At 46.6% G+C, this 144179-nt stretch overlaps 2 protein-coding genes across 4 annotated transcripts; both read right to left on the bottom strand.

Moving 5' to 3' along the window:
• Nucleotides 1–30681: 30681 nt before the first annotated feature.
• On the bottom strand, nucleotides 30682–83594 carry PHF2 (PHD finger protein 2). 2 transcript variants are annotated; one of them, XM_084214821.1, is made up of 22 exons: nucleotides 83384–83594; nucleotides 61270–61355; nucleotides 54738–54852; nucleotides 51964–52124; nucleotides 51332–51473; nucleotides 48837–49023; nucleotides 48102–48264; nucleotides 47169–47256; nucleotides 46517–46623; nucleotides 46138–46229; nucleotides 45646–45735; nucleotides 44565–44927; nucleotides 43656–43775; nucleotides 42957–43075; nucleotides 42443–42621; nucleotides 42164–42237; nucleotides 40928–41085; nucleotides 36928–37205; nucleotides 35863–35958; nucleotides 34879–34988; nucleotides 33486–33747; nucleotides 30682–31764 (listed from the first exon to the last, which is right to left on the bottom strand). In XM_084214821.1, exons 1-22 carry the CDS (start codon nucleotides 83479–83481, stop codon nucleotides 31676–31678), a joined length of 3177 nt encoding a protein of 1058 aa, XP_084070947.1. In that variant the 5' UTR covers nucleotides 83482–83594; the 3' UTR covers nucleotides 30682–31675. The 2 variants fall into 2 exon arrangements, with proteins under 2 accessions (XP_084070947.1, XP_084070948.1); XM_084214822.1 differs by lacking the exon at nucleotides 33486–33747.
• A 6176-nt stretch (nucleotides 83595–89770) lies between these two features.
• FAM120A (family with sequence similarity 120 member A) lies at nucleotides 89771–138163 on the bottom strand. 2 transcript variants are annotated; one of them, XM_084214833.1, is made up of 18 exons: nucleotides 137370–138163; nucleotides 131685–131931; nucleotides 126883–126965; nucleotides 119119–119247; nucleotides 118544–118640; nucleotides 117370–117470; nucleotides 116793–117076; nucleotides 116060–116147; nucleotides 112526–112750; nucleotides 110011–110185; nucleotides 104146–104395; nucleotides 103308–103422; nucleotides 101555–101764; nucleotides 100531–100714; nucleotides 99523–99660; nucleotides 97959–98100; nucleotides 94113–94209; nucleotides 89771–91662 (listed from the first exon to the last, which is right to left on the bottom strand). In XM_084214833.1, exons 1-18 carry the CDS (start codon nucleotides 137841–137843, stop codon nucleotides 91351–91353), a joined length of 3351 nt encoding a protein of 1116 aa, XP_084070959.1. In that variant the 5' UTR covers nucleotides 137844–138163; the 3' UTR covers nucleotides 89771–91350. The 2 variants fall into 2 exon arrangements, with proteins under 2 accessions (XP_084070959.1, XP_084070960.1); XM_084214834.1 differs by lacking the exon at nucleotides 99523–99660 and having other exon boundaries at nucleotides 137370–137987.
• Nucleotides 138164–144179: the final 6016 nt, after the last annotated feature.

Below are 144179 nucleotides of genomic sequence, written 5' to 3'. Positions count from 1 at the left end.
CGTTGTATTAAGGAAAGTCTGTGGGTGTTTTGTGCTCTCATGAAAGTGATGAATGGCTTTGCACCTTCCCAGGAAGGAAACTCTGCCTCTGTGGGATCCCAGTCCTGCAGCACACTGCCAATGAGCTGTGAAGGTGCACACCTGTCTCCTGAACCTGCACACTCCACACGGGCTGCTCCCCTCCAGTGCTGGGTGCTGTGGTGTTCTACCCACATACTCAGTGCTGCTCAGCATTTTGGAACCAAAATAGACAGATACATGCTCATCCAATAGGCATTTGTCCCTCTTACCTCCCACCCTTCTTCCTTGCTGGTAAAATGTACATGCACTACAGTTTCTCCATCCCCCAAGACCAGGTAACTGCAGAAAATAAACGCCCGCATGTAAAGACTAGATTTTCTATGCTGCATTCTAAAATGCTTGCCATTCAAGATTTAAAAATATTAAAATATGCATTCATTTCTTCTAAACAAGCACCTTCCCTGTGATCTTTTTATGTATTTGGGCATTTAGCTGGATTCGAGACAATACAAGGCAGCAGAGAATTTTTTGGTAAATATAAGAAAAAGGTTTGGGCAGTTTCCTTGGTCAGTCACTCAGGAGGCAGGTACAGAAGCAGCAAAAACTGTAAGAGCTGTGGGGAGAGGGATGGAGCCCTGGAGCCCTGGCAATCCTCACCCTGCTTTGCTGGCTCCTGTGTGAGCCACACTCACCATCACTGCTGCACAGCTCCCTTGGCAAGAGCAGCCAGGTTTCCTTGTGCTGGCAAGCACCTAAAGGGCCCTGGGCAGAGTTTCTCCAAAGAAGCCCACCTGGGTTATGGGTATTTCCCCAGACTGTACAAGTTTTGCTCCAGCAGCACTGGAGATGTGGGGGCAGACTAAAATCCAATGCATTTGTCTCTTTCTCCTTCCTCCAGAAGTGGTGTGTGAAGGGCCAGAGCCATTCCTGTCTGAGCTTTGCTGTGCCCATTTATTGGTGTTCCGGATGAGTTAGGATTTGTGTCTGTTCTTCTCTTTAAAGTGGACACACATTTGTTGGCAGTCACAAGTACATCAGTAATTACTCATTAATTACCCAGCTTTGTGGATGGGATGTTATCTCACAGCCATTAATTATGCTTTCTAAATAATCTTTAGTTAAGATTTAGGATGACAACTGCTCTTTAGTAGTGGGATATATGGGAAGAAAAAAAAAAGGGTGTGTTTAAATTGCTGTAAAAGCCCACATTATTCCATTATGAAAATGAAAAACAATCTACATGCTTTGTGTTCTTATGCACTAGGACCCTCTTTTCCCAGTCTACTTTTCATGAGTGTGTGAGACAGAATTGCCAGGAGGGTGTAAAATGCAGCCATGGCCCAAGAAGCCTCTCATTCATTTTGCTGACAGCTCCCATCCCTGTAATGGATGCAGCCACTTACTGCAGCTGCTGACAGCCCCATCATGGGAAGTGTGGAGCCACGAGGCTTCTGTATCTTCTCAAGTCCTAGGAGATAAGTTCTTCATTCCCCTCTTCCCTCCCAGATGATGAACATGCATCGTATTTCCTTGAAATAAGCATTTCCATGAAGGCCAAAGATGTTAATGAATTGCTAGTTAATTACCAGTTAGTTGTAAGTGAAATGCTATGTTTAATTTCCATACAGCAGTGCCTCGGCTATGTGTGTGTATCCTAGGGTAAGTCACTCCTGAAAAAGTAGATGCAAGAAGAAGTTTATCTTACCCTGTGCTCCCCTGAGCCTTGTTTCTGATTTACGACAGAGGATGTGAAATTCAAACCTCCAGTAGAGGAGCACAATGTATTGTCTTTGTTGCCTTTATTTCAATGGCCAGAGCTGGAGTCTGGCCCAAGGGAGTTCTGGCTGTCAGGGTTCAGCCCTGGAGTGGTTCTGTTCTGCTCCTTGGCACATCCCAGGTGATGCTCCTGTCCCTGCATTGACATCAGTGACCTCAGAGGAGCTTCACTGCTCTTTTCCTGCCCCTTGGCAGTTCAGGACCTGGATCATCCCTAAAGCATCTGAGACCCTCACCACACTCCCCTCCTCAGGGTATCAGGGTGTTCAGTTCTCACCACACCTCAGCTGGGAGCTTTGGATGCCCCCACAACACTGACTCCTGTGCTGCAGCTGCAACTGCAGCAGGTTCTGCTGCTGGAGCCCACGTGTCAGACTGTCCAGGGGCAGAGACCAGGGAAGGACTTTGTCCCCTTGGCAGGGCCACCAGGGCTCCCACAGCTGTTTGTAATCTCCTGGCCAAGAAGCACAGCTCCCTTCCTGCCCCTGGGACACCTTCTGTGCATGGAAAATAAAGCACCCCATATGAGAAAATAAAGCACCCAATAAAGCTGTGAGATAAATGAGATAATAAAATTGGATAAATAACTCGACTGAAAGTTCTGTTGCTTCAATGAACAATATATATAAAAGACCCTTTAAAAGTGAAAGGAATTTTATGCTAGGAAGAATATGTTTGCAACTGACCCACTGTGTCCTCAAATTTGCCTGATGATTTTGACCACTCTGTTTTCTCCCTACATCTCTAAATCTTCTTTAGAGTGACATTTAAATACATCACAGTGATTGAAGACCTACTTCATCACCACATTATCCCTTCCCTTTGACCAGAGCTGGAGCCTTCTCTGCTAATTCATTTGTCTGCTGCAGGAGAGGAAGAGTCCCCTTAAGCTTCCTTATCTTTCCTTTCAAGTTGTGCTGGGACTACCCGGGACGTCCCAAGGGCCCTCTCTGTAAATATGTGATCTATTTACCCCTGTGATGTCCATGGCTGGGGAATGGCTGAGCACTGTAATTAGCAGACTCAATTAACAGTGGCTTGAGGATGTTCAACATCCCTGCAGGACTGATCACCAGACTAGGAACAGAAAGGTGGCTTGTCCTCAATCACCACCTGCCTGTTTCCTTCGAGTGAAGATAAATCCAGGCATTTTCAGCTTTGTTTTGTACAGCAAGTCCTTCAGTCTTTGAGAGGCTGTTAGTTAAGGCATGAGCTACGTCCATGACCTAAGCCAGATTGATCTGCTTCCCCATTCCTTTTCATGCCTGATTTCTTTCTGTGTCAAGATTAGAAGACTTTGATTTCTCTATCAAATTATGTTCTGTATTACTGGCTGGCAAGAAAATGAGTATGATATGATCACAGCTGATTACCCTGGAATCTGAACCAACCTGTGAGAGCACAGGAACCAGGGTGTCCTAACCCAGGCCTGTGCCTCTGACTCTCAGGAGCAAGCACTGCTCCATTTGGAGCAGGGGAACGTACCACAGGTATTCACCAGCTCTCATCAGCAAGCCCAGAAAACAAAATAAATGGTAACAAAGTTTTATTCAGTACCTCCCTGAGCTGAAACCTGCTTTTCAGGCAGCCTGGTAGAACTGCTGCTGCTGCCCATTTCACAAACCTTTCAAAGCACTTGGGTACCCTGGGCCAAATTTACATTCAGTTTTGCTTTGTGGAGGAGCTGCAAGGGCCAGTGATAAGAGGAGGAGAAGCAACAGTTCAAGGACTTGGTTAGGGCTTGTGGAACTTTCTGAGGTGGATTTATGTGGAAGAAGGGCTGAGGAAGCTGCAGAATGGTGACTCAGGGCACAGAACCAGGGTTTGGTGCCATTCCCTCTCACTGGCTCTCCAGACGCTGTCCCAGGGGGACAGAGGGCTCTGGTCTGAGTGTCCCTGTGCCAACTCTGCAGCTGTGTCAGGGCTCCACTGGGTCAGAGAAAACTGAGAATGGGGGTGACTGACGGGTGTCCTGAAGTCCAGCCACCTGCCACTGTGCCTGTTTTCTCCTGTTTCTGATAAAAAGAAGACTAGGAAATGTTATATAAAGGACTGTCTCCTGAACCAAGATGCTAGAGACAAATCTAGGTTTAGGGCAGTAGGTTTCACTGGTACTTGATTCTCATCCTGCCTCTGTGGACTACATAAAATGCACATTACAGAAGGAAGGAGAAGCTTTTTGTTTTAATTGACTCTCCAGGCCAAAAAAGTCCTTTTAAATCAGTACCTCATGGGAAAACTGCAGGAGAAAACAGAATTTACCCCTGCTCCACTCCAAAACCAGCAAACTTTCCATGTGAAGGTCCCAAACACCACCCAAGGCACCTGCCAAGCTCTTCTGTCTCCTGGGGCACCATGACAACGGTGAGCTCGGGGCTCTGCTGCCCAGCTCCAAATTGGAGCAAGGACATAGTGTCTGCATTTGTGAAGTGTATGTGAAAACTATTGTTAGGAGGATTAGACTAGCTGTGATTGAATTTTAATGGGGATGTTTATGCTGAAACATCTACAAGTACAAAGGGACACAAATCATATCTGCCTTGAATTAATTATCTTGATAAATCAGTTTCTCAAACTGCACCAAATTACCTTAATGAGGAAAAATCCTTGTTTATATCAACAACATTTAGCCAAATGTGGAAAGTTTATAGCAATAATTCAACAATGTCCTTCAAGGTGCACAAACAACAATGATAAATGTTCAGGTTGTGCTGCTCTCTCTGTTCTCTTCCCTCCCATCAAGTAAACAATGTGTTTGGTTTAAAGCTAAATGGAGAAGTTTTGGGTAAGCAGTAGTACTGCTGACAGGGAAATGGGATTATTACAGCACTAAATTATTTGCTTAGGAGGTGGAGGTCCCACCTAGCTTGAGACACTCTGTGCACAGACCCTTTTCAAGTCATCCACCCTGAGGCTTGGCTTTATTTTAGGGATGATTTGGTTAATTTCTTACTCTAAAAAGAAAGTAAACTTTAGGTAGAGCTTGATGGGTCTGAGAACTGTTCCTTCTCTGCTCCATTTAAGGAACCATTAGGTAGCATTTAAGTGACCTGTTCCCCCTGGATACACCTGCTGGCCCCACACTGGTTTGTGGCCTGATGGGATCCCATGACTTGCCACAGGGCCCTGTAGGTGTTCAAAAATGTCTGAGAGATTCCACTCGAGTTTCAGTGTGTGCAGGTGCCTTTGCCTGCATGTGCTCAGCTGCCTTTCCTAGCCAGGTGTCCAGGTGGGCTGTGGGCATCCCTCAACAGCAGCACCTGGGTGGGCATGGCTGCCAGGAGAGATCCTAGAACATTATGGAATTGTTATGGGTGGAAAAGTCTCCTAAGGTATTCAAATCCAACAATGCAGTCAGCCCTGGCACGTTCACTGCTGACCTGTGTTCCCAAATGCCTCATCCTGCAGCCTTCTGGACACTGCAGGGACACCCACTCCACCCCTGCCCTGGGGACCCTGTTCCAATGCCTGACCACTCTTCCAGTGAGGAATCTTTTCCTAATATCCAACTTGAACATCCTTTGGCACAACTCGAGGCCATTTCCTCCTGTCACTTTGTTATCTGGGAGAAGAGCCCACCCCCCTGGTTCCCCACTCCTCTCAGGAGAGCAGGGGGGTCTCCAGACAGGCTGGTGAAGGTGGCCAGCCTGTGCCAAGGGTGACATCCTTGCTGCCACCCTGCTCAGCAGCTTCTCAGGGTGCCCAGGTGTGGTGGAGACACCCCAGACACAGGGTCTCACCCCCCTGTGGGCACAGAGCTGGCCACGTTCAGGGAGAGTTTGGGTCAGGAGCAGAGGAAGCGGAGGAGGAGGATGCTTATAAAGAATATATGGAAAAAAACCAATGTGGCAAAGAGACTTGTCCAGCTCCTGTTTTTCCTGCCAGGAGAGCCCAGCCCTTCCTGGCCGGGCAGGGCTGGGGCCACAGGGTCAGCCCTGATGGAGATCTTGCTGCTTTGCTTCATCTCTCATTTCTTGGTTTTAATTAGAGCAAGGGGGCTGCACACAGGTCTGTTTGTGATTAGGGCAAAGCAAGATGTTCTCAGGAAACAGTTTTTTCTAATGGATTTTTTGGTTTTCTCAGTATATTTTAAACAGCTCTTTGCAAGACAATTGTGGGGAATTTAATTTCTTAATTTATAAGCAAATTTCTAAAGAGTTCACAGCAATTTTCTTTAATTGGAAATAGGACATCTGGGGTTTATACATGTTATGGGCTTTTTCGGTGATGATTTTATGTGTTTGACTTAGCATCCTGCTGAAAAGTCTTTATGAATATTTGCCTACTTTTATGAATCAATATTTTCTTTCTGAAGACCTCCCGAAATTTACTTTCAGGAAAATTCTTGCCCATCATAGGGTTTATCCTGAGAGTTTCTTGAGAAGGCAAATATAAAATGGGTGCAAATATGTATTAGATTAATTGGTTTTTAAAACTTGAATGCATGCACCAAATAAATATCTTTATTTCAGCCTTGTTTCTCATGTTGAACAACGCTGGTTATTGTACTCAGAATGTAAACGGGAGTCCTTCTGGTCTTGCAGTTGTACAGCACAGTTGATTTGCCTTATTTTTGCACATATTTCTGCATAGATGTAAAAATTATATTAATCCTAGTGAGCCATAGATATTTCACAGCAAAAAGGCCAGGCTTGAAGTAAACATCGGAACCTTTCATGCTCTTGTTGCAAAACTCTATGTTGTAGGAGAAAAAAATCCCATTGCAGGAGCAATGCTCACCACCAACAAGACATGTCTTTTTCCTTTCATTTCTATTTTCTATCCCTTTCACTTTCCAAAGCAACTCAAACCATTCCTGGGTAGGAAAAAAAAAAGAAGAAAAAGCGAGGGGAGTTTTTTCTTTAATAAATCAAAATTGAATATAAATAACACTTTGCAATTACGAGTGTTTAAATTCCAAATTTTTTAGGCTAATCACTTTCAGAAACAAACAAGAGATTGAATTTATATCGCCTGCAGTTGTTATTGGAAAGGTATGCCCAGAGATGGCTAAATGAAGTCAGTCCCAGTGCAATTATGATCACTCAAGCATGCTTTCAACGTATCGTGCCAAATTAGGTAGATTTGAGCAATTTGACTTCCTGTAGCAAATCTCCAGGGCACTTTTGAGAAAGCACAGACTGTTTACAAACACTCTCAGGTTTCCCGAGGTTCCGAGGCAGCGGCGCAGCGGCAGCGCCCGAGCACACACCTGTCAAAGCTGACAGCCACATGTGCTGCAGAGCCCCCTCTCCGTCCTGCTACCCTTTACTTGCAATTTAAAAACCAAAAGGCCACCGAAGTTTTAATTGCCTTGGACTCAGTCTTTTGAAAACCAAAATGCTGCAATCTGTTAAATGTAAATATTGTCGGCTTTCTGTATTCTTTTTTTTTTTTTTTTTTTTTTTTTTTTGGCAGGACTTGAACTCCCTCTAGCATAAAAAAGTGGAGATTGTGTGTCTGGACTATATACCATTGATGTAATAGTTTAGTTAATGCTGTTGCCCTGTTGTTGATCCAATATAGATGGGCTGCACTTCTGAAAACACAAGTTTCAGCAGATCGTTAGCTGGCAGCAGTTGCAAAACCAGAGCAGCCCTTTTGAGCCACACATTTCCCACTGAAAACATGCAAAACTTCCTAGAAAGACAAAAGTTATTCTTGCAGAATCCCTGAAATCACCAGCTTTGTAGGATTCTGGGCTTCTAGAAGTTGCTGTAATGCAGCTACTGCGCAGTGCATTTTTGTCCTGGTCTATGACAATAACAGGTATTAATGAACAATCATGACAATTTGTTGCTGTCTCAGGGCCCTGGGCCCAATTCTGTACCTGTGCCCACCTAATGGTTGTTTTAGTGCTTGCTTAGGTTGTGGGCAGCATGCCCAGCACCTTGCAGGACAGAGCTCTGGAGAGGTGTTTTCTTGTTACATCATTTTTTTTCCATTCTTTTTTAAATATTTGAGGTTTTCATAAGGGCCACTTGGAGACCAGCCTGACTGTCCTTAATAATGATCACAACATCCCTGCAATGCTAATTCCTACTGGTAGGAATTTGCCCCTTCTTCTTGAATCTCTCTGGGGCTCCCAAGCTCCAGCTCACTGTGAGCTCCTAAGCTCAGCTCACTGTGCATGGTAAATAAGCACTAACAGATAACATCTAGAGTTATTTCCAACTTTGAACACTTTTCCAAGAAATACAAAGGTCAAGTGGAGTGAAATTGTTTTAAAAACAAATGGGCCAGCAAAGAAAAGAATTAATTGCAGGTTTGAAATAACACGAGGATGGCAGAAAATAGCAAAGGGGATTTGTAGCTTGAAATCTTATTCAAATGATTTATGTTCGTCATATTTCTGCTTGTAAACAGAGATTAGAGAATAAACTCAATAAATCTCCCACTAGGCATAGAAAAGCACATGTGCATTGCTAATGTTTTAAAGATTCCAGTTAAAGCTCTAGGCTTTGCTAACAAGCAGACACGTTTTTTTTGGGTAATGAAAGACAACTAGAAAACACTTTCCTGTGAATTAATGAGCTAATTTTGGATTACACTCACAGCTGTTACTACATGGGCTGGATTTGGTCATTTTAATATCTTCTGATAGTCCCCCTAGTACCACGGAAAGTGGTCTCAGAGGTTAGGAACAGTTCAAAGCTTTTGATTAGACACGGTCCTTGAAGCTCCCAGCCAGCCTCTCCCCACACTCCGCACTCTGCACTGCCAGAGCATCCACACAGCACAGGCTGGCAGGGGCTGCCCCAGCAATGTGTTCAAGATGTCAGGACCCAGCTCACAGCAGACATTAACAGCCTCTATTACAGCCCTGCCATCCAGGCTGGGGGATTTCTGTCTTCCTTCAGCAATGATCAAACTTAATCTCAGTGACGTAGAGCACGGCCTCTCCAAAAGAGATCCAGGCTTGTCATGTGTCACACTGTTTTCTCAACCCAAAAATAAATGTATTTCCTCCTTTTCCTTCAACTTCTATGTTTTGCCTGCTGTTGTACTTGAAATATAACATGTGCACTGTGCCAGCAAGCAAAGCCTGGCTGCCTCTGCTCCAGCAAGGCTTTAAATGGGAATTGCTTCTGAGAAAGGCCTGGAACACTGACCTGGCTTTGCATTCACTTTAGGAATAGCCAGAATTCATTTTTCTGTTTCAAACTTTACTTCTCGGAGCCCTCAGGTCTGGTCACACCTTGTGCATTATACACTTTCCATTAACAGATGCCACATGTTAACAGCTCTAATAGAACTTATTAGGTTTAATGGGAGGGTGGTGGGGAAGTAGCTGCAGGATGATGGATAGCTGCAATTCATCCATTAGCAAAGCTTACTTTTAACGTCTTTGTCGGTGTTTTACCTGTGTTTAAAGCATCCCTAAAGTGATCAATTAGCCAGGAACTTTTAAACAAAATTTAAACCTCAGAGCTGACTCTCAGCCTAACAGAAAGCATGAAAGATAAATGGGGTTTGTAACACCCTAGCATTTAAACTAATGTATGTGGGGAGGGTAATTGCATCAGTTTATAGGCTTTCATTTATATAAAAAGGAAATCAGTGCTTGGCATGTAACAAAGTGGTGTGAGAAATCGCCACAATTTTCTGTATTGCACACTCCTAAACCCCTGTTTGTTTAAACGGGTTTGTCCACCAGATCCTTGTTTTCACAAACTGGTAATATAAGCAAAGGAAAATACTTTATGATTTGAGTTTTTTTGCTTGTTCACTCCAAATGTTGCAGTGAATTTTAGCGTAGAATACCCTGGGCTTACACATAGCACAAATAAAAAAAGTCAAGTGGCTAATTAATCTACCTTACAACCAATTTTCTCTGCTGTGGAATTAAAAGGATCTCTGCTGTGGTAAAAGGATCTTGTTCTGGATTTGAATGTATTGCACCCTACATTTTCTTGGAACCATACAACCAGTTATTAAACTGAAATCTTAGTGTTTCAGATTTTTAAAATTATGTTTTTAAAGAATTAACCTCAATTCTTTCTGGTGTTATTTGGAGATATGGTTGGAGATGTGTAAATGTGCAATAATTCAGCTGCCTCTTGTCCAGTGAACTCAAATATTCAGGAGTAGCTCCCACTACAGGCTGTGACTTCAGATGCCAAGCAACACTTCCTCACCAGTGCCGGAGCACCATCACTGGGAAAATTGTCTCAGAGAGGGTCCACGATCCCTGATCCATGTTCTTTTTTTTAGGTTGCTTTTTTTACCTTTGTTGTGGTTTTTGGGCAAATATTTGTGTCCATGTTTCCATGCACTGCATGCTCCTTGCATTCTGCAAGAGGAAACCCCCAAAAGTTACAATGCTGGCACAAATTTAGGCACCGCGTGATTTGGCCGTGTGGTGAAAACAGCACCTTCAGGCAGAGCATCAAAAGTAGAAATGGCCCTAGCTTGAATTCCACCCATCCAATTCAGCCTTTTCCTGAGGTGCTGCTTTCGGCTGTGATAGAATAAATTGGCTGGTTTGAGATTGTGCTGAGCACAGGGTCGATAACACAGAGATGTTTTTGCTGGGCATGGGCAGGGCCGAGCCTTTCCTGCTTTGTGTGGTCACACTGGGCAGGCAGCTGGGAGGAGCCACAGCCAGGCAGGGGACAAACTGACCCAAGGCCATATTCCAGCCCATGTGACATCACACTCAGGAGATAGAGCTGGGGGGACAGGGAGGAAGGGGTGTTCGAAGGGATGGCATTTGTCTTTCCAAGTCATTGCTGCACGGGATGGAGCCCTGCAGCAAGCGCTGAACACCTGCACAGCCATGGGGAGCAGAGAATTAATGCCTTGCTTTGCAGTGTTATTAATGCCTGCTTGCAGTGCATTAATGCCTTGCTTTGCAGTGCTATTAATGCCTTGCTTTGCAGTGCATTAATGCCTTGCTTTGCAGTGAATTAATGCCTTGCTTTGCAGTGTTATTAATGCCTTGCTTTGCAGTGTTATTAATGCCTTGCTTTGCAGTGTTATTAATGCCTTGCTTTGCAGTGAATTAATGCCTTGCTTTGCAGTGCTATTAATGCCTTGCTTTGCAGTGAATTAATGCCTTGCTTTGCAGTGTTATTAATGCCTTGCTTTGCAGTGTTATTAATGCCTTGCTTTGCTGGGTTATTAATGCCTTGCTTTGCAGTGAATTAATGCCTTGCTTTGCAGTGTTATTAATGTCTGCTTGCAGTGCATTAATGCCTTGCTTTGCAGCGAATTAATGCCTTGCTTTGCAGTGTTATTAATGCCTTGCTTTGCAGTGTTATTAATGTCTGCTTGCAGTGCATTAATGCCTTGCTTTGCAGTGTTATTAATGCCTTGCTTTGCAGTGTTATTAATGTCTGCTTGCAGTGCATTAATGCCTTGCTTTGCAGTGTTATTAATGCCTTGCTTTGCAGGGTTATTAATGACTTGCTTTGCAGTGTTATTAATGTCTGCTTGCAGTGCATTAATGCCTTGCTTTGCAGTGAATTAATGCCTTACTTTGCAGTGTTATTAATGTCTGCTTGCAGTATTATTAATGTCTGCTTGCAGTGCATTAATGCCTTGCTTTGCAGTGCATTAATGCCTTGCTTTGCAGTGTTATTAAATCCTTGCTTTGCAGTGTTATTAATGCCTTGCTTTGCAGTGTTATTAATGTCTGCTTGCAGTGTTATTAATGCCTTGCTTTGCAGTGTTATTAATGCCTTGCTTTGCAGTGTTATTAATGCCTTGCTTTGCAGTGTTATTAATGACTTGCTTTGCAGTGTTATTAATGCCTTGCTCTGCAGTGTTATTAATGCCTTGCTTTGCAGTGCTATTAATGCCTTGCTTTGCAGTGTTATTAATGCCTTCCTTTGCAGTGCTATTAATGCCTTGCTTTGCAGTGTTATTAATGCCTTGCTTTGCAGTGTTATTAATGCCTGCTTGCAGTGCATTAATGCCTTGCTTTGCAGTGTTTGTGTGCCCAGCTTCTGCTTCACTGTTAAACTGTCTTTATCTAAACCTACAAGTTTTCTAGCTCTTACCCTTCTGATTCTCTTCCCTGATCACAGTGGTGGAGGAGTGAGAGAGGGGATGAGAGGGGCTGGCTGGGGTTAAACAATGGCATTTTGGGCACATTAGCATATACTTTTGAACCATGCCACATTCAACAGACTGACATGAAGAGCATCAAAGTTTAAGACTCTTTTCTTCTCAAACTAATTTTACCTCTTACTTTTGTGAAAGGTACAATCGTTACTCATGGTAAGAGTGATACTGTTATTTAAATGATAGAATATGAGTAAGGATTTATTTATATCCAAGCAGTTCCTTAAATGGGAAACAATGCACTGGTGTTCATTCTAATGTATTATTAATTTCAGCCTGCTGAATTTCTGTTCTTCTAGAGCATGAACCTATTGTCGAGAAACAGCAGAATTTTGTATACATTTAGATATATACAGATTCCCAAAGTTTGAAGTGGGATGATTTGTGCTCTTTGCAGTGTATTTACCAGAAAGGTTTGGCTCAGCTGGAGCATCTTAGATTTTAACTCAATTTTGATTTTGACATGAGAAGACCAAGTGACAGAAGGTCACATGTTGAGCCTGTGACTCAGCTGGAACAGAGAACAGAACCAAGGTCTTTCTGGCTGTGTTGATCAATGTCCTGCAGGGAGAAAATGCTTGTGCAGGTCACCCTGTGGAGATCAGCACAGGAGAAAACCAAGAGTGGAACAGAGACTCGGTGGCATTTGTGACCTTCCCGTGCAGGAAAGGCCATGTAGCAATGGTTGGAAGAAGAGGTGGGAGCCTCTGTGAGTTCTGTAGAGTGAATTTCTGTGTGCACCTTCATGGGTATGGAGAGGGAAGACTTCACAGGTCAAGTCTGGTCTGTAGACCAGATCTGAAGAGCTGCCCATGTGGTTGTAACAAAAAAAGCAAGTTTGGGCTTTGAGCATTTATTTTTCAGCTAGAACGCTGTAAAGTAAAATCACATTACAAAAGAAGCCATCTTGCTTCTATGCCATATCTGCAAACAATTAGTTAGAAATGGTACTTATTTGAAATTCAATCATCTTAATCTTCCTACTTCAGAAAATTCCCAAACCTTGAGCCAATATTGTGACAGATAGTTTATTATTTGATAGCACATGCATTCTGTACAACAACACTGCTCTGGATGTGGAGTGTCCTTTAATCAAGAGCAACGCTGGCAAAAGAAACAGTGGATGCATCAGTCTCAGGAGCAAGGGGAAGCCATCCACACAGATGTGCTCTGCTGAGAGCACTTAATCCATGTAAAATGTCCCTTTTGTTCCTCCAGGAACCACCTCGAGTGCTCAGTCAGTGCTCCAGGACCTTGCCCTTGCACTGCTGCTTCCTTTCTCCCCTTCTTTCCCTGAGTGGGAGCAGATTTCCATCATGCCTGATTAAGGTAAGGTTTACAATTGCATCTGGAATTACTAGAAACAGAGATGGTCCTTTAGGAAATCCACATGTGGACAGCTGTGTGTTACACGTCACAGCTGGGTGTTCACTTTTCAGTGCAGACCATGAAGGAAATTTGGCACGACTCTAAAATAAAACACCATCATTAGGTCAATTACCTTCTCCACTTTTCTGTCTTTTCTAACATTTGCCCTGACCTGCTGCTTGAGGAAGATTCTGTTTCCTAACTATGATACTGATGAGGTTCATTTCTCAGCTCACAGCCTTGTTCTGCCCAAAGCTGTTAAATCTTGCAGTTCTCCTGCAGGAAATGGGATCCTCTTGCACCTCAGAGTGACCAAAAGGCTTCAGTGTGCAGGGTCCTCAGGTTTTGCAGTAATCAACGGGTTTGCAAGCTGGTTGAAATTGTTATAGGTTTGCTTTTCTCCTTTAAAACTCAATTCAAATTAATTCAGTCTTGTTGATGTAAATTCAGTCGAGGGCGTGTCAAGGCATACAGCACTGCCCTCTGATACCTGTGGTGAGGGAGGTGCTTGAGATTTATTGGGAATGGCTTCTCTGAATTTGTCAACAAGGCTCTGCAGGAAGGGCTCTCTGGTGATCATTCTCAGGGAAGAAGAGGAATGTACAAGCACTGGCAGCCCAAACAATCCTCAGGTCTTTGGGATGTGAATCACATTCCCTGGCAGTGCCCAAGGCCAGGCTGGACAGGGCTTGGAGCACCCTGGGACAGTGGAAGGTGTCTCTGGCCATGCCAGGGGTGGGGTGAGATGATCTTTAAGGTTCCTTCCAACCCAGCTTGTCCTGGGTTATGTGATTTCTGCACATCCCGAGCTTGGTAGGCCTGGAGAAAGTGGGACACACACACAGCAATTCCAGGTGGAGCAGTACTGTGCTAACATGAAAATGGTTCATTTGTTTTTTACAGACCTGGAAATTCATGCCAATGTTTTGGACTGCATGGGGGTTTTAGGACATACCTCCACAGACACAGTCTCCAATAATTGGCGAGTAACACACAGTATTTTATACTAATTCAGAAACTGATATTCAATAGCTTTCACAGCAATGTCTAAAAAAATTATTCACTGCTAAGATCCCTCATAAATTTCTATAGCACATTTATGTTCCAAATCTGCATTTAATTTAAGTTTAATAACACATTTATAGTCCAGCATATTCACTAAATGATTATTAAAACCTGTGGAGAATTAACAACTCCATAACTTATACTGGAGATACTTACATCAGCTCTGAGCTTGCTTGCAGATATACCACCAATGTTGAGACCCCAAAGCCAACAACTTCCCTTCCAGGAGAGGGGCCCCAGGCCAGTGCCATTATTTCCCTTTGTGCCCAGCCCAAAAGAGAGCTGCGAGGCCAAGCTCTGCTGGAACAATCTGAGATTTCCCATCACCTGCAAAGGGCCAAGCTTTCACCCCCGTGAGATGTTCTCATTTTTCAAGGCACAGCTGGGTTTCAGTTCAGGAAGAGACAGCCCCAGCTGCTGCTGTCACACTGGTGAGACTGTGATTGGAGCTGTTGAAGAAATAGGTTCTGCTTTGTACCCTTGGAAAGGGTGGAGGACCAGCAGGGTGGGGCAGAAATACCAGGGGGTGTGTGTGCACTGCAGAGTGGTCTCTGCAGCGAGAGCTTCAGCCACCCCTCCCGAGGTGACATGTGACAGAATATTCATTTATATGTGACAATAATACTGAAAATCTGCACCTGAGGTAGGACACAATTGTAGATGTTTCCAATTAATGACAGATCTGTTCTTTGTTTCTCCTCATGCTTGGTAACTTCTGCTAAAGGATGCCCAAGGGTCTGGAATGGCCCTTGGTGTAGCAGGACAACCAAAATTATTACACATAAATTATATGATGGGCATGGATACAGGGTCTTGTGTCCTTGGGACAGTCTTGAGTCCTGTGGAAAGAGAGGCCCTGAGCACCCTGGTCTGGTGGGAGGTGTTGGGGTTGGGACTAAGTGATCTTTACCCCTTTGTGATTCTGTGAAACCTTTAAGACAGAGCCAAGCTGAGCTGGGTCGGTGGGCACGACTGGGTCAGTGTCAAGAGGCATATACACTTCCAATGTTAAAATTAATTTTAAATTCACGTTTCATTGCATTGAAACATGAGAAAATTTGCATTGAAACATGCCAATATTTTCCTAACTTGGAGTAGATTTTTAAGCCCCAAGTGTTGCCTGATAGGAAAATGGAGTGCACGTTACCTTTGCATTCTATGGGTTTTGCCCTTGCTTCCACTCCTGTTTTAACCAATCTGCAATACAATAGACAAAACATGAGAAGTATTAGACAAAATAACAGAGGGGAAACGTAAATTTTCTTGTCAAAATATCTGTTTATGTAAGCCTGACAACGTTTCCTGGCATGTGCCAGGAGCAATGGGATTTCTGTGGGCGCAGAAGAGGGGACACTGATCAGACTGGGGGGGCAGCCCGGTAACATCGGGTCATTTAATCCTGCCAAATACCTGCCAACGAGGCAGCCACAGGAAGCTGCTCAAGTGTGGAAGAAAGAGATAGGCTCATCTCACCCCACTCATAAATTCACAGTGCTTTTTCCTCAGGTGACCGAGGCACCAAGCAGCATTTCCCCAGCCAAGCTGGAAGAGGAGCCACTGGGGTGCTTAAAAAGTGCTTAAAAACCTCACAAAATATTTTCCTACTTTAAGGTATTACCCAGTTTTGACAGCTTTATCTAGCAATACCATTGATATCCTCAGCAGTGGTGTTCCTGCAGTGAAAAAAGAGCACTTGCTCTAATTTTTCAAAGAATTAAAAGCAGTCCTCTCATGCTGCCTGCCCTGAACTCTTACCCACATTTCCTCAATCTGCCTTGCTGGGGGGCTCAGGTCGTGCCATGATCTTAGCTGGGCACTCCCTGTCCCATCCTTTACTGAGACATCCATAAAAATCTTCATTGTTATGGTTTTCCAAGATATTGTGGTGTAAAGGATCACATTTGAAGCTAAAAACAACCAGAAGTCAAAAGCCAGGCAGTGCCATATGGGGTCAGCACATCTGTGCGCAGGAATCCTGTGGTGTTTGGTCCTTCTGTGACTGAACACTCAATTAAATGCTAAATTAACAATTAAAATAGTAGATATGCAACTACTAGTAATGAGTGCTGGAGAACAGAACTGGGATGTGATGAGCCAGTGCTGCTGCTGCTGGCAAGCTGAAATTCAGCAGGCAGCAAGCTTTTGATCCTCCTGCCTGCTATCTGGGTTGACACCCACAATACAGAATTTTGTTGCCAGTGAATTATGGTTCAAAGCTGCACCCACAAAGCCATTGTAGAAGTGTTTCCATTTCAATGCATCAGAAACACCCTGCTCAGCCATAACTAAAGACTTCAGTCCCCTCCCAGGACAGTGAATGTGAGTAACTGAATAGATTTATCCCCATGAGCTTGGGCGAAGGACTAATATTAAAGAAATGCTCTTTGTTATCAACTCTTCCTAGTCCATTAAGGACTTATTCAGGCATTCCACTTTCATTACAGTCCATGGTTTCTGAAATTTCATCCTTGGATTTTCTGTCAATTGTTTTTGAAGCACTGGACTGGGGAAGGAAGGCTGTGAGGAGGCATCTTTTAGCATGTTGAGGTGGTTTCTTCCCTCCTTTAAAGAGAAAATTGCCATTGTGTAACATGCCTGAACGAGGAAGTCTGGGGTCTCCGGACAAGCCTGTTCAGCCAGTTAACAACAGATTCTTTTCATTGCTTGTGCATGTCATGATTACTGTGCTGCTGAGCTCTGGAGGAGCTGGAGGAGGCTGGGAACATGCCCCATTCATTATTTTGGGGGAGCACAGGGGTCAAGGCCCCCTCCCTCCTGACCGGGCACCTGGCACACCGTGCACATCCTGGGAGCACTTCTGACAGCTTTGGTTTTTCCCACACACAAACTGTTGGTACAAGATGTGATCTGGGAATGAAAGGGATGTGGACAGGATGACTGGGGACAGCTGCTCCCAGAGGCCTCCCCATTAAACACCCTGTGCTTCCCATGGCCTCAGGACAGGAGAGGTGTCAGGCTGCAAAGAGGCACAGATGGAAGGGGACAGGATTAAGCAGCACTGATTAACCATAAGTATTTTTTTCCGTAATGTAATGGCACTTAAACAGAAAGGGGAGGTGGGGATAAAGAAGGGAGGATACGTCCTCAGCAGCTTCCATCCATCCTGAGGACGAGCCAGCTGAGAGTGAAAGGGGTCACCTCTGTCTGTGGGCTCATCCCTGGTGAAAATCACTTGGCTTCAAACAGAATGAGTGCCTGTTCCTGCTCTACCTCATCTGATGTAGTGATGAAGTGAAGAAGACATGTTCTGTTGTAGAGATGGACCTTGAGCCCCCTTCAGCGAGCAGCAATGGCTCTGGTGGGTTTGGGCTCAAGTTTATGCAGTGCAAGAGACTTCCATCTTTTCACTAGAGTGCACCAACCAGCATTTTTTCATTTCTTCTACGGGCAGAGGTGATTCCAGCAGCTGCTGGAATTCCCTGCTGGCTCTCCTCTGCTGGTAAAGTGTTATGTGGAGTCGTGAGTGGAGACAGACACACAACAAACCTCAGCAAGCAGCCATGAATTTGATCTGCTGCCCCTTTTACAGGGGCTTTGGATTTCTCAGGCTCAGAGAGTGCTTTGGATGAAACCTCTCTCTGCACAGCTCTCTGGCCACTGCTGCAGTGGATACTCTGGTGTATCTGCAGCTCAGCTAGAGCAGGCTTGGCTGAGGTCTTTGCTTGGGTTTGAATCCAGCCTATCCCAGTCTTATCCGGGGTCTTGTTTTCTTCTAGGCTGGTTGGGTTTAGGAGGCAGCTTCAGACCGGCTGCACTGGGACAGCAAAGCACATGGGTGGGGAAATTCTGCTGACCTCTAAGTGGAAAGGGTCTTTGCTGACCACACAGAGCTCTCACTTTTTTCAAAATCAGATCTGAGATATAGTAAAGATGGATGAAGGGTAAACACAATTTAGCTGTGCTTTTCTTCTGATAGAAATGGATGACACTCAATTTGTTTAAAACTGGTTACTTTGACACAGTAACAAGAGCTCTAGGAGGCCTAAAGGTGTGTTCCAAAGGATGAGTTGAAGAATCCATAATGTTGTGATCAGAGATTCACGGAAGAGCCTGATGTGCAGGATAACTGAGCTGGTTTCTGATGCTGTGATTAATCTGTGTCACCTAATGGGCTTTGGCTCAATGGCTCAAACCAACAGTTAGTTTTATTTAACCTAGAATGAACGTTTTCTGCTGTCTGTTGTTTGTCCTCTCAATGGCTTTCTCCCTGCTCATGGGTTCTGCAGTGCTCTGACTGTCAGCAAAACATGAAAGTGATGATGCTGTATCTTGCTAAAGTTGCATTGCTTATTCCAATTCCCCTCACCTCCTCAAATAACCAGTGACAGCAGAATCAGCTGACAAGTGCTTTAATTTTCCTCTCAGTTCCAAAGGCACCAGCACAGGGAGGTCCTGAGCTTTCCCACCTGGACTAATGGGAGCAGTGAGGAGATCCAGGAATCCTGGATCAGGCCCCCTCACCATGGGTTTTATGCTCTCAGCTGCATCTGCTGCTACCAAACCTTCCTTACACTTCACCATGTACCTAAGGGCTGCACAAAGAAGGATGAGCTAATCCAAAAGAGAAGGAATTTCCAACTCCATTAACTTTTACTGTAATCTGAGAAAACTCTTTCCAGATTGTTTGTGGGCAAATTGCTCTTGTTAATGACCAGAGTGGAGCTGGAAATATTGCCTTTCCTGCTGCTGCCAGCCCCCTGCCTGCTCACAGCCAGCCCTCACTCTGCAGCCTTGACTCCCAGCACGTGAAAAAGGGGAGCCAGAGTTCCAAGTGAGATATTTAAAATTCTGCAAGGAATGGGTTGGCTTTAACCAGGGTTTTCTGCTTTATTTCTCCTATGAAAGCAGTGGTTCTGTGCCTAGAGCAGGAGAGATCAACTCAGCGATAGGACACTTCCAGTTTGATAAAATGTAATTCAGTTTAAAAAGTAATGGAAAGCCACTATAAACACGTGGATGCCAGCAGTGCCCCTAAAATACCAGTGAGCTGCAGTCTCAGTCATTTTTCCAACACTCCCAGCTTGTGTGGCTGATTTTGGGGCTGCCATATTCAGCCAAAGAGAATTGGACTGCCAGTACATTTATCCTGCCTTCCCTGGCAGATAAACAGCAGCCACTAAAGACAGTCCATCTGTCCTCCTCTGTGCAGGACACAGCCCCCAGAGCAGCTGGGGCTGCCCCTGGATCCCTGGCAGTGCCCAAGGCCAGGCTGGACACTTGGAGCACCCTGGGACAGTGGAAGGTGTCCCTCCCATGGCAGGGGGCAGAGATGAGCTCTCAGATCCCTTCCAGCCCAAGTCACTCTCTGTGATTTTGTGATCCACTGAGGCACATTGCTCAGCCTCCCTGTCAGGGTACAGGCTCCTTCTGCAGCTCCTTTCTGATAATGGCCTCATTTTTCTGTCTCATGGACAGAGCAGGTGGTACTCATTTTTTCAATTTTTTTTATTATTATTTAATGTTGTATTGACATATTGACATGGAAAGTACAATTTTGTAGTCAGTTAATTAACCTCTTTTTTTGTGTGTGTCCATGGAAGAAAGTCGGCTAATCAAGTAAAACTGCAGAATTTTAACTGAGCAGATACAATTTCATTCATATCCTGCTGGCTCTGCTGGCTCTCTGTGAGGGATGACAGTGGTGTGGATCTCTGGCCCCCATTTCCCAGTGTGATATCCCAGCATGGATGGCATTTCCTTACACTCATTACACAGAAACATCATGGTTCACAAATAAAATGTTAACGCAGAGAATCAGTTGCTCCCTCGAGGGTGGGAATGTACCATGAGAGAAACTTCCAAGAGGAGAAGAGTGCTGTTTTCATGAACTCAAGTGCTGCACTTGGAAATGGATAATAATGACTGGTTTGATTCTGTGTTTGTGCATGAAGCTAAAACTTCACCCTGGAGCTGTTCAGCCACCTCAGGAAATTGGTTTCTTACAACAACTTAATTCAGCTGCATGCTCACTTCGGATGAAATTTTTAGATAAAGTTGATTTTAAATCATCTCAATCATCTTTTTTTATAATTACACCTGCAAAAAAAGTCTGAATCCCTCAGTCTGCCATGGCTGGGAATATTTCCTAATTCTTTATACTTTTATAGGCTATAGTGGGAAAATGTTGCCCTCACAACATAAAGTCCTGACCTTGTTTCTTCATGCTGTGTACAAGATGTGTAAAGGAATTCAGAAATGGTGCAACACAGAGTATTTCCAGTCTTGTCCTCTTGCACTGTCAGTACCTTTAACTTTTACCTGCAAAGGAGCAGAATGACTTGCTTGGAAACCACTTGCACGCTGTGGCAATGAAATACAAGTTGCCAAAGTCTCCTAAAGGTGAAGGTGCAGACAGCAGTCATCAGGAATCTGGCAAAAGAGGGGCTTTTTGCAGGTGGGTCCTGCCCATTTCTCCGTAGGTCATGGTGGAGATTATGTTTTAGGTCAGCAGGCTGATGAGGAGTGGCCCTGCCAGGTGAAGGAATGCCAGATGGCGTTTTTCCTCTCCTTAGCACATGATGAAAGCTGAAAGAAAAGCATTTGGATTGCTGAGAGCTCGTGGGGTAAGCAGGACTAAAAGTGCCGTGCAGTCTGTGGACAAACCCCAGCAGAATTAGTTCTGTACCAAGCAACACCAATTTTCCATCTCCTAACAGATTCTGACAGTTATTGTTTAACGTGGCTTGGCAGGGCAGGAGAAGCTCTGCTCTCTAAGACCCCACCTCATTGTTTACCAGCACCTCCTTTTCTGTTCCCTGTAAGGAGAGGCAGCTTCCCCATTGTTTCTGCCAAACGAAGAAGGCATTGAAACAGCTCCTAAGGGTAGGTCAGCCAATCATCCTGGACAGTCCTTGCCCTGGACATTTTCTGTAATCCCAGGACTCCAAATGTGGTGTGCAGGTGGTGGGCGCTGCCCCTGGAAAAGCTACTGAGAGCTGGACAGTGACAAAAACCACTCTGGTGAGAATCATGGGATTTCTAGTCGGAACTCAAGTCCATCTGGCAATACTTGGCAAAAAAATTAATGGCCAAAAGACTTAAAAATGTAGACATTTTTCTTTTTCTTCTTTTCCCTCTTCTTCTTGCAAAATTTTTGTCAAACTTTTTTCGTACTTACTCTATGTCTTTGTGAGCCTGTCCATCTGTTTCCCTCACTTTCTCTTTCTGAGCGGAGGGCTGAGAGGCTGGCAAAGAGATAGACTCCAGATGTCAAGGAAAAAAAAAAGACAGGAAAAAAAAGCCCAGAACTGATCCCACCAGTGAATGTTCTGAATCAATGGGCTCCATAGTTAAGAGCCCAAAGAGCCCTGCTCTAACAAAGGCATTATCTGTGCCAGGAGCAATCCTGCCCCACTGTATTTGTACTCCAAGCTTATTCATATTCAGAGGAAGTGCCCTGGGTCGGTGAGTGCTCAGCTCCCTAACCCCAAGGTCAGGTTTAATTGCTCTAAAAGGTGGCACATGGCAATGAATGAGCTCTAATGATTTAGATAGTATCTATTTCACATCAAGAAGTTTCCACTCTGAGCAGACCCTAATTGAAAGTAATCTGAAAATTAGGGAAAATAAAAACCATGCCCACAATGACCTAAATACCTATTTCCTTGAATTTATGCCCTAAATAACCTCATTCCTAGGAATTTAATTTTTCCCTTCTGCTAAATATACAATTGCTGGGAGAAATGATTGGTCATAATCAAGGTTTTTAAAACTGCAACTGTTAAAATATTATCATTCTACTAAGAATTTTGGAGGGGAAAGCAGCCAGTGTAGAGGGAGGGAGTGAATATCCCCAGGCTGTCAGAGTGAATGTTGATGGGAGCTCTGCTTGTACAGTACTGCTCCCACTTCTTTATATATGTGCAAGTTTAGATTCTATGTATGATTTCCATATTTATATATTTATGTAGTTACTTACATGTGCTAACAAGATCCCCGGTGGGGATGTTGATGTCTTGCTTATGGTTCCCTGCTATGGGAAATGCCTGCTGAAGAGATGCTGAAGACTTCCCAGATGTGTTCAGGTAACTGTGGCACATCAGGCATCTCCCACCCAACCACTGCCAGCAGGATCAGGACAGCCACGTGTTCTTCCCAGTGCTTTGTCACATACCAGACCCAAGTCCAGCCTGACAGTCCCTTCTGGACATGCTGTGCCCCAAGTAACTGGGTGCAGTGCCTGAATCTGGTCAGGGAAATCCCAGGCAGTTCACCCTCTAGTGAGGCACACAGTCCTACACCCATCTCTGCAGGGGCTCTGGGATCTGGTTTGCAAGCAATTAAAATACTGAAGTATTTGTTTGGAAAAGCGAGTGATTTCTTTATGACCTTGAGCCATCAAAGACTAAGTATGCAATTAGTTTTAGCTGCAGTGAGGTATTTAAAGTCAAGCATGTGTTTTAGGGCTTTGATAAATCAGGGCATAGCAGAAACAAATTTGAAAATAAAAAATATACAGAGAGTGAAGGGGAGAGTCATTTCATCCTGCAGCCCTGCCATTTTTGCCGGTTACTCACGTTACACAGCTCTTTTGCCTAACAACACTGTCGGTGGTGGCTGCCTGTGCAAGGACAGAGCTGCTCCTGCTCTGCCCCAGGGCAAGGCTGGCAGAGCCCAGAGCCCTGCTGTGCCCAGCCCAGAGCCAGGCACTTCAGGGTGGGGGAAGCTGCAGGAGCAGAAACCCAATTTATGCTGCCTTCAGGTACAGGTGGAGAAACGTCTGCTTTAAATTTGAGTATCAGTTTTAGCAGAGGAAAATGATAACCATATGATCATTATGGAGCTGGCACAGGGTGCCCAGTGCAGCTGTGGCTCCCCATTCCTGGAAGTGTCCAAGGCCAGGCTGGACGGGGCTTGGAGCATCTTGGGATAGTGGAAGGTCTCCCTGCCCATCATGGGATATTCAAGATGGTATTTAAGGTCCTTCCAGCCCAAACCAATCTGTGATGATTCTATAATTGTAACCATAAACAGCCTTAGGGGCACAAATTGTGATTTAAAACTTACCAAAGAGAATTCCACGTTTATTCATTTACAAATTAGTAGGATTTAAACTTTCAACAATTTTTCCAGAAGGCTCAGCTGTGGGGAGGAAGGTGGCAGTGCCTTATGGGCTAAACTAAAAAGACCTCGCAAGTCTCCAGGGGGACGCTGAAGATTGGGAACTGGGAGATGTGTGCACATCCTGGCTGACTTCTAGGGGAAACTAAAGGGACCCCAGTCCTGCAGAGATCACCTCTGTGCTCAGCAGTGTGCTATGTGCACATTGGGAAACAAGACAATCCACTTATTTCAGGGGTATTTCATAATTTTCTCACAGTCTTTTGTCATACTGAATCTTACATTTGTTGCTATTTCTTCTCACCTGTGTAATACCTTGGTATTTTTGCTTATTTCTTTATGGCTTTTCCAATATAAAGCCTTAAGAAAAACTAAATGCAAGAAAAAGGAACACAACCCTATGTATGAAAGGCTTTTCTTTACAAAAAGATAGAAACACAGTGGGCCTGGAGAGGACCACGCCCTTGTCTGTGTGTGAAATGATGATCCTGGGTCTGAGTCTTTCCTACAGTCAATGGACCAGCAGTCCCTGGGTGCAAAGGATGCTGCTGGTGTGTGCAGGGTGAGCCTGTGACTCCAAGGAGTGAAAAAAGGGGCTATCCAACCACCCTGCTGTGTTAAAATGTCCCTCTCTTCCTTCCTCTGCTACCATCCAGGCATCTTGTTGCAAAATGTGGACATTTTAAACTGTAACTTGTCTTTGCTGAGCTATTGAGCCTGATTGTGTCTGAGGTTTTGGAATTTCCCAAACACAATAAGTATGTTTACATGCAGTAGTCAGAGAGGAAATCACATGTGAAAGCACTCAGTAAGGAGATGGTATTTTGTTGCAATGCTCCATAAACCTTGTGTTTACATGGGGTTTTTAAAGAGAATTCAAAGCATATCTCCTTTTTGTGATGCATCAACAAGCATATCAAATTATTGTTCAAAAAGCTTGTGCTTTGTGCAAGAATAGAAACCAAATGGCTGAGTAATTTCCAAGAGGAAAAAACCCAACCTGCTACAGCAATTCCATGGTCTGTTTAAAATTTCTTTATAAAACTTTTTAAATAATAAAACTCTACACTCCCAATTAAAAAAACCTACTGGCTTTTTTGGGTTTATGTTTCTAAATATTCGACATCATAGGGCCATTACAGGGACAGCATTTTTCCCCACTCCAAAGGTTGTTCCTGTCTTTTCTGCAGTGGCTCTCAGCCCTTTCCTTGACATGTGTATGGGGCCATGGGACATCCCAAATCCCATGTCCTTGGCACAGCTTGGAAAATACAGGAGAGGGGAGGGGCAAGAATTCGGTGTAGGGGAAGCTGAAGAAGGAAAACCCCAATTTATGTTACCTTACGGTACAGGTGGAGCAATCCCTTAATGTGATCAGTTTATGTCTTCACCAGACCTCGCACTGACCGCTGCTGCAAGCAGGTGAGGAGGTCTCACTCTCACAGGGGCCATGTGCCCCTTGAACCTCCACAGATCTTAGCCCTCAGTCCCCAAATTTCCAGCCACCTCTCGTTTTTGACTTCACTCCTTTGCTGGGACATTCCAGGGCTGCCCACCACCAAGCCAAGCTCGGTACCTCTCCACAGGCCCAGCACTGGTTGTAGTAATCAGAGAAAACTTCAGCGATTTCAATCTGGCATATGGTTCTGTGTTTAATGCTGTTTAATGAAAGCTGCTTTACTCATGTGCATGTGTACACACACAATTTGTGCCATGTTTTTCCAATTACTTCCCTACAGCTGATGGCTCTCAAATGGAGCTCTGAGGCTGGATGATGGTAGGTCAAGGCACACGGCTCCCCGCACACACTTGTGATATGCTAAAATCTGTTATTGACAGAGCTGCTTTGTTGATCAGCTTCTTTTGCAAGAGGCTGGCTGCTTAGATAGAGGAAGTGCCGTGTAGGGGCAGAGTCAAAGCCCTGGTGCTGCCCATGCTGAGCACTGTGTGATTGCCCCAGCACTGCAGGGATCTGCCCCAGGTTCATGGGCGCTCTCCAATGCAGGCACAGCTGGCAGTGCAAGCCAAGCCCCAGGTGCACCTTACAAAGCCCTCTTTCCCAAGCCCTATCCTCACAAAAAGCATGGACATCACATGTTCCAGCCTTTTACACCCCCCAATTCCCCACATGCCAGGCTCAGGATAGATTAATACTCCAATTTTCCATGCTGCTGGAGCTCCGGGAACATCATTCTGATGGTCAAAGCAAGCTGGTCAGCCCATGCCATGTTTGTCTGCAAGGAAATGGGATGTTTATGTTTATCCCAATTGATCCTGATGGATGACACTTTTGTTCCATTTAGCAGCTGCTTGGCCCATTTAATACCACAAAAGGAGATTAAGATCCAAAGTATGTACGGCTGTGTTATGAGTAACAGCCGCTTAATAGCAATAACACTGGATAACAATTGCAAGTTTGGCTTTTAGCTATTATTATTGCCTAAGGTTGGTTTGTTTTTCATATAAATAAATATATATCTGTATATTAAATGAATATACCTAAGGGCAAAGTGATGCATTTCCAGATAAACCCTCCAACTGTTCTAGATTTCTCAATAAAATCATTCTGGAAAATAATGCCTAGGAAGAAGTGTAATATGTCTTGTGAATCCACAGGTAGAGCCAAGCTGAAGAATTCCCCCATGGAGCTGTGCAGAAGGGTTGCAGCCAAATTAACCACCCATCAGTCACAAACTGGCTCACAGAAAAGCTAAGCAGACTTCTCCAGAAGGAATGCCACTCTGTCCTGCCAGCCTGCCTTGGGTACCTGGAATTAGCTCATGGGATGCTGGCAAGAACAATGCTCCAAGAAAGAGCAAGTCCTTCACCAGCAGCACCAAGAACCCTTCTCCCTGTTGGAATTGCTGAATGGAAAACACATAATTCCTGCCCCTGCTCACCTCCCATACCTGAGCCAGGGTCTGCCTTGGGAAAGGGACCTGGGCCAAGCTTTATCTTATCCAGCACAATGTGGCTGGGTTGGAGACCTGCAGCCCAGAATTGTCTGTTTATTTATGCCTGTGCAAATCCATTCTGTACACAGGATTCCTGTGACTTCCCAGGAGAGGCACGTGTGTGGGAAGAGCCCTGTCCAGCCAGGCAGTTACTGACCACTGGGGCCAGAGGGGAGACAGTTTTCAGAAAGAAATCTCCTTGATTTCTGCATAAAAATAAATTACTACTGACAAGACAGCTAGCATAGTCAGGGCCCTTTTATTACTGACCACACAATGAAGACGTCCAGCCTGGCCTTGGACACTTCCAGGGACGGGGCAGCTGAAGCTTCTCTGGGCAACCTGTGCCAGGGCCTCACCACCCTCACAGGGAGACAATAAAAACTTTTCTATTGCAAGCATGCCTCAGGTGAGTGTGAGGTCTGTAGGAACCCAGGGGATCCTACCTGGAATCCACCCAGCAGGGCTCTGGAAAGAATGAGTGCAGAGCATTAGTGAGCATCAGGAGCTCAATGGAAACGGGACTGCCATAAGGACAGTGAGACGGGATGCTTTGAGAAGCACCAGGCATGAGGACTGAGTCACTGCGTGAGATAAACATCCCCATCAGATGTTGTTTCCTCCTCATATGCTACTGCACACAGCAAAAGCATACTGAAAACAAACAGCAGTTTCTTCACTGCAGTTAATTACTTTGCTTGGGTCTATTTAATTCCCTGTTCAGTTTTAATCATTGGACAAACAAACTCAAGACTTAATATTCTCCTGGTTTTAAATAGCAAATCTTATTTAAGTGTTAGTACAACGCTCTCAGGCACAGGGTGGGATTGTTGGGGTGTCCTGTGCAGGGCCAGAAGTTGGATTCAATGGTCCTTGTGGGTCCCTTCCAGCTTGGGATATTCTGTGATTCCACAGTTCTTGTCTTACTCAAATCACATTTGTGTCGCTGCTCAGAAGATGGAGAATCACAACATTCTTGGTGATTTAGTTCTCCTTCTCTGCACATGGCTCAGATGGAAAGACATGACTCTGAAGGTCACACACCACTTTCTCTTTCAGCTTTTGTGTCTGGTGCTGGAAGTTGGTGGCCCTAAGAGCCATCAGCAACTTCCTGAAGCAGTCCTGGACGAGGGTGGGTTGCTGCTGGGGATTTAGAAAAGCATTAGAGAGAATCATGGATTAAATGTGCAAATAGTCAGTTTAAGGTGGTTTTCAAACATCTCCATGATAGACAAGCTGCAATGGAAGTGTCTGGCAGGGAAACAGCCTCTTGGAGAAACTAAGGTGTGTGACTGGGGAAAAAGAAAGGTTCCCTTTGTCTCAAGAGCAGAAAAGTCATCGAATGTGATGAAGGTTTAATCCCTGCAGATGGTCTTTAGCCACAGCATCTTTATTCACTCCTCACCAGCATCTGTCGAAGAGCTGTCATCACCGCTGATACCAAAAGCCAGGCAGGGAGCGATTTGCGCAAACCCCACTCAAGATAACACGCTGGTTAATGGTGATACTCCCTGTCAGCAGCCAGCTACACTCAGCCTGACAGTTCCCTTTCAGGCTGGGGCGAGCTCTTATCCACTGTGACAGGGCCCCACGGGTGGAATGCGGGGAACAAAAGCCCTACACAAAGGGAGCACTTTGGGGCTGGAGTGTGTCTGGCTTCCCCAGGCTTCTGAGAGGCCAAGCAGTGATGGCGGATGACGAGGCTCTAATTAATATTTCATTCTCAGAGTGAGTTATCCCTTGGGGGAAGTTAAAGGTTTGCACATTTTGAGGCAAAGTACTGAGGCTGGTGATCTTGAATAAGGAAAGTATGTTGAAAGGAGCTGCTGCAGTCTTTAACCCTGGGCAAGGGACATGTAAACCATACAGCATTAGTGCACAGTTTTATTTGTATAACTTGTTCTAGGTCCTATTTTAAGGACTGCTCCCATAAATTCATACATAAGTGCTTCTAGAAAACCTTCACCCCCTCTTCCTTTTCTGTCTCCTCAGGATTCAGACATCTGATATTCCACATCGTGTGGAAGGCTTGTTCTCCAAACCAACCCACTAAATATGTTTTATGGCAGCAAATGAAGTGGCTGTGGGCTGTAACTGCTGAGTTCAGCAAAGAAAGGGAAAAGAATGGCCAGTGGAGCAGAATTTCTACTGCACAGCCACATGCTCCCCAGAGGCAGCAGGAGGGCAGGGAAGGGACAGGGAAGGGACAGGGAAGGGACAGTGGGTTTTGAGAGACCACGAAGCAAAAGAGCTGAGGCCATTAGAAGGAGTCTGGCCGCCGTGTCCACTGCCCAGCCAGTGGTGAGCAATGAGTGTGAACTCTTCTGCAGCCCAAAGACGAACCCAGGGTGCCCTGGTGACCTCAAGAAGAAAGGGTTTCCCTTGGGCTGCTAAACAGAGCTCATAAATGATGAAGTAGGGTAAACACAAAGACTTTCAAGATGTGTCGCCTAATTGACTCCTAAGTGACTGCTAATTATTTGATTGAGTTGAAGGTGAGAGGAAGACGCGTGGTCACACACAGCCTGCAAACACCTGCAGTGTGTGACGGGAGGAGTGAGCCAGGAGCAAGCTGAGGGAGCCGGGGAGGGAGCCAGGAGGTGGGCAGCCCCAGGCTGGTCTGTGCCTCTCCCCGAGAAGGAGCGCGCCGTGGAGCTCAGTGTTTAGCAAATACAGTGAGCTGGGACACAGAAGTATGTGAAGTTTGACAGGAGAATGACCTGAAAATGAGTGTCAAAGCGTGTCTTCCCTGCTGGCTGGAAACAGAAGAAAATCTAATTCATTATAATTATTATGCTTTCAAGAGAAGAGGAGAAGCAGGCTTTCTCTTGTGATATGCAGAGAAAAAACTTCCAAACAGTTTACACAAATGCCGTGAGTCCTGCGGGGCGGGCACTGAGGTCCGTGGCAGATGGAATGGGAAGAACGGCGCGGTGGCATCGGGGCACGGCTGGAGGCAGCGCAGAGCGCGGGCAGAGCCTGCCCCGGCCGGGGGAAAGATGGGTGCGAGGTCTGTGAGACTTGGGTGTGCTTGTGCCGAATGTCAGGGCTGGAGTGATTCCTGTCAGTATAAAGACAGAAACAGAAACAGGAATGTTGTGAGTAGCGCTTTACCAGGAGCAGCCAACAGCCTGTCTGCACGTGTGCGCAGAAAACACCTCCGTGCCCGGGCCGTCCTTTGTAGGTGTACATCCTGTGCACGTTATGAACTCACAGGTGCCAGCCACCGCACAGGTAATACCAAAGGTGAGCCGAGTGTCCCACACCGGCCCTCAGGACCTTGTGGCAGCCCCGGGACCTGCCCAGGGAGGCTGGCACAGCGGCTGTCACCCCTGCTCCCTGGACGGGAGCTCCGCGCTCCTTTCCTAGGCGCGGCTCCTCCCGGCTGCAGCGTCCGGGCTCCGCGGCGCTGCCTGCGGGGCTCTGCGGGGCTGGGGCACAGCCGGCGCTGGCTGGGTGCTCTGGCTGGGCGCTCGCTGTCACCCGTCACAGCACACCCTCAGCTGGCTGTCCTTGCGGGTCCCTTCCAGCTCGGGATGTTTTATGAAGAGCCAGGGCTGCTCGCGTGTCCCCGAGCCGCGGGAGGTGGTCGGGAGGTTCCTTTCCGACGGGTCTCATTTTCCCGGCTGCGGCTGTTTCTGAACTGTGAACTCCCCCAGCTGGCGATAGCTCGATATCGCCACCAGCCACGGCAGCCCGCCCGAAATGTCCCTGCGAGGATTCCCCCAAAGCCGCGGAGCCGGGGGCGAGCGCTCGGTGGGTCCGGAGCAGGGGGCTGGGGCAGGGGCTTCCCGTGGGGCTGCTGCGGCCATCAGAGGGGAACGGGGAACTGTGCCTGCTGCAGGCGGCTCGGGCCACTGTCAGCACAAGGTGTCCAAGAGCAGGGAGCAGAGTGAGAGATGGGAATGGCCCTGCATCAGCAGAGAAACGCAGGCTGCATATGTCCCCGAGGGTCAGAAATAAATGGTGAGAGGCTGCATTTTTCAGTGAGCACAAAGAAGGGAAAGGCTGGAGCACCTGGTGACCCCCAAGAGGGAGGAAGCAGGGGAAAACAGACATGTATGTTTGTCCATGGGAGGTAGATGATGAGCTGGGCAGTGGGTGGACATCTCTGGGTGGACCATGAGGTGTCTTACTGGGACACTCAAGACCATGCCCAGTTGACTGGGGCTTCTCATGGTAGTGTAGCAAGCAAGTATGGGGGTGGGTGACAGATGGGGCAGTGGCAGCAGAGCCACCCCCTGTCTGTGCCAGCAGAGGGTCCCTGCTCGCTCCTTCACCCACCCTCAGGGACCCCTGGCTGCCTCCCCATCCCTCCTTCACCAACCCCACAAAAAGTCCAGGCCCAGGCAATTGTGTACAAAACCTGAAATAGTTTTACTTTGCTTTCTTTTTTTTTTTTTGCCTTTTTTTCTTCTTTTTTTAAACTTTGCTCTAGGTTTACTTAAGATTTTGTGAAGTCGATACAAGAGCATTTGATATGAATCGGTAAATAAAACACTGTCATAGATAGATAGCCACGATAAACTTTGTTAGAAATGTACATGTCGCGAAAAAATAATAATACTAATAATAATAATAATAATCATAATAAAAAAAGCCGGCGCGACGCCCGGGCCGGCGCGGCCCCGGTGGTGGCCCCGGTGGCCCCGGCACACGGCGGCAGGTGGCTCTGGTTCCCCGCAGGCGCCGCGCCCCAGTAATGTGTGTATATAAACAAAGCCCATAAGAAATGTACAAATATAAAAAGCTACAAACATTAATAAATTACATCGTCACAAAACACGGAAACACTCCACAAGGTGCTAGTAAAATAACTGTCTCCCTCCTCGTACAAGAAGTTACGCAAAGAGCTGGTACCGGCGGGCAGCGCCCGGAGAGACCCTCCCCGTATAAAAACCCGGCGGTGGTTATTCCAAAAGCTATGTACAAGCTACATTCTAGGAAAAGGGGACTGGCATGCGGCCGCGGGGGCGGCGGTGCCTGAGAAACGCGCCCGGCACCTCGCGCCCCACGCCTCGAGTCCTGCGGTCCCCTCCCGCCACGCGGCCCCTCTGCTCCTGGCACTGCCGCCCCGGCGGCTGCGGCCGCCCGCCCTGCCCTGCCCGCTGGCCGGGGGGACGGACGGGGGGCCCGGGGCCGGAGCCGGAGCGGGGCCCGGCGCGCTCCTCCGTGGCCCAGATTAGTATTAACTTTTTGCGGCTAGTCGTTCTCAGCACTCTGAGAAAGGACATCTATATTAAAAAATATTTATAGGAGGATTCTGTACAGTCCGACCGCTGAAAGTTACAGGGATTCTTGTGGTGGTGGCCCATAACTGGGTGGCAGTGTCCCCAGGGCCACTAGAGCAGCAGCTTCCCGTTCCGGTGGATCTTCAGGATCTTGCCGAGCCGCTGCTTGGCCGTGGCCATCCCCTTCTTCGTACGCTTCCCTGGAAGGACAGCAGGGGTGGGGTGAGGGCACACACCCACCCCACACCACACCATAGGTACCGACCCTCCAGCTGCCTCCTGCCTCCAGGGCCCTGCCCAGCAGCTTCAAGGACACCCACCAGCACCCCTGAGGAATGGCACTGCTGGCCACAGGACAGGGCTGGGCTGGGAGCACAAGCCCTGGAGAGCCAGCCCTGCTGAGCCAGGGCACAGAGCACACCCACCCCCATGGACGCATCCACAGCTGCTCTGGGGAGGCACAGCTCTGCTGGGCACCCTCCTGCCCCCACAGCTCTGCTGGGCACCCTCCTGCCCCCACAGCTCTGCTGGGCACCCTCCTGCCCCCACAGCTCTGCTGGGCACCCTCCTGCCCCCACAGCTCTGCTGGGCACCCTCCTGCCCCCACAGCTCTGCTGAACCCCCTCCTGCCCCCACAGCTCTGCTGGGCACCCTCCTGCCCCCACAGCTCTGCTGGGCACCCTCCTGCCCCCACAGCTCTGCTGGGCACCCTCCTGCCCCTGCAGTGCCAGCCCTGCTGCCCTGCACCCTCACCTGCCCTGGCTCACTGCTCATGGTCACCTGTTTGCCTACAGGGTGACAGTCAAACCCAGCCCCACCAGTGCCATTCTGCTCCTCAGGGAGAGGCTGCACACACACACACACACACACAGACAGACAGACACACACACAGACACATGCTCTACAGCTCTTCGCAGCTCCAGGCTCCTGGGCACCTCTCTGCCTTGGACTTGTTTCCCACCATTTCAGCACAAAAGCACAATTCCAGGCAAATACATTCTTTCCACTCCAGCCCTGCAGGGAGCCCCAGGTAGCACCAGCTCCTGGTAGGAGCCCAGCCCCTACCACAGGCTACACACATCCTGCCCTACAGCCATCCAAGCTACCAGGGTACTGTGCACTACCTCTAATCTGCTCCACTCGAACACATGGAATTCAGGAAACATCTGCCACATTGCCTCACTTGCCACTGGGGCCTTTCCCAGTAGGATCACACACAATTTTCATGCTACACAGTGCCTGTCCCACACATCTGCCTCAGTTACGCTTCCTGAGCCAGGCTCAAATGGAGAGCAGGAGGTCCCAGCCCAGACTCTGGGAGAGCCTCGGCTTTCTCATGCTTCCCCTGTGACAGACAGCAAGCAACCTCTTCCTCTCTCCTGCCTTTGGTTGTAGTTGCATTACTCCCAAGGTTTGATATTCCTCTGCTTCCTTGTGGCAGCCCTCCAGAGAGATCTGCAGTGTGCCCTGCTCTCCGTGTCCTGTGAGGACTGTCCTCAGCTACAGTCAGCACAGAGCTGGTGTGCAGCCACCACCAACACCACAGTGCCCGCCTCAGCCCTGGGCAGAACAGCCTTCATGGATGCATCCTCCCCTGGCCAAGGCTCCACGGCCAGGCTGTCTGGGATGTGACCCTGCAGGTGCTCCTCCTGAGCTGGGGCCGGGCTGGGCAGCGCTCCTGCCAGGGATACCTCACACCCTGCAGCCAAGAGCCCAGCAGGGAAACACCTGCCCGGCCCCGCAGTGCCAGAGCAGTCAAGGCCACGAGTCCTACCCCTGACCAGATGTGACGCGCATCCGCACCTCTGCACCTGCGCCTGCCCACACCACACATTGCGCTGGAGGCCCTGCGGAAGGCTCGGGTTCCACGGCCCTGCACCCTTCCCCACTCCTGTACCACAAGCCAGGCGTTTCCTGGTACCTTTGGCGGAGGCATTGTTCTGCGAGGATGATGAAGGTCTCCTCTGTGTGAGGAAAACACCGGGTGCCATCGGCTGCGATCCCCTGTTAGGCTGGGCGACCCCAAAGGTGCTGGCCCCTGCGGTGTACTCGTGATCTGTGAGGCTGCTGGCCTGTGACTCCAGCTTCGGCTCGGGGGAGCTGCCTTCCTGAGCCACTTTGCTTGCGTTGGGGGCTGACAGCTTCTTTTTGGTATTTTTTTTCTTCTTGCCTTTTTGTTCCTCCTTTAAAATGACAAAGATGAAGCTCAGATTAATCCCCAGAAGACCTTTAGCTAGGGCAAGGGCCAGCGGCGTTGCTTAGGGTCCTGATACAACGACACGCCAGGAGATGGCCACGGACAAGCGCTCGGGGGCTGCTCCACGCGTCTGGCTCACAGCTGCACACACACGTTTGCCTCTCGTGCCTCTACATCCTCGCTCTGTGCGGGGCCTCCTCGTCCTTACCACTGCGGCGAGCGACACCGCCCTGGCACAGCAGCGTGGTCAGCATGGGCAAAGCTTTCCATCTTCCACAAAAACTGGCACCTCCTATCTTCGGGGATCTTCACACCCTCGCACAACAGCATGAAGGATATTTAACATCCCACTGATTCAGCCTCTGCTTCCTGCTAGGACACACACATATCTCCTGACCTGTAACTGCACCTGGACACGCACACTGGGATGGCAGAGGTCTGTTACTGTCCTGTGTCCCTTGTCTACTTTCAGTTCCTTCTTCCTGGAACCCTGCCACCATCCTTAAAGCTCTTCTACTCAACAGTCCACATCGCAGAAGCCCAAGGCCACCACAACCTGCATCTCCACCAGCTTGCTGAGGTGCCTCACCAACCTCGCTCCAGCAGACCATGTCACCTTAGCATCTCACCATGTCACCTTTACAGGGCCTCTCTGACCCCTTCAGAGACCAGACACTTACCAAATATCCAAACTGCCCCAGCTCCATTCCTAAACTCAGCCTTTGCTCACAGCTCATCAATCCTTTGGAAGCAAGCCCTGCCACTTCCCAGCAGCCAATCTGCACAGACAGGCAATCATACCAGCCAGGCTCTCAAGTACACGTCAAATACACTCCTTTGAGGCAGCCTTCTCCTGTTCTACCCCAGTAGCCTTTCTCCCCCCCTCATCCTTCCCTGTGCTTTTCTCTGTCCCTTGCTACCCTGTGACATGCTCAGGTGTGTTGTGGCACCGCTGGTCTTGGATCCCGTTTATTTCCCTGGGATTGCAGAGCCCCGTGTCACTGGCAGGACCAAACACCACGCAGGGCTGGCACAGCACTAGGCTTGGGCACAGCTCTGCTGCTGGGGACAGGGCTCTCCTTTCCTGGCAGCTCCTACTCTCCAGGCAACCTCTCACCTGCTGTGACAGCTTGGCGGCGGCGGCGGCGAGTCCAGTTTCGATCGAGGCGACTCTCGTGCCTTCTCGCACCGGTCTGTCCTGCCGGGGCACCGAGGGGCCAACTCGTGCTGCGGGGAGAGCAGAGGCAGGTGAGGGGCAGGAATGTGCCCGTGGGAGCAGCACAGCCAGCACAGGCCAGCGGCTCTGCCCTGCTCAGCCAGGGGAGATGGGGACAGCCTCTGCCCTTCCCTTCCCCAGGTACGACTGAAGGCACGAGAGCCAACGGCCTCCGGGCACTGTGGCACGGGCAGAAGCTGCTGATGGGGATATCACACAGCTGAGCGGCTCCACAGCCACCTGAAGCCAAAGCCACGCAGGTTTGTGCCCACATCCTGGATTATGAGCGTTATCTCCAAAGCTACAATGCTCACCTGCAGCCGGGGGAGGACATGCAGGGCCGCAAGCTGATGAGACCACACATGGGCTGCTTGTCACACACAGCACGCATAGAGGATGCCCTGCTCATGGGCCATAGGGGTCAAAGGGGTCTAGGGGCCCTCTTGCCTGTCACTGCCCCTGGTGAGCTCCAGCAAACCCAGGGCAGACCACATCCTTCCAGATCATGAGCTTTGGCTGAACCTGGAGGAGACTATTCCTGACTATTCCCACAGTCAACACCTGAAATCCACTGCAACTCTGCTGTCCAGGGCTTGATTCACTGTTACACCACTGCTAAGGTGGCAACCAAATGATCTATCACAAAGAGTGTGAGGAAAAATAAACCAACCAAGGAATTGCTTTCTCCTGCCAGCTGATTGCAGGAGGAAGGCTAAAACTGCTTGGCAGGAATCCCAGCGCCTGGATCACCTCCCACTGCCCTGGAAAGGGTTAACCTTCATGTGATAAAGAAATCACTAATTGTGTGTTACAGTTTCCACACTCCTTGAAAACTTTAGAGATTTGCATGACTTAGCCTGGGCAGCACAGACCACACCAACTTACCTGTCGGACTGTAAGGGGCATCATCTGAACTTTTCCTTTTCTTTGATCGGGACTTGAATACTGGATTATCTTCATCTGATTCGAGAGAAGGGTAAACTACAGTAGGAAACAAGGCAAGAGTTTCATTTTAGGAAACAGCTCTGCCCTGCACAGAGGACCCTTGCTCTGTCCAGGTGCAGTGACCACAGGCATCACAGCTGGATGATCTCCACAAGTGCCACTGAGCGCTTCTGTCAGAGCTGTGACGCTCAGGGGACTTTCCTGTGCTCTCATTCCCACATTACTATTGGGAGCTGCTGCCATTTAACTGTGACTGGCTCTCTATATTCCTCAATAATCACAGAATATCCTGAGCTGCAAGGGAGCCACAAGAATCATTGAGTCCAACCTGGTTGCCCAGTGAAGCTGTGGCTGCTCCATCACCGCAAGTGTCCAAAGCCAGGCTGGACAGGACTTGGAGCAAGCTGATCTAGTGGAAAGTGTCCCTGCCCATGGCCGAGGGTGGAACTAGATGGCCCTTGAAGGTCCCTTTCAACCTAAACCACTCTGGGATTCCACTATAATTATGGCAGAACTGACCTAAGTGCTGTAAACTGTCTTTGCATCCATTTCTGCTGCAGATGCTTGCCTTCTCTGCCAAAACTCAAAATAGCATTAGATCCCTTTTCCATGTAAAAATTCAACTTCTCGCTCCTCTCAGCTGGAGGTTTAATTGCTACTGTGCAGACAAGGACATTTCTGTCACAAGTAGCAGTACCTGGCCCACGTTTCTGGGAGAGTCCCCCATTTCTGGGTTGACTGCTGCAGTTTTGGGGGTCTCCATGTTTCTTGAGAGTTTCTCATTGTGCCATGCCTCAAATCCAGCCTGTCTGGGTGGCTGTGTGACCCCGGGCTCTGCAGCCAGTCTGCTGTCTCGTGTCTTTGCTCCCTTTGGTGTCAAGGTCCCTGTTCCACACGTGGCTGATCCCAGGGTGGCAGAGCAGAGGAAGCACCCAGGACCAAAGGGACATTCACCAACAGGCACAGGTGTGTGCATGCAGCCCCACTCTGCTCCCTCCTACTCACCATAATCTGAGTCCTTAAAACAGGCATCCAAGTGGTCTTGGTCCTCGTCGTAATCCTCGATGTCAATGCTGTTCTTTGTGCTTTTCTTCAGCAGCCGTTTCCCAGCGGTTTTGCTGCCACCACCACCAGTTTTCTTCAAGTTTTGTGCGGAGAAGGAGTTGTTCTTCGCCTGATTGGTGCCCCACGAGGTCTGCAGGCAGGACTCTGAGGCCTGGAGGTTTGCCATAGAGAGCATGCCCTGGATGGCTTCCTGCGTGCTGGGGGAGGCAGGTGGCTGGCTGTGGGGCAAAGGGAGAAGTGCCAGAGCACTTAGTGATTCCAGAAACACCAGCCCCTCACAGGCAGCTCGCTCCTGCCAGGCAGCTGTGCTAGGAGAGACACCCTGATTCCTCTGAGTAGCTGCACATACCACCAGGGCCAGTGGGAAATTTTATGGGACAGGAATAGCACAAAGAGCACCTCAGATGTGGAGCCAGGGAGACATGGGCAGGTCCCTGGGGCTGTCAGCCCTCTGTGCAGAGCTCAGGAAACTTCCCAAAGCCCACAGCAGAATCCCTGACAGAGCAGTGTCTCTATACCAACTATCATCATCATCATCCTCCTCCTCCTTCTCCTTCTCCTCATCATGATCTTTATCTATCTATCTATCTATCTATCTATCTATCTATCTATCTATCTATCTTTAATAATGTTATTTTTCACTTCTACCAAATCATCCTCCTTCTCCTCATCATATTTTAATAGTATTATTTATAATCTACACTATCAGCTTCTGTAAAAGGAGAGCTTATGCATCAGCACTGGTGGGGGATGTTGTGGGGGGCTCTACTCAAAACTGCCTGGAAGTTTTGGTCCCAGTTCACATCATGGGCTCTATGGGCTGTCACCAGTCCGGGACCTGCTGGAAATTAATTCTGAGACTGGCAGAACACATCATCCAGTACTTACAGAAGTCTGGAGTTTGGCAAGTAGTGAAATGCAAAAAAACCCTTGTTGTGGCAATAATAATTGTTACACTTGTTATACATTTGTTGTGCAATAGAAGCCACAAACATACAAGAAAATTAACAGCATCATGTCACTTTCCCCTACTTGAGCTTAATCTGGGCACTGAATAGAGTAATGCACAAGACCATAGAGGAAGTTTCTGGGCACTAATGGCATTTAGTCATAATCTTGAAAATGAGTTAAGACTAATTCACAATTCAACACACAGAAGAACATAAAAAAACTTATTCAGGAAAGAGCCATTTAAATCCCTCCAATATCATGCCTTCTCCTCTTCCTTCTCCCTGGCAAAGAAATATTTTGCATCATCTACAAGGAATTATCATATTTTCTTCCAGTCTTTTTCCCTGAACTGTTTTTCCAAACACCAGACTCTCAAAACACTGCGAAGGGACCACCAAATACTGACCACTACATGGGCAAATGAGAGAGGAACTGCCTTAAGCAACACAAACTTCAACAAATAAATGGTGGGATATGATCAAAAACAGTGGTTCTGAGACCCAAACACCAACCTGAAGAGGGGAAATGTCTCGGAGCTGCACATGAGGCAGAGTGTTTCTCATTAGTATTTCAGCTTTCTAATCCAAAAAAAAAAAAAATCAAGAAGACTCAGGAAGCAGTTTTGAAGCTCTGGAAGAGCCATATCCCCTTTCTGTAGCTTCAGCAACGAATTTTAAAAAAACACATTCATGAAAGTTAACTATCAGTGAGTTACAATTATGGCTTTAAAAACATTTTAAAAGAGCATTGGAGCAGGAAAAAAGAGCTTCTGTCCCTGCTGCATCCCCACAGCCATCTCCAAACACACAGGCAGTGGCACTGGGGGATAACTCAGACCTGCCTGCAGGCTGGGGCTGACAGCTGCTGTGGTGGGTGCACAGAGAGGAGGGCACTCCAGCAGACACCCTGGCACTGCTTTGTGCCTGCTTTGTGCCTGCTTTGTGCCTGCTTTGTGCCTGCTTTGTGCCTGCGTCTCGCTCGTGGCAGCCCTGGTGTGGCACCTGGCCCAGGGCAGTGCCCGTGCCTTGTGCTGGCACTGCTGCAGCCCCACCTGGATCCTGGGGTCACTTTGGGGCTCCTCGTGACAAGAAGGACATTGAGGGGCTGGAGCACGTCCAGAGAAGGGAGCAGACCTGGAGAAGGGGCTGGAGCACCAGGAGGGGCTGAGGGAGATGGGAAAGGGGCTCAGTCTGAGAAAAGGAGGCTCAGGGAGACTGTGGGAGCCAGCTTTTCCATTCTGTGCCTGGCATGGCCCAGAGCAGGTGGAGCAGGCAAACAGCCGTGCTGGGGACAGGAACAAGCCCTGATGAACTCAGGTTTAACCTCCCCAGTGAGCAGGGCACAGGAATGATCCCAGCACCCATTGTGTAGGGAGCCAGTGCCCTGCTCTTCACCACCAGCTCTACCACTGACATCTCTCTCACCCTCTCTAGGCAGATCATCTCCTTCCTTCCATCAGCAGTTACTGTCTCCTACTTGTATCCTCATATTTAGAAACTGAATTTATAATATTTCAGAAGAGTATTACTGATTGAGCGGTGGCTATGGAAAAGTCACTCCAAAAATTTCAAGCACAAACCCAGTGTTTTCTTCCATTTTTGAGTCTGACCTGGACACCAGTAATATTGCTCCTTTCAAGATCAGGTGATGACCAGCCCTCCAAGCTTTTTGCATATTCCCTTTCAGTTCTTTCAGCCTGTTCCCACACTCACAGCAGCCTTTCTGCAGGAGCTCTGTCCTTCCCTCTCCCTGTCTTGCTGACACACACAGCTGAGCTGCAGCTCTCTAGAGCACTCCAGGCAATGCCATCAGGGCCTTTGGGGAGGCCAGCTGCTAGTGACAGCTCAGTGTTTTACAGAATCCCCTTGCCATGGTTCAGATAAGGCCACTATCACAAAAAGCCCTGGGAATCCAGCCCTGGTCTGACAGGGACGCGGGCACTGAGCGCTCGTGTGGGAGGAGATCCCAGAGTGACACAGGGCTGCTCCCCACAATGTGCACATACAGATCCATCAATGCACACATTCCCTACCCTTCCTCTGCCCTGCCAGCAGAGGAAGGTGGGAATTGTTCCTGGGAGTCAGACACGAGCACACTGGCCTCATGCTGTGGCACAGAGTGTTTGCAGATCGCCTTTCTTCCGCTTCATTTCCAAAAAGAACACGTTACGGCCATTGGAAAAGCCGAGCATAATTATGAAATGAAACCCAGCAATTACATTAACTAGGGGCTTTTTCCAATCAAGATGCAGCACACAGTGCCAAAAGCCAGTGTCTATCCCAGAGCCAGCATTGATATGACACATTCCTACTGAACCACCCCACACAGAGCAGCAACTCAGCCCAGCCTGGGATGGGACTCTGATTTCAGAAAGCACAGAACCTTCAAACACCCTGGCTACAGCACCCAGGCTGAGGGGGGAAAGCAAAGGCCTGAGTTTAACCTCTCTTCTGGTTTAACCCCTTCCAGACAGCAAAACACACCCTGAGCAAGGCAGACCATTGTCAAGGACCATTTTAAGCATGCAGTGAGCTGTGTCATCTACAGAATGGCCAGCAGTGTACACAGGGCCAAGGAAGATTTCTTTGAGTTCTTATAATAGTTGATGATTTTCCTTTTTTTATAGCAAACTTCCAGCATGGGAGTGTTAACCTGGCAACTTTATGATAGTGTCAGACACACCTAACTACTTTTTGATGTGTCTAATCACCAGCTAAAATGTAACTGTAACATCAACATAAACACCCATTATTCATCTATTACAGCATTATTGCTATTTCAGCTTCTACAGATGTGAAATCCTCTGTTTGTTCAAACTGTACCACCAAAATCTCTCCTTCCTCTCCCTCCAGATCGCAGGATAAAGGAAAAGTTTCCTTACAGGAGAAAAAGCAGTTACCAAGCTGCAAAATTCATTCTGACTCACACACAACCACAAAAAGGCAATTTTGTTCACAGGTAAGAGGGAAAAGCATCCCCTGGTGCGTACCTGTTGGTGTTATACTCTAAACCCCCAACTTCCTTGCTTGCCTGCAAAAGATCAAGAATTCCTGCTGAACTTCCACTCTCTTTCTTTACTTTGGAATTGCGTCCTGGCTTTGCTTCTGTGTCAATGTGAAGCAAATCTTCTTCTGATGAGTCCTCGCTCTGCAAAAACAAGGAAAGGGCTAAAAAAGGTGGAAACTCACTCAGCCGGTCCCCAAGAACAGCACAGTGATTTCTGCAGCCTGCTGCTCCTCCAAAGACACAGGCCTAGCCTTTGGAATTTGCTTTCTTTAAACAAAACAAAACAGAAAAAGAACACAACCAAGTACGTGGTAAGAATCCATTTCCTTGGAGCCTGCAGGCATGGTGGGTATTCTTTTCCTGTCCAAAGCTTTGAGAGCTGATCCTGTTCATGGGCTCTATTCCCTTTACCAGTGGTGTTTCTATCCCCACAGCAGCAGAGTGGGAGGATTCCTCAGGCAGAGGAATGGGACAGACATGTGGAACAGTGTCATGTCAGGCTCTGGAAGGGAGCTGCCTACATCTGGCCCTCTCTCTGGGGCTGAGATTTCTAGGCACTGCAGCCTGGTCCCAAAGAAAACAAGTTCTCCCCCCTCCCTGCCCTGCTTTCAGGCTGCCACAGCACCACCCTCATTGCTGTGGGTGCCAGTCTTGTCTCCAGGGGCTCCCTCCTTAGGCTCCTGCACAGGGATACACCCCCGGCCCCAGACCTCAGGAACTGACTCAAACAGAGGTCTGTACTTCCTCCTGAATGTCCCACACCAGGGTGAAAAGAACTCCTTAGTACTGAAGGCCAAACATTTTGGTCATCTTCCATTCTGTCTTAACAAACTGCTTTGCTTTTTCTGACTTATTCTGGTATTACAAAATGAATTCTATTAACCACAGTTGGGCCAAATGTTTAATTTCAAGGTACTTTGATTTCCAGCACTGAGCTCCAGACACAAGGCACACTCACACCTGGGCTGCCCCATCCTGCAGGGGAGCTCCAGCCAGGCTCACGGACCCTGCAGGGCTGGGCTGGGCTCACCTGGGCCAGGAGTGCTCCAGAGCCAGCCCACAAGGGCAGAGAGGCTCTGCTGAGTGGCACAAATCAAACACTTGAGTTGCCACATCACAGGAAGAGAGTCACAGAATGGTTGGAAAGGGTTGGAAAGGACCTTAAAAAGAACCTTATGTTCTAGAAGTGTCTCCTTGTGAAGGTGCAATGACCTCATACCTTGTACGGTACCGACTCCACCTTTGGCTTCTTAACAGGAGTGTGATGCAGGGCTTCCTTTTTATCTGATAAAACTGAATAAATAAAAGAAACAAACAGTCATGGGGTTTTTCCCTTCAAAAATCAGCCCTCCTATTCCACTCCCATTTGACTGATAGGTAAGACATGGCTTTCTTGATTCTAAATCACATAGATTTCAAAGATTATATTGACTGTTTTGGACAATCACCACCTAAGACTTTGTTGAGCAGATAAAAATAAACCAGGAAATATCCTTACAGGGCAGTTCTCTCTTTGCGGTGTTTTTCTTTCTTCTGATTGGAAACTCATCAATTTTTAGTTCACCATCATCTGACACGTATTCATATTCATCCCGTACAGGTTTGGCTTTGTCCTCTTTAAAATTTTGCAGTGACCCAAACACGCTGGTATTCAGATGAGTTTTGACTCCCTTTGAACTGAAAAAAAATATTTACAAATCAGTAACAACACTCTGAGTAGAAAACAGCTTGTGACTTGACAGACAATGAGTTTCCCTCTGCAGAAATCTCAGTCAAACTGAATCCATTCAGGGGTGCCAAATCAACTAGAATAATTTTACAAACACATTTCTGAATGTACGATTTATATCTCAAAATAGGACTCTGACAAGAGCACTAGAAGAAGTTTTAATGAGAGGGTATTTTCTGCATTGACCAGAAAGGCAGGTTTTCATCATCTTGTATAAAAAATACAAATAATGAACTTTCAATTTCCTTTTTCAGTTGATGTGCGTGGTCATATTTTTACTTACCCAAGCAACTTCTTATTAGAGAAAGAGAATGTGAATTTGTTGTCTTTATTTCCTGATAAAGGCGTCTTTTCTGATTTATGTTCCTCTTCCATTTTTAGAAGTGAATCAGGTTTACTGTTCTGAAAGGCAAAAGACCAAAACAAAATAAATAAATCCGTTAAATGAGTCCTTTATGTTTCAGCTTCCCAGGTACCCTCAGAATCTAAGCCTGTTAAATTTTCCCTCATTAAAAACCCTGTCAAATTTTCCCTGCAGACAAAGTGTTCTATTCTGTGGGTGAGTTTCAGTCACCCTGCATTAGCCCTCAAGAAAGGCAAGCTTTCAATCCATAGGGCATAATTCAGATTTCATTGACTCTAATTTTATGCCATCAAAATTAGATATTGATTATGAGCCATTAGTTAGCTATTGATTTCAAACTTCAACTAGCAGGACTGTGTCAGAGAGAGGATCACACTGAACCATCTCACTCTTAACAGTCTGGTGTCACTACAGACAAATGGACAATTCAGCACATGCTTTTGAAGAATCCACCCACCCCCTCTTCCTTTAATTGGGATTAATTGATTATTCCTGCTTAATTTTCTTTTCTTTGGGAACTAAAAATTGGTGCCTCATTCTCTCCTCTTAGGCAGAGCCACAAGCATTTCCCTACCCTTGTCTTATCATCACGTGGCAGAATTTAATAGGAGACGTTACCTTGTATTTCCATTTGGCTTCTGTTTTGCTTTTATTTTGCTCTCGAACTTCAAATTTCTCCACCTCATTCTGCTTGCTCGCAGATTCCTTATTGGGAACACTTAAAACATTCTTTGCAGCCTGGGAAAAAAGTCAGGAAAAAGTCCTCTGAATGAGAATGGAGTGCTGGCGTGTCAGAAACACGGGCTTTGTCTGGGAAATAACATGACATATTTTTGAAAACTCCCTTTTATTCTTTTTGAATCCCAAATTGAGGTTCAATTAAATATTGCGCCTTCGGAGTGTGCAGAATAGCAACTGCACTTCTTGATACACCAATACTCTCCTCTCCCTGTCTGTCACCCCATGACAGGTTTCACAAACTGCACACAAACTCTTAGAACTTAAGAAACGTTTTAGGAAAGATTTTTCTTGATAAACAGGGATATTTCTTCACAAACAGCATACAATGATTCCTCTGTCAGAGCCTTGATGGATCCTGGCCCCTACTGAAATCAGTAGCAAAATTCATGCTGAATTACAGGGCATCAGAATTAAAGGACATCAGAAAGAAACTTGTCTTGCGTAGGCAAAAGTGGAAGAAAACCATTGTTCTGTTTTCAGTCACCCATTCTAGAGTAACATTTCAAGCAAATGAGATACTTTAGAAACAAGTTCTTTCATCACTGACACCTTTTGATATCAGTGGGTTCCTGGGAGGCTCCACATCAATGGACAACCAGCAAAGAGTCCAACCAAACCCTCCAGCTGGGGCAGAGAAGGGCAACGAGCCAGCGGGCACAAACCTGAACCTTCCTTCTGCAGAGCCAGGCTTTCCCTGCTGTGCATGGCGCTTTTGGCACGAGACTCACAGAGTGGTTTTGTCTCTCTGGGGGTGGGAGAAGAGGGAGAGGTTAAAGCACAACCCACCTTCCCCTTCTTTGGCGTCTCGATCTTGGTCAGAGCCTCCTTCGTGTGTGCCTCCAGCAGGTCCAGGTTGGGGATGGCTGGCGGCGGGCTCTCCTTCGCCTTCTTTCCTTTCTTTTTGCCTTCTCCCTTCACTTTCGGTGTTTTGGGAGGTTTGGGGGGTTTGGGAGGCTTCGGGGGTTTGGATGGCTTCAGTTGTTTGGGGGTTTTCACAGTTTTGGGAGTCTTTTTTTTAGGAAGCTTTTCTAGAGGTGGGGGTGGAGGGGTGACTTGGACGGGCGACGGAGCCTCCTCCTTGTGCGCAGGACAGATCTCCTCGGCGGGGGCGTTGGCACTCGGGTCTGCTTTGCTGGCCTTTGAAGCGTTCTGTGGTTGGGCACAAAGCACAAGGAGTTCAAACACGCCTGTCCCGCTCTTGCTATTCCCCTGCACCCTCTGTGAGACGGGGAAACGAGCCCAAAGATGCCCAGAGATGTGGTGGAGGGGATCTGCAGCACAGGTCAGGCTGGCCGAGGAACGGAGATCCCATCAAGGGCACAGCAACGCTCTGCTCACCCATCCCCACCCCCAGATCCCACCCCACAGCCTCACTGAGGTGTGCCCTGATGTGGCCTGTCCACATGGGATGGATAAAGTGAACAGCCTTCTGCTTAAAATGCTGATTGGCTCAAGCAAAAACCCTTTCCATTGAATTCTGATGTGATAAATATAGCAGAATCACATTTCATGCCCTCAGGAAAAAATGAGCAGTAAAATAACTGCCCAATTAAAATGAACACAGACTAATTAAAAAGAAATTATTTTCTGCTTAACTTCCTGTTCTGACAATCAGAAAACTTAAATACTACATCAAAGAGGATCAAAGGACATGACAGGTTTCAGTTTTGAGGTCTCTGGATGTGGTTAGGAACAGGGTGGAATACAGCACAATGTCTTCCTGAAGGAGCTGAGCCAGCTGTGGTCACCTCGTGCTGTCACACACCTCCAGCCAGAGGGATTTGGTACCACACTCAACGGGTGATACCTCCATGCATTTTATAGCCTGGACCCCCAGTACTGTAAATATTACAAAAACAGCACAAACCTCACTTAATCTTATTTCTTTGGCAAGGTCCTTGATAAGTTGTGCTGGTTTGAAGTTTTCTGGTAGTTCATCTTCATGCTCTGCTAAAGCCTAAAACACAACAAAGTCAAATTGCTGTTTCTGTGCATGTTTTCTTTATAAAGAAAAAAAAAAAAACCCTCTTGAAGTGACTTGTCTATATTTTTTCCTATGCATTTAAATCAATCTTGACTGCATTAGACATTCAAATAAGAAAAAAAAGGGTTTTCTCCTGTTCTGGATGTTATTGTAACAAGCTGTCCTGAGAGAAAACAAAGTCAATCATCTTTTTTAAGATATTATTTCATTTTCACAACTACAACACCACTTTGCTCATCCCCTGTTCTCCCAACTCCTTCTCTTTGGCATCTTAGAATTGGATGTTTTGCAATGGAGATGTTATTTGATCCAGAATTTTCTCTCTGCTCCAGCAACTGACAAACCCATATTATTAATCCAGGCTGCCTCTCCTACCTGTTTTTTAGTCCACGACCTGAAAGCACCATTGAGAATCTTTGCTCCCTGAAGGAGATGAGCAGGAGGTTGTTGTCCAGCTTTATGCAAACCTAAGAAAAGGAAAAAAAACAGTGTCATTCAACCACTGACAGCTACAGCTGTTTACAGAAAGCATTTAATTTGAAAATTGTAACTGGGAAAGCTGAAGTTAACTCTTTGAGAGTTGATCCCACAAAAGAATCCCCCCTACAACCCAAGGGTAATAAGCACTGGGTCCCAAATCCAGCTGAGCCTTCCCACCCTGTGCTCCTGTCAGTTCTGGATACTGAAATTCAGGGGAACTGTCCTCAGATCCCAAAGCTGAGCCACCAGGGCAGGCAAGGAAATGGAGTTTTACCTTTGAATTTCTCTAGCAGATGCTTCCCCATGTACCAGCAGGCCGTTTCAAAGTTGGGGAACTGGGTCAGACTGACGATTTTCAATCTCCTCTCCACTTCATAGGCCCTGCAAGACAGAGCCACAGGAAACTGAGCATGGCAGAGCACGAGTGAGCCACACAAATGCCAGGGTCACTCTGCAGTGGGTCCCCTCTTTGTTCTGCTGCCACATGGGCTGGCCTCAGGCCAAAAGCAAAACATGAAAATAGTGAGATCCAGATGTATGATGGTTTTATTGCATTACTTGCCCAGTATCAGTAAAGAACTCATTGCATTGTCTCACACTGGGCAAAGAGCCCAGCTGAGCAGGTGGGGCTGATCCAGCAGCGGGTGGCAGGGGCCAGGGTAAAACTCCAGGCAGTGTGTGACTGTTCTGCCTTCAGGATGGGGCCACAGCAGTCCAGGCCCCTGAGGCATCCCCCCACACCTTGTCAACAGGTGTAAGGACAACTCAGGACAAGTCAGCACGAGGAAACATGGTCAGAGGGGACAAAGGTGGGTGCACCAGCCAAACCTGCCCGAGAGCTCCACCAGCATTACTGTCACTGATTCATTATTACTGATTTATTAAAAATGAGCTCTTCATGAGATTAGATTTTAAAGACAGATTACCTCATCTGCATTTCCACGCTTAGACTGTGTAGAAAATGTCCTGCAAAGGCCAGGCAGTCTACTGGTGTTAGAGTTGCATAAATCCAGCCTAAAAGAGAGAGAAGAGTCCTCAAGACAAGAACTCGAAGGCCATTAGCACAGACCTCAATCCCAAATGATGTCTACACTTCACTGAGCACCTTGCTCCAGAGGTACCCACATAGCCCAGCCCCAGAACCACACACACTTTGAACACAGCTGCCTCTGGCCCCTGCTTTGATTTGCTCCATAATGGCAGCAGTTTTCCTGTCTCCACCAGGACCTGAAACAGCCCCTGACACTCTTTATCACAGTGTCAGAATCAGGTGCTTTCCAAACATGTATTTTCATACAAAAATCTACTCGAGTTTGTGAGTCTCTGTATCTGTGTTTGTTCCACCATCTGCTTCACAGATGGTCATAAGAGAAACACCTACTCTCCACTTCTCACACCCAAGGTAAAACTCAAGTGTGTAAACATTTGGTGCAAGAATCTACACACACACAGTGACCTGTAGTTCCTTAGTGTCACAGGGGATTAATGTCTGTGACAAGAATTTGGGGGTGTCATGGTCAGAATGCATGGTTCAATTCACTGCATGGAAATAACCTATTAGATGTCAGAAAGCACCAATGCCATGGTGGATAGGGAAAGAGAACTCATGAGTTACTACAACCCAGCTAGACCACAAGTGGAACACTCTCCCTACAAGTTCAACTTGTAAAAGGCTGCTAAAATGTTAACAGAAAGCAGTAAAAGTTCTGATTTGTTTGTTTGTAAGCACATGAAATAATATCTCTACTGAGAATTAGACTCTGTACTTTGTCAGAGTGAGTTGTCAAATCCCACCCCTCTGGCATTTTGGATGTGCTGCTCTAAAGGATGAGGAAAGCCCTCCTCTCCCAGCTGCTCACCTGATGGGATGAAGAGTGTCTGGCCTTGTTTAACGGTGCATTTGTAACATTTATCTACTTGGTCTGCAAAAAACATCTCGCTGTGATTTGCTGCTGACTGCCAGCGTTCATACAGAGAAATATTTGCAGAGGCTGGTTTGATGAGATAAAAGATCTTTTCTCCCTGAATCAGAAATATAAAATTAGCAATGAGCAGCCAAATCAAACAACACTGCACTGGCATACACACACACACACACACACACACACACACACACACACACACAAAAACAAACAGTTATCTAAATATACACGTATGTGTATTTTGGCGGTATTTAAATAAAATTAATTAGTCAGCTTTTTACAGAAGGGCTGAAATAATTAAATCACACCTGACCACATCTGCTCAGATTTGCAGAAGGTGGTACAGAAGGTTTACAGCGCCAGGTTCCATCACGCTGCAAAAATAGGATGTGGTATCTTTAAGGCCTAGGGTGATATATGTGCAGAAGGCACTAAACAAATATTAAAATCCTAATAGAGAGAAAATACACAGAGGACTTCCATGCTCCAAGTGCTTCCTCACTCAGGAGACCCTGGCACCTCGGGGAGGGCGCTCAGAGCAGTTAAGGCTCAGATGCAACAGGACAATGATGAAAAAACTTGAGAACTGAATTTTGGAGAGAATTCTATGATGGTCTTAGTGGATAAAATGGAGTTTGCTACTAGCTACACCTGAGAGGCAGGCTCCCTCACCTTCAGCACGTGGTACCAGGCAGAGGCCCCCCCAGAGTCTATGTGGAAGTCGGTGTAGCTGTCCTTCACGCAGATCAGGCAGTACTTGGTCACTTTGGGTTTAGCCAGCAGAGCATCGTCAGGCCAGTAATTTTCCACCCAGGACAGCTTCTTAACGATATCAGGAGGCTCTACAAAGCTGGACATCCTTACAGACAGTGGAGAACAGACAGGCAGCTTTTAAAACAGAGCACCAGGACCCTGGTACTGCAAGAAGCAAGTGTGACAAACATTTGCATGGCAAACTGGAGCAGCTCCTCTCGTGGCAGTGGAACTGCTCGTCATTCAGAAAATTAGGGAAAACTGTTTACAGACAGAGATTTGAGGTTTTTTAAGTGTGATGAATTAACAATCATTTGCCTTCTTTCAGCAGTATCATCTATGATCAAATATGTGCTGGTTGTAGTTTTCCAGCCCCCGCTACACAGGCTCAGGGACCAACTCTGCTATGATCACAGTCACCTTCCCAGCCCCCTCCAAAACAGAAAGTGAAATGTGTGCACTTGGACAGAAATCCCGTGGTAAACCGTCAAAATTAGCAAGTCAAGCTTAATATTAATAATCCAAACCACAACAACATTAATGCTTGTCAATAAAGAACTCTTGATCTGATGCTGAAAATCAGCAATCTTATTTAGATGGAGAAATTATATTAAAAGCTCAGAAGAAGGAAAAAGTCCAACTTGGGTTGACAATGTGAATATATTTAAAATATAAGATATATAATACATATTTCTATAATTTATATGAATGAATCAATTTATGTACATTAAGAACATAGTCTTACTAGATATGTATCTAAATTTATACAAAATATCTTCATTCACACTGAACATATGTTCCTATTTATTTATGTTATGTTTTTGTCAAATACATAACATACACTATTATCACAGCTAAGACAATGCAGTGGCATGACAACCAGAAGTTAAATGTTTTGTCCTAGAATGTGCTAAACTTTTGATTCAAATAGTCCAAAATTTGGGCTGATAGCGCAGGAGGTGAAGATTCACTGCTAGACACTCCGAAATACCACATCAGTAAGAGTATCTGCACTTCAAGCCAATATTGAATGCTCCCACTTGTCATTGTGCTCAGTGTCAAGCCCTAGTGACAATAACTCCATTTCCATGGCAGGGAAGATGGAGCTGTGCATTCAATTAAACTGTCACTGTCTGCCCTAAGAAATAAAATATTTGCTATTTATGTCTCGATTAGCGGAGTACGAACAACAGCTGCAGCAGTCCTTCAGGAAAAAAGACATCCCATTACTTGGGGATAATGGCAGAAAGCTGAAAAAATCTCTGCTGAGAATCCCGGTGGTCTCAAACCTGAGAGCTGCTCCCTGCAGTGATGGGGGTGAGCCACTAAATCCCAGCCACAGGGATCAGGGGAATGCCTGGGAAAAACGAGCTTGTCCTCATCCACCAGCCTTCCTTTCCAGCCTTCGTGCTGCAGCAGAATGCTCCCCAGAGCAACCATTCCTTGCTTTTCTGGGGACATTCATTATCATCTGTGCAGTGTGTTCGTGTGTAAAATGATCTTTTCCTTTTCCTGGTGCCTCCCTTCTGGAAGCATCAGCTACCCCAGAGGATCCAGGGCCTGTGAAAATCACCTGCACAGCTTTTGGTGCTGAGTACCTCAGAGATGGCCCTGCCCACGGCTGGAAGGAAAGCAGTGCTCAGTTATGGCAGCACAGCTACAGAGAGCACAGGCAGTGCCCTCAGCACTGCTGGCAGCTAATCATGGAATCACAGGGACCTAAAGAGCAGCTCATTTCCATCTGGTCCTGGGCAGGGACACCTTCCACTGTCCCAGGTGCTCCCAGCCCTGTCCAGCCTGGCTTTGGGCACTGCCAGGGATCCAGGGGCAGCCACAGCTGCTCTGGGCACCCTGTGCCAGGGCCTGCCCACCCTGCCAGGGAGGGATTTCTTCCCAATATCTGATCCCTCTGATCTGCACCATCACCTCCAGCCTGCCCCTGGGAACTCAGCACCACCCTGACCCTGAGCTGCTGTCAGACAGATCACAGGTTAGCTGGCCAAAGCACTGAAACCAGAACTAGAACACATGCTGTAGGATTACAGAATTATAACAAAATTCCAAAGTTATTCTCCTCAAGGACACCCAGTGACGTGTTACCCTACACCTAAAGTCAGAGCAACCAGAAGCTGCTAAACAACTTTCCCTAAGGAGGAAAAGCAGAGGGGAAGGCAGAGGCTGAACCCAGCCACAGATCCCAGACACAATGTGAGATTCAGTAATTTAAAATTATAATTTATATATAATTCTATGTGAGCAATATTAATATAATTCAAAAATAAACACATAGGGTAGTATAGTATACAGCTATGTTATTATATAGAAATATGTTATATACAAAATAATGAATAAAATAAAAATTACTAATCAAAATAAATCTGTAGTAATTACTGTGCAGCAGGCTGGACCCTTACCTGGTGTCAGAGAACTCCAGGTTTGTGACATTTAAGACCCTTTTCCTGTTTGTGCTGTAGTAGTAATCCACAAATTCCTTGAGTTTCATCTTGCAATCTTTCTGCTTGGTGACATCAGTGACATCCACGCTCCGCTCCGGCCCTGCACGTGAGTTCAGTGGAGAGGACAGGTTGATGGACAGCCTGCCTTGCCCCCTTTTCAGTGCCTGGGGGGGAGTTAACCTGTCCAGAAACATCTCAACCTCCTGATTTTCTGACCTTGTCAGCCCATGGATCCTCCCTGTTGCTCATGTATGCACCCACACAGACACACATGCACCAAAGACCCATCAGATGGTGCTTTTGTAGTCCTGTCCCTGGGAAAACCATTCCTTGGTGCTACTTTGGCTGTTCCTGCTTATGCAGAGCTGTGCAGAGCAGAGCAGCCTGGCTCAGCCTCGCTGCCGAGCTGCCACACTAAACGAGAATGACTGAATTGCTAACTACAACCTGCCACTACACAGAAAGCTGCACTGAGACCAGCACAGCTCACAGCACAGACAATATTCTAGAGTACATTTTGCAATTTTCCATGCAACTAATTATTTCTATGAAGCAGCTGAGCTCCAAGCACTGCCGTGCCAGGTACCCACCGACGTAGTTCTCGACGTCGCTGACGTAGAAGGTGGGGGCAGGCACAGCCAGGCCCAGCCCATCCTTCTTGGGCACCAGGATGGGCTCAGCAAAGCCCTTCTCTTCCAAATACTCTGCTGTCAGCTGGCTGCCTGGCACTTTCACCACTATGTCTTCAGCACTGCAAAAGCAAACACAGATTCAGTGGTGAGGAGCTCCGTGCTGAGTTTGGAATGTTCTGCGTTTCCCTGCTGAAAGGAAGACACTGGGAAAAAGGAATTATAGGCAAATTAGGTACATAAGCCAAAACCCCATTTATTGCTAAGCACAAAGGGCACAAAAAATCATGCAATGGCTTGAGCCTCATGCTCTGACTACTGCTGTAGGATCAGTCAAGCTTCCAGTGATCAATGTTAAAGAATTAACGTTAAATGTTTCACTCTAAAGAAGATGAGGTTAAAAATGTTACCCAATCTCAAATAAATGGCCCTGGAAATGCTTTGTAAATCATTTTAAAGCAGTTGAAAAATGTGCTCAGGGAGTATTCTGCAAATCATTTTGAAGTGGCAGGGACACCTCCCACTGTCCCAGACTGCTCCAGCCCCAGAGTCCAGCCTGGCCTTGGGCACTTCCAGGGATACACAGGCAGCCCCAGCTGCTTTGGGCACCCTGTGCCAAGGCCTGCCCAGCCTTACAGAGAATAATCAATTTAATTGTTTTCACTGCTACTCTTGCTATTCCAGCACTACTTTGGTATTAAACCTTTTAGAATGTTTAATATGAAGGAATAATATTTTTTGCTTTTTTGCTCCCTTCAGTGTTCCTTTTGACCCGAGACCCTCCCAAGCACTCTCTGGGGGTTGTCACTCCCTGCCTCGTGCTGGGAGTCACCAGGGATGCTCCAGGTGTGGGAGTCACCAGGGATGCTCCTGGTGCTGGGAGTCACCAGTGATGCTCCTGGTGCTGGGAGTCACCAGGGATGCTCCAGGTGTGGGAGTCACCAGGGATGCTCCAGGTGTGGGAGTCACCAGGGATGCTCCAGGTGTGGGAGTCACCAGGGATGCTCCTGGTGCTGGGAGTCACCAGGGATGCTCCTGGTGTGGGAGTCACCAGGGATGCTCCTGGTGCTGGGAGTCACCAGGGATGCTCCTGGTGCTGGGAGTCACCAGTGATGCACCTCATGCTGGGAGTCACCAGGGATGCTCCTGGTGTGGGAGTCACCAGGGATGCTCCAGGTCTGCCTCCCTCTCCCCTCCAGCAGCCTCTAGGTGCCGAGTGCTGGGGCCTGGTCTGCCCCACTGCACATCCCATTCATCTGCTCTGGGGGAGAAAATTCCTCCACAAGACTTTGTGTCTGAGTCCCGGATCTTGCAGGCATTTCTTTGTGCTACAGACCCTCCTGTCTCAGGAGATCTCATTTGGCAGCAGGATTTTCTTACGCACACATTAATGAGTAACAAAGAGAAAAAATGGGGGGCTGTATTATTTATAACAATGTTGGAGTGACTCAGAGATACTCTATGTGTAGCTGCAGTCTCAGAGGCCACCCAAGGTTACTGAAATCAGCCTGCCTGGGCCATAAATCTTTCTTAAAATGAGCTGTGCAACCTGTCAAATTACAAATTACAAAAAAACCAAAAAAGGACAAACAGAAAAGATAAAAAACCTTGCAGGCTCCAATGGAAATAGCCAGGCAAGTAAAAATACTGGATCCTGAGCTCAGCAAAACACATTTGTAAGAGCTGCAAAATACTTTACAGAATTGTTTTCAGTTTTTTCTTTAAGCAGCCTAAGACTAGTGTCTTAAATAAAGTGTGAAATTAAATTCTCCATAAAAAGGAAGTTCTGTGTTTACTTTGCCAGTCTCCAAGGATTCTTCTAAAATAATTAGTTATTAATAATTAAGGATTTATTTGGCTACAGCCTACATTAAAGAGCCAAAAGAAAATGATCACTCTTGCAAATGGCTGTGGAGCAGCCTAATAACATGTGGGACATGTCACCTAACAATTAGCACCATTCATTACCCCAGTGAGAGAGCCTTTGTCACCCAGCAACTGAGTATGCCATTGTTCTGTCCAGGATTGGGACAGACTTCAGCAAAGTTGTGTAGAATTTTAAGAACTGGAGAATTCTATGCAATAAGTGGGTTAGTTTCTTATGCAAGTGGATGTTCTAGGGGCCAAACCCACTCTGGTTCAGCCTGGAGAATGGGAGGCTCCGGGGAGATCCCAGATCCACTTTCAGTGCCTAAAAGGGGCTCATAAAGAACAGCAAGAGTGAGTTTCTCCAGAGGCAGGACAAGGGAGTAGAGTTTTAAACTAGGAGAGATTTAGATTGGATGTTTGGAGGGAATGTTTGCCCACCTGGCAGGGTGGGCAGGCCCTGGCACAGGGTGCCCAGAGCAGCTGGGGCTGCCCCTGGATCCCTGGCAGTGCCCAAGGCCAAGGTTGGACATTGGGGCTGGGAGCACCTGGGACAGGGGGAGGTGTCCCTGCCATGGTAGGGGGGGCACTGGATGGGATTTAAGGTTCCTTCCCACCCAAACCATTCTCTGATTCCATCATCCTTGCCTTCCCAAATCCCAGCATCTATGGAAATCCACAGGCAGTGGGCTCAGCTGAGAGGAGATTTGAATACAGCTGCACAAATGTGAAAAAGGGAAGAGCCTGGGACACCTGCAATCAAACAGCACTGATTTAATCACCAGTACTCCTCAGTGCTTCCAGCACAGACCATCCCAGCTGCCCAGGACCCAGCACTGCCCCTGCACCCTGTCCAGAAGGAAACCCACCTGGGAAACGTCCGACTCCGCAGCTCTTTTATAAACACTTGGCTCCCGTTCTGCACAGGCTTCACCTCTGTCGTCTGCCCAGTATCATGCTTATGCCAATTTCTTTTCTTTTTTACTGAAAAAGAATGAATTGGAAAGCAATGTTAAGTTGAAGGTAATTATTAAGACATTGGCAGGAAGGATGAATCTTCATTCAATTTCTCTCACGAGCTGAGTGGAGGGAACCCCCGCCATGCTGCCCTGCAGATTTTAATGTTGCTCTCAGTGCCCCAATTGTGGTGCAGCTGAAGATCCATTACAGACTGAGCAGTGAGCATTTTAGAGCAGAGGGCAGCAGCTGGGTCATTGCTGAGCTGCAGTGCCTGCTGCCTCACACGAGCACTGGCTCTGGACACCCTGGGCTCTCACAGTGCCCCTCATCCTCACCAGGAAACTCCCCAAAAGCCCCTCAGCACAACCTGCAGGATGGATCTGTGGGAATTACCACTCTGTGGAATTATTGCATCCGTCAGGAATTACCTCAGAATAAAGCTCTGTCCCGGAGTGCTGCATTTGACACCAAGTTTGATGGCATTTTAGTGTGCCCTGCACACAGCATGGACAGGGAAGGAAAAGGAAAAGGAAAAGGAAAAGGAAAAGGAAAAGGAAAAGGAAAAGGAAAAGGAAAAGGAAAAGGAAAAGGAAAAGGAAAAGGAAAAGGAAAAGGAAAAGGAAAAGGAAAAGGAAAAGGAAAAGGAAAAGGAAAAGGAAAAGGAAAAGGAAAAGGAAAAGGAAAAGGAAAAGGAATTAGTTGCTAGAAGTGCAGGGAAGGGAATTTATTATGGCTCAGAGCTGCAGCTGATTGAGGCCCCTTGACGGTGCTCCCAGTGAGGGATGGACGCACAGGACAGTCCATCAGGGATAAAGGGCCAGCAGGAATGAGCACACGTGAGCCAGCCAGGTTTCAGTGTGGTTTTGCCCTGCCTCTGACAGCCAGATAACACAGAGCAAGAAAAACTGGTCCTGCTTTTTCCCTGAGTCAGCACTATCTCCCTCAGCTGTTCCTGCTTCCACAGCGAGTGCAGAGAAACTCTCTTTGGTAGGAAACCAGGTTTTTCCTCATTTGTATCATTTAAAGCCTCTGTTAATAGAATTTTCATATGTCACACACTTTCATTTTCCACCCTTGTTTTACATTGTGAAACTCAGTATTTCACCCCCAGTCCAGACCTCTTATCCAAACAGTGAGGGAAGGCAGCAGACTCCTCACGGATGGCACCCACTCCTCACTCTTTGCACACACACAGATCCATACACTTCTCCATTAGGAAAGGAGTCTGGAGGCTAGAGATATAATACATGAAATTTGGAAAGAGCAAATTTTGCTTTCCCAACAACATCCCTGGAATAACTCAAGGAAAGACATCTCCCAGCGACTCCATCCCAGGTTTTGCACAAAGCATGTTGGGTTTATTAGTTCCATGCAGGCTCCAGCCTAGCTGGAGATATTCATTAAAGCTGCTAGTTCTTTATCTTAATGACTCTCAGGCTTAGTGTATTAATTCAATGCTCCTGGTAACAAAGGAAACAAGCCTGGCTTGAATGCCAAACCTTCCTCCTCTCCCTCCCTTCCCAGCCTCCGCCTCCTCCCCCTCTCAGCACATCCGAATGCACACCATGAGCCTGCTGACTGCACTCTGAGTGCAAGTCCCAGGGAAAGAGGAGTCACTTGCCACAGGAAAATTAGAGAGCTTAAGCCCGTTCCTTTATTACACTCCAGATAGCACAGAGCGTCGGGAAATGAAGGCGACAGATCAGCGTGGAATTAACAAATCCACTGCAACACTGCCACAACCTCCGGGGAGCTCTTTGCCTCGGCACCAAGAGCTGGCAGGTGTCCAACTTTCCCATGAACCTCCCTATCCCGCTCTACCCATCCAGCTCTGCCATCCAGCTCTCCCCATCCAGCTCTCCCCATCCAGCTCTGCCATCCAGCTCTCCCCATCCAGCTCTGCCACCCAGCTCTGCCATCCAGCTCTGCCATCCAGCTCTGCCATCCACCTCTACCCATCCAGCTCTGCCATCCAGCTCTGCCCTCCAGCTCTCCCCTCCAGCTCTGCCATCCAGCTCTGCCCTCCAGCTCTCCCCATCCAGCTCTCCCCATCCAGCTCTGCCATCCAGCCCTGCCCATCCAGCTCTGCCATCCAGCTCTGCCCTCCAGCTCTCCCCTCCAGCTCTCCCCATCCAGCTCTCCCCATCCAGCTTTCCCCACTCCAGCTCTCCCCATCCAGCTCTCCCCATCCAGCTCTGCCCTCCAGCCCTGCCATCCAGCTCTCCCCATCCAGCTCTCCCCATCCAGCTCTCCCCATCCAGCTCTGCCATCCAGCTCTGCCATCCAGCTCTGCCACCCAGCTCTGCCACCCAGCTTTCTAATCCACCTCTCCCACCTAGCTCCCCCATCCATCTCTGCCCTCCAGCTCTCCCCTCCAGCTCTCCCCATCCCACTCTACCCATCCAGCTCCGCCATCCAGCTCTGCCATCCAGCTCTGCCACCCAGCTCTGCCACCCAGCTTTCCCATCCACCTCTCCCATCCAGCTCCCCCATCCATCTCTGCCCTCCAGCTCTCCCCTCCAGCCCTGCCATCCAGCCCTGCTGCAGAGGCAGTCTGGATTCTCTCCCCAGAGCACTCCCCAGGAGGGGCTGTCTCCTGGACAGCAGATGGAGTCCATTACACTGCATCAAACACTTGACCCTTGGCCATTTTCAGCCACACTTTCTATATTTTATCTGTGCCGGGAACACCACAGTAAGGACTAAAGGCTCATTCTCATGTGCAACAGATCCCAGCTTGGGCCAGAAAAGCTACTTTTTTGTAATTTATCTCAGATTTCTTTTTCTGCAGATCTTTCTGATCCAGATTTAACCTTGGAAGTCCAACATTGGGAAAAGGGAATAAATTTTTACAAAAACTGTACCTCAAAATGAGTGATTCACAGGCTTACATATATTACTTCAAAGCTATTTGTGTAGAAGGGATTATCAACTTGAATTCTTGGGAAGAATGAAAGGGTGATCAAGCATGGGACAGGGCTGCCCAGGGAGGGGTGGAGTCCCCATCCCTGGAAGTGCTCATGGGACTGCTGGACATGGCACTCAGTGCTCTGCTCTTAACAACCTGCTGATCAGTCACAGGTTGCACTAAGTGATCTTGGAGTTTTTTCCAACCTAAATGACTGCTTGACTTTAAACCCATCTTGTTCCAGCCATGACCAGGGTGCTTCCCTAGAGCAGGAATACCCAGGAGTACCCTGTGAGCTCTCTACTGATCAACACCAAAGGTTGTAATGACTTAAAGCCAGCCACAGCCTTTGGCTCACTTGCAGCTCTGTAACTCCACTGATTCCAAAGGATTTCTCCTGATTTTCACTGTGGCAAATGAGGCAGCAATCAAACCCAGCATTTCAGACTGTGCTATGAAAATGAGCCAAGCCTGCCCAAATGAAGCCCTTACATTTTCTTGAAATGATGTCAGAAAATGTTGGATGAATATGGATGATTTTTCCCAAAGAGAAGTCCCTACACATTTCATTAAGCGGGAATGGCTTAAAATGCCATGTGACAGGAAGCAATCTTCTGAGAGCAGCCACTCAGCAGTGGTAATGTGGAAAAATGTAAGGAGAGGAAAATGATTTTTAAATTTGACATCTGGAAAACATATCTGGTAGAAGGCGAGCTCCAGAAATACACGTATATTTTTAAATCCAGACAAGTTGCATAACAGACAATTGGTGTCTGTGTTTCCCTTTGCTAATCTCACAATAATTAAATCCTACCAGTGAACTACTGGCGCTGGAACAACTCCTAGTCCTTTATTACAGAGCTGATAGTGCTGGATAACGGGTCTGAACAGATTCTGGAGCAGTTAATAAGCAAAGGAAGCGATCTCCCAGCAGTGCCCAAGCCCTGCAGCAGGATATCCTCCATGCAAATTCCAGCAGATGGAATTCACCAGCCAAGCCGCTCCCTGCTTCACTTCTTCCAGCTTCTGACTCCCCTGGCCTGGGGTACCCTGCAAGGACGGGCTAGAGTAGAACAGCCTCCTTTTTCCACAGAATCCATTACTCTACACATTAGCAGGGAAAATTACTATGCAGCTAGTGGTCTTGTCACCAAACCTCAAGGTAAGGATAGCAATGATTTATATTTAAATAAAATTGTTGCACTTCACTTCTTTGATCATTGGTGTTGCATGTCATTAAACTGCCTATGCTGTACTCAAAGAGAGAAAAGGAATTGTCCTTGCTGTGCTACAGAATGGGTGTTGGTCTGTATTCCCACCATGCTGCATCCCCAGAGGGAAGAGGGTCAAGGGACACCTCCTAAGACCCCAGCTGCAGAGCTGCCCCAGATCTGCAGGCTGCAACATCAGCAGGGTGTGGAGCTGCTGGAGAGATCCAGAGAGGCCACGGAGCTGCCCCAGGGCTGGAGCCCCTCTGCCCTGGAGCCAGGCTGGGAGAGCTGGGGGTGCTCACCTGGAGAGGAGAACGCTCCAGGGAGAGCTCAGAGCCCCTGGCAGGGCCTGAAGGGGCTCCAGGAGAGCTGGAGAGGGGCTGGGGACAAGGGCTGGAGGGACAGGACACAGGGAATGGCTCCCACTGCCAGAGGGCAGGGATGGATGGGATACTGGGAATTGGGAATTGTTCCCTGGCAGGGTGGGCAGGCCCTGGCACAGGTGCCCAGAGCAGCTGTGGCTGCCCCTGGATCCCTGGCAGTGCCCAAGGCCAGGCTGGATGGGGTTTGGAGCAGCCTGGGACAGTGGGAGGTGTCCCTGCCATGGCAGGGCTGGAACTCTGCTCCAGCAGCACTTTCTGCTGGGTTGAATGCTCTGGGACACATCAGTGGGTTTTTATTTGGATAAAAATAACTGGATAGACAGAAACCTTTTAAAAAGCATCAGAATGATGTTGTCAATTCAACTCTCCTCATCAGAACTGGTATATTAAACTTGCAATCTTTTTATCAAAACTTCTATGTCTTGAATTCTAGGCTGATGCACCCTAGTTTTTATAGAACTGATATTCAGCTCCTGATTATAGGCTTTTGCTGCTTCTGACCAGGTTTTTCCCCTTGCCCTGAAAAGTAGGTGCCTTTCATTATTTATAATTTTTTTAAAAAGTGAAATAAATCAAAGTATCAGACCCATCTCAATGTTAAGAACTGACAGACTCAGAGGGTGGAGATCCTGTGCTGCTTCTTCTCTCCTGGGTTAGCAACAGTCTGGGAGTGCCTGCAGTCACTCCCCCTCCAATCCCAAATCATTCACTTCAAAATGATTTGTGGCTATTTGTGTAACCAGGAAAACAAAACACTAGAAAGGCTGATCTGTTCAAACCACAACATTTTTTAGGGACATACTGATTGTGTTAAGTCCTTCAGAAACAGCCCCCAACGGGGATTTTGCCACCTTCTCACTTGGACCCTCTGGGAGACAGGAGCAGCTGCAGGTCATTCAGGTTTCCAGTTCACATTTGATTTTTTAAAAATCCCAGTGAAAATACAATTCTGGTTTTTGCCCACAAAACAAACACTGCAGACTCCATCCCATTCCCACTAGAAATTTCTTAAACTTTAACTATTAAGGCAATACAGAAATAATTGCTTGGGTTAAAAATTCTGAATTTTAACACACCAGGAGTCCCTTTCCAGTCATCCCTTATTTCACACTAAATAAAAGGTCATCAGGATTCCCTCAGCTCCCGCAGATGAGCACAGTGCTCTTCCTCTGCAGGATGCCCTCAGGTTGCAGAGCAGCAGGATCCTCCCTGGCACTCTGTTTATTTATAATAACTGGTTTTCAAGCAAAGCATTTCATCTTTCACAGGGATTGATTTATTTTCTTTTTTTTTTCCTCCATTGTATAATAGGAAGAATTTGTGAATTAATCTGACCAAAGCAAACACATCCCACGATTCCTTCCCAGAAAAAAACACCCACTGAGATCAACTGTCACTTTTGCTCAGGAAACTCTTTTCCTATGAAAGAACTGCAAGAATTGGCACCCTCAGTGTATCCTACAATTTTGACTGACACTGAAATCGCTGCAATTCTATATCCAGGCCAAGCACAACAAACTGCTTCTTACTCTTCTCATCTGCAGACAGAAAACTCCATGTAGGTTCCAAAACTCCCTCTATTAGCACTTAGCTGCCTCCACAGGGTTTTCCTAGCCCACATTACTGAGTGTGGGCACAATTTAACCAAGGAAGGACGCTCAGTTTTTTTGTGGGACTGCAGTTTTCCAGGTAAGTGCCTGCATGAGCTCACACACGTTGCCTAAGGCTGCAGCAAAAGCTCCATGATCCAACCTGCAGCTTCCTCCCACTGACATCTTTCTTCACCTCCTGGCTTGAATTCCAATATTTATGGGACACGATCCTGTGTGCCATAAACACCATCCTGTTCCTTTTGTAATGACCAAAACAAGAAGCTCCTGCTGCTCACACACCCCACCCACCCTGCTGTGCCAGGGCCTCCCTGCACAGGGGTACTTACAGGTCGACTTTCCGTGGGTTTTCTCACAATTTGGACAGTGATAGATGTCAATATCTGGTGCCTCTTCTTCTTCCACACCAACACAGCTGGAAAACAAGAAGGCAAATCTGACGTTAGCCCGAGCCTGCCCAAGCATGGCATTAAGGGTGACAGCCCCATGTGTTTGCCATGCAGCACCCTGCCCAACCCAGCCTTGGGGCTGTGCACACTGCCACAGACTGGCTTTTTGTAGCCTGCATTCCTGAGGGCTTCCAAAAGCTGCCAGCCAGAAGCCCACTGTGGAACTCCATGAAAATGTGGCAGACAGACCCACAGAATTTTTTTTCCCCAAGGAGACGATTTTGCACCTACACAGTTCTCCCAGTACCATTCCACATAAACCTGATTACTGAAACACACCTTCACAAACTCTATGTGGGCAGCTGTGAGGTACCAGAGGGATCTTGGCAAGGGATACCATGTGCACAACCTCCACAGGTGCCACCTCTGCTGCAGTGCTGGCAGGTGAGGAGGTGGAGCAGACACCCAGCCCAGCACTCCTGGCTGTGCCAGGGTGCCAGCGAGCTGGGTTTGGATGGGAGGCACCAGCAGCAGCCCTGGGCAATCCCGTGGGAGCACGGGCTGGGGAGGAGCCAAGCACACAGCCAAGCACTGAAGCACCAAGACAAGAAGCTGCTGCACAGTCCGGGTGCCAAGCAGCCAGCCAAGGAATCCAGGTGCACTACGGCGCTGTCCTGCACGGAGGAGAGGCAAAGGGGACTCTGCTCCTGCGGCTGCAGGGCACCACACAGGGAAAAGGGTCCATCCATGGTGCCTTGGCTAGTCAAGATCACCCACCAGAGGCACCAGAGGCACCTGAGCTCCAGCACAAGGAAGACTTGATCACACCGTGCCAGGAGCTCTCCTGGGCCTTCCCTACTTCATCTCCTGAGACGCCTCCGCAGCGCTCCCAGGGAGCAGGGACAGCTGCCTCAATCAGCTGAGAGCACCTCTGAGTGCTCCCCAGCTCACAGAGAACACCAACACTGCTTTTCTGCCAAGGAAAAGGTTTGGGCAGGGCTCACACAGTGCCACCTCCACACACAAGGCCACATTCTGCCTCCTGGCATTCCCCAGCAGGGTTGAGCACTGACGAGAGCGGGAATTCAGAGTTTATGGCTCCTGCTTCTGCACGGAGGAAGCAGAGCAGAGGTTGGCTGCCCCATCTCAAAGGCCAGGCAGCAGTGGGAGCCAGTTCTAGCAAGCACCTCCCAGAACCTCTCAGATCATTCTTGCTCCATTCCAGCTCTGCAGGACACCAGCGTGTCCAAAAATCAGTTCAGCAATGGGAGGAATTCACCCAGGGTGGACACACCAGCAGCACCTGGTGCTGGTCCAGAAGCAGGAAGGCCGTGACCTGGGTGCTAAAAAGGAGGATAACAGACAATCCCATGGCCACCCCTGCCATGAGAGTGCCCAGACCCACTCCCTGAGGGCTCTGCGTGCCCTTGGCAGCGTGTGCAGGTGCGCAAGAACCAACAGAAGCGCACCTGGGGCAGGGGAGCAGCTGCTAAAATGAGCTGTGAGGGGAGCCCCCATTGCCAGAGGTGGTTTTGAAAGCCCTGCTGGCCCACAGTGGCACAGGGCACCACCGCAAACCACAGACACACCTGCTGCTGGAGAGCAGCAGCAGCAAAACCAGGGCTGCAACTGCGCTGCAAAAGGCCAAACTAGCTAAGATACAGCCACACATCCTTTTTGTCACCATTGCAACTGTTGTGTCAAAATAAGATCTGCCAGAAACATTGGTAGGTATGGTGCCCCTGTTGCACCTGTCAATGTGGGAACCAGCTCCCCTCCAAACAAAGAGCCCAGGGTGACAGAAGCTCTGCAACTAAAGCCAGAGACGCTCTCATCTCTGTGAAGCCAGACTGGGAACAGAAATCATCCTTTTGGAACTGTGTCAAAGCAACTGCAGATTTGGCTGATTTTTTTTATTAAACAGTTACTTGAAAAAATACTAAATTATTGCGTGTCCCTGGGAAGCCAGCACAGAAAACTGAAGTTTGCCGAGAGGAAAAATCACCATCACAACTATTCAGTCCTCAGAATCCTGTACATATATAGAGAAAAATATCAGATTGGTAGAAAACACCAGAAAAAATAGCAGAAAAATACCAGATTAATCAGTAGAAAAATTAAACAAACCTTGGTAGATTAGGACCAGTGTAAGAGAATGTAGAGGATTCCTCTACCCACAAAGCTGTGTCAGCTGCTTATGGCACTGGGTTCAGCTGGCTAAGCTCAGTAAAGGTATGGATTAGGCTCTCTACAAGAGCTTGGAAACGCTATATTTAGCTGAAGTAAGGAGATGAGACCCTTGGCACGGGACGGGAGGAGGTTTGAGCAGCTGTGGCACAGGGCAATGGCTGCAGCCTGGTGGGAGCCATTGTTCTGAGAGAGTCAAACATCTGAGAGAACAAGGCAGAGAAGTAAAAATAACTGACCTCAAACTGCAGCAGGCCCCTGCAAGACACACTCAACTTTTCCGACTACAGTATGGCTTTGGAATAAGGTTTGGCCACTCACAGCTGCTCACAGGGAGAAGCTGCTGCCCTCTCTGTGTGGGAATCTGGGAACTGTCCAAGGGATCTCCCAGGCTGAGCTGCCTCGGGAGAGCAGGAACCAAAACACCAACCCACTGCAGGCTGTGCTGCTCTTCTCACCCCTCTGGGCTCTCCAGGCACTGCCTCCAGCAGGACTGGTGGTGGCTTCCACGTGGATATAGGCACAGGAAACCAGATTGCCACCACAAGTTAAAGCCAGACAGCCCCAAGCGACCATTCCTGCCAGCAGAGGAACAAGGTTTTCCCACTGCCAGTGCTGGGTTTACAGAGCAAGATTTGGGCAGCAGGGGCCATGACTGACCCTGGGGTTGGTCTGAGCATTTCCACCCGGGGATAAAAAGCAGAAGGGGACTATTGTTGTTTGTCTCTGCCCAGACAAGTGTGAGATGGGTTCACTCCACGGGCTTCAAAGGACGAGGCTGGACTCTCAGGTTTGGTCTTCAAGGTTGTTTATTATTCCTTATCTACAAAGTTTTCTCTCTGCCCAGCTGGGATCTGACCAGCAAAGCAGCCAAAGGCACTCTGACCGCCTACAGGGCAGTCGCATCCTTTTATAACAAAAACTACGTAAATCTTATTTACCTTTTGTCCCCAATACTTAGCATTTTTATTAGCAAGTGTGCCTTCACCAAGAACCTATCAAAAATATCTGCGTCACACAGGAAATGGAAGACATGAAGAAGGAAGAAGAACCACGAGGCAGGCCCGAATTCCTCCATTGTGTCTCCATAACCCCCCTGTACCAAAATCTTAAAACCTGTGTTTTGCCCTGTAATTATATTATTTCTATACCCTTTAAACCCCAGTGATTCTCATATCCCCATATACAGGTGGTACATCTCTCAAAGGGTCAAAGTCAAGCCACCAGGCATTTCTGGGAACATTCCAAGGCTCCCGAGGCCCCCAAGGGTTCTCTCGGTAGCTCTGGACATCAGGAGCGATGTGCTGAGTTCCCACAGGCTGCCAGCTGTGGTAGGAGCAGGGCCCAGCTCTGAAGCATCTCCTACCCAATTTCCTGTTTTTCCTCAGGGTGGCTAATCACCAATAATGTAGAATCAAAGCATTTCTCCAGCTGAAGAAAGCCAAGTCATCCACAGTGACTCTTCAGAGCGGTGTTCTCCCCCCAGCCCCTGAAGTGCAGCACAAATGGCACTCTGTGCTTTGCAGATATTGGCTCTTCCCATGACAACACTCACTTTGGTCCCTCCTGATTTTTTTCTCAGCCCAAGAGAAACAAACATCAAAAAGACTCAAGCATCTGAAAATGATCAGGTGGGTCTAAAGGCAGCTGGAATGGCGTCACAGCCAGTGCTCGATCACAGGTGATGTCCCTGGGATCCAGGCAGTGTGTTTGGGATCCAGGCAGTGTGTTTGGGATCCAGGCAGTGTGTCTGGGATCCTGGCAGTGTGCTCAGGAGCAGGACTCCACAGTGTCAGTGCAGTACCATTGTCAGGGAAGAACTGAGAAAAGCTCTTAACACCGCTGTTGATTTAGAGGGAAACATTTTTTCCTTGTTAAAGGACAGAATCACAGAGCCATGGAATTGTTTAGGCTGCAAAAGCCCTCAAAGACCATCAAGTCCAAGCATCCCCCAGCACTGCCAAGGCCAGCTCTGACCCCTGTCCCCAGGCCACACCCACAGGGCTGTTAAATCCCTCCAGGGATGGGGACTCCAGCTGTGCCAGGGCTGGACAATTCTTTTGTGAGAGAAAACCCTTGGCAGAACACCCCAGAAAGGCCCCACCTGCTGTGCCATGGCCACTGGTGCCTGAGGGGCTGCAGCCATGCCAGCAGGAACTGGGGATGCACCTGCTGGGCAGGGCAGGGATGTGGGATGCTGCAGCAGCAGGCACCACCACCTCTCACAGCTCAAAAAACCTTCCTGCCCAACCACAGCAAAGATGGTCTAAGAGATGAATAGTCCTGCATCCAGGAATCTTGTTGGAACAATTTCAACCGACCTAATGGTTGATTTTTAAATGGTCATTAAGTGATTTAACTCATGTTGAGGGAATGTAAAACTAATTCGATAATGAGATAAAAGGGAAATATTATTAAAAATGTATTTGAATTTCACCAAAACTGTTGTAGGGAAAAAATAATAATGACAAGTAAAGGCTTTGATATTGCAGCTGTTTAAGCTGATATCTCACCCATGTTACATGGACTTAAAGGAGAATTAGCACATTAGAAGCTTTTGCAGTCAGAGACTACAAATTACATTTTTATTAGAAACTCTGGCCTTTGCCACTTTAAAATGAAATTGCTTCTGTGTTCACAGTGAAGAGATGTTCAAGTTTCAATATTCTGATAAAGTTAACAATGATTTTTTTTTTATTATGCAGGCAACACTAATAAAAGGTGAGTAAACTAAACTGGTTTTATAGCATGAATGTTTCTGGCAACCTTGGGTTGTCATCTGCAGGGAGGTGATGTTTTAAGTAGCTTCAGGAGAAAAATTAACCCACAGAGTCTGTTCTATCAAAACCATGTCACCTCCATTCAGAAATGCAACAGCCAACGCTGTGAGCGCGAGAGAAGTTAATGAAAGAAGAAAAGGGGAAAGAGGGAGGCTGTTTTGAGGGCAAGGAAATGAGCTGTTCCATGGGTTCATGTCTCCTGGTGGCTTTACAGGGTGAACTCTGACCAGAGCTCTCTCCTGTGTGCTCTCCAATGTCTCCAGAGCAAACAAACAAGCCTTTTCCTAAGCAGAAGGATTTGTCTCATCTAATCAGTCACATGTTTTCACGAAATAGAGATTTTGGAGAGCTGAAGCCTGCTGTCAGCTGGGGTTAAAGCAAAGCAGTGTGCTCAGGACTCATTCAAGAGAACAGGGACACAAGCTGGTGTCACTCCAGCAGGAAACCCAAGACCAAGGACAGCAGGAGGAGCCCAGGCACTGGTGTGGGCACAGGGCTGAGGGTGCCCTGCATGGACATCCTTAATTAAGGCCTAAATGAGAGAGAACTCAAGCTGTTCTGGACAGACAGGGTTTCACATCACCTCTCATTCGCTCACAGAAACACAAATGTGGAGAGAAAGGGAAAAGGGAAAAGGGAAAAGGGAAAAGGGAAAAGGGAAAGGGAAAAGGGAAAAGGGAAAAGGGAAAAGGGAAAAGGGAAAAGGGAAAAGGGAAAAGGGAAAGGGAAAAGGGAAAGGGATATGGGAAAGGGAAAAGGGAAAAGGGAAAAGGGAAAGGGAAAGGGAAAGGGAAAGGGAAAGGGAAAGGGAAAGGGAAAGGGAAAAAGGGAAAAGGGAAAAGGAACAGGGAAAGGGAAAAGGGAAAAGGGAAAGGGAAAAGGGAAAAGGGAAAAGGGAAAAGGGAAAAGGGAAAAGGGAACAGGGAAAAGGGAAAGGGAAAAGGGAAAGGGAACAGGGAAAGGGAAAAGGAAAGGGGAAAAGGGAAAAGGGAAAAGGGAAAAGGGAAAAGGGAAAAGGGAAAGGGAACAGGGAAAGGGAAAAGGAAAGGGGAAAAGGGAAAAGGGAAAAGGGAAAAGGGAAAAGGGAAAAGGGAAAAGGGAAAAGGGAAAAGGGAAAAGGGAAAGGGAACAGGGAAAGGGAAAAGGAAAGGGGAAAAGGGAAAAGGGAAAGGGAACAGGGCAGGGGAAAAGGCCTCCTCTTGCAAACTGAACAGCATCTGCGCAGTCCCTGCAAGGAGCCCAGCAGCTTCAGCAACACCTGAATGCAGGCACAGGGACAATCCTCACTGCTTATCAGATTGCTTGGACTGCTTTTCATCCCAGGAAATGAGCTCAGCTTTTTGACTCAGTTTCCCCCCTCAGACAGCAGCACCAACACCTGCCCCATGGCCTCGAGGCTGCTGCTGTAGAATGGACAAACACTCATTCAGTGCTTTGAAAATGCCCAGCTCTGTGCAAGAGCTGCCCACACAGAGAGCTTTCAGGGGCTTCATAAAATCATGGAATATCCTCAGCTCAAAGGAGCCACAAGGATCGTGGAGTCCAGCCCCTGTCCCTGCACAGACACCCCAACAATCCCACCCTGGGCATCCCTGGCAGCGCTGTCCAAAGGCTCCTGGAGCTCTGGCAGCCTCGGGGCCGTGCCCATTCCCTGGGGAGCCTGGGCAGTGCCAGCACCTCTGGGGGAAGAACTTTTCCCTGAGATCCACCCTAACCCTCCCTGACACAGCTCCAGCTGTTCCCTCGAGCCACCAGAGACTCAGAGCCTCCACATAAGGAAGGAGATATTTGTGAGGGTTCTTGGGCTGGTACATAACTCTCCCTGCCATCACTTGAATTCCACCAGTGAAACATTGTTCAGGATGACCAAGGTTTTTGAGGAGCCAGTGGAACCATCCACCTCCTATGTGTGCTGAAATCAACACCCAGGAATCTGGCAGCGCTCCTTCAAACCAAGCGGCTCTGACACCAGCAGGAGATGAAACGACAGCAGCAGAGATGTGCATCCACCACAACATTCCAGATCCACCGAGATCAGACAACTGGCAGGTCTTCCTCCCATCCTTATTTCTGGGCCTTGGTGAACCACTGTGGTTATTTCTGGGGCTGATGAGAGGAGGTCTGGTCTTGAATCAGAAACTGAGACCAAAACAAAACCAAGGTCCACTTGCAATGCAGGAGCCTTGGCCTGGGGGCTCCTCCAGGGAAGCTGTGTCCAGCTGGAGCGATGCCCAGGGCAGCAGGGCACTGTCCTTCCCAAGGCACATCTGCTGCAGCCCCTGAGCCACATGCACAAGGGTACAGCTGGTGACTCTGGGCTTCGCCTTGCTATAAATAATAAGGTTTCATTTCCTTCACAGAGCTTTTGATTTGTTTCCTTTGGGAGACTCATGGGTTATAATGGCATTAATTCCTATTTGCCAACCTTGTCCTTATAAATGAGGATCTTCATTAAATGAATGTTAAGCGATGAGCACTATAATTAGGACAGATTTAAAATGCAGTGTGCCTAAATCAGAGACTACCTAAGATGTTATCTTTTTTATTAAGATATAATTTGAAGGAGAATTGCTGCTTAGTTTAGAATGAATTACGTTTTCCAACAATCTCTTCTTACTGAGGGAATGTACAGAGCAAGGAAAAACGCTCTGCTTCAGAAGTGAGGCCCACTCTCCTGATCCCTACTGCTGGCAGATGACTCTCTCATGAAACACACGTGGCTGAAGAGTGCTAGATGAGACTCTCTTCCCCCTAATTATTTTATGTCAATTCAAAATTCTATTCAATCTTGCTGTCATATAATTTTAAATAATTAAAGACTTAGAGACTGACCCCAACGATCAATCACACAATTCCAGCTGACTGCAACTCCTGTCATCTCGATGACCTCAGAGGCAACACCTTGAAGAGGTGAACACCTTCCCCACTGACTGGGGAGAATGTCTCATGCCCTTTTCTGCACAGTAACATATCTCTTGTCCTAACCCCTGGCACTGGCAGCCACGTGAGTGACCTGAGCTGGGCACAGGACATCTGTGGACCCTCAATTGTGCCAAGGTGCTGCTGCTGGTCTCAGCCTGTTCAGCAGAGAAGCTGCTCAGCCCTGTGTGATTACAGCTGCCCTGATGTTTGCTCTCCTCCTTCTCAGCACTGGGTTTCCCAAAAGCAGATGGGAAATAAGCCAAGAGGGAGGGAATGAGACAAAGAGAGTGGTAAAAAGCGGGAATAAAACAAAACTGACGGAAAAAATTGCCAAGCCCAAATTAAGGCCCCAAATTCTTGACCCAAAAGGTCAAAAAGTCCGTCAAACAAACAGAACAAAAATATCTCTCCTCTCAAAATCATTCTGTTAAGTTTCATTTATTCCTTTGTAACTCCACTGAAAGAAGTGGCACTGGTCCACAAAGGAATCTGGCCACATCCAACACTTTTTCCAGGCTGGGTGGCCATGCTGCTGCTGCAGGGAGCAAGAAGGGCTCATGCCAGCCTGGGAGCAGGGGAGGTGACAAAGCAGACACCCCACTGTGCAGGCCCTCCCCAGCACCCCAGGGCATCCCAGCCTGGCCCCCGAGGGGGCTGTGAGGAGTTCTGCCCCAAGGGCTGAGCCAGAGGCTGCAGGTGTGCACGTCTTGTCTCTGCTGCTTTCTTCCTCTCTCCCATTCCTTTCCCCAGTCACCTTCTGTTCTCTGTGGATGGTTTTTATTTCATCCTCAACTGACATGCAGGTGTCAGCCAGAAGCACAGAGGCAGCAGAGCTGCGACACCCATCCCACTCGGCGTGACACCATCCACACACTCTGCTCTGCTGCCACACAGCTCCAAAGAGATACAGCTGAACAGCCCCCTGCACTCTGCAGAATTCAGAAACAAAGGCAGTGAGCAGGCAGCACACAGCCCAGCTCCCCTGCACAGCCACAGCCACAGCGCAAGGGCCCTTCCCCACAGCTCATCTGCCCAGTCTGTGGCACTCAGCCCCAGACCAATACAGCAGCCCCTCCACCCATGACCCACACAGGGCTCTTGGCCCAGCAGAGTGACAAAATCACAGAATCATTTACATTGGAAAAGAATCTGAAGGACACGGAGTCCAACCGTTCCCCAGCACTGTCAATGCCACCACTAATTAATGTCCCCAAACCCCTCCTGCTCCATCCTGAGGAGAGCAGCAGCTCCACACCCTGATGGAGTGCACAGCACTGGGGGGTGTTTGCTCCACAGACCAGGCTGACACTCACCTCACAAGCTCCATCTCCTCAGACCTATCATCCTCACAGGACACTCCGAGCCAGAGCCTCTCCCATGGAGCCTCCCCGTGGCTGAGATCTGCACACAAAGGGGGTGCACACCAAGGCCGTGCTGCTGAGGTCACTGAGAGCTTTACAGAGCAAAGGGCACTTGCCAGAGGGGTCCTGCCCTGAGCTCTGCCTAGGTGTAAACGCTGTGTCAGGTTTGTGGCCATACACCAGAAAGTGGACTCATGCCCTTCACCCTTCCTCCCTTCGGCTCCCAGCTCATCCCAGTCTGCACAGGCCACTCTCCTGACCCCTAAAAGCCTCCTTTTCGATCTTCAAACACACTGCAGAACTTCTCTGTGGAATTAGTGCTGGGTTGATCAAATAAATCCTTGTTTATGTGCTGCACATAACTGGGGGATGGAGTGATGGAGCTCATTCTCTCACGTGCACTGAGGCAAGCACAGCAGGAAAGAAAAGACCCCAGGAATGGACTGATTTTCATGAGCATTTTAGAAACCACAGGCTGTGTTCTGCCCAGTGCAGAAGGGAGTAGGAAAGAGAATTGTCCCAGGGAAAATAATCCTTGAATTATTGCATGACCAACAAAATTCTGTGATATTAGTGTCTCAGCACTTCTTCCTCACACAGTGTGTCACCTCAGCCGTTGACCATGCTCCATGAAGAGCTCCAGGAGGCAGCTCCTGGGAACAACCCACTGTCAGACCAGCCTTGTACGAACCCAGCACAAATCATCCTCCACAGAGAAGGGCTGGAATCCAGCCTTCATGTGCTTTCACTCACAGGGCACCTTCTGTCCAAGCACAGGTCTAATTACTTTACAAAAATATCTACTATTAGCACGTGCCTTTTGCTCCTCAGCAATGACCAGTTGGTGACATTGTATAAAAGAAATATCACCCACTCTGCAAAAAAAGAAATCAACCAAACAGAAATAAATGAAGTTTCTAGATCGCAGCAACCTGCACCTACTGCACAGCCCAAGTCTTTGCCAGCATCACACTGTTATGTGGCCTAACTAGAACCTGTGCATGCCAGCAACAAATCTGTTATTCAAAGCTGGAATTCAGAACCCCCAAAATCAGCCAGGGGTCACTGCTCAGTTCCTTGAGACCCCACAGAATGAGGTCTCAGTTTCAAGGTTCAGTACAACACATCACACATCTACAGAGAGGGTGGACACTGCCAACTCTCTCACCAGGATGTATCCAAACCCACAGACCGACAGAGCCAGCTCCTGTGGCAGGCTGGTCCATGGCAGGGTGAGCCCTGACAGTCCCAGCCCAGTGTGGCAGCAAGCAGCACTGCAAATGAGACTGGGCTTAACCTCAGCCTTTCTTTGCTGGCCCAAGGATCTGAAGATTATAAGCATCTCTATCAGGAATGGCACCCCACAAGTGGCCAAGCTGGTTCCCCACCTTTCTGGGAGAGCCCCACAGTAGAAGGAATCCCAAAAGCCGGGCTAAACCCAAGCCCTGAGGAGCAGCAGCCAGGATCAGCTGTGCTGCAGTACAAACCCGTGTTTGCCAAGCACTGCTCGGTAGAACACCCCTTATGTTTTGCCCTCTGCAGTTCTAGGAATTGCCTTTAAAAATGAGCACACACACCCCAGGAAATCAGCCTGTAAACCCTTACAAACTGCAGCCTTGCCCTGATCCTGTCGCTCCATTTCTCCCTCCAACAGGAACATTACTGCAAATAAACACCACCGCTGTAACATCAGCTGTGCAGGACCCAAACTCCCCAAACTCCTGTGACACTGGCCTGTTACAAACTCACACCTGTAACCAGTGCATCCCTCTGGAATTTCTGATTTTGTGACTTGTCCTCCAAAAGCCACAACACTGAGCAACACCACTCCTTTGTGTTTCATGTTCCTTCTCCCTCCTCTTGACTGCACTGAGCCTCTGCTCATCCTGTGTGCCACATCCACAGCCACAGGACGGCAGGAGCAGGCGGGACATGGGCAGTGTACCTGTGTGACCAACGGCAGATAAATGCAAATAAACTGAACACCAGCAAAGCCCCAGACATCACTGACCTTGTACAGCAACAACTACCTGTACCTGTGTATTTATACATCCATGTCTATACTGATACACATGAATACAAATCTGAGTACTGTGTGTCTTTGATTTGCTTTAATTGAGACACCCATTTATATAACCATTTATATAACTTACTTTAAATCTGAGGTAACTTATCGCTGTAATTTGCATAAGCATGATCAGATCTTGCTAAAAATACTGATCAATGGTTGATTGTCCTTTTCAATCACAGGACTATTTTCATGTATTCTTTAGAGATACATATAAACGTATAAACACGTGGCAATCCTGACAGTAGCCCGATGTTACATTTTCACGCTGTCTCTTGCATGGCAAACACTCTGAAGCAACTGCAACACTCACAGGGGAAGCTCCAAAATGAGCAGACAGTACAACAAGGAGGGAGAAGGAACAGGACTGATTTTCACTGTCATATTTACAAAGAACTTACTATATTAAACCCAACAACCACACAATCAAAGAATGATAAATTATTAACGGAACCTTCAAACCATTCTCGACTGTTCCTGTTGTTGACATGCATAGCCCACTCTTGTACCTTAATTTCATTTCAGCACTTCAAATGCATTTTCAAACGATTAACATCAAATTTCAAATGACCCAATTACAGCTTTATCACATCTTATTCCTATTTCAAGATGCAAACTGGCTTTATACACCCCCATGTACATGCATGCTGTGCTCTGTGTATCCACCTGGCAACTGACAGGGAAACTCCAAAATATTTCTTAATCACCCATGATTTTGAACTGTGCAGGAGCAGTAACAGCCCAAAATAAATACCCAGTGCCACTAGCAGTGAGTTAGCAGTGGAGATTGCTGATGTAAAGGGCCCTTCTCCTCAGCTGATTCATAAATCTGCACATCAATGCACCCTGACAGGAGGTGGGAACAAGGTGAGCTTTAAGGTCCCTCCCAATGCAAATTATTCTGGGATTCTATGGGAAGTCATACATTTCCTCTTTTTCTCCAGATACTTTTCTTGCCTTTTTACAAACAGGACATGAAGCGTTAATATTTTTTCACTGCTTGTCACCTATCAACACAAAATCAGAGTTCTGCCTTGCTCTTCTCAAAGGGGAAACCTTACCTGACTGAACCCCTCCAGCCCATGCAGGACGTGCTCCATAAGACACTCCTTAAAAGTGCTCCACAAGGCCTCCTTCCTTCAAAAATGATTGTGACATTTTCTGTGACGTTTCTGTCCCACAGAAGCCCTGTGGCACGAGCAGGACCTGGAATGCCAGCAGGCCAGTGCCACTGAGCCTCCCCATCTGCATGGTTTGCAGTTAAAGCAATCAGTTCTGCTCTGAGAGGGATCTCAGAGTCCCAAGAATGCAAAGAAACACAAAATTCGGAAGGAACAATGCAAAGGCAGCAGCAGCTGGCAGGTTGAGGCTGTGACTGCCAGCAGCCAGACCCGCTCTGCTCTCAATCACTGTAAGATTCCAGGTAAGTGCTCTTCAGAAACACCTCCTTGACACAGGTTTTCCTTCCTCAAACCATTCATCAACTCTCAAGCCACAAAAAAGCAGAAATAATTATTCTGAAGAACATTTGTTAGTGCTTTGTATCTGAAAAACTTCCTTGCACCAAAGCATAAAACAACAGTTTTGCTTGTTCTAAATAAAAAGTCCCAAGCAACCAAAAAACCCCCAACTACACAACAAAACGCGCCCACCCTCCCTGCAGAAATCCTCCTGGGAAAAAGCTTATGTCTGAGAACTTAAAAATATTAAGGCTTGGCTCATTGTTGAACACTACAGGCAGCAGCAGTTCTGACTGCAAGGGACATGTAGAATAGATCATTTCCTACAGCCTTTTACAGGAGGTGTTTGGGCAAAATTGTCCTGCTCTCTGGCTGGTCTGGTGCAATGGCAAAAAGAGGGTAAAACCTGCTAAAGCTGGAGTATTGGAATATTATTCCAATATTTCACACTACAACACTGGAGAATGCCACGGGCACTGACAGCGCTGCAGAACAGTCCTGCAAAGCCAGGCGGGGCCCAGGAGCCGGGCTGGGGTGTCTCTGAAAGCCTTCGCTCAGTTCCCAACAGCCCTGTGCAAGTCTGTGTCCAAAGAATGAAGGAAAATAATGTATCCAAGTCCTTGTGAGCCCTCTCCATCCACTTCCAGAAGAGTGTCCTGACACCCTGTGCCTCCCCTGGCACTGACTGTCTGCTCCAGTCTGTGATTCACAAGCAGCCTCAGGAATAGTGACAGTTTCTCACCCACAGCTGCATTTCACCCCCCGGTGTTGCTCACAGTCCCCTGCAGTTTTACTCCCACACCTTCCAGCAACCCTCGATTTCCAAGGACCCTGCTGCCTCCAGGCTGAGCAGGGTGAGGGCTGTGCTGCTGAGGCTGGGATGAGGGCTCAGAACAGCCCAGCCTGAGCGCTCCGGGCAGGCATCCCCCAGCAGGAGCGGCTGGGCAGCCACCCAGCACCTCGTCATCCCACCAGGCAGAACTCTGTCACAGTCCCACACAACAGTCTAATAATTTCTTTTGAGGGACTGTTACCTGTTTCTGTCTGCTTTCCTCGGTCCTTCAGCACTTTGACTTATCAGTGCTAGTTCAGCAGACTGGAGAGGTTTTTCTTGCTCCAACTCCGAACAAGGCTGAGACTTTCTGCTGTTATTCATGAGCCAATTCCAAAGGTAGAAACCCAATTTCAAAACCAGACTGCTTAAAAAGTAACTAGTACAGCCATATCTGGCTCCTTTACAAGTTTAATGCAGATAACCAACATTTGTCTGGTAAGTTACTGCAAATATAAAAAAAGAAAAAGGGAAACCAGAATGTGGAGTAGGAGAGATGGGAAAAATATTCACCTCAACATGGTCAAAAGTTAAAAGGTCTCTGTATAGAACTAGAAAATAAAGGGTATTTCTTGGACTGTAGAAGAAATGTTCAACTATTTTAGCCAAACCCAGACAAACAGTTTTATCATCTTACAATTAAAGAGGATGACTTGAGCAGAAGCACATCAAAACACTGATAGAAACACCTCAGTGAGAAAGAAGCTCTCCACTAATGCAATAATACAGTACTTGGAAACTGAAAATAAGCAAACTTGGATTGGAAACACACATGATTTTTTCCAATTATGAAGTAATAAGCATTGGGACAAATCACAAGTGGATATGTTGCCTTTCCCTCAAGAACAGCTGTGCTTTCATTTGGCCAGTGTGTTTGTCCTGATGCAAAAGAGTTGGTGGATAAGAGTTCCAAATACTGCCAAGAACCACCTTGGCAGTAAAAGCTGTGAATTCATAGGATCTTCTCAGAACACATCTGAGTGTTTTAAGACCTCCTCAACCATCTCAACAAGAGCAAATCCACCTCTTTTAGAACAAGCCCCAGGTTCACCTGTAAGGAAATGGCATTCTCACCTTTTCACACCCTCTACCCACCCTCTCACCTTTCAGTGAAAGCTTCATTGAGAGACAATGCCAGAGCAGGAATTAGTCAAGTCTTTGGAATGATGAGTCCCTTATCAGCAGCCAGCTGCAGAGTAGCAGGGTCAGTGATGCACAGGCAGGAGCAGGGATGAGAGAGAAGAGGCTGTCAGAAGAGAGGAGTGCAGTGTCCCCTGCACTCCCAGCCTCGGGGACCTGGGCTCTCTAGGGCTCCTGTGGCTTCTGTGGCACCTCTGTGACTCGGATTTCCGAAGTGATCATGGAACAAAACACTTAGCAGCCCCACGTGTTCACCATTCTTTGCTCGATGACTCCTCATTCAGGTATCAGGAGGACAGCTTTTTTTTTAATTCTTTTTTTTTTCTTTAATTCCATGAGAAATATTTCTGGGGTGTGAAGGAGCTCATATGCTGTAAGGAGCTCGGGCTTCCAGTGGCCCTGCCTGCTCCTGGCCAATAAACTGCTCCTTTTGGCTAAATAAATTAACAGTACACTAGATCCCCTCCACATTCCTACTGCACTATTGCACTCCCCTCCACTACTGCAATCTATTGAAGGGTATTCAGTGACCATGAATGGAGAGGAAATCCCAAGTGGATAGGATGGTGATCCACTGTCCCTGTTAACACAACAGCCCGGCAGCAACAGCCCTGCAAGTCCTTTTGCTTCCCCCACCTGTGCCAACCCAGAGGCTTTGCTGAGATGCTCCACAAAGGCATTAAATCTCACTTACAGCCTGGCTGTGGGGACTGTGCTCCTGCACAACGATCCTTGGCTGGTCTGTGTGCTGCTGACACAAGGGACACAGCACATATGGCACAGGAACAGCATTCCAGCCAATTTTCACGTTTCCATTCCCTTCCACTGAGATGTTAACAGCAAAAATGGAGGTTTAATAAAAAAATCACAGCTACTGATATCTAGCAGAAATATTTCACTTCTTTTTTTACTTGTTACATCCTTCCAGTCTGCCAGATGAGGCGAAATGCTGTTTCTGAGAGTAAATGTACTGTGCATTTTGCTAAAAGAGGAAAACACTATGAAATCCATGAGCAATTCCATAAAAACAATAAGGCAGCTCTCACATAGTTCCACATCACTGGGTTGACAATTGCAAACAGGAAATTTAAAAATATCTTTGTTTCTGCAATTCTGGTTTATTTTTTCTGTCAAAATATACTATTGCTTAACTTTCTGCTTGTCTTGACTACTTGCTAAAACAAATGGATGAAACACTAAAAGTTGCTGAATATCCCAGGAGAAGTCTATCCTGGTTAGCTGGGAAGCCAAGCACAATTACAGGCAGGGAAACTCAGCGCCCTGACTCCTGCTCTGCCTGCAAGCACAGGACTAAGCCCTGGCCTCACCTGGAGAAGCAGCAGCAGCCATCAGTTTTTGGGGATGTGCCTGAGAGGAAAAGAAGGAACTCCTGCATGGGCTGCTGGCTGGGAGCCCTGCACAGGTTGCCAGCCACTTCCAGCAGCTCTTCCAAAGGCCCAGGACAGTGCAACAGGAGGGACTTGCACTCTCCAAGACCGGGAGAAAATATTCATGCCTGGGTGTCCTGGGCTGTGGTTCCAGGGCTGAAGAGCACCAAACACCAGAACGAAGCAGGAGTTCACGGAATCACGGAATTGTTTGGGTTGGAAAATACCCTAAAATCACCAGGTCTAGCCATCCCCCAGCACAGCCAACTGCAGCACTAACCATGTCCCCAGTCTACCCCTCTCTTAAATCCATCCAGGGATGGTGACTCCACCACCGCCCTGGACAGTCTGTGCCAGGGATGACAGCCCCTCTGATGCAGAAATTTTTCCCAATATCCAATTGAAGCTTCCCCTGGCACATTTGCCCCAAGATGTTGCAGCCTGATCACACCACACTGCTGGAGACCGTGGCCCCCAGGACACCCCTGTCCCACAGAGAGTGCCCTTCTGGGGGTGGGGGCAGATGCTCAGCCATCACACAGGGTGGAGGACCAACACCCCAGGAAAAATCTACGTGAGAGACCTGGTGAGATCTGCCAAACACATTGTTACTGCCATTACATCGTATACCAGAGGCACTTGGATGCAACAGCCAAGTAACATCCAAAAACAGCCATGCATGAAGTCATAAAATGGACTATGAACAGGCTCATTTTTTTCAGATAAGACTCTGGAATTACTACTGGTATCAGTCAGCCACTGTAAGATTTGATAATGTACACCCATGTTACAGAGTTATCAGTCACTGATAAGATGCATGACATGGTCACTATGAAAAACCCACGTGATCCCAAAGCATCAGCTCACCTGTAGCCCAAACAAACCTGCAGCACAGCTTCAGAGCACCTTTGTAAGACACCCTTAGTGCCACAAACCATGTCTTAATAAAATATTTTGAGAACTGTAGACCGACAGACTGCCATACAAGAGAGCGCTGTCTGGGCAAGGAGAACACACTCAACTTTCAGTGTAAAGATGCTGCACTGCTACTGCAAAATTTATATTGGTCAGAGAGAAGAAAACACATTAAGGTCATGTTAAAGATGGTGGTCTCTGAGCTTAGGAAGGCCTTATAGTGATTGTATAACACTTTTCCTCTTCACTGGCATCTCCCCATATGCAGTTACATTCCTTTGATAATTTTTGTCACAACATCTTTACCCATTTCCTCTATTATGGAGCTATTCAGCACTAAGGAAAAAGTTTCCCTTTGCGTGCAGAACTCATTTCTATGTTGTGACATGGCTGATAAGGCTGCCATCCCACTAATGCTGAGCTCAACAGGTACCTAGGTGCCCACAGGGCTGCTCACAAAACAGTGCAGCTGAAGGCTTGGGCTGCTGGAGAGTACTCATTACACCACAGCATTTTTGTCTTTTTTTAAATTAAACAAGAATTGCATTTAATATTTCTAATTTTATCCTTTCAGAGGTAAAATCTGGGTAAAAACTTCTAGAATGAGAAGAATCTTTATATATAAAAATCTTCTGTGATTTATACTGGCTCTCAGGTACCAGGAGGTTCATGCAGGTTCTTTCCCCACTACTGTCCATTCTTGGTATTACTTAGACTTGCATTTTCAAAAGCATTCTAGTGCATGCATTGGCATGGCTCGTTTATGATACCTGATGTGGGCAGGCTCCCAGAAAAATTGAGCCTGTCGTTCATGTCAACTAACTCTTCAGGAAAAAATTGAAATAACCTGAGATTTTTAGTTATGTGAAAAACTTACACACTTTGGTCCTATCTGAACTCAGCACATGAAAGGAAATAATTGTGGGCACAGCTTGATTAACCTCAGGGATTCCCTCTGCTGTGATGAAACCAAAGCAAATAGCACTCTAATTTTAGGATTATCCTCATCTTCAAATTTTACCCAAATTTCCAAATTTGCCCATACCTCGTGATAAGCCTGGGTAAAAGAGTGGAACTAGATGTTGCCATGTAAAAACAGACCTGTTTTTGAAAGGGAAAATGCTGAATGCTCTGTTATGAGCATAAAATCTGCCCACACACAGAGTTTAGCTTTGCAGTGTAGCAGAGAAGTGCTTTTCTTAACCCAGCCATGTTTACTCTGTGTGCCAGGGCATCCTGAGTAACTCCCACCACCACTTTAGGCTGCTCTGATAACTGCACGAGCTGCTTTTTGGTAACTAATCCTTTTACTAAGTTATTGACCACCACTAGGCCAGGAGCAAGAAGGTTCAAAGTTTAAATATACACAGGGTAATACAATCAATACTTGTTATTTCATTCACTTAGCACCATCCCACCCTACAGCACCAGGTGTGGGTTATAAGAACAGGTAACAAAATACTGCAGAGAAAATGAATAATTTACCTCCCCTCAGCTACAGCTGTAATGAGTAACCCCGTACAGATTTCTAGTTGAACAAACTAGGTACAAAAAGACTTGCCTTGTCCTGGATACAGGTTCTGTAACGCTTCCATTGCAGCTGAGACGCTTGGAGACCTGTCATCATGCGCAGTTTTCCAGCTTGCTTTACAGCCCCCAGCAGCTTGCCAGCGAGCTGCTCCCAGGAAGGGGGAATGGAGGGTGTCCCTGCAGGGCAGCCCAGTGTCCCAGTGTCACCAGGCACGGACAGCCAGCAGCATCACCTGCGAGCTGAGGAGGAGGCAGAGCTCCGCACCACCCAGCTGAGTGCCCCTGTCCCACATCAGCTGTGCCCAAGCAGCCCGTGGCTGGCCCGGGGACCCTGGCCCATGGCCTGTGGCACAGCTGGCACCAATCTCTCTGTCCAGCCAGGGTGCAGCAGAGTGACCCATGGCATCTGCTGAGTGGCAGCTTCCTCACACATCAAGACCACTCCCTCTTCCTCCTCCTTTCCTGGTCTTCAAAGAGCCAGTTCCCATGCCAACCACCCGCACCCTGGCTGTCCCTGCTGCCTGCAGACCTGCTCCCAGGCAGAACAGCACCAGGACTCCTCCTCGGGATGGCACCCAAGGGCAGAGGAGCCAGCACAGGCCACGAAGGGGCCAGAGCACCAGACTGGCTGCTCGGAGCAGAGCACACTGAGCTGTGTGGGACTTCACCAGCCCACCCAGCCACGCCAGAGAACACCCGACCTGCACATGGAGAGGACACAAACAGCCCTGTGCCCACTTTGGCATTAGTGTCCTTTGCCTCTAAGATCCCCTCTGGCCTTTCCAGACAGCTGGAAGCTGCTTGCCTGGAGCAGCCCAGACAAATAGAGAGAACGAGAATCATCACACCTCAGTCTCACAAGGAGTCACAGGGTTCTGTGAACATACCAACAGCTCCATGGCTCAGCACATTTCAGCAGTGTCCAAGGGTCCCCAGTGCATTTGTCCCAGAAGTAGAGAGGGCTCCATTGCCCTGTGTCCAACTTCTAAACTACATTACATAAGCTTAACACACTTTAGATACTTTGAAAATATCAATTTGCCATCAGAGCTGCTGAAGCTGCCGCAGAGACATTGTCCAGCCTTAATGAAAGGGAGACTGTGACTTCTGCAGGGATAACCCATGAAAAATATTTCATTTAGATATTTGGGAACCCCTGTCAGAAGGGAAACATGAAAACACCTGATCTGCTTCTACAAAATTAAACCAGAAATGACACTTTTTTTTTGAATTGCACACTGTACATCATGTTAAAAAGAAACAGAAGTATGATTAAAACACTAGGCAACCCCCCTGAGCGCTGTGCAGCTGGGCACGCTGGCTCACGTTTGGTTGCCGAACCCGTGTAACATTGTATTTTTTGTTGCAGTACTATATAACATTGAATATTTTTGTTGCAGTTTCGTATAAACGTTAACATCAGTGCTTTGAGTGTCCGGGACACACACGGTTTTATACAATTAAATCCTGATTTTTTTTTCTATTTATTTACTTATATATTACCAAAAAAACCAAACAGTGTCATAGATAAGCTGCTTGCTACTAATACTCCATTAACTTCTCTGATACAATTATGTCAGGCTTTGACACTGTGAGAAGTGAACTCCTCCTTAGTTTTCTTTCTCTAAAATCAATCTCTGGGCACTACCATAAACTAAGGAAAAAGAGCACAACACCCACCCGCTCAGCAGCACTACAAATCAATTCTGTCCCTTATGCGGCAAAATTAAACACCTTTCCTCTCTCTGTTGACCCCGAGCCGCCCACAACATGATCATTTGGTTGATCGGCTACAAGCAACCTCTCTTTGTCACTTTCAATGGAAATTCACCATCCTGTGCAGGCAGCTTACCTCCTGTCGCTGTTTGCTCTTCAGCAATTCATTATGTCATTACTTTGCCTGAAAATCTTAATTTTTTCATGCCCTTAAAGTTTCTAAGTTTCAAGCGCACATGCTTGAGGCTTCTCTCCAGCCCCAGCTCACCGTCTGTGCCCGAGTCCTCAGCGGCACGGGCCAGCGCGATTCCTGCGAGCCTCCTGTCCCGAAACAACACGTGCGGAGCGCCCTTCTGCCAGCACTGGCACTAGGACTGTCTGTTTCTGTATTTCCCTTCCTGTTTCTACACAGCTTCTAAAATAAACGGTAGAACATCATTCCTAATGCCACGGCAAAGCGTCTGGAGTCCTTTATTCTGCACACGGAAGATCCGCGGATGCCCCAGTGCCCGCTCGAGCATCCGTGAGCCGCACCAGGCAGAGCCTCTCGCCTCCGCCTCCTCCCTCTCCTCCGCCAGCTGTTAGGAGGCTGCTGGGCGCTGCTTGCGATGAAAGAGCGACAGCCTAACCTGACCGGACCTCTGTCGTAAAGAGCCTCATCCAGGTGATTTACCTGATTTTAATTGCACTTTTTACACTTCAATCACTCCTGGGGAATTGCTGCGATGCCGCTGACACTCCATCCTCCTCCTCCGTCACCTCCGAAGGGAGCGAGGGGACCAGTCGGGGGGCTGTCCCCGCGTGTACCCCCTTTTGCCCAGTGATCCCCTTCGCCGGCACGGCTGCCCGGGCGGTGCGGGGGCTATTGAGGCTCCCGGTCCCCAGTCGCCGCCCTCGCCCTCATCACACCAGGCGCCACCGAAGTTCCGCCGCCCGCCGCAACTCCGCCGCGGCCGCCCATTGTCTGCGCGCCGGGAGGCGCTTTGGGGAGAAACGAGCCGAAAAGCCGAGTCCTCCGCCCCGCCCGGCCTCCCCGCCGCTCCCCTGCCCGCGGCCCCGCCGTGGCAGGCCCCGGCTTCGGGCAGGGCCGGGGGTACGCGGGGGTCCCCGGGGGCGGGGGCGCTGCCCGGCGGGGCCGCGGGGCGGGCGCTGCGCCAGCGAGGGCTCCCCCGCCCGCTCCCACCGCCCCGCCCGGCCTCGGCGCCGTGGGGCTGCCAGGGCGGGCGCTCCCCGCAGCCCCCGGCCCTCCCCGGCCGTGGCCGCCCTGCCACCGGGGAACACCCCGCGGGCCCGCTCCGCCGCCGCGGGGAGCCGCGGCCAAGGTGCCCGAGCCCTGCCCGGGCCGGAGGCCGAGGCGCGGGGGCCGAGCCCGCTGACAGCGCGGCCGAGCCCCGCAGCCGCCGCCGCTGCCGCGGCCCCTCGCTCCCCGCCCCGGGCCCGGCTCCGGGAGGGACGCGGCGCGGAGCCGCGGGCGGGCGGCGCAGGGCGGCCCCATCCCCTCCCCGGGCGCGCACAATGGCCCCCGCCACCCCGCGGCTCCGGTGTCACCGCGGGGGGAGCAGCTTTGTGTCGGGAATCCAGCCCCAAACCCACAAAACACACAAAACCGGCGCGCGGGGAGCGCGGGAGCGGCGCCGGGAAGCGCGGCTCCTCCTTCCCCGCTCCGGGAAGGCCTGCGGGAGGGAGCGCGGCGGCGGGAGCACCGGGGGCGCCGGGGCCGGGGCCGGGGTCGGGGTGCCGGGCGCGGTGCGTTACCTGCCGTGGAACCAGTCCTTGCAGGCGTCGCACTCGATCATGAAGCGGGTCACGTCGTAGGGCAGCCGGCAGATGCAATAGACGGGCACCGTCGCCATGTTCGCGCCGACCGCGCCGATCCGCTCCGCTCGCGGCCGCCCGCCCGCCCGCCCGGCCGAGCGGAGCGCGGCGGGGCCGAGGCGCCGAAGGGGGTGGCACGGGGGAGGAAGGGGAGAGTGGAAAAACAGAAATAGTACAAAATAATAAAAAACGCTATAAAACCGCGATAGTGGATTTAGGGCTCCAGAGGGGCGGGCGAGCGGTGCCGGAGGACAGGGAAGCGCTGCCCGGAGCCGGGGGCCATGGCCAAGTCCCGCCGCCCGCCGGCGCCGCGGGCCGGGGCTCTCTGTTGTTGTTGTTGTTGTTGTCCCTCCAGGATGGTGATTCCCGGTGCTCGGCGATCGCGGCGGTGCCCCCTGGTGACAGCCCGGCGCGGCCTCCCCGGCGGGCCCGGCCTTGCGTCAGCCCGGAGGGAGCGGGGCCGAGCGGGGCCGGGCCGGGCGGAGCGGAGCGCGGCGGAGCGGGGCTCCCCGGTCGGGGCCGGGGCGCGGCGGGGGCTCGGCGGAAAACGCGTGTTTTTGTTAACCCCCGCCTGCCGGGAGGGAGCTGCCCCCAGCCCGAGCGCCCCCGCCCGCCCCGCCGGGGGGGCCTGGGGGGCGGTGCGGGGGCACCGGGAGCGGGGAGCGCTCGGGGGCTGTGGGAAGGGGGGGACCCCGCTCGGGGCGCCCGGGGGTGTCTGCGACAGGGGGCAGAGCCCGAGCGAGGAGCGGGGTGCCCGCGGCAGCGGGGGGCTCCGGGCCGCCCCAAGGGCGAGGAAGCCCGGAGAAGTGGCCGCGAGTGCGGTGCGACCCGCGGGAACAACGACTGGCTGGGTGTGCGGGGAGGGCAGCTAGATACACACCGCGGCTGGTCCACATCTAAAGTACCCAAAAGAACGAGCTTCTTTCTATTCAGCAACATGATCTTAGTGGGGGTTTAACCACCTTGGGGGGGTCTACTGGGGTATGGAATGAGGTGATCTTAAAGGTCACCTCCCGCTCAAAGCACCCTGTGATTCTCTATTTGTTTAATTTCTGCCTTTAAAGTCACCAGCTCTGCTCACAGCAACCCTTTCCCTGCTGTGACACCAAGGGGACGGTAATGAACACCTTGTGCCCACCAAGAACCAGATCACAGCAGCATATGGGCTGTGGGGGGCACTGAGGCCCTGAATGACCATGAACCCAAACACTGCACAGCCCCACCGACCTCCTCCCATGCAGAGGCCAAAGAGGAACACACAGAGTGTGAGCCCGAGCTGAGGATGCAGAACCTTCCTGCCCTGCCATGCCAAGCCTCTGACAGGGATTAAACAAACAGGCTGGAGGCTTTTGGAATTACTTCTCTTCCCAGAGTGTTGAAAGACCAGTGGCTCTTTTCCCTGAGGAGCAAGAGCTTCCTACAGAGTCCTCACAAAGGGCCTTCCAACTAAGGCGGGATTTTAACTCTCTTATGGTTGATTCAGCATTTTGAATCCACTACACTTGGTGGTGTGGCAGGGAATTTGAGCAAAAAACTAAAACTGACATTTCTCAGACTTCATCTGTCTGCAAAAATCCTCAGAATCACCTGTGGAGTAAAAGGGTGATTCATGAAGCCAAAAAACTTCAGATTCAAGTTCTTCTACAGAGAGGCAGCTGTTGCTGAATGGCTGCAGAGGGGCTGTCAGGTCATTCCCCTTGCCTAGTGCATGTATATGCCACAGGCAGGACTGCCACACACAGAGCTGTGTGTGACTGACACACTTAGCCCTGCCACCGGCAGCCTCTGACACCTGGAAGTGCAGTGACACAGTGGGAGGCCCCAGGCGTGCATCCTAAACTGCCACTTGGTGCTTTTGAGTGTCTCAAAGTGTACCAAGGGACCTGTTTCCTTCATCACAAGGTGCCACGCAAGAACCTGCCCCCTAAAACCAGCCCTCTTTAAGTTTAAATCTATTGGTCGTGGCTTTAATGGTTTAGAGCTTCAGCCAGAAAGTAGAAGATCAAGTCCTGGGAGTACAGCAGGATGGGGCAGAACGGCTTGGGAGCCATCACAGAGCTTCACACACCTTTACACTGCTCCTCGAGGCCAAGGACATCTCCCAGCACCCCTCAGCTCAGGGTGTAAATGAGCCTCTAGAGACGGGGATGTCCTTTGGAACAGGATGGGCTTTGTGCCTCTGCACAACCTACACACCTGCAGCTGCAACCTGAAGGGCCTCCCTCCCTTCCTGGAACCAGTGTTGTCATGTTACAGAGCATGGAAGCAGAGGGCGAATCCATGATCTTTGAGGCCTTTTCCAAACAAAATTACTGTCCCTGAAGCAGCTCCTCCACACCACTTTTTGTGCCCATCTTCCCTCTCCCAGTTGTTTATGGGCGTTGCTCACCCAGCCCCTATCAGCTGTGAAGAATTTTTCTTGTCCCCTTTCCTTAGTCCCACGAGCATGTCCATGCAAACAGCTCTATTTCCGAGGCACCACCCGAATTCCAGTGTTATCGTGTCCCAGCTGCTGCAGTGGGTGAGCCAAACCTCTGAATGCACTGGGGGTTTGGTGCTCCCTCCAGAGGGCAGCAGGGCCATGCCCGAGTGCAGCCGGGTGCTCCTAGGGGCTGGAATCATGTCCAGCTCTCCATTGTCCATTGCTGGCCCTCAGGTGATGCCGTACCTAGCAGCAGAGTGGTGTGTCTGTGGTTTTACTCCTGTTGTTACAGCATCCACGGGTATAGACGTATGGAAAATGCCAAGTGCCATAGTCAATTGGGCCACCTGTAATTGTGCTGGAGGATGCTGGAGCTGACACTGCACGGAAATGCAGAAGCTCTGCTCTGGCAGCTCAGGCATCTTACTCATTGTTTTAACAGGGATTAGTGAATTAAGAAACTTATGGGTGCGGTTGTCCGCTGTTCTGAACGTTTCAATCCAGAAGGTGCCTAGCTGCCCTTGGGAGGGGAGGATGAGCTGCGGAGCTGTGTCCAGGTGCCTCAGCAAAACACCATTTGATCACAGAGTTCACTGTTTGAAACCTTGAAGTGAGTTTTAATATGTATTTTTAAACCGTTTGGAAAAAAGTGGCACAGACCCAAACAGAGGGCAGGGACCCTCACAGTGTTGCTGTGCAGGGCCATGAGCATTCTCTAGCCCAAAGCTCCACAGAAGAGGGAGACACACAAGCCTATTGCTGCCTCAGGCTGATCCCCACTTATTTCATCTCTCGCTAGGGACCAGGACACTTCCTGAGATATCAGAACGTTCATTTTTCCCAAATTCAAAGCACTCAGGAATTTCCCAGGTAAAAGAGATTTTCCAAGTGTTTAGAACATTTTCTATTTGCTGAAAGCTGTTAAGAACAAGAAACTGGAGTAAGACAACAGAGGAATAAATCAGTGTTAGATGAGTCCTCTGCCCCATCCCATCCCATCCCATCCCATCCCATCCCATCCCATCCCATCCCGTCCATTCTTTCAGATCTTTCTGGAAATGGGTCAGAGGGCTTCAAGGGACATGGGTGGTTTTGATCACCTCCTACAGCCAATGCTCACTCCTCAGCCTCACTCCTGTGCCTGCACTGGGCTGTGTCGTGCTTATCTCCAGAGACTGGAACAAGGATGTTTGTCCCAGGAAAGTGCTGCCCTGCCTCTGCATCACCCCTTCTCCAGGGGTGAGAACATCTTGTTCTTTTCCAATGGGGTGTTATTACCAACAATCCTTGGTGGCTCCAAAGCTATTGCAGCTATCAGTGCTTGAGACACACACATTATTAGCCCCTTATCTTCTGGGATCCTACACTTCATCCCATCCCTGTACAACGGGTGGGACTCGCCTGTACTTGGTGGGTCAGTGCGACCGGGCTGGATTCACTTTCCAGGCTTTGGGCGCGAACTAAAGGATCACACAGACTCTCACGGCCACCGGTACTGCCATCTGCCGTGGGGCTGGATCATTGCAGGGCTGGATAACGGTGCTCCCGGGCACCGGCAGCGCTGAAAGACGTGCCACGGCCTCATCCTCATCTCGTCCCAGCGCAGGAGCGATGGCTGAAGTCCCATTCCCCATTCCCCATTCCCATTCCCCATTCTCGCTCCTGGCCGCACCACGCACTGGGGCTCCGTCCGGCGGTAACCAGAGCCGCTCACTGAGAGGGAGAACGGCCCCAGCTGCGGGCAGGGCTCCTCACAGCCCCCTGCAACCCCGCCTGCGGCAGCTCTAGCACGGAGCGGGAACACCTCCGGCGGCGGCGGCGGCGGCGGCGCTCCCCGGCCCGGCTGCGCCTCCCCCGGCCGGCCCCGGGCAGGAAGGGGCGGAGCGGCGGGGGCGGTGGCCGTGGCGATGACGGTGGCGATGGCGGTGGCCGTGGCGGTGGCGATGGTGATGGCGGTGGCCGTGGCGGTGGCGATGCTGATGGCGATGGCGGTGGCGATGGCGAGGCCTTCCTGTCCCGGCGCCGCCCTGCTGCCCTCCCCGCTGCCCGGACACCGCCTCGCAGGCGGGAGCCCAAACAAAAGTGGGCCGGGACGCTGCGCTAGGAGTGCCCCGACCCGAAACGTTCCCCGCTGCCCAGCCCTGCCCTGCCCTGCCCTGCCCTGGCGGGGAGCCGGGAAGGCCGAGGTACAGCCCGCAGTGCCGGGGACCGGCTGCGGCACCCGCCGAGCGTCGCTGCTCGTTAACGCTGACAGTGAGCGAAGAGCCCCGATGCTGTCGCTGATGGCACAGAACGGACAGTGGTCCCACGTCCACCCAAAGAGCAGATTCTCCCTGTTTTACTCTTGTGTTGGAACTGGCTAATGACATACTGGCCACACCGGGGCTTTCCTTACCAAGAAGATGGTCAGACCCTGGATCAGGGTCCTGGAGAGTGGGTCAGTGAATGCCCCAAACTGTCAGTGTTCAAGGGGCATTCAGATAATGTCCTTAAAAGTGAGCTTATATTTTTGGTCAGCCTTGAAGGGATCATGCAGTTTGATTCAATGATCCTTGTGGATCACTTTCAACTGAAATATCCATATTCTATTCTATTCTATTCTATTCTATTCTATTCTATTCTATTCTATTCTATTCTATTCTATTCTATTCATAAATTCAGGTGTCAGAGATGTTCTTCAGGAGCAAGCCCAGGCAGTAGCCAGTCATTCCACAGGGTCATCGATCCAGGAGTCGGTTTAGCTCTCTGCAAGAGGACTGTGCCAGTGCTGAATGCACATGTCCTGCAGGAAGCTGCTCAGGACAGCAGGCAGGCAGCGCTGTGCTTGTCCCGAGGGGTGCAGGGTCACAGAACATCGCTGGGCTCTCTCAGCCCACCCGTCCCAGCTCATTCCCAGTGCACCCACACCGCGGACTGGCACTGCCACACAGGGGTTGCACCTTGGGTTTGCTGACGTCACTTATTCCATGCCAGCTCGCAGTTTGGGCTCGAAAAGGAAACCTGCTAGGCAATGGGACAAGGGGTGCCCTGCAGCTGCATAAGAACCAGAAGTGGGAATGCTGTCAGAGCAGAGAAGTGCTGGCATGGGGCAAGTCACACTGCACGGAGCGGGGAGGGCAGGGACACGACCCCTCCTGCTGCTGCAGGGAGATCTGACTCAGGAAGGAGAGACTGATTGCTGTCCCTTGTGGAAAACATAGCTGTGCTTCGGGGCAGGGCAGAGGGAGCTGTGCCCACTCTCACCCCGGGCTGTAGGTAACACAGCAAGCAGACAGGCACGGCAGGGGAGAAAGCTCCCCAGTTTACATCAAGGTGTAAATCTGCAGCTCCTCGTGTTCTGTCAGCTGGATCTTGTGTAACAGACTCACTGGATCCCAGCTCTGTAGAGGCATTGCCCACCTTTCTCTCATTGCCCACCCCCAACAACCTCTGTGAGCGCCTGCCGTTCTTTTTCTTTAAACAGCTGCCCCGTTATTTCTGGTTTATTTGCATCTCTTCAACCATCTGACATTTAAAGGTGACATCTAAAGGAGCTGCACACACCAGCAAGCCAGGGCATGACTCCAACCAGGTGTGGTGTCCCCCACCAGTGAGCGAGCGAGTCACAGAATCCCAGAATGGTTTGGGTTGGAAGGACCTTAAAGCCCATCCAGTGCCACCCCTTCCAAGGGCAAGAACACCTTCCACTGTGCCAGAGTGCTCCAAGCCCTGTCCAACCTGGCCTTGGACACTTCCAGGAATAGGGCAGCCACAACCAAAGGCCATGCTTCCCCTCCTCTGCCTTTTAGGAGGACACCAGAGATCCTGGCAACTCAACCACTTGACTTGGGCATAGGAAAAACTTTTATTTACATGTTAATTAAAAAAATACTTGACAAAAAAGGCATACAGTATTTTATACTAAAAGAATAAAGATTTTTATTAAGCACTGTAAGTTGCATTCAATAGCCTTCAAAGACACCACACCACAATCCATCTACAACCAGCCAAACCCAACAGTAGTTCATTCTTGCACAATCCATGAGTTGGGGCAGAACTCCCTTCAACTTACATTAAGATACCTACTTAGCTCTGGCGGGCAGGGAATGGGGAATTACACCTCATTTCTGATCACTAATGTGTGATGAAGAGCATCAGGAGAATTATATGAAAACGAATATAAAGAAATGATTCTGATTTTGAAGTACATTAAGTTTGGAAACACTAACAAAAACATCAAAATGATACAGGTATATTTGCTTATACTAAATTCTTGATGGGAAAGTTCTCAAGAACAAGCCATTTGTTTCCTGCTACAGAAGGGGGGTACTTTTTTTTTGAAGATCAAAGCGTTTTTTTTTTTGTTTTTCACAGAATTTCATATTTGCTAATATGAAGGCATAAAACAGCAACAGAGAACAATAATGCATACAGCAATGAGTACACCAGGGTAACGTTGATATTCAAAACGGCTAGATAATTTTTTTTTTAAAGTTTTAGAATAAATGCAACAGAGGTCAATAATCACAAAATTTTAAGGTTAGAGCAAGATCAGTCAATGACTAAACATAGTTAACATCTTTTATAGGACTATTACTGATTATTAGCTTTTTTTGTTTTGCAAATGGGCACAGTACTTGTAAGAATGGAAGAAAGAGGACAATAACATGCATAATATTAACTACACACTTTAAAAATCATGAACCATGCAGAAGTTTAGCTCAAATAGTAGTACTAATGGTCTACGTCTGATTCAAAACCACATAGTTCATTGATCACGGATGCATGGTATTAGTCACAAAAAGTTTCCTAACACATTGTGTTTGTTTTGAAAGGTCGTTTGCATCTTCTATGATTTCAAGTTTATCTCCGTTTAACTCGCTCGTAACATATGTATGATGTCTATTGAACTCAGCAGAACTGCAGTGTTACTGAGAATTGGTAGTTTCGAGAGTTTGCACATTTTTAACACAAAAGAACCACGGCAACGGTGATGAGATTTCAGAAAGAAAAAACTGTGGTTGTGCCTTTTTCCCCCCATAATCATGAAATCAAAGCCTTAAAGAAAGCTTTATTGTGACACAGTAATGCAAAATCAAATATAATGGCATACATATGGTGCCAAGTACTAAAAATTATAGTTTTAAGCTATATATACTTAAAGACTGCCAAAATTTGTTTTCTTTATATTTCAAAAAACAAAACTACAAGCTTTTGTCATAACCAGTTTAAACTTTATGTATACTTCATTTTAAGTGCGGGAGTCAAATGCTCTTCATTCTTTTTTTTTTTTTTTTGTTTTATTGTAGCATTTTGACTACAACTGGTTAAAACTAAAAAATGTGTTGTTTAAATCTCTGACATCAAAGAGGGATCCGAATTTCCAAAGTCCTCATTTTTCTCTTACGGAAAGGAAAAAATGTACGTAACTGTAGGCTCTCTTTCTTTCCAGATATTCCTAATCCTGACCCTTCCCAACATCCTTCACCCTCTATAAAAAATAAGTTTACTCTTCTTTTTTTAAGACAGTGGCCTCAAGAGCATCATCTTTATGGCAAACACTGTCTGCATTTAGTGCATTTAAGTGAGGATTCGTATTGCACATTTTAGAGTCATTACTCAAGGCACTTTCAGACTGATTGGAAGCCCTGATGTCTCCTGTATTCCCATTCATCTGGGAAGCTGGTTTTTCCTCAGTCACAACTCCATTTTCAGCCAGGGATCCATCTGAAGACACAAGTGAGGATTTAGATTCCTCGGATTTTGACTTAAGTTCTTTGGCTACTTCTTCTGCTGAAGCAGCGTAAGGAGGTTTGCCCTAGTTGTTAAAAAAAGAAGAGAATTACTGAAGAACCAGTGCTAAAAATGTATATAAATGTACAGTCTGATATAAGGACACTACAACAGGCAGCATGCAGGGCACAGGGTCGTGAGTGAACACCAAATATTAGGCATTGCTGAAAGAAGTGGCCCACAAAATACACAAAGAGGATTTTCGGTGTTCCCCAGAGCCTTCTGATGCCCCTGGGGCAATGCTTTAGTTTTAACTTTGCTGTTGCCCTCCTTTCACCACATCAGAGCTACATAAATGTCTGAAACACCAAAACTGAGAATCAATGTCCAGCTGCACTTTGCTCCTTGGTTCATGTGTGCTGTGATTCAGTGGCAGGATTCCGTGTTACTCAAATACAAACACGACTGTTTCCAGCCAGCGTTTGCAGGAGTGCAGAAGCACCATGCACTATTCCCTGCACCAAGCTATATGCTTGCAAGATTAGGAAAGGCTTTCATAAAAAACCATATAGTAAAATTGTACAAGACTGAGCACTGCCATAAAAACCAGACTGATGCAGCATACAATTAGTTAAGTATTTGTAATTAATCTTAGTGTTCCAGAAACATAATAGCCTTTAAACAAGCCAAAATAAGCAGGTTAGCCTGCTAAGAAGCAGCACACTGGTCTGTCACATTGTTCACAAAGTCAAGTGGTAAGAAACGGCTTAAGACAGCAGCAAACAGCTCTGCAGTATAAAAACCTCCACTGTTACCTACTAGAACACCTGCAGTAAGCTGCTGAAGGATTTTACAGAAGCACTTTGCAGGTGAGTCAGAACTGCTGTTCTCTAGCATTCTCATTATCCAGATAATCACAATTCTCAGTCCCATTGCACAGGAATGGGTGATCACTGTCATCATGCCTCTTTACAGACATCCTTAAGTTCAGCTTTCAAGACATGCTTTAGTTTCTTTCCAGAACAAGAGTGAAAAGTTTCATCTTGGGACAAACCAGACCAGTCTGGTGTGTTGGATAAATCCAAAGAGATCGTTTTGGTCAGATTCCCAAGCTGAGGGGAGGAAGTGCCTTGGCTGAGCCTGGCCCTGTGCAAGCACTGCCTCAGTGAGGCAGAGGGGCCACTGGCACCTCCCAGCCTCACCTGGCCCTCACAGTCCACTTACTGCATGCCAACTTTCCCAAGTTCTCCCGGCCACGTGCATTTTAAATAATCTTTTTTATCTTCCTTTACAAGAAACATCCTATATGGCCTTGATGACCACAAAATGCAATGAGCTCAGGTCCATAGAAAATGCAACTTATCTTCTCCAGGCACAATTTTACACACAGGTCCTTGCAATCACAAGTATTTACCATCCAAACTACATATCATTATTAAAAATGAAAATACCCAACTTTGATGGCACTTGTCAAGACACCTGCAGCTATTACCTGAACTATACTCCCATATGTACACCTGTAGTAAGCCTGGAGTATTTGGGAGCTCGTTTTCAGGATTTCCTTTATTTCAAAGCTTAAGATACTCAGAAATTAGATGCTCTATTATTAACACAGTGGTTTCTCTTCTACTTAAAATGTAAAGTTTCAGATCCACAGGTACATTTTTAGATGTATAGTCTGTGTACACAGCAATTTAACAAGGAAGAGAAATATCTCAATTTTTACACCTGTAAGACAGTTAAGTTTTACTGGAAGTTAATAGTTCCTTCATTATCTACTGCAGAACATTCTTGTACTGTCTGACACCTGAAAACACCCCCCTACTCTCAGGTCTCTGACAAATGGCATGACGTATTTATTGTGGAAGTTTTTCCAACTATTTACTACTCATTCATCCAAACTGCATAGCAGCCAGAACCATGGAAAAGGGAGGAAAACAGAACTCTGAAAGCAATTGACATCTCATACAGGTCAGCAGTGTGCCTCATCTATATTTGAAGGATCCATGGAACAGACAGAAGTCATGATCCATGGACACTGCAGGGTGCCACCAGGAAGGAACCAGCATGCTCAGGGGAAAAGGCTGCTCTGCTATTCCCCAGAAGTTTAGAGTGACCTCTTAGATCTGGAGCATGGCAGCAGCAAAGATCCTTCACTGCTACAAACTTTCCTTCATGAGGCTGGACCATGGTCCCAGAAAAAAAATTGGGGAAGAGTGGGGGCAGGAACAGAACTGCTAATTTGTTTCAGCTTTGTATTTCTCCCATTTTCTAAATTTTCTTCTACTCCCATGGCTGGTTAGAGCTGTGTAGGCACAGGATTCATGTCAAAATACATTCTTCCACATCTGTCTTTAGAAGCAAAGTTTGCTTTAAGTGAGCTGTGACACCAGCCTGTCCTGTCACCGCTGTGCGGCTCACAGCTTCCACGGGTCGCCAGAAACACTTGGAGCTGTTAAAGTGGTGCTGGTCTGGAGTCCAGCCCAGCCCAGCCCGTCCCAGAGCGTGCTGCAGTCAGGCACATGGCTTCATTACCTGAATTGCTCCCTGGCTTTTATAACCTCGCCCATAGTACCTTCCACCTCTTCCAAAAGTTCTTATCACCGGAGTGGAGATAACTCCTCTAGGTCGCCTGCAGGGGTGGGGCAAGGGGAGAAAATAAAACACTGATCAGTTTTGTTTACAACTGCTTTGCATTTAGTTTTGCCAGACTATTATTTCCCTAGCTTTACTGTCTAGTGCCTATCATCAACACATTTTGAAAGAGGAAAGTACCTAATTCTGAATTGTAGGGTTCTGCTGCTTCCAGTTGTATCAAACCCAACAAACCTTTTGGGTCCAGAGGAATAAAATGTCTCTTTCTAGATTTCCCTTCAAAATAAACAAGCTTTGCAGATATATTTTCCAAGTGTCAAATTATCCTCATGACACTTTAAAACCAGAGCTCAAAATACTTTCACCTTACAAAAATGGCAATTTGAAGCACATAGAAAGCCATTTCCCCCATTAAGTAACAGCTCCCAATGTAGACACATGAGACAGGCTCTAAAAGAAGGTGAGGCAGAATTAAAAAGTCACGTAGGTACAAAATTATCTAAGAAACTGAGGGAATAAAGGAGCCTTGTCTTTATCTGGCATGTGGCAATTGGTAAGTTGGGATGCTTTCCAATGGAAACTCCCAACTTAGATGCATTAGGAGGTGGGTTCTGGTGTGATTCAGTAGAGATTACATCAGATGAAACCAAACTTTCTCACCTTGGTCTCAAGCTGTGCCAGGGAAGGTGGTTTAGATTAGATATATTTGGAAAAACTCACAGAAAGGGTTGTCAAGCTCTGGTACAGGCTGCCCAGGGCAGTGCTGGAGTCATAATTTTGGAACTGTTCCCAAAACACATGGATGTGGCACTTGGGGATATGGTTTAGGGGTGAGCATGGTGGTGGGTACTGGGTTGGCAGCTGGACTTGATGATCTCAGAGGTCTTTTCCAACTGCAGCAATTGCAGGATTCAGCTACAACTGCTTTAACTCCATCAGCTGCAGAAACTGAATTTCCCAATGATTATGTCAAGAACTCCTATGTCAATGTTCTCCTCAAAATTCCTTGTTTTCTCTACTAGAAATACTGGATTGCTCTAGAAGCCTGGGACTGCCCTATGTTTGCTCTGGAGGTGCTGGTGTGACACCTGACCCACTGGGGCTGGCTGGGTGCTGCTCAGGTCCCTGAATCTCAGGGGAACAGCACTGTGCCCCCCAGTCTCCTCTAATATTCTGCGAATTCCCACACTGGGCAGTAAGAAATCAAATTCTGGGGTTCAGAAGCGACAGCAGAGAATGAAGAGAGAGGAGCTGTGGTTTGCATGTGAGTCCCTCTCACTGTGTTCCCTCCTTGCTAACCCCCCTGGCTCTCGTTTTACAAGGTCAAAGTGTGTCCTTCAAGGAGCTGAAAAACTTTTCCTGCTCAGAAAATCACGCTAAATACACTGATGGATCGAGACTAATACAAAGCAGCTGGTATAATTTTACACAATAAGAACAACATCTGAGCTCAGCATTGCGGAGACATGAGGCAATGGAGTGAACAAGCCTGACTCAATCCCCTCTGCTGAAAGAGATAAAAATGGAATACAAGTGTGCAAAACTGGGCCATGAACTAAGACAACCTGCTGTGCTGTTTCCTAGTTGTGACCTTTGGTAGGAAATAACCTCTGCCAACGTGAACCTGTTGTTAAAGCGCTGGATCTCAGGGAAAGGCTCTTCCCCCAGAGGGTGCTGGCATTGCCCAGGCTCCCCAGGGAATGGGCACGGCCCCAAGGCTGCCAGAGCTCCAGGAGCCTTTGGACAGCTCTGCCAGGGATGTCCAGGGTGGGATTGTTGGGGTGTCTGTGAAGGGCCAGGGGTTGGACTCCATGATCCTTGTGGCTCCTTTCTAACTCAAAATATTCTATGGTTCTGTGATTCTGTCTTTAGGCAGAACCCTTAACATGAGAATGTTTTCCTATTGGTTCTACTTAAGTATCAACTGACCAACAAACAGGTAAGCTGCCTGCAGTCATTTTCCCCTCTGGCCTATTCTAGTAAGTCTACATGTGACCAATGCCCTATCAGCACTGATCTGATGGAGACAGGAAGATCTGGCATTGCCAGTATTCCTATCTCTTTGGGGTGACAATCTGCACCAAACCATACTGCCTTAAGACAGTACTTCCAACAAAAAGAAACTTCAGGCATCTCAAATTGAAATCTACTACTGAAAAATCTTATTTCTCTGTCATAAAGGGTGCAGCAGCACAGGTTGCTACTCCTGCAGGGTGCAGGAGCAGCACCACCCTTTCAGTGATCTGTTCACTTCCCAGATAAGGAGAGTTCTCAGTTCCTGGCTACTGATGTTCTGTGGGAATTCCGGTATTTCCCCCTTCAGGAGATGGAGGAACTGCTGTCCTGTATGGATGTAACTGAGCTTTGAGCTCCAGGCTGCCCACAGACCCTGGCTTTGGCAGAACAACAGGCATCACCAGCAACGCCTCCCCACACAGACCGCAGATTATTGGGAGAAGCAACCAGCTTCTGTTCATGTATCCTCATGAAACAGAACCCGTGATCATCCAAGAACCTCATTTCAGTGGTGAAAAAGATTATTTTGTCCCCTGGTACCCAAGCAAACCTCATGTCTCCCCACCTTTGCTCACTCACACTCTCTCCAGATGATGCTCTGGATCCGTGCAGGGCTCCCAACACCCCCCCACCACCCCAGGTGCCTGACAGTTGTCTGAAACACCTGAAACAACCCTCAATGCTTTTGTTTTGGCAGCTGGATCTCATTCTTGAGAACTGGGCAGTCCTAGCTAAATGAGGTCCCCTCAAAGGGTCAGCTCTGAAGCCACTGAACCTGCTCACCTTTGTTCCCACTGCTCCTGCCTCTCCCTGGCCCCACAGCAGCTCCCCTTCTCCCAGGGCTTCAGATTAACCAGCTCCTCACTCAGCCCAACATGACAGGCATACCAACAGCTCTGGCTGACTCCAGCATGAAGCCTCATAGTGCACACTGGAGTAAATTAACAGATCAAATTCATGCAGTGCAGTCTTTCACACTGCTGCTCCCTAGCTCAAGGTGGCAATAAAATCCATCAGCTTTACTCCACTCATAATACAGACAGACATAATGCATAGTGCTTTAGGATTGTCCCCTGTAATTGATACAACCTTAATGAAAGATAAGAGAGTTCTGTAAGGCACAGAACCAGCAAGCCTATGGGAAAAAATACCATCTTAAAAATAATAAACTAGATATTTCTGTAATTAAGTGCTTGGTTTTCAGACATGCTGTGCACCTATAACTTCAGCTGTAGTGAAAGGAAGAGCTGAAGAAATTAATATTCTTTTAAGCACATGTCCATCATGACCGTAACAGAGACCTATTAAACTCAGAAATGTCCTTCAGGTGTTTTTTGCTTCACAGGATTACATAATGTAGTTATTAAAACTGTTATCATGCTTCTTGATAAATGTCCTTCCACAAAAAAGAAAAGTATTTAATGTTATGTATCTACTGGTTTCATGGAAAAGTCCTAAAGTCATCTCCTCATGCAAAAGCAACCTCTGGGTGTGTGCATATATATATATATATATATATATATATATATATATATTTCAGATTGAGTATGAATTTTATTTGCACATAAAAATGCTTATACCTATACAAGTAACTGGTGAAAAGCATCTTAAAAGGAATGCCAATGTTTTTCTTGAATATTCAGTGGGTATAATGCATCCTCTCTGTCCTAAAGTGTGTCATATGCAATCTCTACTGCTTCCAACTTGTTTTCCTTGCTTCCCCAGTCATTAAATCCCATGTGAGAAGCACATTCCCAGGCTGGCACTTACCCTCTGGCTGGTCCTCCCACGGACACCACCTGCAGAGGAAATGGCCCTCTCCCCCCTCGTCCACGTCTGCTTCCAGCCCAATGGCCGACTACAGTGCCGGCAATTTCAAGTTTCCCTCCCTGAGAAGGAATAGGTTGGACTCCTGCACATAAAAGCAAAACCAAACTTTGATCTTCACAATCATCACAGTAAAGTTCCAAATTAATGGAAAGCTGATTTGCCCAGATTTCACCACATAACCCATTTCCTCTAGGGATACTGCGAGGTTATTGCTCATTTTGCAGTATTCCAGAAGTGTTAGAACTCCAAGAGCCTGTTTCCCCCACCCCTTTTTAAAAACAGACATGAGTTCTGAAAAGAAAAATTATCTGACATGAATGCTTCAGTTTCAGTAATTGAAAATATACTTGAGATAGGCCTCAAGAAACCAGGGGAGTTTTACAAGCTGGCTGAAGACTGTTTTTTTCCTGCAATCTTGAAGAAGGAGGAATTCTTGCAGGTTCAAGGCACTTTTTAGCCAACAGCAAGTATCAGCATAGATCACACAGATTATATTGGCAATAAAGAGCTTACTAGGCTGGATAAGCTGTACTAACACTAAGTTGCTATAAAAATGTAGCATTCAAACAGATCTGGTTTAAAAGGTGCGTTTATCATTTCCCCTCAAAGAAGGCAGCTAAAGTTACAGTTGTCTAAGATGCAACTACAGCTTCTTTTCAAGTTGCTCATGTGTTTATACTAAATCAGCTCTGGGGCATAACATGTATTTCAAGAAATCCAGGTATGCGAACTGAGCAAGATGTTACTGGTAAGACCATCAGGACCAAAAGGGTTACAAACCACAGCATTTACACAGCCATAATTAGTCTCCAAATGTTACAGGCTGAGAACTACACTACTGATTACATCCAGAAGGTTCCTACTTCCCTGTGCAAGTCCTTCAGCTCCAAATGCAGATGGTTTGCAGGGCCAGAGTTATCCACACATGAAGCAGTAAAGGTATGTTTGCTCTTAGGATAAAAGCTCAGAGGCCAGGAAGAATAGCTAAATATGTGGGAAAAATTTACCCTCAACAGGTTTCCATCATCTCACATCATACAGGAAGTGAGCAATGGGCACACAGGAAGGGAAGTAAATCCCACACCTGTGTCCACACCAGCATGGATGCCAGCAAAGACGGGCTCAGCAGCAATACCTAAGTAAGTCATTTCTACGCTAGGTCTTTGCAAAAAGCTCAACTGTCCCCAGATTTTGGAAAACCCCTGTTAATACAGAGGCCAGTGCGTTACAGACGCCCTCTTTGCCAGTGGGAGCACAGGAGCCGGCCTGCCTGCTGGGTTTTGGGCTCTCCTGCGTTTGGAGGAGGTTTCTGGCCTGAGGAGGGCTGGCGCTGGGGGCTTGCGGCAGGGATGGGAGCAGAGCGGACAGCAGCTGGGCAGGCTCTAGAGAGGGAAGCTGAGACAGTTAAGGAGACAGGGAGTCAGTAGGAAAGCCTCAGACCAACCCGTACAGTGGAGGAAGCCGTTGCCAGAAGCTCTAAGAAAAGGGGTTTGGGTATAATTACCGCCCTGAAACTTGCTAGTCCTGTTGCTGTCATTGCCAGAGAAGGCTCCGGAGTGTCCTGCCGCTGCCGCCACCCGGAAGGCCCGGTAAGTGCCTGTGGCTACTGTTTCCCCATAAGGGCCTCCGAAGCCATAGACTCCTGTTAGACCCAGGGTAAAGAAAGACAGGGGAAAAGCTGTGAGGGGGCCAGGCAACCAGGAAGGCCCCAGCAGAGAGGTTGCTGCCTCGTTCCACCCTTCCAGAGCCAGGCGGGAGGGCTGCGCTCCCGCGGGCCGGGCTCCTGTAGGTGATGCTGCAGCACCGCCGAGGGAGCCCTGGCCAAAGGTATCCTGCTGTCTGAGCCAGCAGGGAGCCTCTGATCCAAAGGGCAGGCCTGGGGCTTGGAATGGTATCCCAGCTTCTATGGCATTGTAAAGGCTCGTGACAATTTTTTGACAGTGAGCATTGGTAGCTACAGTCATGGCACCCCTGAAATGCCTGTGGCCAGTATCTATACACCTCTGGGCCTTGGGATGGAGAGATTTTGAGGAAGTGAGCAATTCTAGGAAGAGCCTGCAATGGTTATGTTAGTATTTACACTTGAGGGTGCCAATGGTTATATGACTGCAGCAAAACACAGAGGAGTGGGGAGGGGGAAAGGTTGTCTTCAGCCCTGACAGTTAAACTGTGTCTAGTAATTTCTAAATGTTTTGAACCAATTTACTGTGCAAATCAAAGCTTTTTCATACCACCCAGTGTCAATCCATTCCTCTCTTTTCTAGTTCTACAATAACAGTAAAAATATTTTGATCTGGCACAGTTACTAAAATCCTGATGAAAATACGTAGCAATGCAGCACATTCCATATCACTGGACTAATAAAAGCAACTCCAAAACACAGTGATTGGCACATGCCAACACAAGCTGACCACTCGCTTTTCTGAGTTTTCCCTATGAAACTGACAAGAGTTGGTAGTTTTGGGAATGTGCAAGGTAAGGTAATGTGTGGCACCCTTGTTCCATCACTTACCAGCAAAGCCTCTCCCCCTGCCCTGAGGTGGTGGGACTGGCCCAAAGTGTCGAGGATACATAGAAGCTGGATAGAAAGGCATGGCAGGTGGAGGTGGGAAAGGGAGAGGATGGTTCTGCCTGGAGAAATTTAATCCTTCTAGGATGCTCTGACGCATCTTTTCAACCTTGGCTGCCTGCTCAGCCTAGGAATAAAGAGAAGTTCACAGAGGGACATTAAAATTCTCATTTCAATTGTATAATGCTACATTTACACAACAAATTCAAAATAAAACCCAAAATAATAGAGAAGTAGAGACAGAATCATCATCCTAGACCTGGTCTGCACACCAGAGTCTGTGTGCTGAAACATGCCTGGAGGGTTATAACCCTGAGAAGGGACCACAGCCACCATCAATAGCAAACTTAGGATCAGCTTCCCTCAATTCACAAAAAAAGAAGGGATACAATTTAATAGCTTTCAAAAAGTTAAAACCAAAAAAGTTTGGGTTATTCAGTAAACTGTTTTATCAGTTTCCTGGTTTTATAGGTGGGTAGTAACTTTGCATGATTTGGATAACACAAAAAAGGCCTTCATTCCTATTTTAAGATGACTGTAAGAAACGTGAAAAGATTTTGAGCTGAGGACCCCAAGAATGACTTCACAGTCTGTCAAGTCAGTTAGAAAACACCAATTTTCTTTCACTACAAACCCAGTGCAGTTTAGTCTTTTGGACAGTCTGACCCAAAAAGGTGGGACTTGAACAAATGAGCAGAGCTTCCACCTTGGCCATTCATCATATCAGTGTTTCCGTTTTCAGAGGAAAAAAAAAAATCAAATTCAACTTAATGCCTCTTCTTCCAAATCTACCCAAAAGCCATCCTACTCATCAAGAAATAAGGAACTAAACAGCGAAGCCCACCCAGTAGCCATTCCCCTCATATTTGCCTTTAAAAGCAGAGGTGACACAGTGGTGGGTAACAGCCCAGGCCATGGAACCCGTGTGGACACGTGGGACGCTCCATCACCCTGCACAACTACACACCTGACCATCACAGAGGTCGATGAGCGGAACTTTCTCCCGGCTTGCTTTGATGAGCTTGGTCTGGAATAATTTCCCATCAAAATACATCCAGGGACAGCAGTGCTCCCATGGAATGGGCTGTCCGCAGGCGTCGTTGGCAAAAAGAGCCATGTCCACACCACTCATAAAGAGAGCAGACAGCTGGATTCCACGGGGATCCAGATTCTCAATCTGTTCAAAACCAGAGTAAACACAGTAAGATCGCAATGAGATAGAATTCAAAGTTATTCCAATTGTTACATTCTTTTCAAAACTCTTGCAAACAGAGGGATTTTAAAAGGTCATCCAGACTTTCAGAGGTTTGAACAGAAGAATGCAGCAGAACCTCACAATTGTGCATGCAGAGCTGCCATCCTCAGAAAAGCTGTTGTCCCATCCATCTCCTCTGGAGACTAGAGATAAACACAAACCCCTAATTTCTCAAAAGAAAGTGCACGAAACTATTTCTAAAGAGACTTACAGGAAATTAGCACTAGAAAACTTCATTCAAAAATTTATTCCAAATAATTAAGTGCTTCTGAGATGTGTGGCACAACATCTCAGGAATGAGCTCAACGCAAAATTCCATTTTTCTTCCCACGTAACACATTTCTATCTCAACTTCTTTATAATGGATTTTCTGTTAGTGTGACTCAAGATTTTGCTTCAAGAACACATCTCTTAATAACAAAGTAGCGTGTATGCATACAACAGCTTTATTCAGGATGTAGGATAGGGACACTAAGGTAGAACTGAACAGTGAATAATAGGTAGTGGTCAAAGCAACAAGGATTTGCTTGCAGCAAGTGTATTTTTAGCTCTAGCATAAGAAAATATCACTACTGGTGTTCTCTGAAATACTTCTCAAAATATCAGCCCTTGCTTAGGAACATTTTCAAGACCTTGGCATTAAATTTTAAAATTAAACTCCATTACCACCATCCTTATGCATAAGCAACCTTTAAGAGCCCAAAGACTCTCCTGTTCATTTTGCAGATACATGGCTGGGTTCAACCAAATTCAGCTGCTCTTTATGTCTGACTTCACAAACTGCTTCCTGTGAAGACAGTAAGAACCTTGAGGGAATTACTGCATCTTCCAACTAACCAACATATCATATGGAAGTAATCCACATTACTTTATGTACGATTGGAAAATAAAAAAAATTACTATTAAACCAAAATATTATCTGATATCAGTGGCCTTTTGGTTTGTGTTGGAATGGAAAGAATATTTTCTCTGGGAATTCCTTTCTTAGGTCTCTAAGAACAGCGATTTTCACAGTGGAGTTTCTTCCCCTTTGCATCAGATCTTAAGAGAGAAGTGAGACTTTGATGACTCTACAACAGATACCTTTGCCAAAATCTCTACCCCTAGATGTCATTTAGGCTGTGGGCTCAACATCCCTGGAAGTGTTCCAGGCCAGGTTGGATGGGGCTTGGAGCAACTTGGGATAGTGGAAGGTGTTTCTGCCCATATCAGGGAATGGAATGAGATGGGCTTTAAGGTCTCTCCCAACCTAACCCAGCCTGTGATTTTGATTTATTGTGTTGTGTTTGGAAAATGGACATTGCAGACCATTGCAGCCATCTCTGCAACACTTCAAGCCACTATGACTAATATTTTGGAAAGTACAGGCTTTTAGTGAGGCACATATAGATCAGCCACTACAGTTAATTCCTGGATCAGCTGGAAACAAATCTCTTCAATTTTTTATATCCTAGTTAAGAATTACCTTGAGTTCCTGAAGCTGGTCAGGTTCGTAGAGCTTTGGAGACAATGCCTGGGCAAGGAAAGCATCGAGTTCCTGGCGGCGCAGAATGCGCACCCCCGGCCACTGTACCATATACCTGGGGGGGAAGCACGGCCTCGTCAGTGCCTTGGGAATGGCTACGGCAGCAAGCACCAGGGTACACGGGGACATGGGACAGGGGAGAAACATGCTGTGCCAGGGAAAAGAGCAGCTTTAAGGTACCACTTTTTTTGCATACCAAGTAGCCTATAAGGAGAAACAGTGCTGTAGCGCTCAAAAGGCAAGATGAAGTTCAATAGAACCAAAGACAAATTTACATTTATCATTCTCAAAAAAAGCTTAAATTTTACCATGTTTAAGATGCTTACCTTGGATTCTGAAAGAATTATAAGCTAGTAGTCTTAAATAATTACCCCAAATGTAAGCATCTTTCAATTCCTCTGTCAATTTTCAATGTGAAAATTAAACAGTTCAGGATTTTGAAACTTGTGGCTTTTTTTTTGGAAATGGAAGCTTTTGTTGTGCAACTTCACCCACAGAACCCTCTGAGGCCCCAAAAGTTGTTTATTTTTACTGAGCTGAAGTCTTGAGTACACGAAGGTAAAACTAATTCAAATGATACAACCTCTTTGCACAACCTCAACGCAAGATCTTTTTTATCTTCCCCTCAATCCTTTAAAGACTGAAAAAGAACTACACACACGCTTTTCTACAACCAAATCCCCTCTCCCAGTGAGGCTGCAAATATGAATTAACACTTTCTAGAGATCCCAGAGCAAAACCTCTCCTCAGTTCTGATGCCCCTGGAGGTGACACTAACCTCAGCACACAGCAGAGCACCATAAGATGAGTGGGCACATTAGTTGGGTTGAGCATTGCTGGTGTGTCTGATCGCATACAGGCCAGGAACGCCCTCATCCGTCGGTTCTTGTCTTCCACAGCTTTGCCCAGCCACAGCTTCTTCAGGTTTGGGCAGGTCCACTCCCTGAAGGCAAGGGCTTCCACCAGCTCAGGGGTCTGAGGAGATTTGCCTTTGTAAGCAGCCCATTCCTTAATTATCACCGGTGAAACTGCAGAATGACAACAGCAGAAAGAAATCAGCCTGACTTAGTATTTCATAGTCCAGCATTTATTTTGAACTTCACATGCAAGAGATCTTGATTCAAAAAGCATCACTTCGAGACTGCAATAGTGTGTTGGATTACACTGCCAAAGAGGTAATTTAAACCCTCTGTGAAATACTTTTAATTGTGATCACTTAGAAATTAGGTGTATACAGACATGCATACACTAGGAATGTCATGCTAATATTTTCGAATGAATATACAACATAGAGGAAATACACATATTTTTCTAAAACAAACAGGACAATTTCCCCTGGAAGTGTTCAATGCCAGGGTGGACAGGTCTTGAAGAAACCAGGTCTACTGGAATGTGTTCTTGCCCATGGCAGAGGATTGGAAATGGATGGTGTTTAAGGTCCCTTCCAATCGAAACCATTCTGTGATTTTAACTTAGAAGTGTAATTTTCCCTTTAAATATCTGTGTCATATCTGTGTGTGATCATACTGTCACATTTGACAGTACTTGTGTATAATCAGAAACCTATTCCAGAGGTGGTCTTTTAGGAACAATATGATCCTAGCAATTTTATTTGAATCATATTTAAAGCTGGTATTATTATACTTGTCTGCAGCTGTTCAGCTACCGCAATGGAATGAGATCTGAAATACAGGCAAGTGTGGAGGTCTCCCTAAAAATTTTACAAAACATTACTTTATATTAAGGCTTCCCATTTGTTGAACTGCTTTCCCTGAAGAGGTTAGTGGTTTTGTGCCTAATCTGCCTCTCATCCACATCAGCACAAAGACAGTTCACTCTACATTGCCGCTAAATCATCTCCATTCTTCTATTTGAAGACAACCAGAACAGAACAGAAGTTCAAGTCAAGGCTGAGACACTATACCTTTGGACTTGAAACAGTCCGAGCCTGACACAGCTCACAGTGTGCCTGCACCCTTCTAACTCTGAGCCAGTTATGCAGTGTGGAAAGGTTCAAGGAACTTGTTAGTGCAGGTTCAGGTTACAGCCCAGGGAGATTCTCTGAGGGAGCCCAGACCTGCTCATTCTGCTGGAAATCCACTGGATACAACCTGGGGAATACATCCCACTGATGCCAGCACAGGCCTGATGGCTACAAAGCAATGGGGCAGCAACCTACTGTGTGATTCTACAGCCAGGGGCAGGCAAACTACAGCAGAGGTGAGGGTCAGGATTACAGAGAAAAGCTCCAGAACACCCCAAAGAGCTCCCCTGCTTTTTGGGAATAAACCCAGCCTAGCATTACAGTTACTCTTCACAGAGCTCGAGGCAGTTTTACAAAGATCACACGCAGCAATGCAAATAAACACTCTGATATATTTAGTTGGTCACCTCACTATAAAATCATGTTCTATTTTGGTTGCTCCCAGGTTTTATACACCACCACACTCTAAAGATGATCTCTAACAGCCAGCACAGCTACCATGCCCTAGTGCACAGCTCATCTCTCTGGGTTTCTCTGCTTGCTTAGGCCTGGAACAGCAAACACAAATAAAAGTATGTCTTTCATGTCTGCTTTCAAACTGTTCTGTAATTGCTTTAGATAGCAGAAGCAAAGCTGTACACACCACCAGTGTTTTCCCAATGTTTCTTTCACTTACACTGAACACACTTCTTAAGTCTGTAAGAACAGAATGTTTTATGTCTATGTTTTCTACCTTATGTTTCAACATTCAGATATGGTTCAACGCTTTCAATCTGTGGATGAGAACTTCCATGGCCCTGTGACATGAAGGTCACAGGAAGAACACCTCAGCCTTTATTCAGCCACATGCTACAAAAGTTACACTAGAGATGCACACTGCCTTCTACATTGTGTTAAATAATAATATACAAGAACCCTAGAATGGCTGCAGTGGGAACAGACCTTAAAGCCCACCTTGTTCCATCCCCCAGTGTGGCAGGATGACCTGTGCCGGGGCCTCACCATTCTCACAAGGAAAGATTTATTCCCACTATTCCATAATTGCCCTCAGGAAGCAATTCCCCTTGTCCTGCCACTCCAGGCCCTTGTCCGAAGTCCATCTGCATCTTTCTTGGAGTCCCTTTAGGTACTGGAAAGGGATCTAATTCTCCCTGAAGCGTTGCCTTCTCCAGGCTAAAAGAGTCCTCCCCAGAGTGTCTCCACAGGAGAAGTGTTCCAGCCCTCGGAACAGCTTCACAGCCTTCTCTGGACTTTCTCCTGCAGATCCGTGCCCTGTGCTGAGGACCCACAGCTGGGCGCAGGTAACCATGCTTCTTGTGGAAAGGTTTAACACGAAGGTCAATCTAGTGGGCTGGAATAAGAGTTTCTTCTCTGAGTGATGGGGATGAGGAATTGCAGCTGAATCCATTAACAAGCAACTCTAGCACTGTCCACCCAAAATTAGCATTTAACCTAACAGATGAATCCAGTATTTGTCCATATCCATTCATTTTTCCAGGGCATTTCTTAAACCTTTGAAAAATCTCCACGGAGACTGCTGCCAAACTCACTGCAAACTCAGCTGACAGAATCACGTATGGAGACTTCCACTGAGAAATGAGCAGTGCCTACCCTGAAAACTGCACAGACTACAACTAGGATCAGCATGTTCAGCCCCATTACCATGGTGTATATTACACTGATTTCCTACCAAACCTCATCCTACTGCTCATCAGCATGTTCGAATGCTCACGAAAGCCTAAGGCACCACTCAATCTATGGACCTCTGCTTTCAACTGTGCCCTCAAGACATGCTAAGGTTAATCCAAGCAAAGAGGGTCAGCATCAACCTGCACAACAGTAACCTGCTTAATGAACACCTGAGTGCCATTACAGACTCTGAAGGCACCAGCCATAGCACTCCAGCAGAGCTCTGGTTGCCAAGCACAGCTCCAGTGGTTCTGGTCTTATTCATTAACCGTGATTTTTAACCTTACAGTCCTTCCTGACAGCACAGCTTGAGCTCAGCACACTTGATTTTGCACAAGGGCTACTGCCCAAGAGACACGGCTTTCCTCTTGGCAGGGCCAGCGCCGGCTGAGTACATCTGCGATGGGAACAACACATCACAAGGGGCTGGACTTAAAGTAACAAACCTTGGGATCCAACCAGGAGCCCTGACAGCTTGTGAAAGCGTGCCTTTTGCCACTGAGCAGAAATAAAAGATGGTTTCACTACACACATGTATTTATCAGGACACGGAAATAACCTGGTTCAGGGCTGGATAAGCAGAGCAAGGGAGACCCTTGGTTTCCACCCCCTGCGAGGGAAGGGCACCACGGTCAGCACCGTGCCCTTGGCAGCCAAACACAATTAGGCAATCTGTGACCCAGCATCTCCTGTCCTCTGAGAGCAGAGATGAGGCCATGTACAGCAAAGGCATCACTTAGCAGACACTGATCACTGAAGAACCCCACCAGCTGCTGCTTCTGTTGTTTCTTACTGGCTTTTAAACTTCATACAAAAAATAATGATTTAAAAGACAAGAAGCCATCCGTTTCACGATAGATCCATTACCTTGCCATCTATATATTTAGTGGTAATCCTGATGTGTCAGTTTATTATGCATTTTTCCCAGCTTCCCATAACCCTCATGTACAATATCCTTGCCAATTATTCAGGCACTATTATTAAGTTGCCAGTAGGGTTTGGTTTGTACAACAAAGATGACAAGATTTTATATATTAATATTCATTACCTCTCTACATAAATCTTAAGGATCATTTACATTTCTTCAGAAACTAATTTATTGATTCTCTTAACATATCTTAATTCCTAGATTTTCTCTTAATTGTCTTCATTACTGCATTTCATAACATACTCATTTCTGAGAGCAGCAAAATAATTTAGACACTGGAGGAGAATGAGCATCACCAGTTCATTATAGCCTGGGTGCTCAAAAAACTTAGAGAAGGCTAATCAGTGCTTGCGACACTGTTCTCTCCCTACGTCTTGCACAGACTGCCCAAGCCTTGTAAGAGAGCCAACCAAAAGAAAGATGTTCGTGTACCAGAGCCCTTTCACACCCCACACCTGCACAGCAGCCCAGATCCATCTCTACCAGCACTGCCAGCTTTGCAGCGAAGCAAGGAACTTTTGGGCATATGTTCAAACTGGCTTCTGCTTTTTAAGAGCTTGGTCAGTCCTAAGCTAGAAGTAGGTCAGTAGCTGAATGCATCCTGCAGCAAGACTTGCCAGAGCTCTTGTAACTAAACCAAGTCAGCAGCAGTGTGCTTACCCTCCAGAGGTAAGCTCTGGAAATCAGGATAAATGGAGAGAAAATAGAGATTATATAGGCTTCCCCAGTAGCCTACAGAGAACATTCTAGGTTTACGAGATTAACCTGAAGTGGACCTCCAGCACACCTCAAGCACTCAGCCACTTCATCAAAAAACAGGTGTAGTACGCTTTTCAGGACAGAATTCTCATGAGGAGAAATGATGACTGCAAATAAAATCACCATTTTAATCCTGAAATGACCTTGTAACCCAAAATATCACCATGTTGTGCGAGTTTTAAGAAGTAAGAAGTTTGTGAGTAGTGTGCTTAGGTATTATTCAAGCAGGGTGAATACTGATTCCCACAAAGTAACTGGCAAAGATAAACAGCTTTTCAAACATCATTGGGAGATTAACATCTTCACTACAAACGTAGAAAAACATTCACAATCACAAATGGAAAGGGCAGAGGGAATGAATATAAAGTTTACAACTGACACTAATTTTTATCCTTTTACACGTGAAGCCTGTGAATGATGATTTCATACATTTTGAATATCTGATTCTTAAATTTACCATAGTGACAGGAGACTCCTACATTTATATACTTGTGCTGCTGCTGCCGTGCATTGAATGCTTCAGCATTCCTGTAACCTTTATAAGCTGCTACTGCAAAGTTCAGTCATTTCCTTGTATGCATTCATTATAACAAAACCCCTCTAGGACGAGGACTGAAATGACAGTAATTCCTGGAAACTGAAGACTTAGGCGACTTTCAGATTAATGAGAAGATTAACATCCGTATCTCTGAACAAATCAAAGGATCTTTTGACAAGGCTGTTTGCAAAAGCCCAGTCTGTCCTCACCCAGGTCTACCTTTGGTTACATTACACCCTGATTTCTGTGGGGTTTAATTAAACTAGGTTTTATGTGCCAATACCTGAAGGACATATGATACTTGCAAATTTCCCTGAGGTACCTTCAGGGGAAGCCAGGGCAAGTTAACCTGTGTACCTCTGATTTTTGAAAAAAGCAGGCAGATTTGTCTGTGTGTGCAGAGAATAGAGGTTTCCTAAAATCCAGTTCTGCCATACACAGAAATGACATCACAAGCTGACATCACTCACTGCAGGTCTGGCAGCAGCTTAAGCAGAGGTTCAAAACCAAGCCTCAGAGCTTGCTTAGAAATAGCAACATTTATAGCTCTTAAATTATGCTAGAAATAAAATTTCAAATTAACATCTTTTTCTCTTATCCACAGCATCCAACAGGCACGAAATTCCTCCGGTTTCAGCTACCTTGACGGGATCTTAGCAACAATGTCCATTCACATCATGGTACAAGTGGCTCTGAAACCACAGCAAAGGGAAGAGGAATAAAGCATGGGTTCTGCAGTACGTACATTCTGGTGGAAGTCTGTTCTTTCTAAAAGCAAGCCTTTCAGTTTTCTTTCTGCTTTCTGCCAAACTAAACAGGACTCCGTAAACATACTGACGCACTGGCCTATACAGAAGAGCAGCAGGAGGCAAGTCTTTGTTGGCTTCATCTTCTATAGAAACGGCGATTTTGATTTCACCCTGTGGCATGAAAGAAAGCAGAGAAATATGACATGTTACAGTGAACAAGAAGCATTCAGGTATGCATAGCAACCCAATCCAACCCTAATACACGTCCAGCTAGTCAAGACAAATGTGGATCTCAGGGAAGGATTAGCCCAGCCTGCTTCATTTCCTCCAGGTTCTGTTGCTTTCCTCTTTCCCTTCTCCGTCACACACATATTTGTCTAGACATGTGAGGATTAACTAAATATTGCTCTTTAATACAGGCATTTGGAAAAACAGTACACATGGAAACAGAGCAAAGTGCTTTTAGACAGCCAAAGCACATTTGAAGCTGATCTAGATTTCAGGCAGTTATTTGAAAAAATACTCATGCTCTCTAAAAATACCAGTCTGACTTTTTGCTGCAGGATTTGAAACAGTATTGGGGACTCACTGTAAAAAACAATGCATGAGCACACCTGGACAAAAGCCACCTAACTGGGAATTACTACAATAAGGCTAGGTTTGAATTACTACAAGAAGGCTAGGTTTCTACATGTATATAAAAATTGTATTTTATACCTTTTAAGAAAAAAAGCATGAAAGAACCTTCCAACATTTTCTCTCAAAACAGCAACACTGTTTTCTATAACTGCACATCCAAACATGTTAAGATATTCTTGGAAAATGACTGACTGCACTGTTCCCAAATATCAACCTTTATTTTTAACACTGACAAGAAAACACTCCATTGTGCTACTTGCTCTTAAAGAAAACCCTATTTAAACTATCTCAGTAATGAATTCTGAAGGTGACATCTTGAAGTGGTTACATTAGGATATTGTCAAGTTTAACTCGGACAACACTACCTTAGGTGTAAGGTTATGTCGCACAGGTCTCTCTCAATAACAGAAACATAACCTGGAACATGTGTCCATTTCTAAAGAATCCCCATAATTGCACCACAGGGTTGAAGAGTTCTGCACTAGGGTCACAGAGACCTGCTGCAGCTCCAGGCTGAGCCAGAGGGGCTGGAAAGGGCTGGCAGGAAAGGCCCTGGGGCTGCTGGTGGCAGTGGCTGAACAGGAGCCCAGGTGGGTAAGAAGGACCAGGGCACCTTGGGCTGTTCAGCACTGGTGTGGCAGCAGGGCCAGGGCAGTGCCCAACCCCTGTGCTGGACATTGTGGGGTCAGTTTTGAGCCCCTCACAACAAGAAAGAGCTCGAGGGGCTGGAGTGTGTCCTGAGAAGGGAGCTGGGGAAGGGGCTCAGCCTGGAGAAAAGGAGGCTCAGGAGGGACCTTCTCACTCTGCACAACTTCCTGACAGGAGAGAGGAGCCGGGGGTGGTCAGGCTCTGCTTCCAGGGAACATGGGAACAGGACAAAGGAAGTGGCTTCAGGTGGCAGTGGTGGAGTCCCCACCCACGAAGGGATTTAAAAGCCATGTAGATGTGGCACGTGAGAGGATGCATGGTTCAGTGGTGGCCATGGCAGTGATGGGTTAACAGTTTATCTAGAAGATCAAGATCATCTTACTCAATGATCCTGAAGATCTTTTCTAACCCAAATGATTCTGTGATTAAACATCAAGTAGCATTTAAACATGCTAAGAATATTTGGCTATGCTAAGTGTAAACCAGAACTGGCATCAATGGTCATCACAGACCTTTTGCTTCTTCACTTGTCTTTGACAAAAAAGTTTAAGAACACAAGAGCAACATGAGCTGTGGTATAAACAAACAAATGGGAAATAGGAAATCCAAACCTCAACCACGATGCAGTAGCTTTTAGTTTGATGGATTTCAGATCTGCCTGTGGTCCTTATTGTCCGGAAGAGGATTTTTAAGATGAATAAAAGTTAACAGGCATGGGGGGGGACAGTGCCATTTTGCTAGCTGCTGGTACAAAGGGATTTCTTAGAGCTGTTGCGTTTCTCTAGGGGCTAGCTACCAGTAATGGAAGGGATCAGACTGGGAGAGAAAACAATCTCAGTACTTTTGAACACTGAAAATAGAGAAGACTTGGCACAGACACCAAAGCACATATGCAGGAATTTTTAGATGGAAATGGACTCTGCATAAACACACATACACAGACACATACACCCATGTATAGATACATACAAATAACTGCAAATAGTTGGGAAAAAATAATTTTGTAAATAAACACTTTTAATTATAGCCATCTCATATTTACTGGAACAATGTACCATATCAGTGCTTAGAAAACAGGGGGGAAACTGGTTCAAGCGACTAAAAAGTGACCGTAAGTTAGAGCATTAAAAAGGATGCAAAAATCTGATACTCTAGCCAGAAATGCCAGGGTAATTATCTTCACAGAATCATTCTCTCACAGTACCTCATTTTAAAATGTCATACCTTGGTTAGGACATGAAAGATGTAGGGATACATTAACCCCTTCTTGTGCCTGTGCTCTGCCACTCGTAATACTTCAGGTGCTACTGGAGGTAATGGAGGGGTGGTAATATCCATGTGGTTTCTGGTGGGCATGGACAACAGGCATGGGATTTGTGGATTACTGGTTTGATTCCCTTTCACATCAGCTGCCTGACTTCCTGAAGAAGCACTAGAGGAACCTTCTGCCTGTAACAGAACATAAAAAATAAAGTGCTTTGGATGTGTCCAGAAACATACAAGGAGATCAACCAAGAGAAACCGCAAACTTCCTCCCTCACCCCTAATGAAAATAGTACATCTTCACATCACACTGTTGCAGTGTGCAAAATATATTATCCAAAGCTGGCTGCAAGGTTTTCAGGAAACCTTCAGCCACTGTTTGCTAGTGGAACCAAATTACTAAGAAAATAAATATTATGATAAAACTTTTAACTTATTAACAGCAGCAAAAATTACTGTTTTCTAAAAATTTTAACTGCATAATGCAGAAGTGGACTAATGGCCTTTTAATGACCTGTGAATGGCCTTTTAACTCAGTATTTCCAAGATACTCCCAACTCAATGTGTTAACTGAGAGTCAAATAGTCTGTAATTTATCTCGACATCCATAAACATAGCCTTTCTCAGCATGGAATTCCACTCAAAACAGAGGAAATTACATGGTTCAATTAAATAACATGTAAAATACATAGTGTCCAAACTCAAAACCTGGTAAATGCTGTTGGTTTTTTTGGCCATTTGGGGTTTTTTTTAACATAAAAGCTCTTTGTCTGAGAAGACTGTAAGAGAAAATGCTGAAGTTTTCTGACTGGAAAACTAAAGTGGCATTCTATTCCAGTTCTAGAAATGCAGTTCATAAACTTATGGAAAAATATGATGCATAAGAATATACTGGAAACCTTCCAGCCTTTATGTTGATTTCTCACAGACAGAACAAAAAAATTTGCACTTCATTCTTGAAAATCCTGGTCTTCAAAACCAAAAGCTGGTTTTAGCTTAAGAGTTCATGTTAGCTTCATGCCTATAAATTATTATAGCGATCGTAAAAACTTTTGAGAGCAAAATTTCATCACTTGACGATACATCATGTATGAGTATTTTCACAATACAAGTAAAGAAGTTCACATGCTTCCTAAGACTTGAAAAGCAAGGCTGAAATGGAAATGGCCAAAGCATGAAATCCCACAGAACATGTAACATAAAAAATAGGCCCAAACAAACTCAGGTAGTTTTCAGATCCATGAAAAATTCAAACCTAAGTGCAAACAATAAAAAACCCCACACAACTTCCAAAAGTCTTCTACAGAAAGGTGTAGGTAGTAAAAACAGGCTCTAGCAAAAAAATCTAAGGGCAACTTTCTTTTCAGATGATGTTTCAATCACACAATCAAAAAGGGTGTTACTGAAAGACTGTATTTTAGTTGGTAATACAGACTTCATTTGAATTATAAAAATGAAAATATATAGATGAAATGGTTAAAACCTGTAAACCAGAACACTTCCAAAACAATATGCTTAATAACAAATGCTTTTATAGCACAGCTTTATTAAATCTGTGTTATAGCATCAAATATATCTATGTCAGTCTAAAGACTTTTTCCCTGCCTTCTACTACCCCAACAAGCCTAAGTCAGCAGCACTGAACCACAGCGAGAAGTTTACAGAACTATCAGAACTGGGGGCACACAGGGAAGAAGACAAAACCCTCACATGACAGCAATGCTTTCCCTAACTGCAGGAACCAGGCTCATCCTGCATCTGCTCCAGCAATATTCCAACACCTAAGCTGAGGAAACACCACAGTCAGAGGGTGATTCTTTTCTTTAGAAATATGCATCCAGCCAAATGAGAGGAGCTTATCTTTGTCACTTAAAATTCACAAAGTAAGATAACTGCAAGGAATTTTGACATTTAAGTCAAGTGAAAGGAGTGTCAACACTGCTGCTACCTGCCTGATCTATGCTGGATTTTCAGCACTTTACTTCAGAAAATCACATAGCTCACTCACTTGAAATCTTCACAGAATCACAGACTGGAAGGGACCTTTGAGACCATCTTGTTCCACCCCTGCCATGGCCAGGAACACCTTCCACTATCTTAGGTTGCTCCAGGCCCCGTCCAACCTGGCCTTGGACACTTCCAGGGATGGGGCAGCTTCTCTGGGCAACTTCTTAAGGAAGTACTACCTCTTTTCTCAATCATTAATGTTTAATGGTTAATGAAATTAACCTCTCCAGGAAATGAGTTCATTTACAAAATGTACTCACACTCCTTCCTTTTGTGCTCAAAAGATACTTCTGACTTCTCCTGCTACTGAAGGCTGATGAAGTGGTTTGATAATCAAAAACAAACAGGCAAGTAAAGCTCAGGAGCATTACTACATTACACTGTATACATTTAAGTCAGCCTGTGAATACATCTCCTGGAAAGTTTAGTGAGTGCTCATTCAGCTCTGGCTCCGTGTAGGGACTGTCTCTGTGAAAGGAAGCTTGGGGCTGGGGGACCCACAGGACTGCACACAGGGCCCAGCAGAGAAGAAAGGAATGTAACAGGTCAAATTAGCATTTGCATACAGTGACTAATCCCAGGCAGACACAGTTACAGGCACGGTCTGCAGAAATAATAACTGCTGATGGATGAAATCATCCACTTGATATTTTAAGCACAAAAGCCCAAGTTTACTGGAATTCCTATGCCAAAAGTACAGGGAAAATGTTCTGCTTGCTCACAGTGTAACTAACTCAAGATCATGGTTTTTTGACCGAGTTAACAGTTGGTGTACAGCTCCACCATCAAGGCACAGAGATATTAAGTGCAAATGCTCTGAATGTTCTTTCCAAACACAGATCAAACTTGGAACAGAGATCATCATGTTCTTGATTTGAACATGTCTTGAAGTCTCAAATTTAATAATGATAAATCTTTACCAAGGGCTATCTAGCCCATCTTTACCTAGTTAAACAGCAACACTAACTGGCGCCATGGAGCAACTTTAACAAGTACTATGTGAAATTCCTACCATGCAGTTATTAAGGACTCTTTACTCCTCAGCTGAGTCCTAATGCACCAGCAGTGCCTGTGGCTAACACTGATGGTGTCAGAGCTGTGCTTCCTCCACTGTGGGTTATAGGATACGGACTCTGACTCCATGGACACTCAGACTGTCACACTCCTTCGTAAAAATCCAACATGCACTACTGGAAGCCCAGAAAGCAACATCTCAGGGTGAGATTATTGGCTAAGGGCCAAACAAAGTTATTGATTTGTTCCTGGTTTGTATCTTGTATTTTCTGAAACATCCTATTTTGTGTTTGTTTTTATGTATATGCTACAATGTCCTTGGAAAACTTCCTCCTGTATTCCAAAGTTGTTGCTTCATAACTAACAAAGTGCACAGGTTTGCACGAAATACTACGGATCAATATTGAAAATCCTCCTCCAAGTTTGCCGTAAAGTTTTAACACATAGTAATAAAAGGTGAATTTAAGGAAATACCTTTGTTTGGTCTCCCAGCTCTCCACGTGTTTGACCTTCTGACTGGGTTCCTGGCTTTTCCCAGCCTATTTTGTTCCCACTGACATGGCTGAAGGACAACAGAAAGAAAAACATCATACTAAAATGCAGTTTGAAAGACAGTGAAATAAAACCTTGGTGTCTGTGACTGGAATTTTGGGCAAGATATTCTGATTTTAAGGGACCCTTTCTATTAAAAATGTCCATTTGCAGGAGGCTTGAAAAAATTTCTGACATTCACATTACATTACGCCCAAATTTATGACGTGTAAACAGTACAAGTTCAGTGAAGTTCTGTAGATTATAGCTTCTGAAATTTTAATGAATTCTACTGTGAAGCAGGAATATTTTTTATACGAAGTAAAGGACTGGAAGGGTTTATGACATTTACCAAAACCTTACTCTCTCAATAAAACATAAGGGCAGAAGAGGAAAAACACCCAATTCTTTTTGGTTTTGGATTCCTGCTTAAGGAACAAGGCAGAGATTGAACAATGCACATGTCTGCAGTCATAGTGACCCAAAACTATCTTTTTAAGGTCTGTAATATCACTAATTTGCAGATTTCTGCAATAATGCTTGTGGGTCCTTTTCAGCTCAGGGTATTCTATGATTGATTCTATGATTCTTTCTTTCAGGATACAGGTAAACTATTTTGAAAGCAAATTCATTTTAATAGAAGCTGAGTAAGAGAATATGCTCATGAGAAACTTACTTCACTGCACCCCCATTGCCTTCATCATTGTCAGAGGATGAAGATGTAGAAGAGGCAGGAAAATAGGTTGAATCCACATGATTAGGGCTCCCACTCTGGGCTGGATTTATTGGAGAAGACCGTTCATACAATGGTGTGTGTTTTCCTTCGTGAGGAATGTTACTGTAATTGTTCTGCTCAGACAGACTTTTTCCACCTGTTTCCAAGGTGATGGCTGGCTCAGAGAGGCTGTACGGGTATGGACCCTGGCCTTGGGCCCCACCCTGACTGGACATCTGCTGGGCCTAAAAAAAAGGGAACTCTCTTGAGTGAAGGCAACTAAGGCTTTGCTTCTAAAACAAAACACATTCTTAAATCAAGTGGCCTTTTCCAAATGTACATATTGAAACTCAGCCATCTTGAGCATCCACAAAAACTGTTCCACTGGAGGCTGCATCATCACTTTAATTTCAGATTTAAAATTCAGTCAGTGACTGCCCACACTGAAAAAGCTGGCTACACTTTTCCCACCTGGATTCCAGTTTGCTGAGCACAGCAGACCTCTCCCCAAGGAACAGGGCAGAGAAGCTGTACTTACCACAGGTTTTGCTTGTAGTGAGGTCTGTGGAATGTTAAGCATCTGAGAAGGAACATATGGTGGCACTATCCCAGGCATACCAAACTGATTCGGTCTGGCTGCTGTATTGCAGGGGAGGAGGGGAAAAGAGAAGGGAAAAAAAAAATGAAAAAAACCCCAAGCACTCATGAAAACACTCAGTATTTGACACAAATGTTACCCTGTTTGTCCTTCTGCTTCTATGGTTTATTTATTCTTGTTCTGTTAGCATTACTGTTTTCTCCTATGCCTTTAAGTCAGTTTTATTCATTTCTACCTTTCAATAGAAATACTCTGCAGCTTGTGAAGTGTATTTTATGTGTCTCACCATATTTCAGATCTTTGTATCTCTCATGGCTGCACATTCCTATTCTGTCTGGGAATCAAAGGTAGCTCACAAGAAAAAAAACCCCAAGACATGTCATAATGGAGACACAGCCAACATCACGCAGATACACAATGCTGGCATTTTGTCATTTGAATAGCTCACCTAGAGTAGTCTCTTAACCCTTCGATGCATGTCTTTGGAAGTAGATCAAGACACCCCACACCTTCCAGAAGAGCAGGAAAATCTGTGTCACTGTACTAGTATGTTAACTGAAGATCTTTAGAAAATTTCAGCTAAAATGACATTTTAGCGTTAAGACTGGGGCATGAGTAGGAAATCCTGTGATCACACATTTTAATTTTTAAGCCTTGAGAATAATCTGCAACACTGCACCAATGTGTGGCTGCAATTTGAGCAGGTTTGTTATTACACCAAAAAAAAAATCAAGAACTATAAAGGAATTTCTAAAACATGTCAGCAAGGCCAGTGAGAGATAGTAAATATATTTTAATAACTAGAAATAGCAACTCATGAATGGGAGTGGACACCAGACTTCAGCTGTTCGCAGCACCATTCTCTCAAGAGTCCCAATGCCAGAATGGATGCTGCAATAGCCAAGAAGAAAAACAACCCAGGTTGTTTTCTTCTGGGACAAGAGCACAACATATTCTATGAAAACTGTCTTCTGAAACCTCATCTTCGTAGGTCAATGGGAATTGCCAGAAGATATAAACAGTTTTGTAAAATGCTGCCACCAATGCCATTTCTGATTTAGGGTTACCCCAGGTTCTAGTTAAAACAAAAGGCCTGGCTGCTGTCATTACTTACCTAGGTAATGTGGTGGATGAAATGGCATAGGTTTATTAGTTGCCGAGTAATAAGCAACCGCTCTCTTAAACCGAGTAACTTTGTCATCTGTTCTAGACTAAAAAAAAAAAAAAGAAAAAAAAGAGAAAAATCTGTCAGAAGCACATTCAGGTCTGTCACCCACAGGTCAGCACAGGGCTGTACAGTAGTTAATGTACACCATATCTCAGAATTAATGCCTATGGACCCTCCAGGGCTGCAGCACTGCTGCAAGAAATGTTATATCAACCCATGTAAGGGTGAAGTTTAAACATTCAATCTTCAGGTACAGTTGATTCTCAAAGGCAGTGCACACAGCTAGGCTAAAAACCCCTCTGGTTATCAAGAACTTAAAGCACTGAGGGTAAACACAGTATTTTCACCCTCAGAAAGCACGGAACATGAAATTAGGACAGCCGAGCCACTGCAAATATCAAGAGATTCCTATTATCAACTGATAAAATCACTATTTTATCAAGTGCAATTCTTCACCACAAATGTACAGCAAAATTTGATTTAAAAAAGAAAACAAGACAATGTTTGGCTTTATACTTTACCTGCGAATGCTGAAAAACATCTTTTGCTATGGCATCCAAATCAGTGGTGTCCTGAATGTTGCGGACGTAGTCGGCTACGGCTTTGATCACTACGTCACACGGCGGTAAAACTAACTGGTGAGCACGTACCTGTGAGCAAACAGGGCATGTGAGCAGGGAGTGGGGCACACAGCTGAACCCCCCTCTACTGACAGCGCCTGCAACAAATTCCCTGTGCCCACGTGTACTAATTTCTGGGCCTTCCACTTTGTTTTTAAGACTTGACTTTAAACAGGGACTCACACAATTACAACTCACCTCTCTGTAAACCTGCTGGTTAAGTATCAGCTCCAACAGCAAATGTCAACAATGCTGATTCTCTTACTGCTTTCTAGTTGCACATTTCCTCCAGTACAAAATGCTTAATCTAATTCATCATACACTATAATCTTCACCATACATTCACATATATATGCCAGGAAATATTTTGACACAGTTTATTTTCTGAGTGTAAAGTGATAGCAGAATTGATGGAAAAAAGAGATCCATTGGAAACCCTGGACTTATACCTCAGCATGCAAGTGGTTACTCCTGAAAATAAATTATGACTCGGCTTATGATTACGGGAATGGCTGCTCCTATGTGCCCTGTGTAATCCTATGTGAGGAACAGAAGCTCCAGGCCAAGGAACCATCCCGGACCTCTGCAGAATTCCAGGCAGGGAGCAGTGCTGCCAACTGGATCTGAAGAACTGCTTAACTATTAGCAGCTTCTGCTCCCACCCCAAGCGCTGCACAGGCTCACAGAGCCAGGAACGAGGTCTCCAAACACGTGTCCTACATTCTAGAGGAAGCCTGAGCAGTTTCTAAAAATTCTGGCTGGAAGCTCTGCACAATTCTGAAACACTCTTCTTGGGCCTATAGGGGCAGCTAGGTTTTTCACTTTTGACATCTTTTAATCTGTTTGCAAAATTCAGTGATTCATTACCTGAGAAGTGACTATTATCATTTAACAGTTCTATTTTTAAGATACAAAAACAATTTGAAAAATCTTTATGAGTCCTTACTGCATTTTACACAGAGAGATCACACTTTACTAGAAAATAGTGCAATTCAGACTTGTCAGAAACATTTACGCAAAATTCTGACTAATACTTTGTTAGTTTTATCTTTGCAAATTTCAAACCCTTTTCATTTTATATGGGGTCTATCATATGTGATTATTTTCTTCCCTGCCCTTATTTGACCTACTTATGATGCAATTTCTTGCACTCTTCATATGCTGTCTTCATATTTAGACCACGGAATTCTTGTCTGATACCCATTTTTTATTAATTTCCTTCTCCTAATGTCTACCCTTTACAAACGTCAGGATATTCATTCTATATCTGGCCATTCTCTACCAGAAATGAGCTCTATATTTTAGAAGCCTAAATTACACAAAGAAACAGAATGGTTATGGGACCCTAAAGTCCATCCAGTTCCACCCCTGCCATGGGCAGGGACACCTTCCACTACCCCAGTGTGCTCCAAGCCCCAATGTCCAACCTGGCCTTGGGCACTTCCAGGGATCCAGGGGCAGCCACAGCTGCTCTGGGCACCCTGTGCCAGGGCCTGCCCACCCTCACAGGGAAGCATTTCTTTTTAATAACAAACCTACACCTGCCCTCCCCTTCAGGTTAAGACCATTCCCCCATGTTCTATCAGTCCATGCCCTCGTGAAAAGTGAACAGTTAAGAACAGTTTTGTTTAGTGTAGCCAGTGGTGGGGTAATTATTTCTATCTCAGATACTAAAATCTAAGTTTACACTAGTGAATATAGACAACAATACTAAATATAGATCACACTCACATGTAAGTTTAGAGTCACAAATATTGGTGATGAACTTTTGCCCGCATTTTGCCAGAAGGAGGAAGATTTTCTTCTCCCTGGTAATCCAAGTCAGCTGCTGAACACCTCCCATTTTCCTCCTATGTGTAACAATTACCCATCTCTGAAACAGCTGAATCATTCCATGGCTGTGTCATGCTGGATGTGCTCTCTGCAGAGCCCTTGCAGAAAGCCTGCACTGCTCCCTGAGTGTTCCTGCAATCTCTGCTTGGAAATACAGTGGATGACAGAAGTAAGCAATCTCCATTAATTTATGTGTTCTCCATGATGGCAATATTGAATAAACCATATAAAGCTGGCATCACGAGAAGACATCACATCACTTTGGCACTAACAGCCAGCTAGGGCCCTGGAAGTTTGAGGTCCCGAGTGAGGCCTATCAAGGGCTCGCTTGGCATACAGCTCCCATTGAGCTGCCTGTAAACAGCCTCAAGATCTCACTAGAGCATACTCTTAAATCCTGAAATGAGACCTTCCAAAAATCTGTTTTACAGGCTTAGAGACATCTCATGTATTTGGACTTTCTTCTATTTCAAAGACATCCACAGTGCAGATGTGAGAACATCCTCAAAACTAAGAATATTATGACCTACGCTACACAAAATTCTGAAATTAAAATTGTGAAATAAAAAGTACTTTCCTGATATTAAAGAATAAAATATCCTTCTATTAATTTCAGAACTTTCCAGAAATCCAAAATTGTAGATCTTGTACTGAATCATAAAGAATGTTTCTAATCCTGTGTGCATTAAAATACAAGCTAAGTCTTACTGCATGTTAGGGCTAGGAAAAATTCAGACTTGCAGCAGAAGTTACAGAGCATATGTTGGTGGTTCAAACTTACTTTTAGTGTCACCCAAAGCATTTTAGAGCAAAAGCAGCAGCATGTTCTACCAATTTCTTATTAGAAGTTACTTTTTCCCTTATCCTCTAGAGAAACATTTCAGACAAGCAACAACTCAGAAAATCAATTTTGGAAGGCAAACATGGGGGTGGGTCCCATACTTGTAGGCAGTCAGGTTGGAGAACTTACACCTGAGAGGGGCCAAGTTTCTTTGCTAGTTGTAAAAGGACTCCTTCAGTTTGTGACAGAGCACTGACAAAAATCACAAGTCACTTATTTGTGCACTCTGAAAAGACTAAGTGGGGAAAGGCAATGAATTCTACAGGGGTACTTGTCAAAATGAGGAACATAACAAACAGAAGCAGCAAGATAAAAATGTCTTGTGTTTGACAAAATGAACTTGCAAAAATGCTTTTTTGGAAGAGAACAGACTCACATAAGCACAACTCCATGGGATGATAAAGATAGCATAGAAGTACCTAAGCTACACTTGGCAAAAGCTCCCCAGCTCTGGGAACACCCCAGCTGCCCACTGCCTTCAGGAAGCAAAGCCTGCAGAGACTAATCAACACCCCATTTACTGCTGTGCCTGCTGGAAACAGATAATTGGTTCAGTTTCATTTTCAAAACATTAAAAAAGAGACCCCAAACATTCGGTTGCTGTGAGGCAACACACAGGGAACATCTTTTTTCTGCTGGTGAGTGCAAAGGCTGAAGATATGAAGAGGAACATGAATTATGTCAGAAAGCAAAGGAGAGAGCAGAAGCACAAGCCAAAGATGTGATACAGACAGACTTCATGAGACCCGTGGACAGTCCAGCACACTCCGAACCTGAGGGCTGGGCTGCCATCCAGAACTCCCTGACAAGCCGTAGGGATGAGCCAACAGGAACCTTCAGAAATTCTATAGCTATAGAAGTGAAGCCCTGCACTTGCAAGTGAAGCCTTCCTGGGCAGGAATAACCCTGGCTACTCCACCGGCTGCTGGTGTGCCAACAGGGACCTGCGGCCGGAAGATGCAGCAGACTGAAGAGGAGCCGGGGGGCACCCTGGACTGCGCAGCAGAAGCACAGCTGGCAGAGCCAGGGATCCCACTCCTCAGTGCACAGCAGATGCACTCTGGAGCACTGCACTCTGGCTGGGGCTCCAGCCTTGTGTCAGAACAGCTGAGCTGGTTGCAGGCCACCCAGATAGTCAGAGAGGAGCAATTGCTCTGGAAAGGACTGAGGGAATGGGGCTTATCCAGCGTGGCAAAAAACAAGGCTTTGCAAATACAGCCTTTCACTACCCACAGAAAGGTAACTGAGCACAGAGAGCCAAGCTCTTCACAGCAGTATGCTGTGCAAGAGCAAAAGACACCAGACATACCCTGAAACAAGAGGGCTCAGACAGCACACAAGGCAAAGCATCTTCACCGTCGGGGCCATGAAACCACAGGGCAGGTTGCCCAGACAGGCTGTGCAGTCTCCAACCCTGCAGATTTTCAAGACTAGTCTAGGCAGTGCCCTGAGCAATCTGCTCTGCCCTCAAGCTCAGCACACTTTTCACAGGAGGTTGCACTAGATGACTTCCTGAGATCCTTTATGAATGCATTATGATGACCCTTAGCATCAAAAAACCCCACGAACAACAAGGCACTTACTTGAAGTATATCCTAATAGTGTCACCTTTGTCATCAGAGCAGCAGCAAATTACCTAAGCACCTACTTCACATATTGGTCTCCCTCTGGCAAACACCCTCTGAAGTCAACAAACAGCAAGACAGGAATTTCCTAGAGAGACTCAGAGAAGAAGCGTAACCTGCATAATCTGGATTGCTTTCTAGAAGCATCTTTGCCTCTCCACTGAAATGGAACAATGAAGGAAATGGAGTTTCCCTGCATACTCTTCTTATTTATAAAGGGAGACCGCATTAAGCTTTGTTTCTAAGGTTACCTTACGAATGAAGAGTCAGCACTTCTTCAGTGATCTCTGCTCCCAAACAGGCACCAATTCCTTCCAGAGGTAAGAAACTGCTCTCTCTTCATTCTGACAGTATTACACATTGATCTTGAAGCTCCATACTATAACCAGTTTTTCCAGAATAAGAACCAAATTGTCTTTGTCTTAAAGATAAATCTCAAAGCACACAAATAAAAAGTAGGGTAACATAATGCTGGTTTACAAACAAGGTCTAACCACCAGATGATTCTTCAAAACATCTATCAACTCTTCTTGTTTGAAACCCCTGATCTGGGCAGTCATTTTAGTGAACTCTGATCTCAGGTAGGTGACAGGACTCAAGTGCAGGTCTGCACTCTTATGAGGTTTTTCCACAGGGACATTTGGACAGATGAGATCCTGACTCAGACCAGGTCACAGAGCCAGCTTTTGATTCCTTCTCCCTGCTGCAGCAACAGCAGGTCCTACCTCTTTATTTAAATTTGGCCATGGAATCTTCGCAGTTCTGCTAAGCTGACAGTAATTGTTGGTGTCTGCTGAAAGGCTCTTCAGCCAGCACACAGATACCTTGTCCTGACTCTCGTGTTCATTTCCTTACAGATGTTAAGGCACGGATTCTTCAGTCAGGCTTTTCGTTTTCCTCCCATCTTCCCATTTCTACTCAGCTGTTCCTGGATGAACACCCCTCCAATAAAAACAGAGGTAGGGATTCCTTTGGTTTGTTTTTCCCCCTCCCCAAGGTGACTCCAGGGGAGACCCAGCAATTTCCAGCAGCAAAGCTGGTAGTTTCTTTTTTAAGTTATCCTTTTTCACTGGTGAACTGGCAAAGCTTCTCTCACAGGAAAAGTATCTCTTTTGCTATAGCATAATAAAAGATTGAAACAGAATGCAGGAAATAAACGGTACTTTATTAACTGTCACAGTTCTCCCTGAAAAGCAACAAATCCGGCCACTGGAACAGAATCTGTCAGCTTTGATGCTCAAGACCATACTGCTCTAAAGACAAAAGATTAAAATCTTTACACAATGAGAAAAAGCTTTCTAAATCCTGAGCTGAATGAGGTGTGGGATTAAAGCCCTTGGTTCCTGAGCACGAAGAACACTCAGTTGTGACTCTAAATAGACAAAACAAAGCTAAGTTTGTAAGCACAGCCCAGGAAGGACATCCTGGGGAAACACAACAACTTCCCCCCCATTTCGAGGTTTCATGAAGGCTTGTGCTTTTTGGGACTGTTCTGAAACTACTCCTTGCTATCAGCCTTGTGGTTAATAGAAATGTTTTTTAGGGTTTTATAAGCATTCATAAAATTTACAAGTAATATTGCTTTGCGCACAGCTACACTGAACATATCCCTACAGAGAGCTAGAGTGACATCACTGATATACTACCATGTCAAGGAAATTAAACTCAATTATAATGAGCTCCTGAAACAAGTCATCATTTCAAACCACGAGCACTGTAAAATTAAAGCTGAAACAAACCGGCAGTTGCTCCATCACCAGTAACTGGTTTGCTGCGAATGTGTTCTTCCACCTGACAGCCCTGCCAGGCAGGAGACAGAGGTGCTGTGCTCAGTTTGGGGCTGTGCACTAAACAAATGACCAGCAAGCTGCCATGAAATTCAACAAATCCTTTGTTGCGATAGTCTTTCCTCAGTCAGGGAACTCATCTGGGGCTTTGCATTGCTAACAGTGCAGCAGTTTTCATGGAACCCTTAACAGCCACACGGGAACTGCTTTCATATCTGATCCCATTGGCCAACAGATAAAATCCAGTAGGGAAGACTGCCTATGGCAGGCCAGGATGATCTGAGGGTACACCTTTCACTTCCTTGGGATGCCAGTTACAAAGGCCAGCTGGCATTTCCACTGAACAGGTACATGTAGATGCAAAGATGACAAATAACTAATTTTCACTTAAGTAATTCAGTATAAATTTGGAGGACTTTCCAGAAGGTCTAGGTGTCTGAAGTCATAATCTGACCTGACTGACAAACAAGTCTACTCAGGCTAGACCACAGGAAAGAATCACCAGAAAGTTTATCAAGCACTTGGCTAGAACTATTACATTTTAACCTCTTTAATAAAAAATGAAAAAACAGGCACACTCACTCATTTTTTCATCTCAGATTTTAAGAGGAAGGAGCAAACATGCATGCAGGCTTTGTTTTGCCACTAGAATGTGCTGACACCTTTCTAAACACCAGAGTGGCAGCAAAATAGAGGATGAGTGTAAGATCAAATGTCACAGCTGTTCACTAAGTGCAAGCCTTGAAAATTCTGCTGAAAATCTGATATCTTAAATTCTACCTTTGGCAAAACAAGTTTTCAAGGCTTAACAAACTTTCAGAACAGAAGGGGAAAAACATGCGTATTTTTGCTGTAGAGATAACTAAGCAGTCTGACAGAATTTACAAAAAGCAGATTATTTGCTACATGGTACACCTTAGGAGAAAGGCAAACATATATATCTGTTGTGGCAGAGAGAAAGGTCACTATGATCCCATTCTATGATGTGTCAAGTTTCCCTTTTATAGCCCTCTACTTGGCAGATGCACGAGGCAAGTGTGATGAAGCAGCAGAACACACATGCTGTAAACTAAGAGCATCAGGCAATTTACTTGTCTCAACTCCCCCCCTCCAAACCTACCAAAGGCCACTTTAGCTTTCTCATGCAATCTGTTTTCCAGCATATTTACAGTTTAAATACCAAAAACAGATTATTAGACACAAACTCAGAGCAGCAGAAAATAAAACAAGAGGGTAGGAAGACATACAGCTCATTATTTTTGATAGCTGAAGAACATGACTAAACAAAAAACTCTCCTCTTCAAGAAAGAGGAGAACAAGAAGCTGCATTCTGCAAGCCAAACCACACTGGAGCTCTGACTTGTGCAGCTGAAGGGCACTGAGGGGGATCACACAGGCTAAGTTTAGCCTTGTAAGGCCAATGACCCCAGGTATCCTCTGCAGCCAGGCACTGGGACACTTGAGGGTGACCGAGCACAAAGGCCTCGCAGAGCTGCTTTCAATTAAGCTATCACATTGCTCTTGTTAACCAGTAGTATTGATTTTAGTTTAATTTCTCCTAGTTATATTAAATTTGTACCTTAAGTGAAGCTAGTGGATGTTCTGGACCAAGTAAACTCCAATGAAAGGAAGCCAAATCTTCATCAGGTAGAATATGATTACCTGGAACATAATGCAGAAGGCATTTAAATGCACTGTAAAACATTATACACTGTTTCTACATACAGCAAACAAATCTGCAGTAGTCCTCAACTCCTGATCAAGAGGATTAACAGATTAAACTTGCAGATAGCATTCTGTTACTCCAGAAAAACCTAATTAGCATGCTACTGCTGCAGCAGCAAGAACTACTTGGTGTGTGAGGACCAGTCTCCCATGAAACCAGCTCACCTACACCAGCAAGAGAGCCAGGCACAACACGGAGTCCACCTCAAGCCAGTGTGTCCTATTAGGGAATCCTCAACAGATTTCACAATGCAGGTGCAAGAGAGTAAGAGCCTGTTCTGTTGCTTCCTGACACATGCTGGTAAGGCCTTTCTGCAGCCCAGCACGTGCCATTAGTGATCCACGTGGGAGCTGCCTCTGCAATCTGCACTCTGCTCCACTGTGCAAGCATGGGTCAAGCAGCAAGGCACCAGCCAGGTTTATCTAACCCTCAGGAACACCAGCAGCTCCAGTGACACTTAGCAGGTCCCCAGTTCCTGAAGCTTCTTTTGATGATCTGACCAGGTCAGATGGGACCTTGGGCTGGCAGCAGGGAAGGAATTGGGAAATTATTCTGTTGTTTCCATGGACAGAGATAGATATTGTATTTACCACACTGCTCATACCTAATGGAAGATCACCTACATTGTTTTTTAATTCAAAGCACATCACACTCAAAAAAAAAAAATTATTACTAGGAAACATGAAACATTTAAATAATTTGTATTAATCAGAGAATTAACTAATCAACCTCTGATGAAGTTCAGTGGCTGTGGACCCAAACTTTACAAGAGCTAAACAGAATGTGTTAACACAAATTGGCAGAAAACGTCAGGATATATTCAACACCTGGCTTTATGGAGCAACAGTTTATTATGAATGGAGCAGCAGTTTAGTGAATGCACTATTCATAAAGAATATTAAAAGATTCTCTGAATATTACAACAATTGTTTTCTTTCTTGGTAGTTTGTTTGTCAAATCATCGTTTGCTCTTAATGCTCCTTAACCTGCAAACAAGCTGCCTGGTGACAAGCAGGTGTCCTCTCAGAGTGGGAAGTCTTCATGTCCAATCAATACTTCATCCACTACCGAGATCTCCAGCAAGGAGATTTTATAATCTTTTTTCATTAGGAGCTAAACTTTAATCTCACATCAGAAAGATTCATCAAGTTTGCATATAACAGCCACACTCACTAATCTGGCCAAGGTAAGATTAGACAGTCTTTCTAGTACAGGCCTGAAAAAATCTACTGTAGCCAGAGCAGGACAGTTCTGTGATAACTGACAATCACTCCTGCAGATGCTACCTTTTAAAACAGTCAAGACCTCTCTTGCTCCCACCAAAACCCGAATTTCCTTTGGTCTCCATCTGTCACTGCAATTAATTTATCCCCCAGAACACACACAGGCAGTGTTCCATCAATTCTCACCATGTACACTGAAGTGCAGCAGTGTCTTCTGTGGTCCAGTTAAGAAGTGATGCCTGTACTCACCTTATGTAGTTCTAAAATTTTACTGAGGAGCAGAACAGGATTCCATAACTAAACATGTTACAAAGTGCTGTCACAGTGGGAAAGAGATCAGCGTTACATAAGCAACCTCTATTTCTTGACCTGGCTGAACAGCCTCAACATATATTGATTTTTCCCAATTTAATGGCTTATTTTAGTATATGCCTTAGGTTTTTTTTAAAGCAATTAGATCCTAATTGAAGCCGCTGTCCTTTCTAAAGAGTTCACTGAACTGGAGCCTATATCTCACACTGGATTTGTTTTTCTACTTGCTGAAGCTTGGGCTGATTATCTTTTTAAAAATAATTCTGAAGTATTTGAGTCAAAAGTTACAAAATAACCCAATTCAACTCCCTGTTTACATCACAGCAATTAGAACAGAAATTTTTAAGAGCATGCTTGGAGGATGTAGTATCCAGGCCACATTTTAACCACCCATTCCAAGAATACCCTTTATATTACAATGCTACAACTATAAACCCCTTCCAGATGAGAAAGAAGGTAAGAAGGAAAAAAATCCATAAACTAAGCCAACCAACCACAGTGTACATAGAAGCTCATCTGAAAGCAATCTTTACAAGTTTGCCTTGATACAGTCAGAAAAATATTCTGAGGGAAGATTTCAATAGAAACTTTATCCCTGAACAGAGCTCAATCCCAAATCACTTGCCATTGAGAACAATTTTTTAATTGCCCAGTTTAGAGTCATTCCTCAGGCATCTCCAACTGTTCAATGTGAGACTGAAACTTTGAGGATGATTTTCCTTTTTCAGCACTCCTCAAATTAATTCTTGGAGTTAAGGACAAGAAAGATTCTGAACACAAAGCAAACTTTAGTTTTCTGGATAGAGGAAAATACATCTGCAGCCCTAAAGCTGAATATGGATATCACAGCTATAGTGATAGTTTGGGCCTGCTGGAATTGCAAACATTAAACCAGCAACTTAACTGTAATTATTTCAGAACACATTCTTTTATTCCTACACAAAGTACTAGCATGGAGAGTTATACTGCTGTACCCAGAAAAAAATTCACGTGCTTTCCCATGTCATCAAATGCTCACTCATTCCTTCCCATTGTACTTTTCTTTATTCTATTTAACACAATCAAAAAAGATTCAAAGAGGCCACAGGAGTAAGGACGGAATAACCTGTGAAGCCAGAGAAGTCCTCAGATAATCAACAAAAATATAAAAATTTAGATTAGAAAATAAGCCACCCTAATTTAAACACATTCCATGCTATACGCACCTATATGCATATGGGAGCCTAGTATTCTATTAAAAAAAAAAAAAGTTACTGTATTACCAAGGTTGCAAAAGTTAAAACATGTTGCCCATACTTCAAGCCAAACTGTATCTGTTTGTTGTCAGCTTATATAATCACTTCCTATCCAAATACCTAATGTTTCTAAAATTCACTCATATAAAAATAACAAAAAAACTCCAACCACAGGAAGACCTTCGGAGCATCTTCTGTTCTAACCCTGATTTCCATGAACTTCATTCTGCTTACTTATACTGAATACATACACATAAGAAATGCAAAGGAATACTCAGAACTAAACTTGTAGCTGACCTGGGGGTTTTTAACCTTTGTACCAATTTGACAGGGAAGGAGGAAAGCAAGCAAATCTCTCTAGCGTAATCATGTGAAATTACCTTCAATTTCTTTCTCCTAAGAACATGCTGAAAACTATTTGGTCATGAAAGACAAGAGAGAAAAAACAACAAAGACTTTCCTGCATAAAACTGCAAAGCCTTCAGAAAAATTATCAGAAGTTATCTCACCTACTGTTTGATATAAGCAAGCAAAGCCCCAGCAGGCCATGCAGCTGGAATTGTGTGGTGACTTAAAGCCACACTTCCCATGAAGTCCATAAAGTGTATCTGCAACTGGGAAACTGCTTTTCCAGCAGTAATTATTACTCACTGAACTGGCATGCCCTAACTTATTTATAGACTCCAAAACAAAGTCAAGCAATAGTAGTCTGTCATGCAATTCCTGCAACGGCGCCTCAGCCATCCCTACTATTGCCTTCCCTCCCTACACCTGTGCAGGCAGGAACAACAAACTGACAAAAAGCAAGTCCAAGTAGTCAAATACTTGCGGCTGTCTACTGCAAGATCCACTGGATCGTTCCTTCTTAACATGGAAGGTGCCCTCCTGGACTGGGAACAATGTTAAAGACCGCTAAAATATTAGCATTTAAAACAGTAACACAAAGCCTCTCTCACTGAGAGCTTTCAAAGAAGTTTTATTCCTCTCTCCTGTAACCATACTGAAACAAAGTGAGTGAGAAACTAAAATGAAAATCCAGTTATCTTAATTTGTTTGCACAGTGTGACAAGATTGAGAATATGGCTGTTCCCAAAATGCATTTAGAATGCTATTATAAATAAATCTTATTCATTGGGGTCAACTTTGTCAGTACTTAATTCACTCCTCTGTCTGAGAGAGTTTGACAGTTATTCTCTACCACTGCTATGGAAACAGAGTGTGTTAAAACTGTCCCATTTAAGCAGAAATGTGAAACTGGAAACATTCTCACCTATGCTACTGAGTATGAGAAGCTCATGGGTATGAGAAGCAGGAGTGCTAAGAAAGTATACAGCCAAAACCAATGAAATGGTACAATGTCAGTAACTTGTGCTTTCAGAAATGCGGAGTTCCACTCAATTATAGCTCAGTATATTTCTGTTGCACCTGACATGCTGCCATATCTGAGGGGAAAAAAATGCCTCAGCAAACCAAGCACCTTCACTCCATAGGTGTTATTTTTAGGTAGAATTCAGGACAAAAGCATACTTCCTGTCAGGAAAGTGTACCACTGAAACTAGACCTCATACACTATACAGGACCCAAACTAGAACCACAACTGTCCTGATTTCCCCCACCCACAGAGAACATTCTGGCTAGGCAGAGCTCAGCTGAACCCTTGCTTTCAACTCTTCTTTCTAGACAGCCACAATTTGCATTGCTCGAAGGTTTCTATAAACTAGGCTTGTCTGACCTCAAACACACATCCAGTCCACCTCACACAGCAGGAATGTCTGGAACAAAAGGATGCCTTTCCTCAGGTACTCTGTGAAATTACACACACATTATTTTAAAACCGTTAATAGCAACTGAAATCATAAGGCTGACTAGCAGCATCTTCACTTACCTAAAAGAGCAGCAAAAATAGGAAAGCGATTTGGATTCAGGTCCAGTTGCTTGGCAACTTCATGCATTAGGTATTGGCTTGTTGTGAGGCTTTTCCCATTCCGGCTCAGTTTTAGGGCATGGGCACTGAAATAGTAAGGGATGTTGCACAATGCATAATCGGAGTCATATGCAACCAAACCATGGAAACCTTTTTCTCTGCAGAAAGCAATTACTTCTTGATGATGATCCTCAATGCTCTGTGCAACCTATAGTGGAAGACAGAGCAATTAGCTTCAGTAAATGGAAGCACTGATTAATCACAACTATTATGATATATATAGTGAGTCTTTCGGAAACTATACATGTGAATTTAAAATACTCGAGATATTTTTTAAGTAATTAAAAAATCCAGTGATGCAGCACATACAGACAGGATGTAAGGAGCACTCAGAAGCACAGCACACACTTCTGGAAGCCTGCATGCTGCAGTGGTATTGTGTCCTAGTGAACTCATCTGAAAAAACTGCTTATTACCAGAAACACTTGAACTCTGAAGACATTACTGTTCCAGTGTCTGTACCAGCTCATGGGAAAAGCCTTGAGGCTGTGGGTACTCCAGCAGTTCAGCACACCAAGATGCCCCCCATGATCAAACAAACCCATGATACCTTTTAAAGTTTTTTGAGCCTCTTTTAAACAGGCCAAACACAACCCCAGATGAACAGAGATAACTCTGCTGACCTTTCAAATGCAAACCTTGCTGGATTAAGCCAACTTTTTTTCCATTTCCACCTTCAGCCTAATCCCTTCGTGCACAACTGAATCTGATGGTGCAAACTGCTTTGAGTTTTTAGCCCAAACTTCACCTCTCCACTCCTGTTGCCTAGCAAAGCACATATTTTAGGCTACAGAAATCAGATGACTTGAATAGACATGTGCAGGGAGACATGGGCCAATGCCTAATACTGGATATATAAAAGGAACCCTTTCTAATCAAGAAGCTTATAGTGAAACTGAAAGTCCCATGAGGACAGGTCAGGACCTACAGCCCTGCATTCCAACACACCTTCAGAACTGCTACAATTACAGTATGCCTACAAACACACTCAACTACAGCCAGCTGAGGGCTTTGGATTCCTAATGCTTCTGCCATCCACAGACATAATACACATTCAGCAATACAGAAATCCTCTTGGAAGTTGGGTGTTGATATAACCCACCCTCACCCAGTAATCCATTTTAACAACAATATTGATAGCAAGTTATCCCAAAATAGACTAGTACAAAACTCCTAGCTTCAGTCTCCACAGCATACATGAATAACCACAGCCTTAGTGCCAGCAAGGCTATTTATTTCCTCTGCAGAACAGGAGACAAGTCCACAGCCCCTGCAGTCACCCACAGCAAGGTAACAGTGACCCTTCCTCTTCTACTCATGTCTTGCACTTGCTGAACCTGATGCTGAACTACTGTATTCCAGAGAGGTATGTCAAATTTTACTGGTCCCATGCACCTTTGTGAGATGCTCCCTTTCAAGCCACATCGTGAGCAACAAAACAGTCAGCCCCTCAACTGCTCCTGCAAACAAAGACCAGCTCACTAAGCTCTCCCTACTACTAATCCTACCATCCCGTAGTCATCAGAAAATGTTACTTCTTCAGAAATTTCCTTGATGGACTGTTTTTAAAATTTACTTTGTTTGTGAGAAGAACACACACACACACTTATTTTTCTCACAATGATGCTGTCCTCTAGCATAAGGTGTAGGAGAAATCATAAACATTTTTGGAAAAAAATTAAAGACATCAGATTTACATAGCTCCTAACTAAAGGAAGGCAACTTAGGCTTCACCCCACCCCCACCCACCAGTCTTCACAGGTTTTAAATTAGAAAAATCCCTCCAATGTTTTTTAATGAAGGGGAGATAGATTTAAATTATGTCCATATCTCTAAACCCAACCTCTCTGCATGCACAAGCAGCTCTGATCTATAAAAAACCAAGTGAGAACTCCTTCTGCAGCACTAGGTGTGACATGGGTGTGCAGACAACGCAAGAGGAAGCTCTGTGTGCAGCTCCTCTGATTTTCTATGAGCTATTTCCTCTACCTCCACAGCTACCAGTTCCGTCCCCATTTTATAGAGCTCTTTAACCCAGCACGAACCTGCTGTGTGCTCAGGGAATACCAGAATCCATGTTCAAATAACTGAACCATCAGAAGGAAAAGAGCGGTATTTACCAAAGTACAGTTAACCCACAAAGCTCTAACGAAATAGGAGTAAGAGATACATCTCATGGCTCTCACAAATGCAGAGGTACCCAGGAACACGCAGGCTTCAAAAGCTACCCTGGGAGAGGGATGTGGTGGAAATCACAGCCAGGAATTTGGAATCATTCTCAAGTCTAAATCTTGTGTAAACATTAATGGTGCTGGCTCAGAAAGAGAGAATTCTGCCTGAGTAAATACACATGAGCACCTTTAGGTACTGAGAACAAAACAGTCCCCGCAAGTATTAGTATTAGAACTCCGCTACCTAAATATTAAAATTTTAGCAAACCTACTTAGCATAAAACTTTCTTTGAAGAATTACTCTCCCTAAACTGAAAAACACCAGGCCACAATGAAACTAAGAACCTGCAGGATATTTGTTATAACCTGGAGGAACCTGTTATTTTTACATCCTGCTGAAAAAATCTGTGAGTGATTTATAATTGTTCTGGATAGAAGACATTACTTTTTCTCCTCTCTAATTACCAAAATGGATGAAATTCATGGCCAGTTCCTAGCTTCACACAGAAACTTACTACAGAATCAAATGCTCCTAAAAATATAAAAATCAGTTTCATATTTAAAGTCACTCAGTATTCTCAAACCCAAGTGAGAAAACACTACAATTTAACAACTGTTTTATGCATACGTAGATTTTTAAAATCACCTATACATGTAAATAAAAATCACACTTTCAAGCTGCATTTGCTCTGTGCCCATCAGGAGGGATACACCAGAGTGAGAGTGAGGAATAAAACTGAAGGAAGATTTAGGGAAAAACAGATACATGTAACAAAGGAGATTTAGAAATATAATGAATCATTTAAGAGAAGAACAGCAGAGAAGCAAAGTGCCTAAAGTTCAGCAGTATCTTTGATGTGCATTATGCATGTGACCACTATAACCATGAAACATCCTTCCTAACCTGAAAATTACAACTAGATTTATCAGCAGTTTCTTGATTACTGAAAAAACTGAGGCATCAAACAGAAATTGCTGATATTCTTCCTGTCCCCAGGACAGCTGAGCAATGCAGAGAACCAGTGCAGCTGGGACATGCATGGTGGTGGCTCAGTGATGTGGACAGCAACATTCTCTCCCCCCACACCCCTCAATATCTGGTAATAAGCTGCCAACTCCCAGGGATAACCCAACATAGACAAATAAATATACACCTCATAAACCTTCTCCATCAAACTGGGGGGATATTGTATTTACTGAGACTTTTGGGGTATTTTTTTAATGACAAGTTTGGGGTATTTTTTTAATGACAGAAAAGGGGCTCAGTATGAGTGTGCTCACACTCCAATAACTGCTTTCAGAGATTAGGAATAAGGCCTGTCACCAAGAAACCATAAAGGAGCTAAAGCAGCTGCACTGGAAAGCAAACAAAATCCTACAGGGTAATACCATCATCAAATGCAGCAACTCGGTTCAGATATAATGTACCCGAGTCAGGTCTGTAACAGAAAATGCTTAACAAACTAACAGCCACTTCAACAAACCTATTTACAAAACTATTGCAAGCACTAAATTCCCACTGATATCAAAACAGCTGGCTTCCTGTTGGGTACCATGCATTTCTATGTTGCATTAAACCAAGTCTCTAACACATTAAAAGAAAAAAAAAATCCTTATTTTACCCCAGTCATTGTTTTTACCAATGATCTCTAGGTCTCAATAAGAAATGAGGAAGATCTATAATCCACCCACAAACAGGTCAAGGTAAGGACCTTCACTGCACAGGCTCTAAAACTTTTTGCTGAAAGCACAAAACTATTTCCTAGCTACAAAAGGTCCCCAAAAGTTGAAATGATAGGATGTTTTACTTATCGTGCAAATTCCCACCATCCAAAAAACATAACACCATTTGGCTTCTACGATGACCAGGAAAAACGACTGCAGCAGACGCAGCCATAACCGCCTCACTTTAGGCAAGGCCAAGCCCAAGGCATCACGTGCCGCAGAGCTGCACGTGCCCTGCAAGAATGAGCTTCGCCTCTGCTTCCAGTTCGTTCCACACATGCTTTGCCTGGCGCAGCAGCCCAGGCCTGGTGACCCAATCCCCGCCACAGGCCGGGACCTCCACTGCCGAGTGAACTCAAGATGGCTGTGCTCCAGCTCAGCGTTCCTCCGCAGATGGGCCTGGCCCAGAGAGCAGGGCACTACGAGGGAGCAGCATGATTCCCGCCCTGTTGGCAGAACTAGGAGAAACTTCACCCAAAGCCACCTGTGGGGTGAGCTCCTTGGAGAGAGGCCTCTGTACCCCAGGTCTGCAGCCCAGCCAGAATGTTTCCAATCCGCTGAAAGGCCAAATTACATTAACATTAAGGTGCTGCTAGTGATCGAGCAATTCCGAAGGTTACATAATATTTTTCTACACACAAAAGTAATTTAAGATAATAAAGCACGAATATGTGCTTCCCTCCTGCTGCCTTTCCCTCCCCAGCAGGAAGGTGAGCAGGCAACTCCTAAAACTGCAGCTTCATCCCTGTGCTTGCTTTTCCAGCGTCTTGTGTTTCAATATACACAATCGCTCAGCTGAACAGAAACCATCATAAATCAGGAACGCCATGTGGAGAGATGCGACGTGGTCATATCCTGCAACCTTTGAAATCGTAGCCTTCGAGCGCAAGATGGCCATGGAGCCCAGCTCCGACATGAAGGGCTGCTTGTGGGGCTGGAAAACTGAGGTTGCCCCTCAAAATAAGGAGTTTAAAAGAAGCACTGTCAGCTTGGCACTGCTGATTGCACAAAACTAGAAGTGTTGCTGTTATGGAGTAAGGAGCCAGTTAGTCTACAACTGTTTTTAAAAGCTTGTTGATATTGAGAAAACGCTGAGCAAACACGAGAACCTCCATAAAGCCAAAAGTGGCACCCCTGTGTTTTTTGCAGCGAGCCATTTCCCCTTCAGCCCAAGTTTAAAACACCTCGCCTGAGCCGGGAACTTGTTGCAGATCCATCCTGAGCAAGAACTAAACTGATTAATTATTTTTTCCTCCCCTCAATAATTAATCACAGAGATGCTTTTCGCCCACCCGCTCTCCCCTGCGGTACCACAGCCCACAAGGCAAGAAGGGACATTTTGAGTCAACGGAGCGAAAGAACATGGAGGCAGAAGCCGCCCTGCTGCCGGGCCGGGCCGGGCCATGGGCGCTGCCAGTCGCCCCGCCAAGGCCTCCCGGCCTCCGGCCTTGGGGGGGCGGCGGGCAACGCCATGTAAATAAGCCAAAATCCCCCGGGGATTGAGGCCGCCGAAAGTTGTGCCGCCCCCGCGGGTCTGGGCGACATTTTGAGGCGCTGAGGGGAGCGGCTGAGGGTGCCCTCCCTCCCCCCGCGGGCAGCCCCCGCTGCCATCTTGGAGCCGGGAGGGAGCGGCGGCGAGGGGGGCCGGGACCCCCGGGCGGGGGGGGGGGGACCCCGGGCTCCTCCTCACCTTGATGTGGAAGCGGATGAGGGCCAGGCGGATGCAGTGCGCCATGCAGACGGGCGGCAGGAACCAGACCTTGGGCGGCGGGGTGCCCTTGTTCTGGACGTGGCTGACGATCTGCTGCGCCGTCTGGCGCTCGTTGCCCTGGCGCTTCACCCACTCGTGCAGCCGGGCCTTCTCCAGGGCGCCGTTGAAGAAGACGAAGAGCTCGATGTTCCCGTTGAAGCAGGCCTTGGCCAGGGCCGCCAGGTAGCCCAGCATGTGGTTCCACTGCCCGCCGCTCACCCAGTCCGTGTAGAAGCCGCCGTAGAGCCGGTGCAGGCAGTTGTCGGCGTCGATGAGGAGGCGCAGCGGGGTCTGGGGGGGCCGCTGGCGGCCCCCACCCACGAGGCTGCCCCGCGCCAGCTTCTGCAGCTCGACGGGCACTACGGCGCTGGGGCAGTGCTTCTCGATGTAGTCCTGGAATCCCTGCACTCCCATGGTGAGGACCGGGCGGCGGCGGCGGGCGGGCGAGCGGGGTCCCGGCGGCGGCAGCGGCAGCAGCGGGGTCTGGGCTCGGGCCGGGCGGCGCGGCGGCGGCGGCGGGCGGGCGGTGGGAGCGGTGGAGCCGGGTGGGAGCGCTGGCTGCCGTCGGTGGCCGATCAGGGGGGAGTTGTATGGATTAGTGGGGGGCTCATGGCTGCCGCGGCCGCCATGTGCTGCGCTCACAGAGCCATGGCTCGGGGATCCGGGCGGCTGCGGCTCCGACTGCCGGGGGGCGGGGGAGCGGCCGGGCGCGCAGGAAGCCAACCCGCCGCCGCCGCCGCCTGCGGCAGCGAGAGCGGAACGGGCGGGACTTGGCGGCGGCGCCGCTGCCACTCACACACCGCGCGGGGCCGCGGCGGGAGCGCGGGGAGAGCAGAGGGCACTCGGCGCCGCCCGTCCTCGGAGCCCGGAGCCCCTCACGGCCCCCTGCCCTGCCCTGCCCTGCGGCTCTGGCCCGGCCCGGCTCGCCCGCCGCGGCCGTTGCATAACCCGGGCATGCGCGGGAACGCGGCGGAAGCGAGTGGCGGGGAAGGGGAGGGGAGGGGGCCGGAGGCGGGGAGCGGCGGGGGGAACCGGGGCAGGGGTCTCCTGGCTCGGCCCGGATTGGCCTGGCCCGGTCCTGGCCCCGCGCTGCCGGCCAGCGGCTCTCCATTAGCCCCGCGGCCGCCCTGGCAGGCCCCGCTCGGGAGAGCGGCGCCCCGGGCACCTGTTGCTCGGAGGTGTTCGGCCGTGACAGGGCAGCAGAAGTGGTCCCACAGCGGTTCGGTTCCGGCCGGGGAGCTCCCGGGCCGGTGCCGCGCCCGACCTGGCCACAGCGCCTCCGGTAAAGGTGACCGGCTGGCCTGGCCTCTCCCGGCTGAGCGTTTGCTGCTGCTGGTAAAGCTTCCAGATCGTAGAATACCCCGAGCTGGAAGGGATCATCGAGTGCAGCCCCTGGCCCTGCACAGACACGCCAAGGATCCCACCCCGGCTATCCCTGGCAGTGCTGTCCAAATGCTCCTGGAGCTCTGGCAGCCTTGGGGACCAAGCCCTGGGGAGCCTGTTCGGTGCCCCAGCACCCTCTGGGGGAAGAACCTTTCCCTGATGTCCACCCTAGCCCTCCCCTGGCCCAGCTCCAGCTGTTCCTTGGGTGCTGTCCCAGGGAGCAGAGATTGGAGCTGCCCCTCGGGAAGAGTTGCAGCTCCTGCGGAGCTCTGACCTCAATCTTCCCTTCTCCAGCTGAGCAAACCAAGTGCCCTCAGCTCTTGGATGTCGCTGAGCTTTGGGACCCCGAGATGTGCTAAAAGTCTCTGTTTCAGCCTGCGCGTTCAAAGGATGAGTCGAAGCTCATCAGTTTTCGGTCTTGGAGTTGTTTATTAAATCTTACCTATAAAATTTTTTCTCCTGTCCTGCCAAGGTCCACTCAGCAAGACAATTCCAGGCACTCTGCCTGCCCCCGGGGCGGTGTTATCTTTATATACCAAAAACTACGTATAACATGTTTACAATTATTTTCCAATACCTATCACCTATGTTAGACAGTGAGCTTCTGCTCTAAACCAATCTAAAAGTGCCAACATCAGCACTGAAGATGGAGGTAGAGAAAAAGAAGAAGAAAGGCTAGACATGCCCAAGTCCCTCCATCTTGTCCCCATAACCCTTATACTAAAAATCCCAAAACCTACATTTAGACCCTTTGATAACTTTATTATTACACTATATAAATTACTGTGGCTTTTAGGTCTTCATGCAAAGCTGGCAATTTGCTCCACAGTTCATAATTGAACCCACTGGTGTTCTGGGCTGTGTGCCAGGGTCTCTGAGCCCCCTGGCTCTCCAGACTCCAGACTCCCAAAGGGATGTCCTGAGTTCCAACACTCAGCCACTCTTTGTAGGGCCCTTCCAGACCTTTCTCCATCTTCTTAGCCCCCCTTTGGACAATCTCTAATTCCTTAAGATCTTGTATCGTGGCACCTGAAACTGCACACAAGACTTGAGGTAAGGCCACACCAGTGCAGAATAGGGATACACAGTCACCTCCCTCAGTGATTTTGGCAGCCTTTTCACCTTAGACATGTTTAGAGTGGCAACTGCTTGCATCTTGAAATCTGCCATCCACAGGGTAGCCAAACTTTTGCCATAACTGGTAAATGAGCATAAGTATCAACTACCAGGGAAGAAACCCATAAATGAGCATTGCTATCAACTACTGAAAGAAACCTGCTCTTCACTGCACAGGCAGTGAGGAATTAACTGTCTTCATTTTTACCAGAAGAAATTATTTTTTAAAAGGCCAAGGTACCCAAGCTCCAGAGGTTGCCTGCAAGTTTATCATTGCAATAATACCACAGCACCTGAGCAGTTCTCTGCTGTTTAGGTGTTGGAAAACTACAGGAAGTGTCAAGCTGCTGATGCTGTATGTTCACATGAATATTTTATTAATGAGGAAAAGCATATTGGTAATAAGATTTCAGTCAGGCTGGATTGACACCCACAGTAAATATTCCCAGCAGGGAATAGCTGTTGCAGCAGGAGTGGGCTGGCTCACTCCCAGGCAGTGAGTGCCATGGATGTGTGTCTGAGCCCAACTGGTGCAGCATCAGCATGATAGAATAAAGAATCCTGGAAAAGAGCTATGGAAGTAATCAATGACAAGTGCATGTTTCTTCTTGGAAATCTCTTTTTGCAGTAATCTGAGAGTGTGGTTTCCTAAGTAAATATTCTGATCTCTTTCTGAACTACTTTTCCCTTAGAATTCTTCAATTACCCTATAAGAAGAGATATGTTATAGTAACATTGAAATAATAAAACAATTTGGAAGGAACTTTGAGGAACACACAAAACATGGTAGCAGGCCAGCAGTGCTAATAGAAGGAAAGTGGATTGAAGTGAAAGAACTTCAGAATTTCAAATATCCTAAAAATCACCAAAATTTGGTCAAAATAACAAGTACTGCCGTATATGAGGTGCCTAAAAATCAGACTTTCAGACAGCCCTGCATGTATCCAATGCTCCAACAGTGCAAAACTTGATCACAAACAAGCCATTCTCTAAGTAGCCTTGTGAGCAATATCTGAGTCAATAAGAATTCACTTATTGTCGTTAATTGTCTCACAGGGTCTTTAAGTTCAATAGTCTTAGGAATGGCAAATAATCTATAAATAAAAGATGATAAATTTGCTTGTGTCTTTTTCTGTTTTGCTATTTAAGAAGGAAACTAGTCCAGAGCATGTGCCACCAGCAGCCTGGCTGTCAGCATCCTTGGAGTCAGGGAGGCACAGCAGAACTGAGCACTGCCAGCTCGTGCCTAGCCACAAACACCGCCCTATCTCCCCAGTGAGAAGAAAGAGAGAGGAAAAGCATAAGCGGAAACAAGGTGCTTCCAGAACTTATTTAATATAAACTAAAAGTTTGGCCAGACAAGAAGACAATGGAAAATAAGTTAAATTTATGGAAAACAAAATTACTCTGGAAAGTGGGTAGATTAAGCTAGACTTAAAGAGTAATTAATCAAAGAGACAAGGCAAACAAAGTGTTTTTTCATCAACCAGCAGCAGAAAGCCTGCAGGATTCATCAGTCTTCTACTTCAGCACCAAGACGTGTTCCACGATTCCCAGATATTGCTTGTGTAAAGGAAGGGTTAATAGCAGTTGGTATTAAAGTCAGTGACTCATTACCCAACCTGAACAGAGGCGAATTAGGAGTGGCTCCCTCAAAGGAAGGAACTGAACAGTCATTAGGAAGAACTAACGAATACCCATGTCAGAGCAAGAACAGAGATGAATGTTATCAGCCTAGTCTTGGTTCCTCTGTTAAGGAAAGTCAGTTCCACAGCAAGATGAACATGGACGCAGACTGTGGAACAGACTAGCCACTGGGACCTGAAAGGTACGGTCTGCCTGGGAGCAATAGATGCATGGGAAACACTTGTTCAGTGTAATTTCCTTTAATATTTCTCCTCTTTTCTCAGCCTGGTGCGTCTTGCTGTGGACCCGCTGCCCCAGAACTTCCCTGTTCTTGCTGCTGTAGAAGAGCTCCCAGCCCTCACCTCACTGCCAGGTCTACAAGTGGTCATGGGCTCACCCTGTGGGCAAGGGCTTTTCTGTATTGCTACTTCAGCACTCAACAGTTCTAAGCATGCATGTCACTTAGTCAAAAAAAGTTGCAAAAATAAAAGAAATTGAAGAAAAAATGTTGAGGTTTAAAAAAGTATTGGGGATAAAATTTGTCACTTGTTGCAATCTTGCTCTGATTTTGTATCATCATATTTGCTACCACCTGCGACATCCCTTTCTTGTCTCTTATGTTGCTGCAATTAAAATATACACCATCACACAACATTTATAGAAGGAGGTTTTTCTGTTCAGATATCTCCACAAAATATCAACAAACACCATCTTGCTTAAGCGATAACTTTTTTCAAATATCTATGATACTTCAGATGGAACATTTTTCTCTTAGGACAAAGATGTGCATGTAGAAGGCACATCACTAAGTTATTTAAAGCACTTACTGGTCTCTGCATCAGTTCTCTAGGGACCATCCAAAGAAAAGATGATTCAAAAGGCAGCATACTTTACTAGAGCCACTGCTATGCTCAAACTCAAAATTTCTGATTGCCAGTAGAGGCCGACCCTTGAGGGGCTTGGCCCTGGGCATATGTGGGGTAAATGATGGTGTTGCTCCAGCAAACTTTTAGGGCAAGAAAATGACTGGCAGTGAGTCCTCCGAGCGCCTGGGAGAAGCAGGCTGGAGGAGGAGGGGGGCAATGATGCTGGCTGAAAGAATTCCTCCTTTCAGAGAACAAGCAGCGCTTTCACAGCAGTGGATGCTCAGCCACAGCACACACTACACAGATTACATCGGGGCCATTTGCTGCCTTTGATTAGTTTTAAGAAACAAAAGCATGAAAATTTTAAGTTCTAAACCTGAATTTTCAACAGAAAAAGCATAAATAATAAGGGCATTATGGAGCAGGCAGTGGGAGCTGGTGGGGAGCAGCACACTGCTTCAAAAACCTAGAACAGTAGTGTGCTGTTCCTGTGGCAGTTGTGTGAGACATACTAAAAGCCAGTATTTAAAGCCTATTCTACTGCAGTTTTTGCAGGACCATCAATAATATTATGAAAAGATACTAATAGAATGGTACAGGTTGATATTATATATTATAACAGATAAGATGCACTTGCCAGTGGCATTGCGAGAGCACATCTGAGCTAAAATGCATCTGCTGTGGCCATTTCAGAAGAGCAGCTATTTACACCCCCAGCACTTTAAAACCATGTCATTTTTTTGGCATTTATGAAATTAACACAAGTATCTCAGGCATGAAAGAAACAGATTTAGCTACCTAAATGTGAGGTAGGGCTGCCTGGTTTGGGAATACCATCCATGCCAGACATTCACTTTCAGTCTGCTACTGCAGCTGAATTCTTCATCTTGCCCAAGCACACAGCAGCACGGTCTGCCAGCACACCACCTGTAGATGTGGATCACTCTGTTATTTGTTTTACCATGGTCTGCCCGTATTTCATCCCTACAGTTCTTGCTGCAGAGTCTAAAATGGTACTATAAAAAAACCCTAAATTTATTTGAATTGCAAAGTATAAAGTTCTGGTGCTGCGCATGCTTGAATCAGCATACAGGATGAAGTGAGGTCCGTAAATCCAGAGTTTTCAAAGTAGTGGTCGGGACATAAGGGATACTTTGTGCTGTTGCCTTTCCTGTCACAAAATGGCTCTCCCATGTCCATCCCAGGGGCACAGCCACTACTCCTGGGACAGGGTGCTCCTTGAGCTGGTGCAGTTGGAGAAGCAGACAATCCGCCTGTTGTCCAGAACTGGCCCACGAGCCACCAATTAGACTGCTCTGAACGACAGCATTCTGTTCAAAGGGCTGCTAATTGTATTTTAATGATGATTTAAATGCTGCTGCCGATAATTTCAGAGACATCCAGATCACTAATTACTCATAGTCTATGTTGAACTTTAGGCAGGCGCAGGCACAGCACTGTAGAAGCATCAAGTAATGTTATTAATGTTCTCAAAGGCCTTCACTGCCCTCCCACATGTCAAATGCATCATCTCCTGTTCCCAGGCCCAAGCCCAGCCCTGGCTGCTCACATCTGGGATCCAGCAGCCCAGCTGCATCACAAGTTCTTGCAGCATTCTGAAAGTCAGGCAAGAGAAGCAGCGAATCAAAATTAATTACATTCATTAAATAAAATTCTACCAATATTAATAAAAATTAGCTTACATTCTTTCAAAAATGCCACTTCAGATCATTTTACCTTTAAGATAAAATACTAGCTC

The sequence above is a fragment of the Fringilla coelebs genome (assembly GCF_963513975.1).
Source record: "Fringilla coelebs genome assembly, chromosome: 13".
Classification (NCBI taxonomy): Eukaryota; Metazoa; Chordata; class Aves; order Passeriformes; family Fringillidae; genus Fringilla; species Fringilla coelebs.
This window is presented reverse-complemented; position numbering and strand designations above follow the sequence as displayed.

Coding starts and splice junctions, on each gene's coding strand:
- PHF2 (XM_084214821.1), bottom strand. CDS start 83,481: ATGGCGACGGTGCCCGTCTATTGCATCTGCCGGCTGCCCTACGACGTG. Junction 46,230..46,516: donor TCTGCTAGAGAAATTCAAAG/GTAAAACTCCAT, acceptor TCCTTTTCTTAG/GTTTGCATAAAGCTGGACAA. Junction 42,238..42,442: donor CGCAAAGAGAGAACTGCCCT/GTAAGGATATTT, acceptor TTATTTATTCAG/TTTTATCAGATAAAAAGGAA.
- FAM120A (XM_084214833.1), bottom strand. CDS start 137,843: ATGGGAGTGCAGGGATTCCAGGACTACATCGAGAAGCACTGCCCCAGC. Junction 103,423..104,145: donor GTGCTCTGCTGTGTGCTGAG/GTTAGTGTCACC, acceptor CTTCCCCCCCAG/GTATATGGTACAGTGGCCGG. Junction 99,661..100,530: donor CAGGGGGAGAGGCTTTGCTG/GTAAGTGATGGA, acceptor TGGGTCTAACAG/GAGTCTATGGCTTCGGAGGC.